The sequence below is a fragment of the Thunnus albacares genome, chromosome 18, assembly GCF_914725855.1.
Source record: "Thunnus albacares chromosome 18, fThuAlb1.1, whole genome shotgun sequence".
NCBI classification, from domain to species: Eukaryota; Metazoa; Chordata; class Actinopteri; order Scombriformes; family Scombridae; genus Thunnus; species Thunnus albacares.
This window is the reverse complement of record NC_058123.1, coordinates 17,284,071-17,386,419: the sequence shown is the minus strand read 5'-3', so window position 1 is coordinate 17,386,419 and position 102,349 is coordinate 17,284,071. Positions and strand designations below refer to the sequence as shown.

General features: G+C 39.2%; 6 protein-coding genes and 1 long non-coding RNA gene across 14 annotated transcripts; 5 read left to right on the top strand and 2 right to left on the bottom strand.

Annotated features, from left to right (window-relative positions):
• Positions 1–3,875: 3,875 nt before the first annotated feature.
• LOC122968902 (programmed cell death 1 ligand 1-like) lies at positions 3,876–13,908 on the top strand. 2 transcript variants are annotated; one of them, XM_044334431.1, is made up of 9 exons: positions 3,879–4,586; positions 5,614–5,674; positions 5,836–6,107; positions 7,041–7,137; positions 7,464–7,730; positions 8,807–8,917; positions 10,597–10,668; positions 11,404–11,457; positions 13,233–13,908. In XM_044334431.1, exons 2-9 carry the CDS (start codon positions 5,620–5,622, stop codon positions 13,247–13,249), a joined length of 945 nt encoding a protein of 314 aa, XP_044190366.1. In that variant the 5' UTR covers positions 3,879–4,586; positions 5,614–5,619; the 3' UTR covers positions 13,250–13,908. The 2 variants fall into 2 exon arrangements, with proteins under 2 accessions (XP_044190367.1, XP_044190366.1); XM_044334432.1 differs by lacking the exon at positions 5,836–6,107 and having other exon boundaries at positions 3,876–4,586.
• Positions 13,909–30,106: 16,198 nt separating this feature from the next.
• On the bottom strand, positions 30,107–47,084 carry mrrf (mitochondrial ribosome recycling factor). The gene is made up of 7 exons (XM_044333701.1): positions 46,998–47,084; positions 43,630–43,797; positions 43,341–43,493; positions 38,494–38,612; positions 33,519–33,610; positions 31,359–31,518; positions 30,107–30,943 (listed from the first exon to the last, which is right to left on the bottom strand). Exons 2-7 carry the CDS (start codon positions 43,793–43,795, stop codon positions 30,866–30,868), a joined length of 768 nt encoding a protein of 255 aa, XP_044189636.1. The 5' UTR covers positions 43,796–43,797; positions 46,998–47,084; the 3' UTR covers positions 30,107–30,865.
• A 122-nt stretch (positions 47,085–47,206) lies between these two features.
• On the top strand, positions 47,207–64,859 carry rbm18 (RNA binding motif protein 18). Of its 4 annotated transcripts, none has more exons than XM_044333704.1 (6): positions 47,207–47,458; positions 48,490–48,603; positions 54,567–54,693; positions 55,653–55,739; positions 61,450–61,550; positions 63,145–64,859. In XM_044333704.1, exons 2-6 carry the CDS (start codon positions 48,497–48,499, stop codon positions 63,326–63,328), a joined length of 606 nt encoding a protein of 201 aa, XP_044189639.1. In that variant the 5' UTR covers positions 47,207–47,458; positions 48,490–48,496; the 3' UTR covers positions 63,329–64,859. The 4 variants fall into 4 exon arrangements, with proteins under 4 accessions (XP_044189639.1, XP_044189638.1, XP_044189637.1 ...); XM_044333706.1 differs by having other exon boundaries at positions 47,217–47,458; positions 55,653–55,733; XM_044333703.1 differs by lacking the exons at positions 61,450–61,550; positions 63,145–64,859 and adding an exon at positions 60,050–61,408 and having other exon boundaries at positions 55,653–55,733.
• Positions 64,860–66,377: 1,518 nt separating this feature from the next.
• lhx6a (LIM homeobox 6a) lies at positions 66,378–82,239 on the top strand. 3 transcript variants are annotated; one of them, XR_006398931.1, is made up of 9 exons: positions 66,378–66,930; positions 67,853–67,924; positions 68,235–68,417; positions 70,742–70,863; positions 78,393–78,613; positions 79,028–79,128; positions 79,300–79,395; positions 79,724–79,878; positions 80,002–80,090. XR_006398931.1 is itself a non-coding variant. In XM_044334681.1 (9 exons), the coding sequence occupies exons 1-9, from the start codon at positions 66,853–66,855 to the stop codon at positions 80,079–80,081; spliced, it is 1,125 nt and encodes a 374-aa protein (XP_044190616.1). In that variant the 5' UTR covers positions 66,378–66,852; the 3' UTR covers positions 80,082–82,239. The 3 variants fall into 3 exon arrangements, 2 of the variants coding, with proteins under 2 accessions (XP_044190616.1, XP_044190615.1); XM_044334681.1 differs by having other exon boundaries at positions 78,396–78,613; positions 79,704–79,878; positions 80,002–82,239; XM_044334680.1 differs by having other exon boundaries at positions 79,704–79,878; positions 80,002–82,239.
• Positions 82,240–83,075: 836 nt separating this feature from the next.
• On the bottom strand, positions 83,076–95,863 carry morn5 (MORN repeat containing 5). Of its 2 annotated transcripts, none has more exons than XM_044334092.1 (5): positions 95,602–95,863; positions 95,289–95,436; positions 93,216–93,327; positions 92,681–92,812; positions 83,076–83,332 (listed from the first exon to the last, which is right to left on the bottom strand). In XM_044334092.1, the coding sequence occupies exons 1-5, from the start codon at positions 95,646–95,648 to the stop codon at positions 83,202–83,204; spliced, it is 570 nt and encodes a 189-aa protein (XP_044190027.1). In that variant the 5' UTR covers positions 95,649–95,863; the 3' UTR covers positions 83,076–83,201. The 2 variants fall into 2 exon arrangements, with proteins under 2 accessions (XP_044190027.1, XP_044190026.1); XM_044334091.1 differs by lacking the exon at positions 83,076–83,332 and adding an exon at positions 86,738–86,901.
• LOC122968692 lies at positions 83,341–89,729 on the top strand. The gene is made up of 3 exons (XR_006398869.1): positions 83,341–84,142; positions 86,583–86,772; positions 87,995–89,729. It is a non-coding gene; the product is annotated as an uncharacterized LOC122968692 (long non-coding RNA).
• A 96-nt stretch (positions 95,864–95,959) lies between the features above and the next one.
• ndufa8 (NADH:ubiquinone oxidoreductase subunit A8) lies at positions 95,960–102,072 on the top strand. The gene is made up of 4 exons (XM_044334093.1): positions 95,960–96,142; positions 97,530–97,693; positions 100,034–100,199; positions 101,601–102,072. Exons 1-4 carry the CDS (start codon positions 96,092–96,094, stop codon positions 101,736–101,738), a joined length of 519 nt encoding a protein of 172 aa, XP_044190028.1. The 5' UTR covers positions 95,960–96,091; the 3' UTR covers positions 101,739–102,072.
• Positions 102,073–102,349: the final 277 nt, after the last annotated feature.

Genomic DNA, 102,349 nt, shown 5'->3' with positions numbered 1-102,349 from the left:
CCACAAGGTCCCTTTTAAAAACAGGAAGCAGGGGTTTCATTTCTCCTCATTTAGATACGTGGATTAAATCAGGTATCAGGTTGTTCAATATCAAGTCACTCTTAATGTCTTTAATGTTAATATAGGTATGGTGCATATACCAGGCTCACTATGGTCTATGGTCCCAGGCTGCTGCAGTTAGTTGAGAAATGACTCCCTCTGTTGGCCCTTGTGGGTCTCTTACAGCCAGTTGCTTTCTCAAAAATGAGAAAGACTTGAAATATGCTGAATTCAAAGTGTCGATCACAACCCAAGTGAGTGGTGTGGGAAATTTTGATTAGGTCAACAATATAACTTAAGCCTTAACCACAACCACAACCACCACATTGGCAACTTCTCAGGAGAATAGCTTCCTTGCAACACCACATGGTGTACATACATTTAAGTTACTTTTAAAAAAGACTGTTTGTTTGTTTGTTTGTTTGTTTGTTTTTTGTCCAAGTTCTAGTCCACAGTAAAATCATTTTTCATTTGACCAGTTTCATGACATGTGGTAGATGTTTCTTCACGGCAACTTCAATAGTATTTTCACAAAATTCAGTGACACCCTACAGTATGTATACATGTATGTATTTATTAGAAATGCTCTAATTAGTGTTAGGGTTTTGTCATGGAAATTTAAAGGTGAAGGCAAGGCTGAAGAGATACTGCGTGAAGTTCAGCGTCAGTGTTTGTACATACAGCTGCATGCATCACAATCACCCCACATCCGTCACCCTAATGGGTTCCTTTTAATTCATTTGCCATCTCCCTGGGGAGTTTCTCTCAGTCTTCTGAGAATTAAGAGTTGCAAGCTGAATCCTTGAATGCCTTTCCTCTCTACAAACTTTCCCTCTATGTCTCTGTCTAATAAGCAGTAAAGTTAGGGTGAGCGAGTCTCACAGCTCACCTTTGATGGTACCTTATGGGAACATTTTCACATGGGAAGCAGAGAGACAAAGTCTTACGATGTTATTTTGGCTATAGAGGCAGTATAACATAATATTAAGACAATAACATAAGGGTATAAGATTCTATCTCATCATGACAAGCTGTTTTTTATCAGTTCTGACTTGATCAGTCAAAGTGAAAATGCACTTTCCTCATGTGATATCTTCAAGGTGCAGTGAACCACATCAAGCCAAGCAATGTTAGTTTCAGTATCGTCTAGGACACCTGGCTAACTTTCACCTTCACTGACAGCTTACACATGATACACATGATCTTCCAACTTGTCAGTTTCACAAGCAACCTTGACATAAATACTGTAGGTCAAACTGCAAATACTCCTTCAACAGTATACAACAGTATACAAGCCACTACATCATAGCATAAATAACTGGCACTTTTTTTTTTAAATGTCCTTTCCCTTTTTAACACAATAATGGATTTATTAAGGAAGTTAATTTTTCTCAAATGTCTGTATAATCGCTAGACACACAGTATGTATACCCTCAAGGCAGCCTAAATTAAACTGATGCATTAAAGATAAAAAAGCATAATCCCGTATTAAACATCACTGCCCCACTTCACCCTTCCCACGCTGTCTCTTGCTGTTAGTATTTTTATGTCCTGGTTGCACCTTTGTGGTAGCGTACATGTTGACTGTTTTATGTTGAATGTGATAGTAGCTAATTTTGGATTTGATAGAGAATCACACCACATCCAGGTCATAGACCTGTCCTGCAACGACAGGTGTTGTATCTGTTTATCTTTGAGTGATAAGGAGAGTAAAGTCCATCACTTTTTTGAGGGGTTTCCAAAAGATACTGTGGAAACAAACCATTTATGACAAGTTTTGGCGAAATGAACTAATTTCAAAAAACAGCACTGATAAGATCAGACATTAGCCACTATCATATTCCAATTTTACAGCATCTAATGTTGTGTCTAAACAGGTACAACATATAGGACCTGGGAAGTGATCTGATGGAAAGCCCACAAAGGTTTCATTCAGTCATGCCGTAGATGGAGCAGTGAAACCTTATCATTGGATGGACGTCCATCTCTTATGGAAATTCCACCTGGCTAGTAACCTGATGATGGAGAATGTGCACAAAACTGGATATTCAGAGTTTCTCCCTTTCAAATTTCCATCCTCTAAATGATATACTGACTGCTTTGTGTTAATTTGAGTTTCTATGTTGTGTACTTTCTTGGAGGCACAAACGCTGGCTGAAAATTCCAGTTTTTATAACTGAACTCTGGCGTACTCTGTCAGACAAAGACAGAAAAACAACCAGAGAGACAAGTAATGATATGACAGAGTTCAAGCCAAGTCTGGGCACTTGTATTTAAATGCCCCCAAATCAGTTTCTATATAGTTTCTGCAGTATTTACTCCTCAATGTAAATACTGCATACCGCTGTAGCAGTATGGTGTAACTGTTCAAAGTCAGCCACACTGATGAAGAATGTGAGCTATGTATGAAAGATCGAGTATTATGGTATGTTTGTCCTCTTTTTCTTGTTTCCTCATTTTATATTCATTGTTGTTGGTAGAAGTAGCCAAGTGGTGGTAGCAGTAGTAGTAGTAGTTATATTATCCATGATGGAAAGTAACTTCGTACATTTACTGAATACTTTACTTTAATATCTCCATTTTCTGCTACTTTTTACTTCTACTTCAAAACATTTCAGAGGGCACTACTGTACTTTTTACACCATTCAGTTCATGTGACAGCTAAAGTTACTTTATAAATGAGGATTTTACTTACAGACACAAAAGTTACAGATTGTTTTTTTGTTTTGTTTTGTTTGTTTGTTTTTACAGTTTTTTTTATACTAAACATATGATTAGTTTATAAAATATGATGCATTTGTACAGATAACTGTCCAACCGTATAAAAAGGAGTTAAAATGAGCTCCACCTCAACCAGCTAACCTTGAAATGCTTGTAAGTAAGTAGCTTTATTTATATACCTTTCAAGAGCAGAGATGTCACAAAGTGGTTCACAGAGGAAATAAAGCATAAACAAACAGACATAAAACACAATAAAAAACAGAAAAAAATACACAAAGGCAATTCTGAACAAATGGGTCTCCACAGAGTCCACAGATCTTAAATCAAAAGGGAGAGAGTTCCAAAGTTTAGGAGCCACAACCTCAAACGCACAGTCTCCCTCAGTTTTAAGCCTAGATCAAGGAACAACCAGTAAACCCTGATCAGAGGACATCAGAGACCTCCTGGTGACATGCAGTAGGGCTGCAATCTCTAATGCAGGCAGGTGCTTGACCATGCAGAGCTGTATAGGTGATCACAGGAACTTTGAATTGGATTCTGGATTTGCTGAGCCAGTGAAGAGCGCTCAGAATCAATGTCACATGAGACGTTTTGGAGGACCTGGTCAAGAGTTTAGCAGCAGCATTTTGCACCATTCTGCTGAATAATCAACTTTTTTTTTTTTTTTTTTTTTTTAACTTTTGACATGCTGATATTACTGTTGCAGCTTTATTTTTATTTATTTATAGTAAGTATTTTAAATGCAGAACTTTTTACATGGTTGTATGTATAGTTTAAAGTATTAGGATCTGAATATTTGCTCTACCTCTAATGATTATGATGATGATGATGATGGTTATTATTGACAAGAGGCTACTGTTGTTATTGCCGATGATGTTGTAAAACCACTGATTATAAAGTGTGACACTTACTGTAAATGCTGTACAGTATTTGACAGCGATGAATTTCACATTTCTGCAAAACAGCATAGTGAGAAGTTGTGTGTTGTAATGATACTGCGGAGCTGACTTTCGCACAACTGTACTTTACGCATGACGTCACATAAAAAAACGGACCTCTGAGCGCGAACTAACATCCCCTGAGACAGATCAGTTTTATATTTCTAAACGTCGCTTCATGTTTCCTCTTATGTTGGTTATTGCATCTGCCACACTCAAACACACAAAGAATCTAATTCTAATCTAATTGGCAATTGGCGCAGAGCACAAACAGAGCCTTTATTGTGTTACAACTTTATGACTCTAGATAAAAGATAAGGTATTTCCTCCCTTACAGTAAATGCCTGCTGTGTTTTACTTCCGTCCGCAGAGTCTTCTATTCTCTGAAGATGACTAACATGCTCGCTGACTAATTACCCGAACTTTGAGGCCATATAGACTGAATATAGCTTCATATGACGACGCAGTTTACTTGTTTCCCCGCCGATGTTTGCAGAATAGCGAAATCTATGGAATGACGTTTGCACTGAAAGCTTTTAATATTATTCAGTCCTGTTAGTTGACATGTTAGTTGAGGACAAAAGCTATTTTCTGAGTCAGTGGTTAAATTTAGTGTTATGTTATAGTTACGGTAAGTGTCCAGGAAATGAATGTAAGTATATGTGTTGTCCCCAAAAGTGACCTAAGTAAACGTGTGTGTGTTCGTGTATGTGTATGTGTTTATTAGTAGGCGCGTGTGTGTGTGCGTGTAGGCGGGTGTAGGCGGGTGTGTCCTGTTGTCTAGGAATAAAACGGCGATGCTCGGATATTTCAGCTCATTTCAGAGCTACAGGAAGAAGGAAATACCAGATGAAAACACATCTTAGATAGCAGTTACATGACCCGCAGGTAAGAAAACATTATTGACTGACTGACAAACAGCAATCGATTTTTACAACTTTTAAACAGTTTTTATTTTTATTTTTCATTTTATATTCATCTGTCTCTCATGTCATAAATGGGAAAGTGTGTCCAAACTTTTGGCTGCTACTGTATATTTTTTATATTATATTACTATTTTTTTAAAATTAATTAAAATGATTGAATTTTAATTGGATATGTTTTTTTTTTAATTCATAAGTGTTGAACCTAGCCTGAAGATCATATATGGTAATCTTTCTTAATGTTCACTACAGTAGCTAGTAATTATACTTAGCTCAGTGATGGACTGATATTAATTTAATGTTGTCAAGTGTTTTGTGAACCAAACAGCATGACCAAGCTTAATCATGACAACAGCTCACCCACATTCAAAAACTCAATGTCTCATCCTAAATGACTCCTGCAAATTTCTGTTTAATTTAATGGGAAAACAGCAAAGAAAATGACTAATCTGTAATGTACTACTTACTACTACTACTAATGTACTAACTAAGTTGGCTCAACTCAGCCCTTTGAGATGTGCCTAATAATGTTCTAGTTAGAGCATGGCCCTAAAAGGAATATTAAAAATGCTGTGTGTATGTAAGATATAAGAGTTTTTTATAAATATATGTGTCTTGCAAAATCTTTTCCACAGAAGCCTGAAGTGCTTACGTGGCAAGTTAAAAATAAGTTTATCAAGTGTGTTTATATGCTGGCACAATGCCAGAGTCCTACAACAGAATCCCAGTGTTAAGTGTCTTTATCAAGAAAAAAGAGAATAGGGAAATGAAAATGCTGCTCATCTTTGCAGGAGATCCAAGTCATGCTAACATTAGGAATAACATGAAGTATAATACACTAACATGCGATAATGTGTGTTTTATGTCTCAGGGGCTGTTTTTCAGATAGTGGAATTCACTTCTGTCTTGCTTCAGAAAAAATGACTCATACTTCTAGTTACATGACCAAATGATTTCAGCATATGTAAAATTCCCTTTTGTTTTTTCCTTAGGTGTCAATGGACTGGACCGTTATCATTGTTTTACAAGTCATATTTCAGCCATCTCTCTCAGGTGTGTAGTTTAAAGTGTGCAGTAGTGGAGATATTTATGAATAAATAGGAGCACAAACAGGACAAAACTTGAATCTTCATGAAGTCATTCACTTTGATGTCGTATATTTCTTCCTCTGTAAACATTTCATCTTGACAGTACTTTGTATTATTTTCCTGCAGACTTGTTCACTGTTGAGGCAGAGCAACCCAAGTACATGTCAGAGTTTGGAGGAGATGTTGTGATGAGGTGCAGCTTTCATCCTGTACCATCAGATACTGTTACAGGACTGAGTGTTAACTGGCGTTGGATGAAACCTAATGATCATGACACGGTTCGGGAAGTGTATGCAATGGATAACGGGAAGGAGCGCTTGTCCTCCCAGAATGTGGACTTTCATGGCAGAGTCAAGCTTAATACAGAGGAGCTGCGGAAGGGCTGGGCTGAGTTACAGGTCATTACCGGCAGTGATACATAGAATTTGCGGGGCAGATGGTGGGTTAGTTATTGTAAAATCCCTGTGAGTGATATGACAAACTTATCTATACTTGCCATCCTATTGGGAATTAAGAAGTAAGATGGAAACTACACTGGACTCCTCCCTCATGTAAAAATGTCATATTTATGCCACCAATTTTTATCTGTGGTCACAGTAGGAGATACTAAGATACCACTGCCAAGAAGTGACAGAAAGTAGAGTATTTGTTTAAAATATAACAATATGTGGACCGAGACATGTAGATCTTAACCTCTGTGTGGAGTTTGTGTGCATCGCACACTTTAGGGCTGCAAATAACAACTATTTTCATTGTTGATTAATCTACAGATCATTATCTTGCTTAACCAATTATTCATGTGGTCTGTAAAATGTCCTATCCTAGAGCCCATGGTGACTTTTAAAAATGTCTTGTTTTGTCCAACTATCAGTCCAAAATCCAAAGATAATTGGTTTAGTATCATAGAAGAGTATGAAAACCAGCAAATATTCAGATTTGGGAAGCTGGAACCAATGATTTTTGGCATTTTTGCAAAAAAAAAAAAAAATCTTAGACAATTATTCGATTATAAAATATGTTTTGATTTTGAGTTGACAATCAACTAATAAATTCATCCAATAATCCTTGCAGCTCTAACTTAATTGACAAATTCCTATATGTTATTACTGTAATTGATGTGTATTCAGTCAAAAGTTTGTGAAAGTTTCTGGTATCCAAAACTTTTTGTCATTCTTGTGATTTAGTCTGTATAGTGTAGAATGAAACATGAGAGGGAGAGGAAAAAAAAGAGGGATGCAGCAGAATTTATGAAATTGGTTCATTCAGACCTCCAGTTCATAAGGGCACAAGGTGTAATTTGGACTCTGCTTTCTTCTTTTGTCATGTTACAGGTGTCCAGGCTCAGGATAAATGACTCAGGGACCTACCAGTGTTTGGTGAAGACAGGGAAAGGGACTGATTATAAAATTACAACTTTGTCTGTTATGGGTAAGCACATAGTCTGACAATGTAATAGTGTTACTTTTTTTTAGCCAGACTTTCGTGGCTTTCTTCCTGGAATGGTCTTGCTCAATGGCTGCAGCATATGGTCATTGCTGGGCAGAGCATGACTTATTCTGAAAATGAAACAAAAACTAGCATTACTCAATTTGTTAAAAAAGTTATTTTGGCTTATCGGAACCTTCTTCAAGATAGTCCCCTTATTAATATTATGAAAGATCTGTTGATCATAGTCTTCATCATGTCATAGTAATGTTATTCTAAATACAAGGTATTTATTGTATATTCTGACTGTAAATCTGATTCTCCCCTAGCACCTTATAAAGAAGTGACTAAACACATTCAGGAGACTGCCGAGGGGGATGAGGTGCTGCTAACCTGCCGGTCTGAAGGATACCCCAAATCCTTGGTTGTGTGGCAGGATGGACACCTGCAAAATCTCAAATCCAACACCACCTCTGTGTCAACACCAGACCAGCTTATTCAAGTCACCAGTCAGATACGTGTCAATTCATCGGACAAAAACAACTACACCTGTATCTTCAAAAATGGTGGCTACTCTGCAACATTTCATATTCCAGGTAAACTTTATATTTTTCTTAAGGGTTCCCTCCAGGACTCAAAACATTTAACTGGAGAGGCGACACAAGCAGACAGGTGTTTAAAATGCTGACCGTATAACTGCAACATCCTCAGAACTTTATCGCATGTTTCCTTTCATTGGTTTCCTTTATGCCACCCACGTTAACTTCCCACTCATTTACTATAATAAAGTAAACTAAAGCAGAATTGTAGTCAGCTGAGTTTGCAGCTGGCGCTAAAAGATTAGAGGAGCCAACGGATGTTTTTATCTAAAAACAGGAAACCCTCACCTACTGCCGCCGTATGCAGTTTCCTGCTACTTTCAGATTTTCTTTTTGATCGACATATCTTCTGTAAACCCATCCATAATGTCAGTATGAAGAAAGAGGATACGTATTATATATGAGTGTATAACTATTTCAGCTCTTGCCCACAGTTTTTCCATTTAGACATTTAACGTTGCCTCTCAGTGAAGCTGTAGGTTGTTGGAGATCTGAATGATTCAGCGGTGTGTAGGAGTGCATTTTACAAGATGTTTTGTTTTGTGTGCAAAAGTACTGCCTGTTTACTCATAGTACTGCATGTGTATGTAGACAGTTTATATGTGTGTAAAGGATTATTTGCTCATGTGTATACAGTATGTTTGGACTTTGCTAAATATGTGTGTATCCTGTAGTTTTATCCTGCTTATTGCAAGTTACAGTTGTGCACTTGACACCAGACAAAATCTGAGTATTTTAATTCTAAATAAAAGGAATATGTGTTGTACATACAACAACAAAAAAAAGAAAAGTAAAAGAAGATTAGCCTGCTAACCATAAACTGATTACACAACACATGAGTCATTTTTATAGATACAGTTTTTTTTGCTCTTGACCAGTAAGGGGAAGTTTGCACTACTTAATCTGCGGAATATTTGGTTATTTCCATAGTGGCCAAACATATTTAAAGTATAGGTATAATAACAAAATACCAACCCATGTCAGAGCCCTGTCAGTGCTGAATTACATGTGTGATACTGCAGTTTTTGTAGCACATTTTAACATGAATCCTTCTGTCTTCCCTCTTTTTACAGATGACATACCACTCCAACATGTAAAAAATGATGGTCTCATTGTTGCCTTGAGCATAATCGTAATTGTGGTTGTCATTGTTGCCGTAGTGTTCGCTTACAAACGACAAAAAGGTAACTGATCCCTCAATTCTTGATGTATACAGTACATTACAGCCACCCAACAGATTCAAGACATGTAGCTTGCAACAAATAGAATACAAGTGCAGACTGAAGACATATCTATCAAAGTCAGAATACCTTTACTCCAATAAATCAACATCAAATGGAGTTTTCTCGCTTTATCTCCTCTGTGAAGCACTTTGTGACGTCTCTGCTCTTGAAAGGTGCTATGTAAATTAAGTTACTTACTTACTTACAAATGGATTGTTCTTGCACTTGCATCTGGAGCCATAATGCACAACAACAGATTTTGGCTCTCGGGACATTGAATCTACAGCCTAATGGCAGCACCTGACAGACTGGCTGTGCAGGATAGACAATGTCACTGCAGGGCTGGATTTCCCTTTGAATATTTGCTTTAAATGGAGTGGATAATCCAGTTGTTTGGTGGCAGGCCAAATTCAGCCTTTTATTCTTAAGTCCTTCTGTATTTCCTCATTAGAAGTATTCACAACAGTTTATTTTTAACATACAAGTCCTTTGTGAAAGTGGTGTTAAGTAATACAGTGACTTAGGACAGAAGAGAATGGTACTTTTTGTTTGTCCAACCAGAAATGAAACTGTGTCTTCAGTCTAACCTCAAACAACTAATTATATCATTAGTCAGAATTCAAAATGTATCCATCCTGCAGAAGTAGCAGAACTAGCAGTATTTGCTTTTTGTTTTTGCCACATGGACAGAGGACTTTGGAATTTGTGCCCTGTCAATTAACAACAATATGCCAGGTCAACACAATACAAGTTCCCACACGGATGTTGACAAATGTTAAGTCAGTCTGATTCTGAAAAGAGGAAGTAATGTGTTGAATGAAGCATTTAGGTATTCTATTCAGTACCGTAAAGTGCTCTTGTGGGGGTTTTATCAGCATGTGACCGAGACGATGCATGTTTGCATGTGATCATGACTTAGCGTTTTGAAAATTACATGTGTTAAAACAACCATGTTTGGAAACACCCAGCTTGGTCTTGGTTTGTGTGAAAGGGGAATTTGATGCTATTTGTAAATGCATGGGTGGTTTTTCAGTGTGGCACATGTTTATTGTTTGTATAATTCCCCAAACAAACACCTCTATCATTTCAATAGTAGGCTTATTACATGTTTCTCCGTATATAAATGTGTGAACATCATAAGAAGTCTTACTTCAGGTATGGGTCGGGAAACCTTCGGATGACATTTTTATCAGGAAAGAGTGAACCTTGATTAAAAAAAAAGCAGATAAAACAATGAATGTACTTACAAGAGCACATAAAACACATGATAAATATAAGATTTACTAGATAAATTACCATATCTAATTAAGGAAATCAAACTGAATAAATAAAAATTCAAGCATAAAACTAATTCATGACCAAAAAAATATTATTAATCGTATCACTCTATATATATATATATATATCAGTATTTTGTCAAACTTGTATAAAGATTCATTAATGTAAAACATTTCTCAAAACATACTTTAAAAACAAAGATTGTTCTGTCCCATTTTATCATTATTTTATATTAGACACTATTTGTATACAGTGCCAAACAAACACACATAATTACTTCCATCCTTCCTTCTATCCATATTGAACTATATACACACATACTGTACCAACACACTTAATTAACAGCAATGTTTTTTCAATAGGGTCCAGCACCCAAGGCACCGCGGAGTTGACGGTGGTCGAATGTGAGGACAGGTCTGTTTCTGATGCTGCCTGTGAGTCTACTCCTTGATTCTACCTTGGTTGTTAAGCACTTAGCAACATTATTTTAAAAACTGTGCTACATGAACTAATTGTCCAAAAGATAGTGGTGATTATGAGGTTAAAAGTTCTGCAACAAGTCACTTTCTACTGAGTTTAGTCAAATTGCTGCTGATGCATTTCTACAATATTACACACCCATAATTTCTGTCACTCTTTGCCATGAAGAAGGTTGAGATCATAAATTTAGGGATATATCAAAACTCTGATCAGAATGTTTTTTCTACCATGATGATTAAGCTAAAGATTGAAGATTGTGCTGTGAATATCATTCTCATGCATGTACTTTTTCACAACATCAACGCAAAGTTATTTATTCATTTAGTAATAAATCATTTTTAAGTGTATTGGTTAATCAAATGAGCTCACACAAGCATGTACTGTTTCACTAGCAAGGGTAAAACTCTAATCACAGCATACAGTAACCTCTTACAAGTTCCAAATCAATAGCACAAGACCTATGTTGTACAGAGATGTACACTAACAAAGTACATGTTATATATTACATTAATTTTATCCACCTTAACTTAACCTGAGCATACATGAGTGGATTTTCGTCATCACAATCTTGCAGAGCCACTTGAACAATGATTGAATCACTCACTTATTAACTAAAACTGACCGATTCAGTATTTCTGTATGACTGTACTGTGTGTTGGCTTTCTAACAATGCTCTTCATCTCCATCAGGCCAACAAAGAAGGAACGGAAATGAATACAACAAAATAACAATTTTTAGTGAAGGTAAGTGACTTCCTTCAATGACTCAAAGATGTACTCTTCACATTTCATCTGTTCTTATATTCAGACACATCTTTTGCTCTTTTTCCTGCAAAGTTTGTATTGCATGGGTCTTTAGTCCAAAAAATCTAAAGTCTAACATAATCAGAAGTAATTCATTTGCAGATGCATTCTTCCTTGGCACTATTCAAAAAATGAAAAAAAAAGGGGATTAGTGCAAAACCACTCTTACTTGTCCAACACCAACCTTAAGACACCACGTCTTCCAGAAATCTGTCATTGTCTGTAACAGAATGAAAGTACTGAACTAAATTCATAACAACATGCCCTCGACTTTAAAAACATCAGTCTGTGGACTCTAAACCTCTATCTTGTAGGCAATTCTCCATGCAAAGAAAATAAAACCTCAAAAGGATTTTTTTTGTAATTGTTTGATTCCTTTTCATCAAATGACGTGGATATGATTACGGTCAGGATTGCATGGAGGAAAATCTGGAGGAGTTTCTGAAAGCCCATTATTCTGACTCCTTATTCTGCACGGAGGTGGATCACCACTGGGACCTACCTCGCAGGCTACAGAACAAATGCGTCAATTATAGTACAGATTTTAAAAACCACATACATTTATCGACTTGCCTACTGGTATCATCTCATTTTCAGCAACAGGAAGAATTCAGTTTCTTTCATTTCAAACCACTGAGAACATTGTTAGTTTCCCACAGTCTCTTTCATACCTCCCCCAAAAGCAATGACGCTCTCTTCTTGAGGAAAATCATACAGACGGATGACAAATTAAAGGAAAAACCGTATTATACATCCTCTGTGTAATAATGTGATTCCAGTCAAGGCTTTCAATGTCAGGTTCTTTCCATTCTTCATTTCAAACAACTTTCCAACGTCTCTCTCTTTATAGCCTACAGCATGCTGTGGTTAAAAATGATTTTTAAGAAGAAGAGAAATTTGTTTGTACTCAACTAATCTTGTTGAGCACAATATCATTGAGAACTGACTGGCGTCCCTCAAGGGTCAATACTAGGCCCAATACCCTTCTTAATCTACATGGTCCCTGAAGGACACACGGTATCATTTGCACACACAAGATTTATTCTCATTGCTACACAGACGATACCCAGCTGTACAAAACCAAAACCTGAAGCCAGCAAAGTTAACTTCGTTCTGGGTTGCTTATGTACTATTAGTTGCTTGATGATACATGATGAGTGGGGAAAAAAGCTCTCTGAGCTTGCTCACTATTAGTAAATGTTGTGCATCAAACTTCACCAAAGTTCAACTTGGTGTGAAAAATCTGGGTGGATTTACTTCACACCCACATTGATGTTTTTGTGAAATTGTGCCGTTGTAAATGCTGGTGTTACCAGCTCACTTGCTCGCTATTAGTAAATGTTGTGTGTCAATGGTGTGTCAAACTTCACCAAAGTTCAGCTTGATGTGAAAAATCTGGGTGGATTTACTTCACACCCACATTGATGTTTTTGTGAAATTTTGCCGTTGTAAATGCTGGTGTTACCAGCTCACTTGCTCGCTATTAGTAAATGTTGTGTGTCAATGGTGTGTCAAACTTCACCAAAGTTCAGCTTGATGTGAAAAATTTGGGTGGATTTACTTCACACCCACTTTGCTGTTTTTGTGAAATTTTGCCGTTGTAAATGCTGGTGTTACCAGGCCTTAAGAACTGAAATTTTGTATGTGGACATATCTATATTTTTATATTTGTGTTATCCTGTGTTAAAATCACGATCCTGCTTCTTGTTTTTCAGCAATGGACAGCCCGTGACTCTTCAAGACTTATTCCCAGAAGCTGGAGAGATGCTTTTTCTTGAGGGACCCCCAGGAAGCATGAAGACAACAATAGCCCACATCCTGATCTCTTCTTGAGCTAAGGGCCCCACAGATGCCCTCTCTAACCTCTTCGATCTCAGCATGCTTCACCTTCTCCTGTATGTGGACTGTAGCACAGTGAAGGCTGATTTGTTTCAAGAAATAAAGTCTCAACTTTCTCTCGGGGAAAAGGATCAACGGAGGATGAGCTGAGGACTGAGTTGACCAGGTCCAGAGACGCTCTACTGTTGTTGGATGGGTACAGAGAAGGGAACCAATTTTTTGATGAGTCCATGAAGAAATTTCTATGTGAAAGAGGACGATGAAGGGTGTTGGTCATGGCCTGCCCTGAACACTGCCCCACATTCAGGGCGACCGTTGGGACAGGAGAGCTGCTGAAGCTCCAAATACAAACTGTAAAGTACTGAGGTCACAAAAGTTTGCCACCAACAAAGACAGAGCACAGATTTACATTTGTATGATGTTGATATTTTTGTGATTTGTTGCACTTGAAAGCATTTTATTTTTTGTATAAGCCCAAATATGCTGCAAAATGTGTTGGATTCATGATAATATTTGTACAACAAATGCAATAAATATTTCTTTGGTATTTCATACTTGACAGCCCCGATTCTCATTTTGATTTAGGATTTTGTTTTTAAAAAAATGTACATCATTTATATCATCCACTACAGTAAGGATGGAGGAATGCAACAGTGATATTGGCCTTAACTTTGTTCATGACAGTGATTTCAGCTCTGAAACTCTGTGTTTCAATAGTTATGATAGTTCATAGTTCTAACACATTGTTAATGATTGGAGTTGTTTCTGTTTCTTTTCTGCGTCAGTGCACAAGAAAAAGAAAGGTCATTAATAAGGTCATTTGTTAGACGGCAAACAAAGTACCAACAGTTTTTGTGTGCTACTGGTGAAAGGGGAAGTGACTATGAGTGTTCCCGGTAAAAGGCCTCGCAGATTCCAGGAACATTTGAAAACCAAAAGTTAAAAAGACATTTTGTTTCTGTATGTCTTATCATTTTTTCATCTTTCCCCTCAAAAAATGTATGAGTAAGTCTGATTTTCATCCAGTCATGATTTTTCAAACCTACACTGGCCAAATTAAACAACTGTAACCTAAACCTTCAAAGAGGAACCTTCACTAGATGCATGAAAGTGGCTGGCGCCTGACAGCAATGATCAGCATTTTGTAATTTCCTTTATTTCATCTCTCTGTATGAGACTTAATTCACCTTATAAATTGAGAGGTGAAAGACTAACTGTTAGACAGATTGACCTGCAGATATTTGTTGTGGTAGACAGATGTCGCAGGTAAGAGGATATGATACCCATACTGAATTCAGGAGAACATTTCCTACAGTCAGTGACCAGGAAAACATAACTTGACACAGCTTCTCATTTTCCATTCTGTATTTTTTATCTTGCTGCATAAGCAGGTAAAGGCAGCAGCAACTAAACATGCTTTTCAAGATATCAACAAGATTTTTTTAAAAGAATGATCTAATAGACTTTGAAAAGAGACAGATTTTGGTCACTGAGCACTCTGTGGAAAGAAAATGCCACATTGGACCACTTTTGGCCCTGAGAACAGCTGCCAGTAATGGAACGTGTTTTTTGGGGGTAAGAAATCAGGTTAAAATAGAAAGCTCACTGTAACTGGGACATTTAGAGCTATACCAATCTCTATTGTCATATTAATAATGGGTCAAACTACTGTGTGTATTATTAAACTACCATCCAACTCTGCAGTTCCCCTCAACTCTATGGAGCATTTTAGCATCTTTCAGCTCATTGTTTTGGTTCATTCTCACCATCATGTCTCAACTCAATAAAGTCAGTGACCACCTGGTGACTCAGTGAGGCATTTAGCAGCTGACCAACCACACATTTCCCTAAGTAGTGTAACAATAAAAACACACTTTGTATTCTCTACACCATTTTAGACTTTGCACTTTGGAAAAACTCATATTGTAACCTCGAACATATAACCATTTGGTCTATACTCATCTTTGGTTTTGTTCACGGTCTGGATCCAAATAGGGCATAGTTTCGTCTCGGACATGCTACAGTTATTTTCCTAAGTGTTTGACAGCTTTGATGACATCCAGCACTGGACCCCACACACATCCTGATACTGTTTCCCACACTCCTTGACTATAAAAAGTATGTACACTTTGTAACTGACATCAGACTGCAATTACACTCTGTTGTGACTGTATGCTGATTCCTTGCAAGGTTTTTCATTAAAAGACAAAAAGACAACTTGGTCTTTGTCAGCTTTTTATTTTCAGATTTCCATCACAGTAGAGCGAGATTAAAACATGAAACGTGACTCCAGATTAATGCTAATGTTGCTTTATATCTGCTGGATGTAAACAGGCAAATGTTTTTTTTCTTCTTAATACCTTTCAGTCTTCTTAAAGACTAGCTTATTCTTATGTTACCAGTTATTTATTTATTTATTTATTTAATCTAAACAGGCAGCTATTAGTAGACGGTGATAGGTTTTAGCTAGTACACTGTCTTTTGCAGTATTTGTCTAATTTTCATCATTTTGCATTTATTATATATACATTATAAATACATTTTAAAACATAACTGTGCTAAACACCATTTAAATTATGACGAGGATTATTTTAGGTTGTTATGTGTAGTAGTAGTAGTAGCGGGAGTAGTCATATTCTGGTTGAAAGTAACATATTATGGTGGTAACGTCATCAAAAATTATTAAGTTTTTGTGGTAAATTCCCCTCAAAAGAGAAATCAGGGGGATGGTCAAGGTCATAAAATGTTATTATGCGTTTTATTTTACAAATCATCAGATATATTGTGGTAGATTATAATATGTATTATTTGTGCTGCTATAAATGAAACAGACAGTGTCTATTTAAAAAAAAGCAGCCCACTAATATTACGGATTATGTTTTATTGTTTTGATTTTAAAAGTGACTGATTTGCCTCCATCAGCTGTTCCTTGGAAATAATCTGTAAACCACTTCCTCCTTGTAGGACTCTAGCGCTCATACTGCAGAAACTGCCTCTGTTTCTTATTGTTTTGTACACCCTGAGTTATGGTGTATTAAAGTCAATAAACACATCCTTTAATCTGCACGGCTGAGTCACAATTTCTGGTAGAAACTGTGATACAGTTTACTGTATAAAAGAACCCAAACAGACTGTTGGGAAATCTTTATTAGTCAGCATTATATGAAGAGGAATAAGAAATACTGACTCCCGAATAAAAGTGTCATCAGTTAAAATAGCCTGTGTTTAAAAAGAGTGATTCCAATAAGTAATGTGTAATTTTCTAGTAAACTTTGGAAGTTTATTCCTGGTCTTAGTGACTGTCTTTAGCTATAGGCTACAGTATGTTTCATGAAAGCTTCTCTTTTAGCTTAAATCAATAAGTAAATCAGGGCTCAGTTCACTGAATTAAAATATGTAAGTTCTTACTGTAACTGACAGATTTGAAGATTTAGAAATCTGAATCATGGGGAATACCATTTTATATGTGTTGCAATAGTTTGGAGAAGATGACTGGAATAAACAGATTGTTAGACGAGAAGTGGTTTATGATGCAAGAGCGGATTGAAAGTATCTACTGTTGTTTAGGTAGTTTTTCCACCATGAAAGCCATCATTATTGGAATCTATTGTAACTGACAGTAAATTAACTGATGACAGCCACTCTTCTCTGTCAATAAAAACTTGAAAACAATGAAAACAGTCACCTTTCAAGGCAATTAGAGGTGAGAGATACTCAAAATGTAGAGTATAGGTGGACTATTGGCTATTGAAGAGACATAAGAGACTATCAGGGGTGGAGCAGCGATTTTAAAAGTTTGGGAGTTCTAGAGGTGGGACATGAGCATGGCAACCCCCTGCCTTCGAGCCGTGTTCCAGTCACAACATGCCAAATCAAAACAAATGCGACGCATTTAAACAATTTTTTCTACTACTGTAGTTGTAACCACTGCTTCAGCTTACTATAAAGTAATTACTGAGACCATATGAGTGTAACAACTCAGCAGAATATATTTAGGGTCTCATAGCAATTTACTACTTATATCCAGTTATTTGTATGAATTGCTGTACTGGAGCATAGCTATCCTCATTATACTTAAGATAATCACAGAGTATCTTTATCCTACTTCCTTACATACCTTATAGACATGAATTAAAGGAAACTTACACTTCCATTAAAATGAAATGGATGGTTATAGATGCATAACAAATTGAACCCTGATAACAAATCAGTATCAGTAAAGAGTCAAATCAGTAAAGAGTCATTTCTGAGTCCATGGACTAGTACAACCTAAACTGTCTTCGATTTTTTTTTTTTTTTTTAAAAGTGTCTCTTCTAGAAAGAATCCAAAGGGGATCTTTAATTGTAACTGGGAAATTAAATACCAAAAGTTGTCCAGGAGGTTTTGTATCAGCAGCCACCAGTTCCTCTCCAACAGCCACGGGGAAGAAGCAGTCCCTCTTCATCTGAAGTCCACCTCAAAGCTAACAGGAGAAAATCACATAAACAGGTGATTTGAGGCAGGTGAGTGAGCAACTAGCTCTCACAGGCCACAGCTACAACCATCTGAACCCTGTTTAAGCTCAATAATAAATAGTAATATTACTGTGGTCTAGCTTTAATACACAATACAAACTATAGCTCATTCTAACTTATATTAAATGAAAAACACACATTACTCCCTAACATAAGGAGTAAAACTATGAGGTCCAAAGCAACATATTCCTTTGACATTTAGCTTAAAACAGCATGAACTATGTGAGTTCACATTCTGGACACAGAGGTAACTTGTACATATTCTTGCCAAAGCCCGCCCAGCATGGTGGCTAATTAGCGATTAGCATGCTAATAAACATTAATTTGGTCGTTAAGACTTAACTATAAAACAGACAGACAGATACATTTAAGATGTTACACGTCTTACATATGAATGCTTATCTTTGTCTATGACTATTTAAAAACGACAACAAAAGTGACTTTAAAAACCAAATTTGCCAAATTTATGTTCAATGATGTTAGCTGAACTGACACATCATATAAAGAGACAATGTTACAAAAGGAAATTTTACATTACTAACTAGTTAAATAGCTGTTTCATACCTCTGATCTGTTATCACAGCCAGCAACGAGTAACAGCAGCACTATTTCTGAATGCACATACGTAACTTTACTGTACTTAAACTTTTTACTCTTCCCTGGCATGGTGGGTTGGTCAAATGGCAGTGATTGGCTGGATGGCTGTTCAATTAATATAACTTGACCAATAGGTTTTTCATGTATGGGAAACTCAGTTTCATCTCGTGTGTGGGGGGGAAGGGATTAAGTTTCTGTGAAAGTGCGGGTGGCACAACACCCATAACACCCATGGCTGCGATGCGCCTGGAGACTATTTAAAACTGCATTCTGCATTTATACTGGAGTCTACTGCACAAAACAGGTATAAATGACAAAAAACAGTTAATGCATAGTAAGTTTTATAGCTTTATTTTATTCTTATTTGTATCATAAATATCTACAGTTTCAGCCATCAGCAACTAAACCCTGTTTATCATAGTGCATGATGCTTCATCACCAATGACACATTTTATACTCATCATTGCTCAATTTATCACAAGGTTGGATGGACTTACTTACAGAAAAGGGGAAATAAACATCTCATGTTGATCATCTATAAAGCTTTATAGTCTAAGCTTCCTCACAACTCACATCTCTTCTCTCATTTAAATCCTGTAACTACAGTACGCAATCCAGTAACTAGTTAGGGCCTGGGCCCAAAGGCCGAAGACCCTATTGTATTTCGTGTGTTTTTGTGTGTCAAAAACTCACCAAATTTGGCATGCACATCAGGTCTGGTGAAAAATTTGATAAAATGTAAAAATTAACCCCCAAAGTGCCAAAATGTGCTTGAGAGCACCACCTGTGTATCTAAAATGGCCGCCACGGTCCGTAGAAATGTTGTAGAGAGATCGAAACAAAACTCAATTATTCGTCTCATCAAGACCTACAAATCATCACTGACACCCCTGACCTAAATCCAACAGGAAGTCCGCAGTGTGCTCATCAAAGTATGACTTTGTGCCAATTTTGGACCTTGAATAAACGTTATCTCCTCCTAGGGCGTTAATGGTATCGGCTTCAAACTTTAATACATGACTTATCACACTGTGCTGAACAAAAGATAGTAAAAACTTTGTAATAACTCGAACCGTTTAGATCTAGTAAGCCCTGAAAGTTGTAGTGCCACATTGCACCTTACAATGTAAACCAATGGGGAGGCAATCTCTGGGCATGGACTTTGTGCCAAACTGGGGCGTCTGACGTCTAAACTAGAAGTCCGACCACTTTCAAACCTGTATCAATGGATTCGCTACAAAAATTCCTACAAAAAATGTGATTTTTACTGTAAGATTTGGCCAAGGTCATGGGATTTATGAGGATATTTCACAAGAAGAGTACTCTGAAATCCTTCTCTCCAGCTGAGAGGGGGAGAGAGAGAATGGGAGGGGGGGGATGGGTGAAGTCAGCTCTGTCAGCCCAGGTCTGAAAACATCTACATGCCTGTGACAGAAGCCTTTGGACTGCGCCACACTCCAGTTACTTAGTGTTTCTACACATCTGACAGCAGTGTTCAGTCCTTACTTTTTTTTCAAGGAGCACATGTGCTCCTAAATCAAAAAAATTAGGAGCACACATCCCTAGTTAACAGTCCTTACATTCCTAAAAATAGACTTGATGAAAATTAGGAAATTAATTTGTTTTACACACAAACTTATCAAGGGTTTTCAATTTACTAATTGAAATTCAAGTGAATGGGCGCAAAACTTGCATGATTTTTATAGCACAGGTGTGAGCAAGGCAGCCATGTCTCACCCTGCAGAAAATTCTCCTCCTCACACTGTTGAGAGTTGATGTTTCGCCATGACAGAGGAAGTTGCTATAACTTTATTGTAATGCTCCAGTCTGCACCAAACTTAACATGTTTGATAAGACTCCCGGCCTGAACACTGAATAGCGCCCCCTACGAAATTTCAGTAAAGCAGCCCAAACAGCGGGCAAAATAGTGGACAAAGGAAGTGATGTTTATCTCCTTCTTGCACTGTCTGAAAACAGCCCAGGTCTGAAGACATCTACATGCCCGTCACAGAAGCCCTTCGATTGCGCTGCGGCCCGACTGCACAAGGGTGCGAAGGCCCGTTCAACGCTGCTTGCAGCTTTAATTAACCTTAGAAACCCCTCCTGTACTAGAAGAGGCTGGTCCATAGAGGCAGAGGAGGTTGCTCCGCCTCTATTTTTTGAAAGACAATAGGAAGATCAAAATATAAAAAAGAATATTTGGTTGAAGTAAACCCATTACCAAATGTCAGTATCACTTATAAAATATTTTTTCTCTCCTTTGGAAAAAATCCATCCTGATCAATTCTGATTAAAATGCTTCAACAGTGACACCTGCAGGATTGTGTGTGAAGGGGTGCGTGTGTGTGTGTGTGTGTGGGGGGGGGGGGGGGGGACGCTCCCAATGACGGAGGACGTCCTCCCTAACAAGTCAACAACCAGAATGCAATATTGACAATAACAACAACAATATTCACGTTGGTCCAATGATTCAATTCTCCACCACTGTAACGTACGTGAGTGTATATTAGCAAATAAATTATGATGTGCAAATTGCGAGCCATATTTTTAAACACATCAGTAAAACATTACATCTTATTTAGGCCCTTTCAACAACAGGTTACGTTTCACTTCTTTTATCAAGCAGTAGATAGCTGCTTCCGTTAGCCAATGCAACAGTTGGCTTGTTGTAGGAGCCCTGAAGGACTGTCAAGGACTGTTGTTAAGTTAACAGGAGAATGGATTTGGACTGGGCAGTGCAGCAGCGGCAGGACGCCGCCGGGGAGCAGCTGGAGAGCTCTGCTCTGCTGGCTCAGCCTTGGGCCTTGCTGCGTTAGCTGTCCAGGCTGGACCCTCAGCAGGACTACAGTGACATGGCCTGACATACCATTACTCTGAGGTGAACTCCTATCAACAACAACTGAAAGTTAAAAACATAATTTAAATGAAACAACCAGGAGAGTTAGCTTGTTTGTCATTGTTGCTAATGGTATTAGACTGGTTAAGCAGCAGCCACAAAATTCTGTTAACTAACAAACAAGATGACCAACAGCAACACATGACATGGATACTTCATCCTCATGAAAGAAAGAAGACATAAGATAACGTGAGTCAGATACAGCTTCTCTCTCTCGGTCTCTTTGGTCACTAATTTCATCTCTGATGGTTAAAATGTCTCTGTGGCTGTTGTGTGAGGATTGATCTCCTTAACAAGAATGCAGCAGAGATCATATAATGTGCTGTAGGTAGTTTACTTATTGAAGTTACAGTGAGCTGTCTGGACTCAGTCATTCATTTGGAATTGATCCAGTTTTAATTCAGTCACCTGTTGGTGTTGTGTGATTAGTGAATGAGTGTGCAGGAGGTCTGGCAGCTTTCTTGTGACAATTTCTTCAGTTCGTTTTTAAACTGAGTCGTATATTGAATAATAAGCTTAAAGTAACTAGAATAGCAAGTGTTAACATGTCTGCTTTGTAGACTATATTTTGTATGTGGTGCATATAGATAAGAGTGTGTAAGTCATGTATTTGATACATGCATTAATACTTCTGATGTGAACCTAAACTTTTAGATCTGTGAATGTTTTTAGTGTTCAATCTTTCTAGTATTCAGCACTGATCTGTTCCTGTATCACATTATAAGCTTTGTGCTACTTTATATATTTCTGTGTACTAAGAAAATACACAGGAAACACCTGCAAATCATGTGATATGTTGTCTGTTTTTGATGAAAACATAAATCTGTTGTCACAATAGAACAATACTTTAAATTTGAATTTCACTATGTTGGTAAAATGACACATTTGATCCACTCCATGGCTAAAATGAGCACTTCTTTGTTTAGAAACAATATGTATATGCTAAAGGTATTTAAGGAAGCTGGCACAGGGGTTTTTTGTTTTTGAAAGCAAATTGTTTTATTGGCATATAAAATTGCCCCCCACCCCTCCAATTGCATCAGGTGGGGGACAAGATAGGGTACGATGTGGTTTGTTGTAAGACTCCATCTTGGTTTTCCTCCTGTCCTCCCCAATTTTTTGTCCTATACCCACTAATCTTGGTTGACCTGCTTTTAGGTACATTTTGCCTTTTAAATGGAATGAACTGCAGCCTGCAGGCAAACTAGATTCTTTATTTTCCCTTTCAGATCTCCAAACTTGTCTGATGTTTATCTGACCTTTGTAATTGTTTATTAATTCTTTGCTGACTGTGGCTGTCTGGCCTTAGTTGTGCTGTTTCTGTATGCTGACTGTGCTTGTCTGATTATAAATGTCTATTGTTCTCACTTCTCTTTTGAAAAAGAATCACAATCTCAGAGAGTACCTGACTAAATAAAGTAAAAAAAGAAAGAATGAAAACAGGAAAACAATGCAGTTTCCCTCACTGCTTACATCATAGTTTCACTAGATGGTGCTGTCCTCCTTTCCATGCAGGCTCAGTGAGAGCTGTAGTAGGTTTCTGATGCCGGCTGACAGTGAATCCATAAAATAATGTTTACTTGTGTGGATAATCTTGGAATTTAAGGGTCACAGGAAAAATGTGTCTTTATTTGATAAAAGAGAAGGCTCCCATGGGACAATGGTTTCTCTTTTTTTTTTTTTTTTTTTACGTTTTTCTTCTATTCTAGATTTTGCTTTGTTATCTAATTATAATAGTATGCATTGTATGTTATTGTCTATTTTATATGCTTATTATCTTACCTTCTCTCGTCTTAAAAATAGTTAAATTAAGGGTTTTTGGTCACAGTGATTTCTAACTCCCAATAGTATCCGATATTAGTCTACCAGGTGATAGGATCAATTATAGAAACCGATCAGCCTCCAGAGACTGACGGTCTAACAGGTTCAGATTTTAGTCAGGCTAAATTGATATGTGTGTGTGTGCACATTTGTTTGCTTTCTTAAATACTCATATATCTAACTTTATTTAACCTTCAAGGGGCCTCACTGAGACTGGAAAAATCTCTTTTACAGAAGTGTCCTGGTCAAAATAGCAGCAGCAGCAGCAGCAGCAGCAGCAGCAGCACTTAAACAAGAACATTTGAATACAACTCTCAACTTTTCTTTCTGCTAATAATTCCCTTTGGAGCCAATAAAAATCTATTAATTAGTGATTTGGTTCCATAATTACTCTGACAGCAATTGCTACATCCAGCTGTTCGAAGTATTCTCATTGTCCATTCAATATGAGAAAAATGCTTCCCTCTGAAACTTAATTCCCCAACATAGCTGTTTCTATGTGTTGCCCCATCCCCATCACCCCCTCCTGCCTCTCAACAGCGCCACAAACCACACACACAACACACACATACACACTCAAGACGAGACTTAACCCCATCAAAAAAGGACTGATCTCCTACATGCGTGGCCCCCATTTCCTCCTTCAACCTCAACCTCGCAGACCAAAGAGGCGGTTTCATCGTTTGGTAATTAATATTCTAGGGAAGAGGGGAGCATCAGGAAACAATTATTCAATAATGTATGGATGTAAATGCACACTGTGTCCACACAAAAACACACGCATGCACAAGCACATATATATCACCGTGATCGACTCTTCCTCTCTTCCAAGATCAGATTACCTTCTTATGTTCAACACAACTGGAGTGAATGTGTTGAATGTGCTGGATGCAGAGTAAGGTTTTGTATTCAAAGTATTGAAAGTGCTGAGTTACCTACAAATTTTGTGCTCCATATTTTTACTATAGAGTATGCTACTAAACTACTAGTATAAAGTCTGCTCTTAGGCAACAATAAATGTCCATCCTGAGACGGATTTTACAAGTTAGCATAAGATGATAGATAACATAACTGATAGAAAACTTTCGATAATTATGCATTAAGTCTGTCAATGTGTATCTGTATGTGCCTTTATCAAACAAAGGAAGTAAAAAGCTGTTACAACTACAACAATATTTTCCAGGTGCAACATATCATGTGCTAGACCTGCCACAGTTACCCAGATTTTGGATTTTATAAAACAGTACAAAGTCAATAGAAGAGATAGGAAGTGAACATAAGAGAGGGTTATAGACAATGAAAATGACATGACAGGAAAAAATATAATCCCATATTTCATGTAATATCATAAAACTTAATGTTATACCATATTGAGTTTTATGATATTACATGAAATATGGGATGGAATAAAAGTGAGTGAGACATGATATGACATGACATGGTATAAGGTATTGAGTCATAATGTGACATGACAAGACATCACATGAAAGGACATATAACAGGAAATGATATGACTTGACAAGACTAGATGATGAAAGGATGACATAGACTGTATATAAAGAGGATAAAACATTGCATGAAATGACAGGACATGACCTGACCGACAGAGTGCCATAATCTGATTGGAAAACAAGTTGCACAGCTACTTCAGGTCTCTGGAGTTTTAGCAGCAACAAAGAATGAGACAGAAAATGCTGCATATTCAAACCAAGTGAATTAGACTGATGTAAAGTACTTTGAATTGGCTTGTTGTTGGAAGATGCCATAAAAATAAACTTCCCTGGCCTAGTTTATATATCTGCTACAATAGTTGCCTGTTTTTGAGATACAGTAAAGATGTGGTTACGCTCAAAACAAACTGGTGTAGCCGTTCCTGCTGTTGTAGAACTGGGATTACAGCGCACACATTTGGGCAGTTTTTCTGGACATCCATAGGCTTGCACTTGTTTGTATGTACAAAAAGTGACATATGTAGATGCGTAACAAAGAAAAATAGTTCAAACCCTGCTCACTCTCTAACCGCCATACACCTGGCTAATCGCTGGGTGACGTGGGTGTGAATGTCGGATTGTGAAAATAGTCCGATGCAGCCTCACTCCTCTTAATGACATCAGAAAGATGTGGGGGGAGGGGGTTTCGGGAGCTGATAAGCACTTCGGTTAAAGCATACTGACCCATTAAATAGTAAATCTTCATATGAACTTATCAGGATGTGGAAAAGCAGTGAAACGGCTCAAATGCATCTGGTGGATCTCAAAATCTATGCTGTGACTCAACAGTTAGATAGATGACCACGTGGCTTGTCACAGATCACCACAGCAGCTTTAAATCACGCTAAAATGTCCTCAAGGCAAACAAAACCTATACACATCACTCATACTAAGCTGCTTAAGAAAACTCTTTACAACCAAAAACACTTTAAATGTAGAAACCTTACCAGTTATGGGCATGTGTGTTATGGCTCATATGAAATTAAAGATCTCAATTACAGAGTACACATTGCACTGGGACAGGGAGGACGGGGCAAGGTGGGGTGATGATGTGTCCATTTAAGTCAAAAGAATGGCACACTCGAGTTGTGAGTCTAACACACGACTCCAGTCTGTATCCATCCTCTCCACTGGCTCTGACCCAGTCTGTCTGGTAATTGGGATCATATGAGTGGCAGCAAAAGCGCGGCGACCTGGGTTCTCTGGGACCCACAGTAACCTGGAAGCATTTATTTTATGGAAAAGATGTTTAGTTAAAGTGCAGCGCTGCAGCCTGCAGCCCAGCCCCTCTAATGACTCTCCAGCTCTCTTGCCCGGACCTGGAGACGGAGCCCTGTGATGGATACGACTGGTGAAACAGGGACACATACACGCACACACACACACACACACGTATGCACACACATGCTTCCATCACCATGCACTGTGATGGATATGACTGGTGAAAGCTCTGAACACTGTTTCCTGAGTCCTTCACTTCCTTCCTCTCAGGCCTCGGTCAGCCAAGCTGAGCCGGGTTTCACTAGACTCAGGCCGGATTGGATTGCAGATTAACAGGCTTCCTGTCCAATCCGTTGGCCGCGTTCATCTGCTTTCCTAACGGTCACTTTTATTTATGAGCGAGCAGTGACGTTATAGAGGATGAATGACTTTCTTCAGGATGGATGAGATCCTGCAGGCTGGGGCGGGCGTGTGGATTTACTGAGGGACAAATGTTTTTAGGAGTGTATTGTGGAAAGAATGCAGGAAAAATATTCATATTTTTCTGTCCAATGAATCAAACTAATCCAAAAGAACAGCAGATATATGTTCATGCATGCTTTCTCTTGAATTCAACAGTCTCCAGCCCTCATTATTTGCAGTGTTTTCTTTTGCTGGTTTACACAGAACTACAATAAATGGGGGTAAAATATCTTCTTCATCAAGCCATTTATGTCTATTATTCAGCCCCGAAACTCTTGTTTTCTTAAAAGAAGTGAAAAAACCTGCCAGTGTAGGTAGGTATTACAGTACAAATTAGCAAGAATTTCATGAAATTAAATGTCATTTCTCTTGATATTTAGTGCCTTATTCAGTCTTGTATCAATAAACTAATTTTCTAGAAAGTGGATTTGAAACAACTTCAATCCTTCTGCAATAGCAGATTATTTCATTTTGAATTTTAAGAAAATATGACTCTTGGCCTCAATAAAAGATGAAAATTTCATTTTAGCAAGGGGTGAAAATGATTTTATTTCTTGTATCCTAATCAAATGTTCTAAAATCTCATCTGTTGTAGCAATAATGCAAAACATTGCTCAAAGAAACCTGCCTCTACTAGCTGAGTCAAAGAGATTAGGAGAGTTTATGATATGAAATAACAAAGTTGAATGTAAAAATGTCACACCAGACAGATGTATTATTTTTTCTGTACATAAGACATTGGCTGAGTATTTTCTTTAAGGCTTTAGACATGAAGATATATTTGTAAATTGAGTCCATTGTCATTCCCTCCACCGTCCCATCACTACAGGCCTCCGACGCCACCCACCCCACACACCTCTCATCCTCCCTCCCTCTCTCCTGCTGGCAGCCCTTGATTACACTTGTCTCCTGGGGGAAGGTTTAAACTCCTCAGAGATAGTAATATCGAGGGCACTACTGGCTAGTCACTTCAGATCAGGGCGGGGGGAGGAAATGGCGACGGACATAAAGCTAAATATATAATTCCTCCCATGCCGGTAATCACGATGTCCAGACGATTTGAAATGACAGTTTAACCACTTTAGACTGAGGAACGCTTTGTTCGGATTTGAGAAGCAGGAGGTGTGTGCAAGTGTGTGTTGGAGCGTCTGGTTGGTCCCTGTGATGGTTGGGGAGCCTCCTCGTGGGTATAGAGGCTATCCAAAGGGGCCCGTGTGGTCCTCTCTAAATGCACGTGGGAAGGAGGATAAGGGTGGGGGGGGGGGGAGAGCACACGTTCCATTGAGTTGAAATGGCTAGCAGACCAGACAGGGGCAATTCTGTGAATGACTAACACGGAAGGAAACACTCTCACCGCCCGGTATTAGTTTACCTGATTATTAGGATATCCAGCTTCCTCCTAAAATGGCCGGCCATTTCCCTGTTAGAGGCAGTAAGAGCGCCCACCTGGATTAGGCCTAAACATGGTCTGCAACAAGAAAGCTCAACCAATTACATCTATAAATATTAATAGGCTAATCTGCACATATTCTTTTCCTCAGTGCCTGTTACTACATCCCTGAAAGGGTCAGAGATACTCTTATGAACATCAAATCCATTTTAAATTTTAAGTTCAATTTGCATATGCAGAGATTTTTTCGCTCCAGACGGGCTCTCTCGATATGTCTCTCCCCCCCCCCCACCATCATCACATCGAGAGGAGGAGAGTGCATTTGCTATTCACGCGCTGATTGAATCCTTGATGAGATCTTCAGAGTGGCTTCTCACACTCTGATGCTCTTTACACTCCAGAGGTGATGAGAAAAGAGAGAGAGGGAGAAGAGAGATAGAGAGAGAGAGAGCGAGAGAGAGGAGGAGGGAGTATGTGTGTGTGTGTGGGATCGATCCAATTCCGTCTACGCTGAAGTGGTCGGCTCTGTCGTCGCCTGGCTCCACACGGCCTCCTCAGGCGGTTCAGCTGCTGCAGGAGCACCGCCGCTTCATGTTCAGGGTGTAATCACAGGCGACACAAAGGGAAGAGAGCAAACAGAGGGGAATCATCTCCAACACTCACATATATATACGTTCTCTCACTCTCTCTCTGTAGGTCTTTTTGGCAAACTAGCGTTCGACCACTGTCACAAGCTACTCTTAAAAGACATGAATAATGCAATACAGAAAATCTGCATGAAAAGTAGAGATGTATTGAGAAGTAGAGCGATGCTAAGAGGGAAATGGGGCAGAGCGAAGAAAAAGAGGATGGAGAGAAACGCTCAAGAGATTCTGCTTCTTTTTTTTCAATACAGTTCGAGTGTAAGCTGTACTAGTCGTGTGTAGTCGTATCTGATGTTTGAAGTTGGTCTTTCAGATACACATTAAAGAGAACAAATTCAGTAAGCACATTGCAACAGACTCTTCATAAAATCCCATTTTGATGATTTAACTTGTCAACATTTGATGCCCTAAAAACCTGTTTTGAACGGCACATGTGCATTTCTGTCATGCAAGACTCAGTCATCGATGCTTTCCGTAAAAATGCAGCTCTGAGAGGAATAAAATGCCAGACTATCAAATCAAAAGTTTACTGAACTAATTTAGACTTGTATATTTTTGTGCGGAAGGGCCAAAGGACACACCAGAACTTCCACACAAACGCCGTCACACACACGCATGCTTGCACACACATTTACGTCAAAAGGCGGCGCTGGTAGTAGTAAACATTAGAAAGGAACAGGGGTAATTCACTTGATAAATGTCAACCGAAATGAAGCTATCAGCTGAAAGCAATTTCCTTGTGCTTGCCTGTGTTCTGCGCCAGGGACTTGGGAGATTTTCACCCCTCCATCGATCATGAAGCCTCTGTTTTAGGCCAAGGTACACAATGCCCTCAAATTGCTGACATATGGACCTAGAATCACCACGAAAACCTGCCATTTCCACCCCACCCCTCCTCTGTCCCGACCCAGCCACTCCTCTGCTAAACTCTTGTTTATCCAACGACTCTGGTCTGTTTAGGCCATTAAAGCAAAGCCATTCAGAGAGACAGAGGGCCAAGGCAAATGTAATAAAGCCACAATCTATAACATTCATTGTGGCGCTGCTACCACCTAGAACTAAAGATTTTTTTTTTTTGAAACACAGTGAGAACTCAGTTTATTTTCTTAATTCAAAAGTAGGCAGATGGCATTTTGATGAAGACATGATTAGTAGTTGCAATGTTGCAGCACTGCAATCATCAAATGACTGGGTGCCTGTAAGACCGAGTGTGTGGGCAAAACTTTTTAAATGAAGCCTGTCTACCATGTGGGACGCCTGTGACCAGTAGTAGAGGAAGCAAATTTAAATCAAAAAACAAATCATGATAAAGATGACCAGAAAAGCTTTAGCTGGTGTAAACAGCGGGTGGATAAAAACAGGGTATCCCATTCAAACATTTTGCGTCGTTGATACGGTTTCAACAACCACCCGCACAACAATCCCTGACTGTGTCTTTAAAAGTGCAGCTATTTAAAGACAAAGAGGGCCAAGTGCACAACATTTAAAGCCTCTTTTCCTAATGGACAATTGTGGTGCCAGCAGCCAGGACCTAAAGGTCCATACACAGGAAAAGTCCATTATCACTCTAACTAATGGAGGAGGGAGCGACTTCAAAACCAAAAGTGGAGAAAAAAGAAAAGAAAACAAGCGAGAGAAAGATGACGCACATGGTACAAAGCAGTGTTTCTTTAATGGGGTCCATCAATAATGTTACTTTCCCAGCTTTATTGTGTTTAAAAGAGAGTAGCCATATTATCAATCCTAGACACGGGCAGAAATTAAAGACCTTTTTTTTTTTTTTTTTTTTTTTTTTTAAACTCAAGTGCATTTTTTAATCAATGCGAAACAAATGTTTGGCAACGCGCTAATGATATCTGCTCAGTCGGCTCCTGCGTCTCTGGAACAAACTCTCTCTCTCTCCCTTTCTCTCGCTCTTGCCACCAGGACGAACCCACAGCCAGTTTACATTCAGACGGGTGCGCTTGTTTTATATAAACAGACAGTCTTTGTGGCAAGGGGTTTGATTAGGAAGAGGCCCACAAATCCCATTAAAAGTCCATCCGTCCCCTGCTTGGTGTTTGTTTGAAGACAGGAAAAGTAACAAGGGAGGAGGGAGGTGACTGGCAGTCTGTCGTTGTTGTTGTTTCCGTGCCAATTTCTGTTTATGTACCGATGGTTAAACACAGATATCACCCAGCAGCGAAGAGCAGAGCTTTGCCAGTGATGTGGGCAGGCAACGAAGCCCAGTGTCTGCCAAGGGAACCCAAACAGGAACCAGACTCTGTCTTCTGTGTGAAGCTTTCAGACTGGTAGACTCATCATGAGAACAGGACTCAAAAACTACCCTCATTGTGATCCAGTCACTGTCCATTATCAACATGATCAAAATGACATGTAGCTGCTGTTGAGTGTGTCCATCTGTGTGTACAGCTGTAACGAAGTGATTAAGTATAAAAAATAAGACCTGTCCGTTTCTTTTAAATCGTCACAGTCAGCCTAACAGCTCCTTGGTCTTGGCTGCAAGCTGTTTGTCAATGTCCACTGCAAAGTTGTCGGCCATCTGCTGAATCTGCGAAGGCAGAGGAGAAGACGGAAAAGGATTTAGAATTCTTTTTTGGGCTCAATTTTCACTGTCGAGCATCGCTCTAGTCAAGGATGACAGTATATAGCTGCAACGTGACAGGATATGACTGAACTGATGGTGGACTCAGCTGAATTTCTCACTTTGGTGCTCTTTTTGAATTAAAAAAATATTGTGAAATACTACCACTGGAAACAAATTATTAGGAAATTGTTTTAATCATAGTTTCACATTAGAAAAAGCTGTACCCTTGGGCATGGTTTGAATGGCAGTAACAATAGTTTCAGATCTTTTTTTAATTTCAGTTTTGTGACTCATCCGCCGTCTCATCTCAACCGTCTTTCAGACCTCCCTTCCTCAGTCTGATCTCCCCGAATTTCCCTTTCCTCTTCCCTACACGTACCTGTTTTTCTACGAGTCGTATGGTGTCCTCAGAGTGTCCCTCCTTCGCCTTTTTGGCCTGTGTGACGGCGTTAGATCGCACTCTCCTCAGTGAGTCTTTAGCCTTGTTGCTCAACTGTTTGGCCATCTTGGCAAGGTTCTCTCTGTGTTCTCGCGTTACTCTGCAAGGAAGTAGGGGAGGAGATTAGAGAAAAGAGAGAAGACCAAGAAGTAAGACAGAAGACGGAAAAAAGAATCTCTGGAAGACAGGTAAATAGATTATACAAAGCAGCGGTACGCAGTCATCCGGACACCTTTTATGTCTCTGTGCGCAGATTGAAGATATGTTGAATGACATTAGCTTAGCTTAGCTAAAATTCAGCTGATGGGATCAAGCAGCAACTCCTCTTAAAAGCAGGGCAATACACTTTGCACAATATTGTGCAAACAGGGATGTTAAGTGTTTGTAGTAGGCACGACTTCTAATCATTTTAATTCTGACTCGCAGCTAACAACAATCACTTCTCAAGGTCTCAGACCAGAGCTGAAACATCCGTCAGCACGAGAACTTTGTATTCACTTTGCATTTGTTAATCACTCAGAAAATCCTACTTCCCATTTCACTCTCCTTCTTTGTCCTTAATTGGCTTTTTTTTTTTTTTTTTTTTTAGTTGTTTTTGCCTCTGGGACTATTTGCAAACAATCCAAGTGCTGAGTCTATTTACCGCAAACAATACGGCCTAATTACTGATTCCAGGGCCAATCAAGGAGCGCCTTCTCTTTGGAAATGCAAATGGAGGCTTGGAGCGTGCCGAGACTGATTGCAGGGGGAAAGCAGTCTGACTCTTGTGTCCCGCCTCTGCCAGACTAACACCTGCTGCTCCATCCGCACACACACACATGCATGAACATACATGCGCATAAACACAGGCCGGCATTCATACATGCAGACTTACTTGCACATGTGTGTATGAGTAAAACCATAATGTATATATATACACACACACACACACAGAGTGGTTTAGTGAGTGAGTGATGGATAGTTCTGTGAGGTTGTTTGACTTGGCAGAAAGAGCGAGAGAGAAAGCGGTCTAGTCAGAATAGGGAGAGAGAGAGACTGACCCTACGCTCAGATCAACACACACGCAGGGTCTCATACATCTACAAGCAAATAAGTCAATAAATCTGTCAGTTACAGCTAAGAGCGGGAGACTGAGGGATGTATTAACGAGTGACAAGCAAAACCACAGCAGCAACTAATGATTATTTTCATTATCAATTAATTTGTCGATTATTTTCTTAAATCGTAGATTAGTTATTTGGTCTATAAAATGTCAGAAAATGGTAAAAAAATATGTCAATCAGTCTTTCTCCAAAGTCCAAGATGCAACTTAAAACGACTTGGTTTGTCCCGTCCAACATTCAACAACCCAAAAACATTCAAGAAACCAGAAAATTATTATTTAAGAAGCTGGAACCAGAGAATTTTGAATAATCTGTCTGGGTATGTTTGTGTGTGTGGGTAGGCAGGATGAATTATTTTTATGAATCTGTGTCTTTCTTTTTTTTTTTTTTTTTTTGTACATATGTATTTAAATATGTATAAATGATTTGTTTTATTATGTGTTGTGTGTAAAGAGCATTGAGATTACTTTGTATGAAATGTGCTATACAAATAAATTTGACTTGACTTAGTTAAATAATCAATTATCAAAATAGTGGGCCTTTAATTTTCTGTTGATCTACTTATCAATTAAATCGACTAATTGTTGCAACTCTAGGTGAGACTTGTACAATGACAATGTCCATTCATTGATTCACTGATCAATTACTGTCAAAGATAATGTCTAATTCCTGTTACAACAGTCGACAGTGATACCTTAACTTTGTCTTATTTTGAAAAAGAAGAAGTAGAAAACTTGATTATATCAAGATTAAAATGAGTTAATTTTGTTAATTGAATAATTGATTTGACGGGTCAACCAATTGTTTCAGGACTAGTAAAAATTAAAATTATATGTTAAATAGAAGCCTGGAGGATCACAGGGATGACTAAAAGACTAAAAGTGAAAATGCTTAAAGCAGGAAAGTGTTTCTGCCCTCGGGGCTATGAGTGTGTGTGTGTGTGTGTGTGTGTGTGTGTGTGTGTGTGTGTGTGTGTGTGTCAGAGAAAGAGACTCACTTGGGAATGGGCACCTTGATGATCGTCCCGTCCACCTCTGGGTTTAAGTTCATGCTACTCTCTTTTAGAGCACGGGTGGCAGCCGCTGTAGCCTGAGGGTGCACACACACACACACACACACACACACACACACACACACACACACACACACACACACACATATGAATGTGTGCTTTGCCTCGAGCAGCAGATTGAATGGAAAAGCAGCGGTACAACTACAGGTAGTGGCCTAGCTCCAGCTGGCAATCATTAAGGTGTTGTGTGTGTATGTGTGAGTGTGTCTAAATGTGTGTGTGTGTGTGTGTGTGTCTGGGGAAGCCCGTGCAGTGTGGAAGTGCCTTGGGCCACTGTCAGCACTCAGCCCTGTGGGACAGGACTGAGAGGTTGCAGGGCAGGGTGCTGACCTCCAGTGACCCCACAGGAGAGTCTGCTTGTGTATGATACATGGATACACACACACATATACACACACACATATACACACACACACACCGGTGCACACATATGAGCTTTTGAGTTTGTATGTGTTAGTATTTGGATGTATTTTCGAATATAAAATCTTTTTTTTTGCTTCTTCATTGAAGACACTGACCTCATTTACATATACATCAGTGACAGTATCAAGGCAAAACTTCACGTATGACTGGATCCATGTGAACACACCGAGCTCTGTTTATCTGAAGGTGATTTGCCTTTTTTATTTTGTTGGAATTAACAGTGACCAGTTACTGTACATATACACCTTGCTCGGTCTATCGAGCATGTGGTCAGTTGACAGAGGGAAACTACTTCTAACCACTTTGTTTATTTTTATCAAATGAGAAGCAATTAAGTCTGTATTTTGCAAAAATCAACATATCCTTAAATGTAATGATACATGATTAACTGATATTTTTAGGTAATAAAACAATCAATTGCTACAGTTCTGTTTGGGTGATCAATACATACTTCAGTGATGCCAAAAGTCAAAATATATATGTTCTGTCAAGACCAGCTTCATGTCTGTGAGAATGGACATTAGATTAAAATGATCATCAGAAGCCATTTCTACATTTGGTTAGAGATACTTTTGTCTACATTGAGCACAAGTGACAATGTAGGTTTCTGATCTACATATAGTGAGACAGTTGGGTTAGTTATGGATTTGAAAAAAAACAAACTGCTGCCTATTGTAAATTTTTCTGTCAAAATCACTTGAAACGGAAACATCTGCAGAAATTTTCCTTCTTCTCAGCTGTTTGCCAAAATGGCTTATTGAAAAAGTTTTTTAAAAAATGAAACCAACATTTCCCCCCAAACACCATCTGTGATCTTTGTAGGCTACGGGACGAAGACGATCAGAGGGAAATGGAAAAGAAGAACGCTGTGTGTTTTGTGAAGTGAACCGGTGCCGATGTGGATGCCGGCTAGAGAGGCAGCTGGTGCTGTAAAAGCTAAAAAGGATATCTCTAAACAACACAGGATCAAACAAAGATGTTGTTAAGAGCTTCTGAGAAGTTAATTGATCTAGTGGCTTCTTAGGAATTGCATTTAAAAGTTTATTTTCATTTGTTTGGCAGGCAGGCAGAAAAAGACGCTTACATGTGACTCAATTGTAAATATTAAAACAACATTCACATATGTGAAACATGAAGACATTATCCACCATATACACAACACAATCCTTCGGTCCAGCAAACACTACATTAGAACCAGAGAGCTACAGTTAAACAGTGCATACAGACGAGGGGGAGAAAGCCAAATCCTTTGAACCGCTGAAAACAAAGTCACACTCCTCGAAACAATTCTGCAACCGCATGACAATTCCCTTAACTGAGCTTTACAAAGGGTGCAAACGCGCAATGCGAGGAAAAAGAGCATATCATTTCCTTTTCTTTTTTTTTTTTTTATCCCTTTCTACCCTACTCCCCTTTCTCGACAGCTACTTCTGGCCTTTCCCGCTGGGGGAAAAGAAATGGCAGCGAGATTAAAGGAATTTATTTGTGTGCATTAAATTAATTCATGAGGTCTCGTTTCTTTTTGTTAAAATCATCCGGAGCGCAGGCCTCTGGTTGCTCTCTTTGAGTGCGGGGTGATAGATTCAGCCCATACCTATGTTTGATTGTTCTCAGCATCAAATTCATCACCGCTTCCCCTCTCTGACCGCTCCGGTGGTTACGGAAAACCGAGCACTTTTTTTTTTTTTTTTCTTTCTGGAGAGGCCCAGCCAGGTTCTGGATAATATGTTGGAGAGGGAGAAAAATTACGCTGAAGTTTCACATCAAACGCAAAGTTCAAAGCGGCGAGGCGAGCGGAGAGGAATGTGTGCGTGTTTAAAAAGGGAGTCCTGAAGAAAACACTTTATGAACAAAGTGGTGGGATGCTTAAAAATGCACACACGCACGCACACACACACATATATCAAAATTGCCTCCTGATCTAAGCATGCTGGTAGTTGTTGTTCCACTGTGCCTTCCCAGGCTGCTGTCAATGAATGAATGGAAAACAATTGAAGGGCCTCTGGAGTGCCTGGTAATGGATAGGCATCATTATAAGCCTATTAGCTCTGGGTACTGAGGACTCACCTCTGCGTGGAACATGGGTAACGTAGGGGCACGACAGGGTAGCATGCGTGTGTGTGTCTGTGTGTGTGTGTGTAAGTGTGTCTGTTGGCGTGTGTGTGGTCTGTGGTCAGAGTTTCTGGGAAAGAGCTACAAGAATGGATTTGAAGAATGGATTTCCTGATCTGAGATGCTGATAAACACTTAGATTTGCATGTCTTTTTGTGATATCTGTACAAAGGAGAACAAAATGTGAAACCGCAGCTTTCAAGTCTCACAAAAGGTGAAACAGAAAGTGGAGGAACATCGTTACAAAAGCATTTTGTTGTTGTTGTTGTTGTAGTAACAGACAGGTGAAGAACAAAACCATACTTATAAAAACTGCTTAACATCTTGGATAAAGTGAATTTCTGCACACGGGTCTCTAAACACAGGAACAGGTAGATTTAGATTATCCTCCTGGTCTTAATCTGTCTTTATTGCTTCTTCCACCTCTTTTATTGTATCTAAAGGTGCCTTCAAGCGTCTCATTGTGTGAGATGTCTATGATAAAATCTTGGTTGCAATCTGTATCAGACAGTAAGATAAGAATATGACGTGTGTCAGATTGTGCGCTGAATTGTAGCACTACGATGTAAATAGAAAAAAGTGTATGCAAGCAGAGACACGTCACCAGCTCTTGTTTTGAAAATGCAGCAAAGTCACACAAACTTCTTTTTCTTTTACTTCCATCATTTTGGCCTTTGTATCCTATGAACGTATTGTACGTACTGTACTTATGAAGCGTCATGGCAGCCAGTGTGCTCTGTGTCGTTTCATGTTGTATTCTGATTGGCTTGTTTGTAGAAGTGGTTCATCATTGTGAGAATTTAGAAATTTGCCTCAGGCTGTCTTTGGTCGCTAAAGCTCCAGATCCATCGTCATGCACGTGTCTCACAGTGTGATCTAGGACCACCGTTTGGAGTGACAACCAAAGAGTTTACCACGTCAACTTTTGTCTCAGTCCCAAAATCACAAAGCATAAAGGAGCTTTAACTTATATTTTTCTCCTCATAGCACTTAAAGTTTATTCTTCTGTATTTTTATTCTTGTACCTTTCTGTATGCATCTGTTTTGACACTCTAAATTACTCATCATTGAGTATATTGAGTATTATTATACTATGAGTCACACAATGTATATATCAACATCACCTCCACAGTGGTATCGTTCATGATTCCCATTCCTCTGACCTGGGTTAAACTCCCAGACTGCACCTGTGTTCCCTTATCTTAGATTTTCATAACAAATGTATGCATGTATGTAGAGATCATAAGTTTACCTTGCAAGGCAGCTGGATTCGTGAGATCACGACATCATGAGATCACGCGAGAATCCATCTTGTCAGCCTTCAAGTCATGAGCTTGTGTCCGAACCACTGGTGGTTTGGACCAATCAGCCTCCTCTGAGGATTCTCGCATGATCTCGTGATCTCGCGAATCCGGCTCCCTAGCAAGGTAAGACGGTGATAGACAGATGCTTCATCCATTCACCTGCCAAGTATTTTTTGAAAGCGCCTGCCCTTTTCCAAACAGTTTCCAAGGACGACTTCTCAGATGGTTCCGTGTAACAAACCATTTTGCACATCAGGTAAATCACTATCCTCTGCATCTAAAGTCATTAAAAGTTTATTTATTGGGTGGGATTCATCATCTCAACTGTGTGTTAATGTGCATTAATTTTGCATCTTCTTTTTTCTCATTTGCACAAATAATCAAGAACTTGACTCTAATTGTTGCATCTCATGAGAAGCCAGCGGAGCTATGGCTAACGACAACCGAGAGAACTCAAGTCATGCAGATATATGATTGCATAATGTCGTGGTAAATGCTAAAAAAGCTCATTTAGATTTTCCAGACCACTAGAAAGTCTGGCCACTAAAACTCTTGCCTTGCCCCCATGGACAAAATATCTTTCTGGAGCTCTGATTAGTACAGTGTTGCATCATCTAAGAAGGGAAAAGAGGGAGAGAAAAGGAGTGAAAAAAAAAGAAAAATAATCCATTCCTTCCTAACCTGGGGGTAAAATGAGGTCATTTCCTATTCTGTGACAACTCACACGCAGACATAACCGCATATCAGCGCACACACACACATGCACACATACACTTCAGGTTTTTGTTGCTATCTTTCACCCCAGAACAAAGGGCTCCCCGAGTGATCAATCAATTAGCATCTGAGACACAGTTGGAGAGAGAGACGCAGGTCAGGTTTCATTTACACAGAGTTGTTGGATTCGAGTTCTGGTCTGGCTCAGGACCGTCCATCTGTCTGAGCTTTGGATTATTTTTATAAAGCTTAGTTACTGTGTGCTTGTCCGTATGAGACAAACAAATACTGGTAGGAAGAATCTGTGTGTGTATGTGTGTGTGTGTGTGTGTGTGTGATCGTCTTACCTCAGGGAAGCTGCTCATGTTGACCATAATGAACTGAGATGATTTCATGGAGACCTGGCCCAGCTGGTTGAGAGGGAACTTCCCATCTTGAGTTGTCACCACAATGTGATCCAGGGCTCCTAAACAAATGCAGATAAACGTAATTATTTATTTACTTTATTTATTTAGCTACACAGACAATTTAAGGCATCATTTTACTCTTGCCACGTGCAATGAAATCACCCTGATTTTGTTTTGTTGCCCCGGGATGGATGTGTAAATATAAAAAGCCTGGTAATCACAAATACATCAGTAAACTGCAGAAATAAATGTTTTACAGGCTGCATTTTATGTATGCTTGACTATATTTTTCTCATCTTAAGTTTAATAGTGTTTTTACTTATTATTGAAAATAGTTATATCTTTGATAATAAAGTTTATTGTTGAGCTGTAAAATATCTTGACTCAAACATATCTTCACATATCTCAACACAAAATACTGTATTTACATATGAAAAAAGAATACTAACAGATAGATTAATGTATGATTTTTTTTAAAAAAGTATGAAGATCAGGCACAAATATCAAGTATTGCTGAAGCTCTAGTATATTTGGTTTGATGACACTGTTTCCGTGACTGCTTCACATAAATGAAAACACATAGTCAATCATTCAGTCAGACCTACAGATTAACAAATAAATAGACGACAGACGAATGTGCAGCAGAAGCCACAAATTGCATGAGTAAGTAAAAAAATAAAAAATGAAGAGACCACTGTCAGGCTGTTCAAGAGTTTCCATGATCTACTCCTCACTGTCAATAGCGAGAGAAGCGAAGGTAAGTTTGCCAACATGACTTGACTTCTATCCCTCCCTCCCTCTCTTCGTCTTTTCTGTCTTTTCCTCCCGCTCTCTCATTCTCTCCTCCATCTGGCTAACCTCAGACGCAGTTGTTTCCTTCTTCTCCACCTCTGCCTAACATCACTCCCTCCCTGCTTACCCGTCGGGGGCTGTGGTGGCGGTGGTGTGGTGTGTGTATTTGTGTGTGGAAAAGGGGGGTGAAGGGGAGGTGAGCCAACGGTGTAATTTTCTCTATGCGATCAATTTATCATTTGATTTCAAGGGCAAAAAGACAAAAAAAAAAAAAAAATGGATGTACCGGTTAGAGATTAGATGCAGAAGAAGAAATTAAAAATAAAAGGTTGGTATGATGTGATGAGATGGATACCTTTTATTTAAAGGCCGCGCCCTGACTGAATCACTGACATACTGTCTACCTGCCTGCCAATTATTCTGTCTCCTTCTTTGACTTCAAACATCCATTTGTGCTCAACTCTGAACCTGCCCGCCTCTCTGTGTGTATGCAGGCTGTTCATGTCCATATCTGTGACCTTCTGCCTGTCTGTCTTGGTTACCTGTGCCTTGACAATGTGCACCTACACATCTGTTAGTACTTCAGGAGGGCAGACAGACAGTCATTTCTTTAACTACAAAGATGGAGGGTGAGGAGGGAGTACGAGGGTTGAGAGACAGGCAGAGGGCGAATATCAGAAATTGGGCAAATTTTTTCTTTACCAAAATATTACATATGATGTAATATGATGATTACATATTACATTTGATGTTGCTGTTGAATATGATTTGTTTTTGAGGTTTAGTAACAAACAAATGATGATTGATGATTGGTCATTCACATTCACTAGATTGAGTTTGAAGTGGCTATAATTAATGTTTTTATCATAACAATGTATCAAATGATGAAACTACAGAAAATTATCACCTGACTCTGCAGCTCAAATCGGCTTTCCGGAGCCTTATAGCGAGTTTCAGCTCATTGTTTAGCTGTCTGACTGCAACTTTACCGTTTTGGCTTGCTCTCAGCTGTTTTCAGAGAAAAAGCTCTAAGAACCCATTGTACACTACCTGCTCAGTACCAAACAGCAGACACGGGCAGCTAATAGCTGGTGAACATAGTGGAACATTTAGCAGCTAAAGAGCCAGATATTTCCTTCTGGTGTTGATAGAGAGCAAAAACAGAGCTAAAGGAGAGGGAATATTGGACTTACATTCACCAGGTGGACAGAAACACGACTCCAAATGAACAACAATGTTACTCTGTAACTGCTGGATATGTAACAAGTGCAATATATCAACTTAAAAAGTGACGAGATGTCAGTGTGTTGTGTTGACAAATTGTTTCCGCTGCCCTCAAGTGGCCAAAAAATTAGTTAATGCAGGTTTAATGATCCACACTGTCAATTTTACTTTGGTCCTTTAACATTTTTTTATGTTTTGAGTTTTTGTACGGATTAAGCAATCAACATATTTTGTTACCTTTGGATAGAGCCAAGCTAGCTGTTTCCCTGTTTTTATCTTTATGCTAAGCTAAGCTAAGCTAATCGCCTGCTGGCTGTAGCTTCATATTTAACAAACAGACATTAGAGAGGTATCAATATTCTCTCTTTTAACTCTCGCCAGAAATCACATAAGCGTACTTCCAAATAAGTCGAACTATTCCTTTAAGCTCCAATAGATCATATCTTCAACTTGGAAGACCTCTTGGAAGCTGTTTTGAGGTATTGAAAAGGTATTTTCCTGTACTGTTGTTGTTCAGTGTCACCATGTTCAAAGTTTCCATGGAAACAGAGCTAGATTTAGGACCAGATTACGCATCTGTGACTATTAACCATAATATAGTGATCACAGCATTGATCCCTTCTCCCTGCATCTGTCTATGACTGTCTGCTATACGTTTGCCAAACACAAACAAACACGTGTGCACACACGCAGTATGCATTCATGACAACACACAACAGTACACACACACACCATATCCACGCAGACACACACACACACACTCATAAGCTTAATAAGAGCCAGATGAGAGGTTTATGGTACAAACACACACACACACACACTCATACGAGACACACACATTCGGACAACTGACGTCATTTCATTCCACCATCTCATCTCTGCTGTCAGCTCTAAGTCCTGCTGCCTCCCTGGATTACTGTGCAGCTGGACAGAAGAGAGGGGGGATGGACAGACTGGAGGAAAGCAGTGAGGGATAGACAGATGGAGGGAGAAGGCAGGGAGGATGACAGAGTGGAGCGAAGGAGGCAAGAATGACAAGAGGGAGGACTGAAGAGATGGAAGGAGTGAAGTTGGGAAGTTTTGGCCCCGTGAACAAATATTTCCCTGTAGGTCAATAAGAAATGTAATTTTAAATGTTGTTTGAACAAAAGCCAAAACACAAAGCTGAGCATTGTTGGAAAAAAGAAACAAAAGAAAAGGGGAAGTAATGGAAGGATAAAGGGAGGAACTAATGACAGAAAATGGGCAAGAAATTGCTAAATGATGAAAGGAGAAAAAAAAAACATGAACAATGGGATAATAATAATAATAATTAAATAAAGAGAAGTGAAACTGTTGGAGGAAATTTACAACAAAAGATATTGAGGGGTTAACCAGAAAAATCACAACTACGCGTGCTTCTGTTGTGTAACCGTCTTTGCGTCTTGTGCGAAAGTGAAGATGCAACGCAGAGGATGCAAATCAAAACGATAGTCTGAGGAGGAAGAGGAACAGAAACTCAGACACTTTCAGTCTGAAGTCCGTCTCCTCCAGTGGGACCTTCCATTATCCACCCCACCTCTCACTATCCCCCACCCCCAAGCCCAGCTCCCATTTGTTAGAACCCAGAGGCGAAGGGGGTCATGACCTGGATGTAGTTGGGGAAACAGAGGTCAAACTGGGGTCAAGGTAAGGTCACATAGGGCTCTCCTCACTCTAAGCCCTTGGGCATATTATCAGGTAGATGAAAAAAATAGAACTTACTTTTACCTCAAAGTAAAAATGTGCCTGTGCTTTTAAGAAAGAAAAGAGTGGAAAAAGCAGAGGACTTACGTGTAAACTGAACTTTTGGAGAACAAACAAACAAGCTTCAACAAACATACAAGATTCATATGTGTGTTTGGTATCTGTATTTCAAATTCAAAGTAGAAATCAACTAGTAGGGTGGCCCTATATGTAAAAAAAACTCACCACTTATATGACTATGTGATTCATACATACAATATCATGTTGCCAATACCAACCTTATTGAAAGTTTAGAAGTATTTTGAGGTATCTCATGGATAATCTGTGAACTCATGGATTCCTGCAGTCTAGCCAGAATGAGGAAAAGTTAACACTGGGCAGCGAAGAATAGAAGTGAATAAACATTTGATCATTGTGGTGGGACTGCAGCCATCCATGAGATCACACACATACCTTTGCAAATGGAACCTGGTGCTGGACAGTGGATAAAATAATGCTTTTGATTTTTAAGGCAAGTTGTGAGGGCTGAGGTCAAAATGGAGACACTACTGAAAATTATACTGGAAAAAGAGTTGAATTACTAAGCTCTAACTGTCTGCAGAATACTTCCACATAAACAACGTGTATCTGTACACGGTGTGATGTTCAATTTACTGCATTTGTTCTATTGTTCTTGCGTGTTTTTCCTCATCAACCCTCTGGTAACAATAGTAGGAAATAACAAGCTGAGCAACTAAATTAAACACTTAGATTTGTGACAATACTGTCATTGCTCATTGTTGCATCAAAACAATATCTGTTCAGTTCAGTTCAATATCAGTTATTTATGTTAAATTGTATCTGTTCCAGTTTGTTTTCATTACAAATATGAGTAAAGTGACTTCAATATTAAACTTGAGAGTCAGTGTATTCATTATTTTTTGGAGGGGTTTTCTACATGAGACTGTAAAGTTTGAGAAACAAAAACAGAGTGATGTGAGGAGACACAAGCAGAGAGAAAACATAAGAGGGGAGTGAAAATAAAGAAACCGAGATAAGACGAATACCTGGCGAGGTTCGAATGCTGAGGTTGCGTGTGAAGTCATCTTTGAGCGCACTGACAACGGCTGTCATGTCCTCCTTCACTTCATCCAGACTTATGATGTCTTCAACCAAAGCCGAGTTAATATTCATCTTCGCTGACTGGCCCTTTGCCTTGGCTTAAAAGATGAAGAGAAGGAAAGAAGGACTGAAGGAAGAGTGAAGACTCATATCTAAGACGAATAATATCAGATCCAGTAACCAAACAGATGTTGCTCACATGTGATCGCCAGTCTTTGCGATCTCCTCACTTACCTTTTGCCTTCTTGGTGGCATAGAGCCGGGCGCAGGCAGTAGGGTAGCTGGTGGTGTCGGGGAGCAAGATAGGGAGCCTGGTGGCAGGCACGAGGGGACACCTGACCTGCCGCACCAGAGACTGACACAGTAGAGGACGCAGCAGGCTCAGATGATTCATGGCCATGACTGAGTGAGAGAATAAATACAAAATGCTGTTAGAGAGGAACACAATGTTGTTGAGTTTGGAGTAACATCATTTAAATAAGTTTGGTAAAATCATAAACCAGTTGAGATGTTGCTGTTAATATATATCAAAATGAAGTAATAGCTCCTATCAGCCAGTAGGAGGTAGGCCTACATCTTGTATTGACGTATTACAGTTTCTTCTCTTTTTCTCTTGTCAGCTATCAGAGATGATTAAAAGAAATAACCAAATCAGTCAGTGCTATCTTTTCTTTTTCAATGGCAGCCATATCTCTTCAAAGTCTAGAAGGAGTATTTTTTACCTGTAGAGGCTTTTTCTGTAATTTTTTGAACATATAAATAACAGGTATATTTAAATCCATTACTCAAGAGATAGATTTATGGATGAAAAATCTGTATTTCTTGTGTTTGTCAACTAGTCAAAATTAGAAAAATATAGGCCTGTTTTACTGCCTTTCACAAACTTTAAAGATTAAAAAACCTTTAACAAAGGGGTGGGTGTTATGGATGAAATAGTCTCTCACAGTAGTTGCAATTTTCCAATATCTCTATGTATCGTGATATAATATACTACTTGATTGATAAAAAAAATTGTTATAGAACAATTTTGCAATGTTTGACTAATCAATTAATCAACTAATTGTTTCAGAACTATTGGTTTTAATTTACATACTTAAAGACAGCTTCCAGATATGTGTTTTGAATTTTGGTGGTGAGGCGCCCCTTTTGATTCTGCAACAACAATTATTTTTTGCTATTGATTAATCTGCTGATTATTTTTCCAATTTAATGGATGTCATAAAATTTATGAAATACGCCTGCCACAATTTCCAGCAGTGAGGTCTTCAAATGTCATGTTTGTTTCAACAAACCCTCCAACATCTAGAGATATTCAGTTTACTATCACATTAGACAAAGAGAAGCCGTAAATCCTCTCAATTGAGAAGCTGAAACTGGGGAATGTTTGCCATTTTTGCTTTAAAAATATCTTAAATGATTAATAGATGGATTAAAATGGTGTTAGATACTACTGTGGATTGGTTTTCCCTTGTATTGCAGACTGCTTCCTCTTACATACACACAAATCTATAGGCTAAAAGTAACTCTGAACTCAACCCACGCACAGTTGTTTGGGCATTCCTGAGGGGGAAACTCCCATTCAAAAAAACACACAACAATATAAGACCAGCCCCTGCTTTTCTATGGACTAACCACCTCCCACCTCGCAGACTAGCCCTCGACTGTACACGGTGTCGCTGAACCTCGGCGTACACACAAGCACAGACAAACTCTTGAGACAGAAAAGCCCACAGACACAAACACACACGAAAGCCTGTCTTTCACAGTCAGTGGCTGTGAACAGCTCGCAGTGTACTGCAGCCTGACTGACATCATCTTTTGTCTGGTGAGTATTTAGAACCGTTGGCGTACAGGCTGTGAGGAGAAACATACCATACTGCTGCCTTAAAAACACGTTGGACACAAATGAGAAGGGCTTTCCCAATACATTGCACTACTGAGATCATTTTATTATGAGAAATAAAGAAGAATAAAAATAGAGGAAAATTAGGAATTATTTTCAGCTAGAAGCTCAACAAAACGTAAAAGAAAACCCACTGGATGTTTCTCGACTCATCCAAAAGGTTTATTCAACTCTTTGATAAAATGTCCAGTGGAAAAATAAGCATTGCAATTTATGCTGGGATGAATTTTTTTCATGTATATTGGAGTCATTAAAGTTGTTTTTGACTTGATTTTATTTCCTTCTTGCCAGAAAATGAGAAATTTATTCTACTATTTCATAAAATTTTGTTTTTTAAATGTAAAATATGGACAAAAATACAGCTTAAATTTAAAAGCTCCAGATTAACCAAAATCCAAATATATTCCAATGGCAATATTTAGGCTAGACTGTGGACCCACCACCTCCAATTCAAACCCATAACAGGCATCCAGGGCTGGCAGGTTTCCTGACAAGCAGATATGATACAGTGCAGCATGGCAGAGCAGATAGGCTCAGATGTGGGATGGTGACGGATCTCTTTAGAGGGGAAGTCAAGCAGAAAAGGTGAAGCACAGGTGTTCAGTGGGATACTGTAGCCTCATATCCTGTCGATTTCACACACACACACACACACACACACACACATACACACAGCAGCAGCTGCAGACACACCTCTCTCCTTCTTCCAGCAGCAGAAGCCAGCTGGCAAACCTGTATGGTCTCGCCTCTGTCTGTACACTTTACAGTTTGAGCAGAAAATAACACAGCAGTGTATCTGATAATGCTCTGCCTGGCTTTCCCTCAGAGCTGCCTCATCTAACCCCTGCAACTAATGATCATTCTATTGATTAACCTCTTAATTATTACTTTTTTGTTGAACTGATTAATTGTTTATTCTATGAAATATCAGAAAATGGTAAACACATCTTCAAAATGCTTTTTTTGTCCAACCAACATCCCAGAACTTAATGATATTCATATTACAATGCTATAAAACTGATAAAACAATAAAATACTCACATTTTAGAAGCTTGAACCAGCAAATATTTGACATCTTGTGCTTCATGTGTGACTTAAGCAATTGATTGTTTATCACAATTGTTGATTTGTGTTGATCAACAAGACTAATTGTCTCAGTAGTAGTTCACATTGAAGGCTTCACACTTTACTATTTAAGTAATTCAATCACTACATTATAGTGTCCTGTGGTTATCTGGCTTCATTGACTGGATCTTAGTGTATCTTTCATGTGCCTGATTTCTCCCAGAAAATATCCCTGAAAATGAATTATTATGCTGTCCAATGTAATGAACATCAGTTATGCATGTTATAGATATTTCTATATATGTCTATATCAGAAAGACTTTGGTTTATCATGATTTTTTTGTTATCCAGTCCTCCAAATAGCAGGTTCAATGTTAGATTATTTAAAACATACTAGAGTAAGAGGCAATACTATATTATTATTATTAACACCAATGGATATATATTTGACCTGACTGACTAGTCTAAACACGTTATGTAAGTGAAGCGACGTGAAGGTCGGTGTCTTCTGCACATACTACAGGCAAAAACGGCCATAAAACGCAACTACGTAGCTGCTAAACATAGTACTACCGTTAATATCAGCCATAACACATCCTTCCACTTTAAATGACCCCCAAAACAGCATACTTACTTAGTCTCAAGCTCAAATGCTTCACAGGAGCATGTCAGCAAAGGGAGAAACATATAGGAAAAAGCCGCATTTGACATCTACGTAGTCATCATCATGCGTCCGGGTATGTGTTTGAAACTGTACACAGAGTGTACCGAGCGAGCGGGGTTCCTGCTAGAAGCGAGTAAGCAACGACGTACGGGATATGCCGTATAATAAACCGAGCGCCTCCTCTCGACTCCACCGTTAAACAAGCCACAACATCACCCTGCGCCTTTGTTGTCACACGCTAGCAAGGCGACTGTTAATCCGTCGAGCTAGCTGACCAAGACAGTTTTATAGGAGGGAAAACATACAAAAAAGGCTTGAAATGATTAGTGTTACGTTTTGACGTGAGCGAATCGTCCCGAAATTGGGATAAGTTGCAAATTAAGTCGAAGAAGTCAGTCACTATCACAGAGGAAGTTTGACACAACGAAGAGGTAAACTGATGCTATCTAATTAGCTCGTCTGTAACGGACTGTTAACCGTTTAGTGGATAGATTTAACATATTAACTGAACATCTTACTACCTGGATGACTGAGATTAGTTTAACTACACAGTCTAATTGATGCTAAGCAGCTAAACGCTAACAATCAATCATTAGTCAATTGATCAGCCTGTTGTTATCTAAGCTAACATTAGCGATTAGCTAGTCAACGTTACATATACACATACATAGATATTTTTCCTGATTTAGTTCAAAATTGTTACCGGAGAAGCTAAGTTACTTATCTAAATTGTAAATGGAAACTAAAGTTAGATTGCTTGTCCAACGTTTCGATCACAATCTCTTCACTATTTTATATAAATGTATTGATAAGTTAAAAGAGAAAGAAAGTGAGGGATTACTGTGTTTTTTATTTCTATTGCAGTTGCCTAGATCGGATCAGAGATGGCTAAATATTGATTACTCTAACATTATGCACATGTAAAGGGTACAAGATAATATATTTTTAAATTATTTAATATATTTCATATTTAATTCAAAACTGATGCAAGCATTGTCTGCATTTTTATCACCCATGTATGTAACTGGCTTAGTTTCGAGTGCTCCCTCCTTTAGTAAAGCTGTAATGAAATGTTTCAGCAGGATCTGAGAGCTTGACACCGAATGTGTTTTAACATACAGGAAGTCAAATGGTCGATAGATCTGTTTTTTAATATTTAATTTCATGATTTTCAAGCTGCCTTTTGATTGTCAGCCACAGTGCTCAGAGATCATACACAATTTCCCCCGTAAGACAATGTTTTAACCTTTCGATATTAAATAACTTTCCTCTCTAAGTTTTTCTTCCATTTCTCCCACCAAATATGTGCATTTACACTGACATTATTTACTGTAACTGAGTGTGAAGATCATAGGGTTACTGCCACTGAGTTAAAAACAATGTCAATAACTCCAAAATGTGACTGATCTTTGTCTTTCCTTTTGTATGCTTTATTTCTCCGTCTTTGCCTTGCCTCCCACAGAGGACACATGTCGTCTGCAGCAGAGAGTGTGGAAAATGCCTCCATCATTTCAGAGAGTGCGGCCCATGAGGGAAACCGCTTGTGGATAGGCAACATCGATCCCAAAATCACAGAGTGAGTAAATCCACAGTTGGCTTTAGCTAGGCTCACACGTCCTCCCTACATTTAGAAGTGGTTGAACTCTCTTTATAGAGCTTACTCTTCATTTATATGTGTTCTAGTCAATACTACCCTACTGCTCTTGGCAATCTCTATTATTTAACAAACTTAAAGATCATAACGAGTGTGTGACTGTTAAAACTGTTGTGGAATTAAATACAAATCTACATTTCACTAAAAGGGTACAAATCTCCAGACTTAGACATGTGAATCAGCCAGCTGAATGCAGAACAAAGTTAGTATTTGATTTTAGTATCAACAAGTGTTCGATTCGAGGTTGCCGTGAGGCAGTTCACGTTCTGAACCTGAGGCATTGCTTTTTCACTTGCCTGGCTCTGCCTACACAGAGAGGCAACGCATTGTGTGTGCATATATGATTGATTAACTGTGTGCGTAGTGCGTGTGTGTCGCAGGCTGAGACTGAGCAGACGGGCCTGGGTGTGTGAAAGAGAGGCAGCGAGGCGTGGAGACCTGCTCTGCTAAGGAGCAGCCATCATTCCTCACTCACCTGCCCTGTTTACTCTCTCTGTGTCAACCTGGAGCTGATTGTGTGTGTGTGTGTGTGTGTGTGTGTGTTTGTGTATGAGTGTGTAACTACGTTTAAATACACAGTTGATGTTTGGGTGGCAGCTCGTAGGGGTGCAGTGCTTCAACACACTGAGGTGTCTGTGCGCATTATTAGTGCGTTTCACTTTACACAACATCATTATGCAGATGCAAACATCCTTCTGTCGTGTTTGCGTATAGGGATGTGAGTGCAGTTGAGTTTCCAAATGTATGTATGTAGAGCACCCAGTCATACCTACAAAGTGATGGAGAGAAGGTAGTTTTTCGGGGGTAAAGGGGTGTGTTTTTGTGCCTGTGGGGGCTGCTGGAGAATGTATGGGCCGCAGCTCTGGTGGGCGTCTAGACAGGCGTTTCCTTCCCCTTCCGCTGCTCTGCTCTGCTCTACTTCTCCTTAAATAGCTCACTACCTCACAGTATGGAGGGAAAACAAGAGAAATGCCCATGGCCCCCGTTGCTGATTGGGAAGATTAATTAGCTCCTAGGTAGCATACGCAGTACCCCCTCTGTTTGTCCCGGTAAGCCAAGCTCTGTGCATTTGAGGAGGAATACAGACCTGTAATGCAAGATGCTAATTATGAGTACATGAAGCCAAATTATTAAACATCACACACTTTCCAAAATATGAAATGAATAGTGAATATAGCTCTTTTTATAGCTATTTAAAGACATAAAATTGGGCACTACAAGTTGGTATCTGAGTCATAAATCCAGGCTACAGTTTAATTGATGGGTTTTTAGATGTCATTAATTCTTTGAGAGGTATTGTTCCAAGTTTTCAGACATTTGGAAGCTCAAGTAGTTAATTTGAGTAAATAGAAATATTAAATTGCAGTGTTTTATATACTAGCAAAGTTGTAGGGTCATAAAATCATTGTATTTGGCCGGGCTGTCTTCATTTCGGAGGCACACAGTTCTGCTCTAGTTGGAGAGGGCGAAGAGTTGGATCCAATAAGATGTAAGGAGTTAAGAAAGCTGCACTTGCATTTTGTGTAATGTGTTCTTTCTGTCAAAAAGATTCATTTTGGCCCATGCGTGTAGTTATGATTGATCTTAAGTTTCCTCAGTGGAAGAAGGATAAATGTTTCCTGTAGGGCTTGTGGGTTAAAATGATACTTTCAGAGGAAAAGATCTATTTGGAGCATGTGATTTTCTTCTCCCACCTGTGCGTTGCAAACATTTCTCCTTGTCCTTTCTTTGCAGGTAGCAACTCTGTATCATGAGGAAACTGTAAACTTTTTGTTGCTGCCCCTGTAAATGCTCAGTAAAGATAAACATCCCATACGGTTTCCAGTCAGACTTTTTTTTTTTATGCCCTTCCTTACCCTGCTCACAGCCTTTGCTCAAGACAGACAACAGGTGCAACTGCAGCTTTCACCACATATTCATGTTTCTGTTCTTTTGGCTGCTTAGAGAGTGAATTTCTCATTAGTGGTAATCCATCACCTTCCTCCTCTTTGTTCTCTTTCTTGCCTTTTTGTTACATTTAAAGTTATATACTTGAAACTTGTCATGATGTTTATTAAGGAACTTAAAACTGCAATCACTCATCTACTAATTTTTACTTTCTGCCTTGCCAGTTAAGTCAAAACTTTCTTCCTCATTCTCTCTCAACTTCTTCCCCTCTGACCTGAACTTTTCTGGACCGAACCATTTGTCTTTTCTGTTTCTGGACTCAACTCGCATTCCCCTTGTTCCTTCCTTCCTCTCCTCTGCTTCCTAGCTCTTGTATCTGTCCTACCTGGCTTCTCACCTCCTCTCTTCTTTTGGTTTGTCCTCCTCTTCCTCCACCTTTCACCTTGCCGTCAACATCCCCTCTCTGAACTTTACTCTCCCAGCCTCTCCCTCCCTTTCCTCCCCCCCTCTCTCCTCTTCCTCCGGTGTTTTTTACAGCCCCCAGGAGGAGCGGTCCATTGTGGTTCAGCTCGTTAGCATCCAAAAATGTTCTTAGAGTGTCAGCCATGTAATCTGTCTTACATTTACACTTATACTCGAACATACAGCATATATTTATTTGAATATATTTCATTGTTAATCGGTATTATTTAATGCGTTAAATTTTAAAGTAGTTGCGTTTTGCTTTAATGACCTCTCATTTCCTTATCAGTACTTCACAGGTTCTTATTCTGCACAAAGAACAATTATTTAAGAATTACTGTAATTAAGTATTATTATTATTATGTCACATTCTATCTGTATAGAGGCTTTTCTATTCAAATGAGACCACTACAGGAAGAGCCACCTTCACATGGGAGGCTTGCAGGGTGTTGTCTGGGAAAAGCAGAAACTCTCCTTGGCCTAAAAACCCTCCAGGGAGTCATATAAGGGTGGAAGACATTAGCTCAACCTGGATCGCTAAAACCCACATTTCTCCCTGTATATTCCACAGAGTCCCATTCATGCACGTTTGCACATTATCATACAGTCATCTTTTGTGGTGACACACACACAAACAAACCATCTCAAGATTTAAAAATAACAAGCAACTAAACAATAAGAATAATTATACAAAACGCCTGGGGTCATTCTAAGGCCTGGACAGTCTCACAAAGTAAAGACACTGAAAACACAAGAAGGTGTTTGTGTGTTTTTGGTTTTGTTTAAGTTGCCTCTTTTGGGGTTAATAGGCCTTTTTCACTGAAGACATTTTGACTTGTCACAGTAGAAAAATCACAGGTTTAAAGGGGACATAACATGCTTGTTGCAGTTCTGTTATTTTTATACTTTTATAATGTCAGATATCTATGTTAAACATGGTCATGCTCCCTGAAAGTCAAAAGTCCAGGCTTCAGCTCGCTCTGAACGTTCCATTTGCTAAATTACCTCTACTCTGTCCTTGCGATGATGCAGATTGTTCGTGCCCACAAACAGCCGTCCGTTCCGTAGTCTTTGTTGCTGAGGTTGTTCCGCGACTGTTTGCGTCGTCCACTCACATATTTTGGATTATTCGGGATCGAACATGTACAGACGTATTTGAGAAGATGACATTTTGAGTAAGGAACGAGAAAAATAAGCGAAATCCTACTACTTGTATTTGTTCACGTAGCCTCTGAAACCAAAGGAAGCTGGCTAATCAGAACAGAGTAGGTTCACTGGGATGGGGGCCTTAAAGAGACAGGAGCAAAAACAGCCTGTTTCAGACAGAGGCTGTTCTGAGGGGCTGCATTAAAGGCCAGTATAAGATAAATAAGGAGTTTTTTGAGCTGTCAGTCATGCAAAGATATTTCAGCGGAGCCCCAGAATATAAAAATCAACCTGTAAATGTGCATGATGCGTCCCCTTTAAATAATAAAATGAATGACAGCTGAAGTCCAATTTCCAATTTCGCTGCTTCGTTTATGGGGTCCTGGTATTGTGCATGCTGGCTCACTGCTACACTGTCATGGCTTACTAGGACACTTGAACAGAACAGAACCATCATTAAAGGTTTTTTGAAATTGCAAAATATCAAACTTTGCAATCAAGATGAAACAAGATCCGTATTAACAACCAGACAATGAACTCAGGACAGATAACACAGAGGTAAAAAATAGACAGAAAAGCAGGTACTGGAAATTTTTTTTAATTTTTACATTTTCATGGACTTCAGTCTTCTATGAAATATGAAAAATTATGAAAGAAAAGAGGGATTGAGAGACATGCACCCTTCCATCTGCAATAACGGATGTGTTATTTGCCCACAAGATTGTTAATGTCATCAGTAACACCTGTGCTTCTCCTGCTGTGACAAGTCAAAGTGTCTTCCATGGAAAAGACCCATTACCAGATGCATTGGACAAATCATGTCCATCAGTTATATGAATTAATTCAAGAACATTCATGCACTAATATATACCAATACATACACTAAACTTTGTACTAATTCTGCCAAAAAACAACATGAATCACCAACAACCATGAATTAGCATTTTTTTTCTCTGGTAATGTATTGTTTTTACCTGTGCATAAAAAGTTATTTTGTCCAAATTTATTCTTTGATTTGTTTTTCCAATGAGACGTGTTGTGTAAACTAACATGTTAACTTTATTGGTTTGCAAACAGATACAGTAATAAATGTCTTCATACACATTAATGGAGTGGAAAAGTACCCGCTGCTAGTGTTTACTACAGAATTAGATTTTAATTGTGGTGGAAGCTGGTTGCGGATGGTGCTGGGTGCTGACTGTGTGCAGGGGGTATGCATAGGTGTGGGGGGAAAAAAAGAAATTATTAAATAATACTGCATATAAGGTGCTCCACTGCAAATATTTTAATTGTCAAGTACTTTGTGAGAAATAACTGAATGAATTATGTTGCAATTGTATTGGCATTTTATGCAAAGCACATTGTATTTGAAGAGTCGGGTCTCCGAGACAGACAGACGAACTTGAATGCATCAGTTTTAGACAAATTTCTCTGCGGTCAAAAGCCAACAACCGTTTTTGGTTTTACTGGCAGACTACAAATCAACGTAAAAGATGCATGCAGTCACCTACTGCACCGAAGTGTATAACATCATGCTGTTCACAGACGGGTCTGTTGTCATGTGTTTGTGAGAGAAGGAGAGAGAGAGAGCAGGGTGTGCAGCTCCGAAAATGGAAAATCAATATGTGGCAGGCAATGTTGATGTTGTGGCAGGCCGCTACAAATAAACAAATGTATGGGAAACCCTGTGCTGCTTTGCATGCGATGGAAACATTCAATCAGCACCTGGTTATTTGCAGTAATATTGTACTGAATATAGCATACAGGTGACCCTGAACTCATCACCCAGCCTCTCTTCCAGAAGACACATTTTTCTCATGACTGCTAGCGGTCAGTCACAGGAACACTTATACACAGACTGCATAGCTCTTCAATGACAACATATCTATGTTCATTTGTAGTCCAACAGTCCCAGGCAGCTCCACACAGTCAGTGGATGTTGTTTGTGCAGAGCTGGGTGCTCAGAGGGGATTTGAGGCTTCCTCTGTTTTATTCCCTCATTGTCCTGCTACTGTATCCTCAGCATTGTCTCAATAAAAGATTTACTGTCACAGGCCTGCCACACCAGCTGGCCCGCTGCTAAAAAGGTGTCATGGAGAGAAAGCTGTCATTCTCATTAGCCCCACTTGACAGATTCACAGACTGTAGGGTGGCAAAATACAGTGTGGAGCAGATCTATGTGGCGATTTCACAAGGTTGGCCTCCAGTATGTCATGCATGTTGTTGATGGACATTTAGGATAAGAGTCAAAAGTTTGTCCTCTCTGTTCTTATTTATGGAAATTTTCCATAATAAATACTCATATTAGACACATGTTATTTAACCCTCTCCTGTCTTCTGTTGTTGTTGACATAATTGTGCTCTATGTCACATGATTCCTCTTTTGGCAGGTATCATCTGGTGAAGCTGTTGGAGAAGTTTGGCAATGTGAAACAGTTTGACTTCCTTTTCCATAAGTCTGGGCCTTTGGAGGGACAGCCACGAGGCTACTGCTTTGTCAACTTCAACACCAGAGAGGTAAATGCAAGATCAAGTTGACATTTTATATTATTTACATTTGATTTTAATTTACATTATTTTTATTTAGAGCAGCTAATCCTATACATCTATACATGTATTTTGGTAAACTGTCTCAAATTATTAGTGTTTGTCACTAATTATAGTCGTTTTAAATGATATACTCACAAACTCACTGCATTAGAATGAGTATAACCTTGACAAGATGATGTCAAGCTGCGTATTTGTGTCTAAGCTCATAAGTACTTTGAGACTTTGTGCAGAGCTTGAAAATATTTGATTTTAGTTTGCTCATTCACTCATGACTTGCAGTCAAATATATTTTATCAAAGGAAGTTGCCTTATTGATTTATCCAGAGCTGAGTGTAATAATACTCCCCGCATTCAAAAGTTTTCAACAAGATTTATCATGAGACATCTTCAAGCAGTCAGGACGTGATCATGTGTCTCACTCAAGTGGACCATATTTCTAAAAATAGGACTTAACATCACAGGTTTAGCCGGCAGTATTTGTTCTGGAGTGAGCCAGGGGATTGTGATAAGCATCTAGTTTCACAGCTAGTGTCTATCAGTGGGATATAAAGCCCTCCCAAAAGGATTATGCAGAGGAAGTGTGTGTTTATGTTTCACACTCGCACACACAGATAAAGTACTTCATTAATATAATTTGGCATCAAAGCCACCTACGCATTTGATTAGATAAAACTACTTTTTTATCACACTGCCTCTCAAACACAAAACACACACACACACACACTCACACACCATAGTTACTGCTGATCTACAGGCAGAGTGGCACATCATCATCTATTACTGTTTCTGCCATCTCTCTATTGCGAAGACTAATGATTTAATGACCTGCACGCAATCATCAAGGCTGATTTTTAATCATAATTATAAAACAAATGTTTCTTTTTCTTTATCTTCCTCTTTCTTTGTGTTTGTGTGAACGTCTGCAGGAGGCAGAGAGAGCGATCCAGTGTTTAAATGGGAAGCTGGCCCTGTCCAAGAAGCTGGTTGTGCGCTGGGCACACGCACAGGTAAGGGTAAGTGTCAAACTCGATCGCATTTATACACCACAAAACATCACATCACGTATATTTATGACACTGTGGTTGCAGCTGCAGTTTGTGGTCTCCTTTTTTAAAGGTTTGACAGTTTGGATAAGATGATATCACGGACAAAACATTGTTCGTTCATTCATTCAAACCTTTATTTAAGCCTTGAAAGTCATTGAGGTTTCCCTCATTTGCAATGATGTCGAGATACAGAGTTGAAAAGAAAATATGCAGAGTTAAATAGATCGAAAGAGGACAATTGTCAGTGAAAACATGTAGTTGTGAACAAAAATAAGAGTGAGAAGATAAGACAAATGCCCCGCCACCTTCTGTGTTTGATCTGAGAGTTTGAGTGTGAGTTGTGGTAAAAGATCATACATTTTCACATTTCTACTGCAGTAGTCAGTTTACGGAGAGCAGTGGGATCCCAGCACAACCTATGCCTGTCTCTTAACAATAGACAGCCTACTGGCAAAGGGTGAAGGGATATCCTGTATAGAGACGAATCACGCCCTACGCACACACATACACACAAACACACGGTAGAAGGAGGTCAAGGTCAATGCTGCTGGCTCTAAGACAACACGTTGTAGGATAAATCTGCTCACAGATTCATTGAAATTGAGCTCAAACCACTAGTCCAACCAAAAGTAGTAGCATTGGTTATTGATGCTGTTATAAAAATAGAATTTTAGCTCTTTTATGTCCTGAAAATAAATACCAGTATGTGTAATGTGCTTTCTTGTATCACAGAATAACAGCTAATTAGAAGTTTTTATATTATATGTATTTATCTTAAGGTTCAGGTTTCAAATAGTCCTGAAAGGCAGCCCGGGAGAAAATGTTTCCCTGTGTGCTTGCCTGTATGTGTCTAGCTGCTGCTGTGTGCAAAAGAGAATGAGTGACTGACAGGTCAGCCATCTGTCATAACCTAATTAAAGCAAGTTTTTTTTTGGTTTTTATTTGGTTTGGTTTATATTTCAGTAGGATTTTGGCAGGTTAGGGTTTAAAAGTCACTGTTACATGCCAAGTTTGACCATGATTTCCAAGTCTGTGTGAGACACTTAGTACTGGGTATTACCTGTAATACTCCACAGACCAGAGCAAACTGGTCAATAGAGAATGCTGTCAACCTGGTTTTCAAAGTTGTTCTAGGATACCTGAATAGTCCTGGTTCCTGTGTTTTAATCCTTTGTGCTGGATTAAGCTTTGCATATTAAACATCGTTATTCTAAAACTTTTCCTGGCCAAACTGCTCTGGCTTTGGACAACCGGCTCCCTGGCAGATAGAGGACATGATCATGTGACCCTTCAGACTGAATTGCTATAAGCGAAGGTGCACCATCGGGATTCTTTCTCTTCTTCCTGTTCTATCTATTGTGATTATGATCTATTCAATCAGAATTATCCTCACATTGTCCGTCACAGTCTGTGATCGTGCTTCTTCGAAATGTAAAATCCTGTGTAGTGACACATCATTAAACCAGTTCCTAATCCATGCCTCCTGCACATGCTTGCAATCTGTGTGCATTTCCTTACCAATTGTTTGATCCTCAATGGATTCCACGGGTTATGTTTGTTTTATTAGACACTGAGATCATACTGTAGTGTGTGTGCACAGGCCTGATACTCACTGTCAAGAATAATGGCAGGAGATCTATCTGTAAACCCAATATGTTCACCAGTTTTTACAATTTTCACAAGTTACAGAAGTAAGAATTTCCCACCACTCACAACAGGGTCACTTCAGGCCCAGTTGATATTTTTTTAAGTGAGCATGTCTTCACTAACTCAGGCCCAGAACATGCTGGGATAAGTGAGTCAGAAACAGTCGGTGTGTCTGAGTGACTGTCAAATTTCCAGGCTTACATCTTGACTTTATTACATAGTTTTGAAATAGAGGAAATCATGCTGATAAACATGTTTTGAAGCGTTTGGCTCGAGCCTTTCTGAAATCTATGTTTTCAACTTCTAAAAGATGGTGGCCTAATTTACTGTATAATACACAGTTTTGCCAATTTGTATGTTACATTATTTGTATGTGAATACCTCTATCATAAATACTTGAGACCTTCCTCTGACTCTATTCATAATTTAGTCCTAATTCTCCAAACTTTAATTGTTTAACTTTTCATGAACTTTCATGAATGTCTAACAGTGAGCCTGTTAGAGTCAGGTCTCAGTCCCAATCTGTTTGGCTCCACAGCTAACACTGGTAAATCTTCTACCGGACTTGGACCAGACAGGCATTTTCAACATCCCTGTGATAATTACTTATAGATGAGGTTTGCAATCAAACAATCTGGTGAATGTCCCAGGAACCTCACTACTGTTAATGTTCATCCTCAAAATCACCCGAAGCCAGCTCTTTGTGCTCTTTCCGCTCCAAAGTCGACTACTTCTCAGTCTTCCTCACTCGTCACTTCAGATGCTAATTTAAATGGTTTAAATGATCTGCAGGTTTTTAAGACTAGAAGTGGTTTTGGTTGAATCTAAATATATTTAGGTTATTAAGTCTTAACAAATATGATCACTTAAGTATCCTATTATCTCAAACTTATCCGGATGTTATGATTTTAACAGGCTGAACTTGGCTGGAAAAAGAGACTGATAATCAAACAGTTTCTTTTAGTGTTTTTTTGTTTTTTTTGTCAGAGCAGATAGAGCTGGTAAAGGAGGTGGTGTGGTAATATATGCAAAATCATCTTTCTGCTCTTGAGCTGACTTCAGTCTCAATTCCTAGATATTATGAATTTATTTATTTGAAAATTGATCTGGGGGATAATAATCCAGTAAAAGTAAATGGTGTCTACAGACCTCCTTCTACCCCTTCAGAAGCCCTAGAAAAATTGGGTGAATTCATTATTACAATCTCAAAGCTATTTTGTCTTGCAAAAATACTTGAATCACTTGTCAATGAACAGCTGAAATCATTTTTATCCACATATTCCATACTAACTGCATTTCAGTTTGGGTTCAGGCTTAGGCATAGCACTATTTCTGCTACTTCTTTAGTCATTAACAATATAAACACAAAAAACCCCCCCACTGTGCTGCTCTTTTTTTTGATTTAACAAAAACATTTAACATGGTTGACCACCCTCTGTTTTTTCTATGACTTACTTCTTTGGGTTTTGACAGTGTTAGCTGCCTGGTTTCAGAATGATCTTTCTGATAAATCGCAGTGTGTGATAGGTAATATTCAGTCCTCTTTTCTCCCCATTACAAAAGGAGTTCCCCAAGGCTCTGTCCTCGGACCATTCTTCATTCACTATTTATATAAACAATATTACCTCTTCAGTGTACAATTGTAACTCATCCCATCTATACACAGATGACACAGTCTTTTATTCCTGTGCAGATTCTATTCATGCTGCCACTCGAAATCTACGGCCATCATTTATTCAAAAAACACCTTCATAATTTGAAACCGGTCCTAAACTGTGCAAAAACAAAACAGATGTTTTCGAATGCAAGAAATATCGACTATTGTAGTTTTCAAATTTGCTCTGTTAACAAGCCCTGCTTTCTTGGTATGTTGGTCACCATTGTACCCGCTCACAGACATGACTCACCCTGCAGGTGCCAAAAATTCATAGAGAGTTAGGAAAGTCTGCTTACTGTTACTGTGCAAATACTTACAATATACATCAAAAAAACCTCACGTTGATCTCATTAATACTGTTGAGTCAATTCCGAGGTTTAATTGCTAATTTTATTGATTGTAATGGTCATTGCTTTTAATTTTACTTATTCTTATTGTTCTTATTGTTTTATTTATTTATTTTCCTACACTTTTACTTTTTAGCGTTGTTAATTTTTACCTCGTTTGTAATCGATGTAGCCATGTATTCTTTTATTGCGCTGATTTTAGTTGTGTCTGCATTCATTGTTTGTTTGAACCTCGGCACCATTGGAAATAATGGTTCTCCCTCAATGCATTTTCCAAGGTTTAAATAAATAAAATGATGATGATGATGATGATGATAAGCTTTCCAGTCACATGCCTTTAGGAATAGGTGGAAGGGAAGGGTCCTGGCTGCTGGAATACTCATTGTTTTAGACCTATTCTTGGCTATACATGTTATTTATTTCTTTGGACAGTACGTGATATGGATTGTGTGCATTCATGTAACTTGATTCGGTGCCAGTTCCACCAACTTAGAGATTATCAGATCATTTCTAAATGTCTTATTCCTGCAAGTGGCTGCTGTGGCACCGAGCACTGGGGTTTATCATATACCCGTCATGTGACTGTTGTCTCGTTTTTGTCTTCTTTTTTTTTTTTTTCTCCACAGGTTTCAAGAATTCTGTGTTGGCTGGTGGAGATGTTTGGAAGGTGGTTTTTGAAAGGAATGAGTGCAGATGTTGGCTGTTGCTCCTCAGCTGCTCCCACTCGATCCTCCCTCATCCCTGAGGGTGTGATTACAAGCTGGACACACAGACCCTGTTCACACCTGGCATTGAATGCGTCTCCACATGAGTCTCCAGTGACCACTTGTGACTGGATCTCACTTCCTGTTCTATATTCAAATAAATATATACATAATTTCCGTTTGCAAAGACCAAATGCGTTGCTGTTTTTAACTGGCGGTAGGCAGCAATGCACTTCCTGTGCCTAATCTACTGGAAATTAAAGGAAGTTTGAAAACATTGGCGTGTGGGCAAAATCAAAACTCTTCGGCCCAAATGGAAATCAGACAGCGTGTTTCGAGTGTACTCCATCCACGAAAATCCATTTTGACTGTTGTTGTGGCTTCTTCATGTTGTTTCGTGCTTTAATATGATCCTGTTGGCGCGCAAATTAGTACATACTTTCGCTTACACAGAGGACGTCAGTTGAGTAGCGGCACAGGACACATTTGCGTACACACTTCTAAAAGAATATGGCCATATGCGGCCTAGATCACCTCCGATTGTGGTCTGAGTGATCAGATCTCAATATGTCCTCAATGCATCTTATGTGTGTTCACACCTGTACTCAGAGCTGTCCACTTGTGATCGGATCACCCAAGAGGCATTTTAATCCCAGGTGTGAACAGGGCCACAGTCCTGCTTGGTTACTGTCTCTTTGACCAGACACAAACAAAATCAATACTACTGTTATATAAAGTTTATCTTCATGGGAGGAAGCTGGAGCTGGCTCTCCAGAGAAGTATTTATCAGGAGGTCTGATAGGTTTATAGAACTCTGGCTGACGATTCCTTCTTCTTCTCTTTCTCTGCTTGTTGTCCTGGTCAAACGTAGCACTAAAATGTGTCTTAAATGAAACTGTTTGCACTCAAAATGCACTGAGAATGCATCACAGCGCTTTCATACAAGCTCTAGAAAAACACAAGTGGTGCACATGTTTTTTTGTGTGTTCAGCAGGAAAGCAAATTCCAATCTTATTGGTCATTAGACACATTTTAGAGCTGTGCTCTATATTCACTTTATAATCTCCATTGTAGTTGGATACAATGTCTGAACAGGACAGTCTTCTATCTTTAGTTTATTGCACTGACTGTCTGCTTCTGTATTCTGTGACTATCCGCATGTTTCCTTGTACAAGGGTCTTTTCTTGCTTCTACCTGTTATTTTACCCCTTTGTTTGTCTCTCTTCATCCATCTGTCCATCCATGTTTCCATCACTGTTTGTGTGGGTCACTTTTTTTTTTTTTTTTTTTTTTTTTTTTTTGGCCATCGGTATTGTCTACAGAGGTTTGAAGGTTTCCGTAACGACAAGACGATGCCTCCGAGCCTGGAACCATCATGCAGCGGTGCAACAGAGGACGGACCCGTCACATCCAACCACCTCAGGTTGGTACCACACACACACACTTAGATGTTTTCATCTATTTTTAGTATGTATGAGTATGTCCACATTATGATGGCTAAATCAGATACTTCTGTCTACACAGCTGGTGGTTTTCACAACTAAAAACTAAGCCTCTTGAAAACAGTCTCCACAGTGGCAGTGGATAAATCTGAAAATGACAGCTTCTCATTTTAGTGTGTGAGGAAAACAGTTTTCAAACAAACAATAATGTAAACCTCCTCTGACATTATCTGTAAAGTGAAGAAAAAAACTTTTTGCCTCTAACCTGACCTGCTATCAATCATTTTTGAATGTCAATATAGTTTATCACACAGCACAGGAGTAGTAAACGTGTCTGTGTGCTTCAACCAAAGTGCTTGTCGGCTGGTAACAGAGTACAAGAGCATCTGAAACCCCTTCCTCTCACACCTTTCCAACGTTTTAAATGCAGGAGCTGCGTCCTACAATATCTGTAACTTTCTGACACCGACAATCCGTCAATCACTCTCACTTCATGCGGTGATTGGCCAGGAGTGTGGGGGTGAGAAAGCAAACAGTTATTTTTGTCACTACATCATAAATGCCTTTGAGGTAAGATTGTCCAAAAACGTGTGCCGTCATACCCGTTTGAACAGTAGGTGACGGCTACGGTGTGCACTTTTACTGATTGCCGACTGAAAGAGGAAGAAGATATTTAGAGATTTGTACTTTTGTTTTGGTGTCGGTGCAGATAGAGATCTTTAAGAACTCACCTGAAAGCGCTGGCATGGATGCTCGTCGTTTTCACACGAAAACAGTGTTTTCCGATTTAGCCGGCTTAGTGTGGACGTAGTCTCAGTGGGGTTTTTTTTTTTCCCAAGTGTTACCTTCACACATTGGATTCAAACATGGTCCTGAAATTATTTTTAGAAAGCTTGTTGCTTTCATCACAGTTCAAGTTCATCTGAGTACAACTGGGCTAACACATCGGTTTAAAAAAAATTGGTGGAAATGTTCAAGTTCTGTCAAAGCAAATTCTAAAATATTCCTTTATTGTGGCTGCAACCTACATACACACTCACACTATAAGTACGCCAGTCAAGTGGAGCACTGTTAAGTCAGTAAAAGGCCTGTAACGCTCAGTGTGAACTCTTACCGAGACAATCCTGAGCGTAGCGAGCTATCACAGGGTTCTTCTCAGGAAAGCCTGCACACTTCGATCCTAGTGTAAACTTCAAATCACTCTGTCTACACAGCACAAGAGAGGGAATATAAACACTTGCCCCCCCCTTCTCCTTTTCCACGATGCCCCTCAAGACATTCTCTCTCTCCTGCTCTTCAGATACTTATTTTGTCTCACAGCTTTCTTGCTTTCACTTGCTCCTTCAACGTTCATTTCACCATTTAAATACTAGTTTTCTTCTATTTTCCATGCAGCACAGCTGGTAATCTCTCGCCGTCTGTCCCTTCTGTGTTTTGTCCCTCCGCCAGAGTCAAATCTGTCCATCCCCTCACTCACTCAGTTCATCTCTCACCCTCAGTACCAGCACTGGTATTCCCCCCCCCACCCCGCCCCCCCTAACATCTCCTCTTTCTCCTCTCCCCCTCACCTTCTAGTACGAGTGCTAAGATCCGCGCCATTGAGGCCAAGCTCCAGATGATGGAGGAGAATCCAGATGATGACTACTCAGGCCCGTCGGCCTACGTTTACAACAAACCGCCAGAGAGGAAACGCTGGGAGCCCTACTCTAAATCACACCACAATAATCAGAGCAGGCCCTTCCGCAAGTTTAGGAGATGACCCATCCTCCCACTCATTCTGGAGATCCCCCTCTCTACCACACCTCAGCCCCCACCTTCACACAAACAGATTTTACACTAGAAACTATACAGACTATACACATCCTATCTGGGAATAAAAGATGTGGAAGTTGTTCACAATACTTTGAAAACCGCGCTAACAACACCGGGACTCTTTGGGGAGTAATCTCAGCAATCATGGACAAGTACCTTAAATGGTTTTAGTTATTTTGGTTTTACAGTATCATTTTTGTCCCCCCATACCTGACTGCCGTGCAGGTTGGAAGCCTTGTCGGTCTGCTTTCTCACTTTTGCAGAGATTTAACGCAGGTAAACCTTCCAGCTACGGGTCACATGACGCACAGTTGCGAGGAAAGAGAAATGTTATTTTTAAGGAGTCTAAATGCTGATTCTCTTATTGTTTTTTTTGATGTGTGTTTGTACTTTCAGATCATATTATTTAAAGTTTTTTTGTTTTTTGTTTTTTTTTCCTCCGATGGGCCTTTCTTTTTATTCAAGACTAAAGTGAAGAGGAAGAAATACACAGATTTGTACCATGTCTTAATTAACGCAGTTCAAATCATAAGCCACAAGCCACTCAGTGACACTTACTGTATAAAGGCAGTATTAGTGTGTGAGTTAATTCTTACCTTTTTTTGATCCAGTTTTATATACGACTGCAATCAAACTCTCTTTACTGATTTTTTTTTTTTTTTTTTTTTTTTTTTTTTGTGGTGTGAGGATTTTTGGGTATTTCCACCACCGCAGTCTTTTTGTGTTAATTATTTTTCAATTAAAGGTAATTAAATATCACATCTGAAATGTGTTATTTTATACCTTTTTTTTCTTTTTTTTTAGATTCTCTGTTTTGTTTTTAAAGCACAGGATTCAATTTTATGAGTTGAGATTATTAGCAACAGTTAAATACTCTCAGTCCACACACACTCCTACTGATATACTGGTGTGGTTTTATAAGAAATTGGTAAACCAGCTGCATCTCATTTATGGGAGATGGTTGTTTAGACTGAATACCACTCACTAAAAGCAGACTAGTATTATCCATTATGCGTTAAAGAAATGTATGCAGTCCTGAACAGCTTTTTTTTTTTTTTTAATTTTTAAATTTTTTTGAGATTACCACCTGGCAAACTGTTTGTGTTACATTTTCTATATGAATCTGATAATCCTGGTTATCAAAGCATCCAGTTATGTTTTCTGGCCCAGTTTTTTTTTTTTTTTTTTTTTTTTTTTTTTTTTTTTTTTGGTCCACACAAAGTGGAGGCTGAATATTTTCCAAATTTTTGTGCAGTCTACCAAAAGTTGCTGTAAATAAATATTTTGTATATGGGCTCAATGTGAATACAGTCTATTTTAAAAGTTAAAAGTTTAATGTTATTGATTTCTATGTGATGTTAAAATGGAGCAGAAGACTTTTGATGTGATCTGAGTTGTGTTTTCCTGCAGGTGTGACATGCAGCGTGGAAAAAAAAACAAAAACAAACAAACAAAAAAAACATTTTCCAAGGCAAAAAGACAAAATACAGTGTGTTGGCTATTTTGTTTGCATGAGGAATGAATTTTGCCAGCCAAAGGTCATTTACTGGACTAATGATTGTGAGAGTTTACCGAGCAGATTTAGCTCCAGTATGAGGCGAGATAACATTGCAGCAGGGATGGAAATTGGTGAACTTAATTGTACAAGACGAGAGAGAGAGAGAGAGAGAGAGAGAGAGAGAGAGAGCATAATTTCGTGCGCACAGAAGAACCAAATCCTACCTCTTGCCATCACAAAGCCCTTTATTAATTTCTTTGTTGTTGTAAAAAAAAAAATTGCTCCAGATTGCATATTTCTGATGACCATTCAGCAGATTATCTGGATGATTTATGTTCATTGTGTGTATTTATCTGTTTTAAAATAAAAAGGCTTACTCGGAAAAAATTGATGAAATATTTTACATTAATTTCTCCTCTGGAATTATAAAGCTGTTTTTATATTTGATTAAGTCTTGTTTATTTTTAATGAGGTCATTTTTGAGCTATAGGTTTACAGATAATTGTAATAACCTAATGATTGACACATCGATCTAAACCGGTGTGTGGGCTCACACATATCCTGCAATTATCAGGCTTCCCTTTCCTTAAAAGCTCCTGTGTGTGTTTTTCTGAGCATTTTGTTTCATCTTCACCAGCTCTGCGTCAATAAAAAAAAATAGCTGCTTCTTTTTTTTCATAATCTTTTTTTTATTTGTTTGTTAGGTTTAAATAAAAGACTGGATTAAAATAAAACCCCCCTTTTAAGAAACAATAACAAAAACCAAATCGTAAAGACTATATGTGGTTATTTGTGTTTTTTGCCAGATATACTACTATCAAACATACATTCATTGCGCGTTTAACCTTAATTTTACATAAAATGCTTAATTTTAAATATTTTGAATTATTATAATGAGGAAACAAATCTTTTTAAAATAAAAACAAGGCCTTAAATTTGGATCATTGGCTTAAAAATGCGTCATACGTGGAAGCATAAAAATGTTATATGAGAACTTAAATTTCAGTGTATTATATATTGAATTATGCACACATAATACGGGTTTCAATGCAATCCCATTGGAATCTTCATACATACATTGTGTTTCTTCTACAGTTTGAAGTTATTTCTTATGTTTTACGCAGATACTGGTGAGCAGGTATAATCCAACTCTATGTATAGAGACGCCGTTTATAAAAAGATCTACTCACAGTATATGCCTGTACAGTCAGCTCCAGTTGTATATTTCTAGTAGCAAATAAACGGCAATTATATAAATAACTATAATTTACATTTGGGTGTTTTTTTCTCTCTCTCTCTCTCTGGCAGCAGCTATAAATGCCTGAGATATCAAACATATACCACCAGAGTTTGAGTAAGTTACTGTCATAACTGTTTCAAACTGTGTCCACCCTTCTCACGCATATGAAACTCTGTCCTCGCCCTCCCCCTTCTTTAACTATAAGGCAGGCCAGAGAGCCGCGCAAACTTTCACTACAGCTCTGCAGAGACGCTCAGGTTCCTCTGGCTTGTCGCGCTCTCTCGTCGTGTTTGCAGCCCTGCGGTCTCCCCCGCACCTATGAAGCCTTGGAGTTAAAAAAGCTGCCAACCCCTCAATTTGATTCACTTCCTGAAGTCAGACTCCTTCCCAAAAGTGGAGAGAGAGGGGGAAACGGGGATAAAGGAAGAAAACCTTTTTCTGTTCTAAATAAGGCTCTCCGAGGAGCAGCACGAAACTCCTCGCCTTCTCTGCATAGCTTCATAACGTTTGTAATTTGTGTGAGTGGCAGTCAGATCATCGCAGCGTTTTAAGGCGAGAAGGGAGGAAACATTTTTTGGCGTTCAAAACAAAAAAACAAACAAACTGTGCGACAGTTACACCCGAATCCATGCACGGTACGGATGGTACAAGTTTTGACGCCCATCGCCGACTTTTCCCCTGATTCCAGGCACGGAGTTTGGAGACATTGTACGCTGTGAGACTCCAGGGGTTCATGTACTGGAAAAATGAAGTTTTGTCCCCTCTTTCAGAGGGAAATAAGATTCTGTCCGAGGGGATTCCCACGAAGCAGGTACTGCTACTTTGGAAACGGCTGGCTTAAGCTGCAACTTTGTGCGTAAAAAGATTCAAATTGGAGATGTAGCTACACCACTTATTCACTGTATGGGCCTTCACTATTTAGTTTCAACTGAATGAGCTTTTTTACATGACAATGCATGACTTGTGACAAGGTATAACGATGCAATAAGTAGCCTCAATGTGACATATTTTTTTAAAGATTTACCAAATTGTTCATCTTCTCTCGCGCGCGGTTCTACAGTAGCCTATCTGCTGTTGCTAAAAAAAAAAGTGCAGTTTATTCCCAGCCCGCAGCATCGTGTTTGAGTTTTGTTTTGTCTGTCTGTGATGTCATAAGAATCACTGCTTGTGTACTGAGATCAGCTGCACGCGCCAGCCGCTGTGAAGAGGCACGCGCCTCTCTCTGTTAGCCTATGAATAGCGTGATTTGCGGTCCGCGAGCCTCTCCAGCGCTGCCAACTCGCCTGAGAAGAATTAGATTTTAATTACAGCCATTAAAAATCAAATTTGCAATTCTTTGGGTGACCCGTTGCCTTTTTCTGATTGACAGTTGAAATTGACACTCCGGGTCCCTCTTATCCACTGCGTTTCAAGCTATTTGTAATTACAGGTAGTTTTTTTCCCTCCCCCCCTCCACTCTCGTGTCCTGGATTGCGGAGAAAATACTATTATTCTGAGAGGCATGGGTTAAGGGCAGGGAAAAATCAATCCAAATTGAAATAGCTTCATTAAAATGTGCCTTTTGTTGCGGGGGCCCCTTTTAAACAGTTTTAACCGGGGTTTATTGTCAGGACTACTTTATATAGGAGTAGCCTTGAGGAGCTGTCTGCAAATGTCTCCACGAGGATTTCTCCGATGAAGATGAGACGGGAAAAGTGATGAAGACTTTCCGTTTACTGAACGTTGTCTTGTAGGTGATCTCTCCCGAGCACCAGAGTACACCGGGAGCCTCGCGCTGCAGTGTGGACTCTAAACACGCGCCAATGGTGAGAGCTTTATTGCCTTTTTGTGCTTTGGGTAAATGTATGGATCATTCAGTGCGTCTATTGCGCGCAGTGCAAGTGGATAATGCAAAATGTAGAAATTGTACAATTGTTCGTTCAAATATATATTTTAAATGTGTGAATTATGCGCGCATTGCTTGGACTACATCATGAAAATGGCGACATGTGCAAACTGTGGCACGATGAGGATTAGTGTTTGTGTGTGTGTGTGTGTGTATGTGTGTGAGAGAGAGAGAGTGTGTGTGACTGAGCTGTGTTATGATTTGTGGAAACAATTGATGCCCTCTTGCAGTCTCAGTCGGACAGAGAGTCCCAGCGGTCCAACATGGAGCGGGAGGACACTCGCTCGTCCCCGAGCACGCCGTCCACCCCCTCCGTGTGCTCGCCGACCTCCACCGCCAGCTCGGTGCCGTCCACCGGGAAGAACATGTGCGCCAGCTGCGGTCTGGAGATAATTGACAGATACTTGCTGAAGGTGAGAGGCCGACCAAACATCCGACCAACAAAAACATGCTGAAACCGTCTGGTCACGGAGGCGTCTTGCTTGTTTGTTTACTCTTTTATTAGTATTTTTTTTTTTTTTTACACATAGTCAGCAAATAGCTTGTGTGCATAGGAGCAGGCGAGGGTCGGGTGCCATGATGACCCCGGTGCTGTTTTGCTTTGGAAAGGCCTGCTGTGTTTTTTTGCGCAGATGTACCGGAGTGAACACAGGGCCTGGACAAATTTAGGCGTCGATTTAAAGTCTAAGATAATAAATAAACATTAGACAAAAAATAAAACGAGGATACATAACTGAAGAGGAAAGAATTGTACCACCTATAACAATCTACAGCTATAACATCGACTAAAAGCAGCCTATCTAGCGTACAGACACTTAAAATACATCTATAACCTGTTTTATAATTATTTTACAGTTGTAACTAAATTATAATTTAATGTAACACATGTCATCTCCGCCGTGAAATTTCAGGAAGCAGAGATAAAGCGACACACGGAAGGTTTGGGAGGCCGCAGACACAACAGGGGCGTTTGAGCTTTTACCGTTTTACAGCCTCACTGTCAGTTGTCGCGTGCGCTCGCGTGCGTCCAACCAAAACAATCTCTACACGCGCGCAAATGGGTGTGTTTGTTAGGAAGTGTGGAGATAATCAGCTCATTATCTGACTCTGTTTTTATCTCGGGAAGCAGGACGAATAACACGAGAGAAAAAACCTTATTACTGTATTAAATTTTAGGAAAATATATATATATATATATATATAACAAAATTCAAGACTAAATTAATGAGAATGAAAACATTGTATTTTTAATGTGCTACAGTCTGTATAGGACTGTTATGAAATCATAGTTTATTTGTGATGATCTTTGAAACAATTAATTGGAAAAAAAAACATACAGCATGAAAAATGTTTGTGTAAACTAATTTTTAAACTATAATACATAAATAGATAAATACATTTGATAATGTAATGTAACAATAAGAGCTCTGACGCCAAGGAGCAGCAATTTTCTCCTCCATTAACCTAATAGTGGACCTGCTTTTTGAAAATAATTATTTTTCTTGCGTCACATGTTGTGCCTGCATATTTCACACTGCCCGACGCTGTAATCAATTTATGTGGATCTGAAAAGTCCTGAAATATGTTACAATAAATTACGCTTTGGTAGAAGAAATTGCCATAAGATTCATAAGTAGGTTACTGAGTCTTCCATCAATTATTAAGCCTGTTTTAATTGTAAAGTAAAATATTTGGAAATATGAAAAACGGGCAAACCTTCAAACGGATTTCAATCTTTCAATCAGTCATTATTACAGGCTACAGATTCGTCGTTTGTTTTCCAAGAGTAACAACTATTATTTCATTTAGCTAAAATGCTACCATAATTGCTGAAAATATTATACTCTGTGCCTGAAAATATTAGTAAGGGTTCGAGATTTCTCAGTATAACAATGCATGCCTTTCAGCAACAATATTAATATGCATTTTTCTTGTATATTTAGAATTTAATTGGATGTGAAACTGACAATTCATGAGAAAAAATCACAAGCCCGTTTAGGACTGTTAGGCTAAAGAGATAATGTTGCAGAAAATACAGTGTACTAGAAATAGATAGATAGATAGATAGATAGATAGATAGATAGATAGATAGATAGATAGATAGATAGATAGATAGATAGATAGGAGACTGTATTAATCCTCGGAGGGGAATGAAATCGTCATAGCAGTCAGATACATTAAATTACAGATGACAACAGGTACATAAACACAGCGACTGTGATGAATAAGCAGAAGACTAAAAAATGGATGAGTGGGAATATTGATAGTCTGGATATAAATAAAGGACGAGATGAAGATATAAAGTGTTAAAGACTAATAAGGTCCAGTTACAGTCAACTATTCTAAAAGTCCCTAATATATCAATATTAAAATGATACCGTTGTAGATTAGTTATTATGTCCCTAAATGACTATAAACAAATTATTGAGCTTCGTTGTAAAAATATTTTGATTATACTTTCGAAGTAATCACATTTAAAGTGCTGTTACGTCAATAGCCTAAATACGATAAGAAACGATAAGATAACATAAACTTTATTAAACTTTATTGATCCCACTCCAAGCATAGCAGACGCACTAATGTGGAATAATGAATATCATAACAATGTTGATTAAAAAAACGTAAAAGTCATTACTCAGAACCACGTGTGTGTGTGTGTGTGTGTGTGTGTGTGTGTGTGTGTGTGTGTGTGTGTGTGTGTGTGTGTGTGTTTGACATGGATGTTGTCTCTTCGCAGGTGAACAACCTGATCTGGCACGTGCGCTGTCTGGAGTGCTCTGTCTGCAGGACGTCGCTACGTCAGCACAGCAGCTGCTACATCAAAAACAAAGAGATCTTCTGTAAAATGGATTATTTCAGGTAGGGTAAGTTTATGACCGTGTTTTCAAAATACAACGTCCACTCTGCCAACACCTCCTCTCTTCCACATCCTCTGCATCTCTTTCCCTATCTCTCTCTCTCTCTTAAACACACACACACACACTCACACACACACACACACACGCTTATCGTGGATGCGGGTTGGCTCATGCTCTCTTGAAAGACCTTTTCAATAACTCTGAAAGTCTGTAACTAAATATAAGTCTGTACCTACAGTGAGTAGCTGAAAGATCCGTAGTTTTGTTATGGCTATCCCAAAACACAACATGTCCTGCCTCTCCAAAAGAAAAGAAAAGAGGAAAATATTTTAAAGAAGAGAATATTTAGGCTGCCAGATTATTTTTTTTAAAAAAGCCTCCGCTTAAAAATCTTTTAAAAGGCGTGTTGTAGTTTTCAGAGTTTATATAGGTTATATTTTGAGGAGGATGGGTCTTTTTAACCACATTTTCACCATCCTCTACCGCTTAGGTCATATCATATTTTAAATGACACACTATAAATGATTAGCCTGTCAGATCGTCAGACATGCTTTATCAATCTAGGCCTTATGTTGTTACTACAGAGCACATTTTCTAATTTAACAATGAAAAAATAAAACACGAATTGTTTGTGCGCTAAAATAAACGGGAAACACACACTCTCAGCACACACACACACACACATACACCCACACACACACACACACAGCAGTAATCAACACACAGTAGTAAATGCAACACGTGCCACGAAGAGCGCGTGGCAGTTTAATCACCTCTAGAGGGGCACGTGAAGCGAAAGGAAACTGAGTGTAGTCGCACTATAACAAACCAAACGGCAACAAAGATTAAAAAGCATTTTCTATTCAATTCTATTCCTACTTCTCCTCCAATTAAAACAGTGCTGGCCTATAATAATAAACCACAGCTGTTACATCACTTTTATTGATTTTGAGAGAATCAAATTAAACAAAACAATAATAATAAAATCTATATCTATCTCCAGACTGCATCTATCTATCTATCTATCTATCTATCTATCTATCTATCTATCTATCTGTAACCTAGATATAGTGATGCAGACAAACACACTTGGGGAAGAATGAAGTGTGTTATTAGTTTTTCATCTTGAGAAATTTCCTGGAGTAAAAGAGAGGCCAACTCTTCAGACCAGACTGTGTGGTACACTTAAATAGTCTGGATAGTATTGATCTGGATAGTATTGATAGTGCAGATAGTATTGATTTACTGTAATTCAGAGATGAATTTAAGTTGTATTAGATACACACATACTGTAGCCTACTTGTGTGTATGCAGCAGAGGTGTTTTTACATGCTTGGTCCTATATGGGTGTCGAGGTGTGTGTGTGTGCGTGTGTGTGTGTGAGTGTGTGTGGTATCTGAGGTTAAATGGGGTTCACACCAGCAACAGCATATAATAAAATTCTGTTCAGTAGCCTGGAGCTTGTGTATATATTGTATAGCCACACATGCCCGTTTGTGTGTGTGTGTGTGTGTGTGTGTGTGTGTGAGTGTGTGTGTGTGTGAGTGTGTGTGTGTGTGTGTGTGTGTGTCCGTGCACATGTGTGAGTGCTTAGAGCTGTGAGTGAGCTTTGGTGTTTGTCCGATGGAAACCTGACACCAAGCCACCGCTCTGAGGTTTATAATCACCAGCAATTAGTCGTCCTCCACCCCAGACCCTCAGGCCTCCAGACCAGCAATTAGACCGCCCCGAGTGCCTGGTCAGCATGTTTCTAATCTGACTGTGATTCCAATCCACACTAAAAACACACACACACACTCACTAGGAGAGATATGTGCACACTTAAACGTGGGCACATACACCTCAATATGAAAACACGAATGTGATCAATTTACCTGCACATATTAGTGTTACACACATATCGCCTCCTTTTCAACTCAAAGGAACATACACACATTTGCACATAGTCACCCACACACACGCACGCGCACACACACACTTTACACTGAGATCTCTGTTTATTTATGCATGTCCAGCAGCTGCCAATCATTTTGTGCATTTTTTGGGGGAAAAATGGAGATTTTCGTGTTTGCTCTGCCACATCATAATAATATTTTAACTGACCCGTTTCCATTTAAATGCTCCTTCACCATTCACCCCTCTCGCCCCGACACCACTCTCTAGACTGTGAGCCATTCATTATTAAAAATGTAAAGTAGACTTTAAATATGTCAGAGCGTTAGACCTCCAAAAATGGTAATGAGTGGTACAGATGTAGCTGTCACAGGGTTATGTATTATATACTCATTAGAGAAATTATTTACAAAATCCTGCAATGCAAATACATTGTAATTATATGCAACAGAGTAACTGTGATTAATATTCCTGCCTGAATATGGAAGCAAATGTGTTCAGACTAGTGCAGGTTAAGGTAAGTTTCATCATTATTTTCTAGTGGATTATTTTAAAGACGCACTACAGATTACACACATTTATACAGCAGCTTCATGTCAACCTGTTCACTTCAGTGTTTCAGTCTTTCTTCTTTGTTTATAGAGTGTGAATGCAAACGCATGCAAAAAAAAAAAAAAAAAAAAAGCTGCACAGCTTTACATTTCAAACTCATGCAACTGTCATAGCTGAAGTTTCGTAACCTCTGAGGACTTCTACACTAGCATTTTATAGCCACATACTTCCTTTGAGTTCCTTTTCCTAAATGTTTTTTTCCCTCATGAATACTATAGTTTTTTGCATAGAAGTTTCATACATGAAAACCTGTCTTATCTTCCACCTTGACAAGATGTAAGACTATGAACCATGTTATTACTACAATTACAAGACAAAAACAAAACTTACAACACAGTTTCACTCCAATCTTTGGATTAACTGTGTGCTCTTTTCTGTATATAGGGGCTATAAAGATAGGAATGACAAATGAAATAATATACTGTCATAAAAAGAGAAAATTTGATTTGATCATTTGGATATGCTGTAGGTCAAACTATTAAGACATTTCACACACTGAGAGCTGAGTCCTCTACTCAATATGGTTACAATCTCTGGAGAAAAAATCTCCTTTGCATAATAATATTTGGGGGTTTATTAGATTTCCTTGGAAGTCACTCTGGAAAATGAGAAATTATTTAAAAAATAAAAGAGGACCATTGAGGCTGAGCTGCAGGTCTGGGGTCCTGTGCAACGGTTACCTCTGTAAACATAAACTGTAATCTGGGTTTAGGCCAGATTTAAACTCAGCTAAACACCAGTGCGAGTCCACATCCTCTGGGCTGGTTTCAAACCTCTGGAGATATTTCCTCATCTGTGTCAGCCTCTCATCTGGCTTTGGACTGACAGCTGCTTTAATGGGGCGTAATAGCAGGAAATCAGAGTGGGTTTCCCTCTCCCTCCTTATACGTTTGTGTGTGTGTACGTGAGGAGGGGGAGGAGGAGGGGAGGGGGGGGGGGGGGGGAGTACGTCGGGATAGGGATGCAGGACAGAGCCTGGGCTGTGCCTCTCAAACCTATGTCAGGCCTCAGGGGCTTGCTCACACACACATACACCGTTTCTTTATCAGCCTCCTCCCCTGACCCCCTCGCCTCACTCCGTAGAAATATCATCCCTGTTCGTGAGCTGCAGGCCACACAGGAAGCTGTATTGCTGCACTAATCAGGGGAACCCTGGGATGCTGACACTGTAACCAGAGTCCATGAATGTAGGGAGCCTTGTGAGGTGTGTGCACATGTGTGCGTGCGTCCGTATTGTTGTAATAATCATTCATTAACCCACCTCTGTTTAGCTGATTAGGTCTCCATAGCAACAAAGACGAGTAACCGGCGCAGAGAGAATGATTTGAGTTTTTCTTAAGAAGTGAATGGATTAAAATTATAATAAGACATCTGTCATACAATGCTACACACTTAAATAACGACTGCTCAGTCAAAGCATTGAAATGGATTATCCATGCTGAAAAGCAGATCGGCGATTACAAAGAAAATTTCTTATATTCACAGTGACTACGGTGCATTTTTACCACCTCAAAGAACAGAGAATAAAAATTTAAAGGTGTCTTTTGTGCAGGATAATCATATTAAAGCCTGATAATATGTTAAATCTGTTAAAAGAAGTTGACTATGAAGTATTTAGATCACTTCCTTCTTTTTCCTATCTTAGATTTCTATACTGGAGGCTTAACATGAACCTCGTGCCTTAAAACCACACAGTCAAGCAAGCGCCCTCTTAGGACAAATCTAATACAGTTTAGTGTATTCTCACAGCACATCAGAAATAATCCAAAAAATGTGTACCTCCTCAAGCCCCTCTTTCAGCAGCAGGTGAATTAGGAAAAAAAAAGAAAAGTAAAGATTAAACGAAAGAAGGTGGTTGCAAATAAGAGAGGTCGGTGGGGGGAAAGGGAGTTTTGTGGTGTAGGATTTTCCTCGTGAGTGATATAAAGGCAGTGAGGATTGACATTGTTCCAAAATAAACACCAGGTTCTGGGTACAAAGACAAAACGAGATACAAAAAAAAAGGGGGGGATAGAAGGAAGTATGGGGTCAGAGGAGATGAAGGCGGAGGAGGGGGTTAAAACAAGGGATGATTTGCAGCTTTTCTGGGTTCTGTCTCGGAGTATGAAGCTGACAAGCTGTCATGCTAGATTAGCCGCAATGCTCCACAATGTTTTCCTCTTTACTGTAGAAACAGGCTGGAATTCTCCATAACAGTCTGAAATGATACGTACACGCAGTAAGCCATGGAGTCGATTTGTCTCCGGAATGGCTTCATTGGGTTATGAGAGGTTTTTTGGTTAATTTGCACATATCTGTGACAAGTTAAGGTCTGTGTAAGTGCTATGCCAGACAATTTCGTTTCAAGGTCACCACAAAGACTTTTTCTCATGGGCTCACTGCTCCAATGCTGAAATGAATTTGTTTGTTATGAGGGACGTCAGGTCTGGTAGATGTAGACGCTCTATTTTTATTTGGACATTATTGTGTTATGGAAATATGCTTTACTTGACAGCCATAACAGAAACTAAGAAGGCAGGAAGCCAAACATGGAGAGAGGCTAACAGATAAGAGGCAGACCCTCAAACAGTAGGCATCTAATGATGACTTATAAATATCCTTTACCATACGACATGCACGAAAACGAAACTTCTGGCCAAGCAGCTCATATCCATAAGGAGGAGCACAAGCTTGTGAGATGTCAGGGCTATAGTATGCTTTCATCCCAGATAGAGTGGACTTGAGTGCACTGATTCACTGCCAAACCCACTCACTTGGCAACCCTCGTGCTCTCCCGCACCCCCGTCCTCCTGCTCTCTCTTCGCCATCGATGCTCTTAACTTCGCTGTTTCCCCTCAGCGCTGCAGCTCTCTCCTCCTCTCTCTCCACGTCTTTTTATCCTGCCCTCACCACCGTCTTTCCTCCTTCACAGCTTCCAACTGCTGACTGCTCTTTGCATTTGGCTCGTGTTTGTGACACTGGGCTTGTATGAGCTTTCTCTAAATATCTGCTTTCTCTCCCTAAATATCTCCCGAAATATCTGCTGATGAAATTAGGCAGCGTAAAAGAGAAATAGCCATGTTAGCGCTGGTCATCTGTTTGTATTATTAAAGCTGTGGGAAATATAGTGTTTGCACCCTCCTGCCACATTTTCCTATTTTGTGTCAGCTCTTGATATCCTGGCCAGTGCCTGTTTTTACTATTTGAGCTAAGACCCGTTGTAAAATATGATGCAGCGCAGTTTACTATAATGTGCCTGTTTATGCTTCCTGTTTTACCCCTGAGACAGCACTTTCTCCCAGGCTGCTTACAAATCCTGCCTCCTTCTCACTGGGATTGGCAGCTGCTGACCCCAACAATGGCCCTCAACATAACCATAACCATCTCAAACATAAAGGGTTTGATACCCATTAAACCCCTAATGTGCTCTTTAAACGAGGAGTTTAATCTCTTTTGATTCTTGTGTAAAACAGGAAATTGGTATAACATTTCAGTTGTCTCAAAGTGGGGGTTTATTTGGATACTCCTCAGTGCCAGCTGTTCAGCGAACCCTATCGCAGTTAAAGAATAAGTCTGGCGATATTCTATATTTTTCTCTTTTTTTTTTTAACAAATCCCATGGAAAGACCAAACCTAATAATGAATTGATCCTAGTATTGTCTGTGTAGCTCAAGCCTGATCTTATCCCTCTGTGTCAGACATCTACTGTTGTCCAAAAAGTATTAAAAATACATCAATCCAAAGCCATAGTATTGCACGTTTTTTCATTACGATGAACATGGGCACTGTAGTTCATTTTGAGTCAATTCAATCCTGCTGCAGTAAGTACTCTTTAAGCTTCTTTGGTATTCACAAGCACCAAATGTGTGAGAATAGTCCTCATTAAATGTGCTATTTTCTCCTGTTTTAGTACCGTTTGCTTAAAAACTAGAGTACCCAGCAGTTTTAGGAAACTACTTGCTAAAACTACATATTTGTGACCCATTTTTTAAGATGTACCTCTTTAGCAGGATTTAATGGGCTTGAGAAGCCACAGACATGGTAGTAAAGGTGGAAAATATTGAGATAGAGCTAACACATTATCGTTTTATCTTTTCAGTGAGAAAAATCTAGAAAACCGCCAGCTCTATCCTTTAAGAAAATAACTGTTCAAAGCACTTCACGCACTGACCTCTTAGAGAACATGAATGTTACATAGTGTAATTAAATCTATGGCGGTCTGTACTTTGTCTATGACCTGTTCTATGGTGTTGTCTTATTCTGTCCTCAAACACATTTACAGTAATTAAAGTATTTTGAAATGTTTATTAATATCTTGCTTCAAGGTTATGAAGAACTGTCTTGAAGCATTTGCTGACCCAGCAAGTTTATTTTCACCAACCTGTTCCCTCTCTCTTTCTGTAACTTTCTGTCAATTTATCTCTCATCTACTCTCTTTGTGCCCCTCAAGCCCCAACCCCCCAACCCCCCACCCACCCATCCATCCAGAACAGTAAGTCAGGTGGTTTAGGTTTATATGCCGCCTGACCTCACTGTTGCTATCAGTTACAGTTACGATATGGAGTGATGTCATCCAAGTCTTTCTTCATCTTCCACTGTGTGTATAACCACCGTGGTTTACTTGTGTGTTGGTTTGTTCCCTGGTGTGTATATGTGTGTGTGTGTGCATGTGGATATGTCAGGGACTTCATACATCAGCCAGGAAATTGCAGGTGTTGGTTTGTTTGCATTCAAGGCTCAGCTTGCAGCCGCAGTCCGGAGTCTTTTTCTGAAGGCCATATCCTCCTCCAAGGTTTCTTCCTTTAAACCTTTTGAGTTCTGCCAAAAACTTCAAGTTAAAACACTTATTTTCAACTTCAGCTCAATCCTGTGTGTGCATTATCTGGAAATGACCTCGAGATAAGATTTAAAAGATCATCAACTGCTGCAAATTTTTCTCTTTCCGAAATGTTGCTTTCTTCCCATCTACAAATCACTAACTCCTCATTCCGTTTGTGTCTCTCCTGCCTCCCCTGCCTCTGCTGTTCTCTTTTCTCTCCCTCACAGTAGGTTTGGTACTAAGTGTGCCCGCTGTGGGCGGCAGATATACGCCAGTGACTGGGTGCGCCGTGCAAGAGGAAACGCATACCACTTGGCATGTTTTGCGTGCTACTCTTGTAAGAGGCAGCTGTCTACAGGAGAAGAGTTTGGTTTGGTGGAAGAGAAGGTTCTGTGTAGGATCCACTACGACACCATGGTGGAGAACCTCAAACGAGCGGCTGAGAGTGGTGAGTGCGGTTCTGGCAAATTTACTGCAATGGCTCTCTGTGGTTGTCCAGATGTTTGCTCAAGAGTCACCTCCCAAGACAGGATTTATCCAAAGTTATGCATTTTAATATTATTTAGTGAACACTTCCAAAAATAATGAAAGCATCATTTAAATTCGTTATATAACTGATGGTTTAATACATCTAACCAGTTTCTTCTAATGGATGCCCACATAATGAATGGATTAATAGGTCGTGTTATAACAGCTTAGGAAACTGAAATTTGGTCCCAACTGAGGAAAAAACATAATTAAGTCCTTTTATGATAGTGTCCAAATCCTCTGGTTCAAATACATCTCCTGCGACTATCTTGGCCATTTTAAATGATCGTAACTTAGCTGTCTGTCATCTCATGTCCGCTGTTGTGTTTTTCAGGCAATGGTATCACATTAGAGGGAGCTGTTCCAACAGAACAAGACAGTCAGCCCAAACCGGCCAAAAGGGCACGGACATCCTTCACTGCAGAACAGCTACAGGTCAGACACCTACATCGCACCAATCTCAGCCAAAAAACAATGTGTTTCTGATACAACCTGTAGTTTTTTTGTTGTTGTTTTTTTTAATTCTAACTTCAGTATTTTATGATTTCCTTATTAAACTGATCTCAGCAGCACCTGCTTTCATGCTAATTTGAGTTCTCTGTACAGATCATGCAGGCTCAGTTTGCCCAGGACAACAATCCAGATGCCCAGACGCTACAGAAACTAGCCGACATGACCGGCCTCAGCAGGAGAGTTATACAGGTCAGTACACAGACGTCCACACTCGTCTGCTAATGAGTCTACAAGTGTAATGCATGTAAAAGGAAAAGATATTGAAGTAGCATAATTCAGCTCCAGCCAAACAATGAATAAAATGAGGAAAGGTCAGATCATGATGTCAATATACTAATTGTAAAATGTTCAGTAATGCTCATTCATATTAAGTTTAATATTTTTTGCAGTTTTGTCTGTCATCTATGTTTTTTTAAAAACATACTTATGGAAATAAATCAACATATTCTATTTAAGAATATAGCCACATGATGTCTGGTTACATTGCGTCTTCATAGGTGTGGTTTCAAAACTGCAGAGCAAGACACAAAAAGCACACGCCCCAGCACAGTGGGGCTCCCCAAGGTCATCCCCAGGCCAGGATACCCTCGTCCCTGCCCGATGAGCTGCATTACTCCCCCTTTGGCAGTCCTGAGCGGGCGCGCATGGTGGCCCTTCATGGGTACATCGACAGTAAGTTGTAGATTACTTATTTGCAGTGTGTTTATTTTAGTGACCTCTTTATTGTGCTACGAATACGTACATTTTGCACAAATTCTAAAATCCTTTTTGTCTGTGTTTTTGTGTGTTCTCCAGGTCATCCCTTCTCCGTCCTGACCTCTCAGAGTCTCCCTCATCAGGCCATGTCGCTGCCCCAGCTCCCCCTCAGCCGCTAGCGCTCCACCACGACCCCTCGTGACCCCTAAACCTCCGGACCCTAACCCTTGATCTTCCATCACTGACGCTGCCGACCTGACACGGAGGTCAAGCAGGAGTCAGCTTGGAGAAAAGACACATCTTACAGGAGCCCTGCCTGCTTGGAAAAAGAAATGGGAGGAAAGAGGAAAAACTATGATGCAGCCGTCATTATGTTTTTTTTTCACTCTGAGGACAGGAATATCCCACCTGGAGCCAGTCTGTCAAAATGATTGTGAAGCATTTATCATTAGCAGGAACTCACTGACTGTATTTTACAACCACCTAAAGGACCCATTTTGCTCCCAGTGTACAGCATCCTCAACTTTTGTCATCTGCCCTCTGACCTGAAGTTTGAGGGAGTTTTGAAGGGATGAAACTGACCCAGGAAGCAGGACTGACACCTCTTGAGTGCTGTCAGAGTACTGAAGTCAAACAAAGGGGGAAAAATTTAAAGGGAAAATGTCATTGTGGCCCAAGGGCCGGGCACACACAGTAGACCACATTAGAGGTAAGACACCTCCCTCTTTTCTCTCTAAGCAGCCATGAAGGAAAAACTAAACGAAATACGCTCACTGTTGAAATATTTTCTTTAGCAATGACATAGTGACTTTATGACTTCTCAAAACCCAGTTACATTTTTTGTCAATTTTCCACTGAAATGAGGTGCAGAATCAGATTTTTGCTAAAAAGTTAAAGTGTGCCTTATCTTAAACATATCTATCTATAGAAATGATTCAGCTAATTCATTTCCAGCCTTTAATTCATCACGAAACAAAGATCTGTGTGTGTTTTAAATTTTATTATGTAGACTAGCAATGAAAAAAAATCACTAAATGTGTCCACAGACTCTAATGTAGCATCTTAACTGCTAATCATGAAGGAAAACCACAAAGCACAATGTCTGGGGTTGTGTATTATTAAATTATGGCTTGAACATTAGAAGCAGGAGCCAACAGTTTTTAAGTTGCCATAATCCTCTTACATTTCTTAAAATTAAATTAAATTGAGAGAGATACAGAGGGAAGTCTGAGATGAGCAAACTAGTTAAACACATTCCTACAAAAATGCTACAGATTTTCATATCTCCAAACAGTTTTATAGTCACTAATTTATAATTTCTGTGGTTGCTTGTTCAGCCTCTGTGTGTGTGTGTCTTTCACACAAGGAGAGAAATGGAGTATTGGTACAAAATTGACAATATGAAACAGACTGGGGTTGTACATAGTAAGATGTGTGTGGTGTCTCTGTGTGCGTGTGAGTATGTGTGTGTGTGTGTGTGTGTGTGTGTGTGTGTGTGTGTGTGTGTGTGTGTGTATTGGCAGGGGTAGAGAGTGTGCATCTGTATTTTAGTGCCATGGCCATTGTGTGAAGAACAGGATCCAACAAGACCTCAATGTCCTTGTATTTATTGAGATGGTAAATCCCTGTAAAGCACTTTTTTTCCCCTCTGAAATGGTTTTGTTTTGTTAAAAAAACATGAAATGAAATGAAACAAAAAGTTTATTTGATAGACTGTGCATCATAAATGTTTTGTGTACTAAAATGCAATAAAATAGAATGTGATATTTTTGTGGTCATTTGGGGTCATTTCCGAGGATAATTTAGCAAAGCAGTAATTCACTTTTACAACGTGTGTGCAAGTAAAGAAAACAGGGCACAAAGATTAAATTAGGCTCGACTGGAAACTATTTTTCAAATGGCAAAAGTACAAATAAAATCAATAAATATAAAGTAATTGTATTATATTGTTTATGTTTTTTTTTTAATTAAGCATGATGTTTTGCTTTCTTGTCACTTCTAGTGCTTGTGGCTTGGTACATTTTTAGTTCTTTGGCTGTGGGCGCATATATGTATTTACTTTTAATTTTATGGATAATTACATCCTAGTGTGTGTGTGTGCGTGTGTTTATGTGTGTGTCTCTGTATTTGTACATGTGTATTTGCCACAAAGCAAGAAGGGTGCATCATGGGAAAGTGTCACTTTGTGCAAAGGACGTCTGCCTTTCAAAGACTTCAAGTCTTATTCTTATATTAATCTCTTAACTTGTGATGTTGTTAAGCTGATTAAAGACTACTTAAAGAGTAGTCTGATCCTACATGCTGGTACATGATCCTCACCCAGCAGGCTTGTGCCTTGTTATCATTACCTGCACGTTTGCAATAGATATTATTTGAAATATTTCATTTTGGAGAACATGCATGTGTCATCCTTCTTATGATAACCCTGATATTCTCATACCTTTAGTAATAAATTATTAATTTGATAATCGAGGTTCTCATTGATGACCTGCGGCATGAATCCTAAATATACCATCTTATTTACTGACATAGCCTGTGAATGTCATGCTTAATGTTTTGAATATATTAGCTGTATCTTTGTATGCATCTTATTATCAGGATCTGAACATGCATCTAAGCATTATAGCCTGAAAATCTTCCTATCAGGAATGAGAACTGAATCAAAAATGTCTTTATCCACTAGATTGTGAGACACACAATGCATTCATGTTGAAGAAACAGGAATCCAACACACTTTTCTCTGTGAGTGTTGCAGATATTGTTTTGTTACAACCAAATCATGTTTGATTCAATGGCTTAGAAATGTTTGGTTTGATCAGGTTAAAATGCACAACCAGTAGTACACTTTTGGAAACTGATATTCACTGACAGAAAAAAAGTAATTCAGCTAAACACATAAACCTAATTTAGAAAGAAACCACATAGGAAATATAGGTCGCATATATGCTACACAGTATGCTTGTAGACATACTGGAGGGGTACACACACACACACACACACACACACACACACACACACACACACACACACACACACACACACACACACAATAAGTATTACGGAAATGAAGATGAATGCACAGAGAGACAGCAGTTGCAACTCATACAATACAGTAGATACAGAGCAAGGGGGATAAAATAAAAAAATAAAATAAATCATAAAATATACCATGTTTTAATATTTTTCATTTATTAGGCCTCATATGACTTACACAAAATCAAAGACATAACAAAGACAGTTCCTATAGTTTTAATATGCCTCTAAATTAAAAATTAACAAGTGAAAATTTTAAAATAGTATTAAAGATTGAAGTTACTGGTCTCCTCGGGTCTAGCTGCAACAGATGTGGGGACTTTTTCAGGAGGGACGCCAACAACCTCATCCCACGCTTTTCGACAGGTCCGCACAATCCACTCATGTTCCGAGTCATCTGTTGGAAAGATTTAACTTGAAATTATTGAGACTTTGCGTTAATAATATTGGAAAACGAAGTCTGGAGAAAAGTAAATTGTTTTTCTAAACGTTTGACCTACGATCAAATAGCCTAGGGAAAAAAACAGGCTTATATAAACTGCAGATTGAAACGTAACGGATGCACAACTAGGAGCTGCATTCATTTTTGTTGAACTCACTTAAAACGTTTAAATCAAATCTGTAATAACCAGTAGGCTGCATAATTAAACCGCAGGTCATTTTGCTGTGTGAGGCTGTGACAGTGAAGTGCCATTCAAGTCTCTGGTAAATTTGTCAAATCAAGATAAGCCTCACAATTAGGAGAAAATAACTTCTCAGAGCCACTTCAGACACCAATAAATAATAACCCCCCCAAAAATGGACGCCAATTTTTTTGAACCGAAACGACTGCCAGAGGAGCCGATAATAAACCAGTTTTTCATTGTTAAAACTGAAATGAGTAGCTAATTGCGGGGGAAGTGAGCTTTCTCTGGAGCGCGCGCAGCTGCACGCACTTGAGCGGCTCGCGGGCCTCACCCCCAGGTTCGACTGCGCGCGGGGCTCCATTGTACAGAGGAGCAGGTCTGCGGCTCCCGGACTGATTGTGCGTAATTGCCAGCTATGGGCGTCAACACTAACAGCCACTTCAAGTATAAAACACCCCCCTCCTTCTTCTCTTTCTGTCTACCTGCTCTGATCGGGAGGTCAATTGAACTTATCGGACACGCGGGCAGCTGCCTCGCAAACGTTTGCACCAGTCTTTGTCACACGTTTGTTAGTGGAAAAGGTAATTATTGAAGCCTATACGCGCCTCGTCACTGTCTCACCACGAGACTGAACTCAATTAGCCACGACCTAAAACCGGCCTTAATGATGATTAGATTGAGACATTTTCATATTTTCTGTAATTCTGCCTTCTTGAGGTTGAATAGCGGCATTTATCTCTCGATTTAACGCATATGAAATTGGTAGCTCAGTTATCTGAGGGCACAGGTGTCTGGTATATTAAGGTAATTTCGTTCAATCTGAGGATAGGAAGACGTTTTTGTGATATTTAACTTGAATTTTGACATTGCAGTTTGACTTATAAATGCAGAAATACATAAATGAATCATATTACGTCAATGGTTCTCTCAATAAAGTAGAAATATAGGCAAATACCCTTCAAATTTGCCTGCATCATCACTATAGCCCACACAGCCTTGTTTATTGAAGTTTTTTTTTGGTTGATATCCATCTCAACATTAACAACCTGCATGTATGACCTTTGTGCAATGTACACAGGAGAGAGAGTGTGTGGAAGCGATAATGGCACCTTGTTAAAGTCTGTTTATCTTAATCCTTAAAATACACTCAGTGGGAAAAGTGTTTCCTTCCAGCCTGATGGCAGAGACTGAACACACACACACACACATGCACACACACACACACACACACACACACACACACACACACACACACACACACACACACACACACACACACACACACACACACAAAGGCATAGACATTGGCTTAATTAGCAGAAGTAAATATTTGCTTTCTCACACCCTTTTGATTGAAGAGATGTCTATTCTGCTGGATTTGATGGTAAAATAGAAATAATATTCACAGAAATAGGAGAGCTAAGACTCTAAGCAACAGCATCAAGAAACACACCCTCAACCTGGTCCACTGACAGGGACGAGGAGCTGAACTTAGTAGACCTGGTTACACTCTGCAGGGTAATTATATGCTAATATAAGCACATTTTGCGGTTTTCTAAATGGAAGTACTACAGTGAAATCAAACTTACCTAAATGTGAAAGCTAAAACAAACATTCAAACCTATATGTACACGTCATCTGTCTCCAATTCACTGCGAACGGAGCGGCCCTTGGTCTCGTGTCATGATGACATCACAGAAAACAGCGGCAGCTCTCTGGCTTACAGCTTTGAAGGAAACATACTATCTTTTCTCATCTTTGAAATTATTAATCCATCTGTCACAGCTCGCAGGATTAACATGTGAATCTTGTTTTATGGTGAATTCTTGTCTCAAAGATGTATGAAAAATGAGAGTTTCAGGAAAGGCAGTGTGAGGGTATGTTCCACTCCCCAGGGCCCCGGCTGATTTTATCTGTCTGTGAAACACCTCGGCTGGACTGGGACAAAAGGGAGGGGCCGCGGTTTGGTCACCAGAGGTGTTTTCCTTGGCAGTGGAATGTTTTCAGTGTGGAACTCTTTCTGTGCCGACTTTCAAAGGGAAGCGGTTATTCCAGAAACAGGAAAATGCTACAAACAATATGGCAACACATGGCCTCTGCTGGAGCTGCTGCTGCCGAGTGTTGCTGCCAAGAGAGAATATACACAACTGACCGTGTGTGTGTGTGTGTGTGTCTGTGTGTGTGTGTTTGTTTGTAATAACAGAACACACTTCAGTCAGTAGAGGAGATTTAATTGTGCAGATGTGGCCCACGTATCCCCCCCCCCCCCCGCCCCCCCCCCATTCTTTTTTAATTACAGCTTTATAGAGTAATACCAACGTTTAATATTGCACCTCCTAACTTAAGCATCAGCAAAATTCATCAGCAATGACAAATTAAAGTACAATTATGTGTCTCTGGACGTTTGGGTGGAAAGCAGATAAAAATAGCTGGGGTTTTTTGTTGCTTGTATTTAGAACATTTAGTTTGTTGATTATATGATTTGTGTTTCAGATTTAACAGTAATCACTTCATCGTGTTGTAGTCTGTTGACTTGATTTAAGCGGTGCTGGTTCACTGTGACACAGTGAGGTGGCAGTGAGTGGAAGCACATGTTTGTTGTAATGCTCTCACATGTCATATAAAAGTCAAACAATTTTGAAAAACAAAGTTAAATCATAATATAGACCTAAATTAAAGAACTTCAATTTGTTTAACAGGCAATATTGTGTATTTCAAAATGTTTGGAAGCGAAATGAGGTTCTGTCTTATATCATCGTATTAAAAAGTTTCTAAAATGTTTCCCTTGTGATTTTAATTGTCTAAATGTAGGAGTTCTTCCATTATTAGCAAAACAAACAATTCCATCAAATTCTCACTTGTAATCCATCTCAAATTTTTAATTCAATTCAATTCTGTGGTCAAAAACACACCTGATGTCTACCAGAATTGATGCTTTGCAAAGACAAATTAAAGATTTGGCTTTGCCATAAAATACTTGTTTACACAAAGGAAATGATTTTGTCTTATTCTTCTTTTCAGATTCCCTGGTTTATCCATCAAGTAAGAGATGATCTGAAGAGATGGAAACCTAATAACTAATTTCTGTGGTAGTAGGAACAGGTTAGAAGTTCATGAAGAAAATTGGGAAGAATATCCGCCAGGAACAAAGCCTGTGATCCCTGAATGTTCATCTTTCACAAACTGCAGTCTCTCATCAACGTCACACTCTGTACGGTCATGGAGACAGACACACATACTCTTTCTTTCCATCTTCTAAGCTTTGCAGGGGGGGACTTTGTATCCAAATAGCATTTATGACACCTGCTGATCCTCCTCTTTCTTCTAGCTTGTTTTGTCCCTAGATATCCAGACCAAAAAGACTTATAATTCCTTCTACTTTCAAGTATATTGTTCATAAAATCTACTGAGAAACATTTGTTTTCCTCTAAATAAGAGGCAACAGTAAATGTCAGTCCAGTGGCTTCACACTGATATGACAGTATAAGGGAGCACCTGCCATCTTCTATTGGTTGACTGCTTCCTTCTGCTGGCAGGGTAATTTTGGTCAACACCTCCTACAACCCGTGTAAATGCGTCCTAGTCCTTGACCTAAACCAACGAGTAAAGTAAGATTTGCTATGTGTTTTTGCAGGACTAGCTGAGAGGACAAATTAGTATCAGGATCAGTCTTAGCCTTTTACTGTAGTAACTGGTTTCTGCAAAGCCATTTATATTTGGAGAGAATGACATAATGTGGACAGTAGGAAGCAGGGACCAAACCACCTTACAATTAATGGCTGAGGTGTAGCTCTACCACCTGAGCTACAGATGGCCCTCACTCAGTCAGAGACATGTTTGTCAAGTAATTTGAAGTAATTACTTCTGGCAGAAAGGGCTCTGCTCTTTAAGGGAGCTCTCAAGAAATCTGGGCAGTAATGACAATTCTGCTGGGAGAACAAATCCCCCCTTTAAATAACACATACATGAATATTAAATCTTAGTTAAATCAACAATACAAGTAATATAGCACATAAGTAGGAGAATGGAGCAGTGAAGGGAGCTGCAGCAGCCAACAGCACTGACACTAAGAGTAATAGTGAGAAATGTCAGTTTATAATGGCTGAGCTGCATGGATATGATTAGTCAGCTGGTAGCCAAGCAGCTGATGTGTGAGCCACTGATGGTGAAGCGTGAATGAAACAGCTGATGCCAACCACCTACAATACATTACATTGTCACCTACAATTAACTAACTCTATGCTTCATGAAAGTCCCCCTCCACGCAAAAATGTGTTTTGCTTGTTGTTCCTTCAGTTGGATGTTTGACCTTCACTGTGTAGAATAACATACAGTACTGTGCAAAAGTTTTAGTTACTTAAGATGTTTAGATTGTTATCCATCATGCAATACCATCAGGGAGGTGTCTGATCAGTTGCAAATTTACTCTGCAGCATGACAAAGTCCCAAATCATGCAGCCAGAGTCATAAAGAATTATCTTCAGTGACAAGAAGAACAAGGAGTCCTTCAACACATGGTATGCCTCCCACAGAGACCTCATCCACTCAGTCTGGGGTCACATGAAGAAACAGAAGCAACCGAGATGCCTAATTCCACAGAAGAGCTGTGGCAAGTTTTCCAAGATGCTTGGAACAACCGACCTGCCAAGCGGCTTGAAAAGCTGTGTGCAAGTGTACCGAGGAGAACTGGTGCTGTTTTAAAAAGCAAAGTGTGGTCACAACAAATATTGATTAGATTTAGTTTTCTTCTGTTTACTGAACTTTGTATGAAGTTAATTAATAAATAAAAAAACATTGAAAGCATCCTCACTTTACTTTTGGTGCCTAAAACTTTTGCACAGTACTGTTTGTGCAGAGTTAAACACTAGAAAGCAGTTTTCACATTCATCTGCTGAAGGGGGAAAGTTTCTCTGTGCTCACGTTAAATCTGAGTTTAAGGGTTGGAGGCCTATGAGCATGATTTATGACATCACAACTAGTTTGACGCAATGTGGGGTCAAGTATGCAGCTTACACAAGTGTGATGTGGAAACTTTGGACTTTTTTCGGTGAAGTAGGAGACATCTTGTGTCCATTAGTCAAATATTTGCATATTCAAAGACTCTGGATTTCTCAATGAAGGAAAAGGAGTAGATATAATTTGTATGTCACCATAATAGCCGCAAATTATAAATCAAAGCAGAGTGTTTTCATCTTATAACACGTATAGAGGGCATCTTTAATATTATAAATGATGAGACTAATGCTTAATAAAGTAAATGTAAGTATATGTAGAAACAGGATCAGAATTGTCTGGATCACTGTTGAGAATTAGCGTGGACCAGATTGAGTGTATCAGGGATGTCAGAGCTTATTTTTGATCCCTCTTGAGATGTTTTGTGTCTAAACCACAGAGCCATCTGCGACCCTCCATTTCCTCTATCATCCTACATTTCTACATGGTGTACCAGTATTCTTTACATATCCCTCCATGCAATATAGTATTACGGGTGTATCGGCAGCTCCTTGATGACAAGAAATCAGTTCAACTCCAAAAATAATCTATAACCTCTTGGGGAATATTAGCAACAGATTCTATTGTTTTGCTACTTGGCTCTATGCCAGGAAGGACTGTTTGTCCAAGTTAGCAACGGTAACTAAGGAGGGCAGGACTTCGCAATAGGTCAGTTTTGACCAGTAAGTAGAGTTTAGCTTTATATTTCTTGGCAACGACATTTAGTTCAAGGGGGTAAAACTTGAATGATCTGCAGTTTAAAACAGTTCCATATGCATTTTTTTGCAACTTTCCTAGAAACGAGTCTTCACTGGCTGAGTTCTTCCTTGTCCAACATCCACTAGTTGTAACCGCTACACAGGGAGCTCCTTCCTCTTTCTTTGCTGCAGCAAACGTCCGAGAACGCCCCCGCTGGGAGGGCGGTTCTTCCCTGTGTCCCATCATTGTCGCAGTCCTCATCCTGGGCGGAAGCCATGAGGCAATAAATCCTGTCTTCACACCCACTCTGACAAATGTGCCTTCACCTCCCAGGGTTGAAAAATAAATCCATACAGGATACAGAAGCATTCTTCTCAAGAAATGTATACCAAGACAAGAAGGAGAGTGCACACAGACATAAATAGTGTGTATAATATATAAAACAAGCCATATACACACACACACACACACACATATACACACACACACACATACACACACACACACACACACACACACACACACACACACACACACACACACACACACACACACACACACCCCTCCAAATACATACACAGGAACAGCACACATCAATTAAATAGTTCCTGTTTGACTCCATATTTATCTAAATCAAAACAGTCAGAGTATTGTTGGACAGAGTTCAGTTCCTCTTCTTTTTCATCTCAACTTCCAAAAAAAATCTTTCTTTCTCATCCTCTCTTGTTTGCTTCCTCTCTATCTCCCTCTCTGTCATTCCACTGATCAATACCAGAACTATAATGATGATGAACAACCCGCATCAAGGAAAAAAAATCACAAAACATATTTTTGTCTTCTTACACATGCTGATGACATCTGGCGAGGATGTGGATCTTCTGTTCTGTTTCCTTCTGTCTCTACACATATGTAAATAAGATTTGTGTGCTTGTGGAACTAATCTGTATTATGTTGCAAGTAGCTCATCGAAGTACAAAATACAAATATTCTTTCCAAAAATCCATTTCTACCTAAGGGAGAGTGTGAGTCATACCATAACTTCTGCCAGGAATCATATCTTGACACATGTATGCATTTGTAATGTGAAAAACAAGCACGCAAAATTAACATACAAAATAAAACTGATTGATGAATCATCAGACAAGAATGTGGACAATGAAGCTGGGCTGCAAGTGATTTCTTTAAAGATGGCAGAATACTGAAATATTGTCTCATTTGAATGCTTCCTGGATTTCTACAATTACAAGGCAACCTTACAATAGTCCTGCAAGATTTTACAACATCTCCATGCAGATATGTAGTTGTGATTAAAGCTGTAAAGCACATGTCCAAAAGAGTCTACAGCTATGCTAGCTTAGGCATAACAGTGGCAACATGCTCACAATGACAATATTATCATGCTGACGTTTTGCAGGTATCTTTCTTACCATGTTCACCATCTTATTTTAGTGTGTTAATATATTGCAAATAACAATTGCAAATCAGCAGCAAACACAAAGTACAGCTGAAATGAAATGAGTGTTAAGTCTGACACCACTTTCCCATGTACATGAATGGGAAAGTAGAGGGGACATTTGTATTGTTTTATTGTGCTCTTTTCTGTTTCCTCAAATAAAAACATTTAAAGTGACCCACACTGGCTATTCTACCTGTTATTCTTCACATAGCTAGTAGCCATTGGGATATGTAGTCCCATTTAGAGCACTGGTAATCTGGCTTTAGTAATCTTGAAAAGTTTATATCTGAAGGGTGATCCAATCCAATGTTGCTTTGAAAAACCAGCACAAAAGTTAGATGGATTACCTGATCTTGGATAGCAAAACATGGGATTTCCAAATCCTGATCATTCTGATCCGGTTTAAACGCAAATGCACAGAAATAAATCTGGATGTGAAATGTATTTAACTACTGGGTTGAAAGGCTTCTGCTGTCTATATCTGCAGATACTCACAAAAAATAAAATTCAGAGCCTGCTGCCTAATTTACAGTATTGTCTAGTGATGTAAAATTGTGGTGGAAAGACATGACAAGGAGCGGATATCAGACTTTGGGAATTCCTGTCTGGACACCTGACAGAGTGCATTCACTTCAAATCAGGAGTTCCAATACGGGCACCCATTCAGTGGAAAAATGTGTCTTGGATTTTCCACATTTGACAAAAAAAAGCCTTTGAAATGACTGCAATAGCCCATAGAGGCATGCTTATCAGATGACTTGTAGCAATAATCTACCATCAGAAAATCCAGGGATAATGCATTTAACATCACCCCATAGATTCAGTGTTATCAAATGCTTCCCATATGGCCACACTGTTTGCTTTTTTAACCATGCACCAAAGCAATCGTCAGTAAGAGTTTGTCTATGTGACCTTTTCTCAGGAAAAAGGAGTTGTTGGAAAGTAGACATCATTTTACACAGAACTACTATCTTGTATGACAAGGCAGGAATGACTCCTGTAATAACAGCTTTTAACTCAAGGAATCTTAATGGACGAATAGGCTTGATTGGAGATTTTCCTCCTTGAATAATCCAACATTATTAACCAACAACTGGCACATTTACAAGAAGATTCTACACTAAGGAAGTGTCTGTCATTTGTACATATTAAAAACGCCATGTGCCTTTTCATCTCTGTATTTACCACTTTCAGATTCTTGTTAGCGCAAGAATGCAAAGCACTCCAACAAACCATCAGCTCCATCATTGGCGCAATTTCCAGGTCTTTGTAAACACACTAAGCAGGCAAATGATGCAAACTGCAAAATTGGAAACATAGCTTAAATCAATAGCAAAATGATAACTGGAATTGACGCTGTTCTTGGTAATGATCCATAATGGAAACAAATGGTGCTGCTTTGTCAAGATACTATATAAATGCAGTTAATATACAGCAATCTATCACTGACAAGGTGCTTCATTGGGCATAAAACTATGTAAACGTAATATGAAATGGAAATTCGTGTTTGCTTTTGACTTTCATCTGTCCAATTTACCTTGGCACAACAGGCAAAGATGCCTGAATATTACTCACCACTAAAATGTAGCCAATTTGGCATCAAATGAGTGGAAAAAATGTGCAATAACTAGAGAGATGTAAGCAGTTAGGAAAAGAGGAGAGAATTTTATGATGATTGATATGTTGTGAAAATATCCGTTGTCCTTTATATCTGGATTGACTCTACTTATTTGTTTATCAGAGACTGTGGTATTGGCTAATTGTGTATTACACTCCGGTAATGCTTACTTCCCTTTAGCTCAAAGTAAGTACATGGTTCACAAGATGTCTTAAGGTTCATTTACATTAGTAGTGAAGGATTAATATTATATTTACTTTGTTGGATGACATCTCCTGTGAGTCATAACATACACAATCACCTTTGGTGTCACAAGGCAACAACAGTGATAATAAATAACATTTTCTGTCTCACCTGCATTCCTGAGGAATCTGCCCAAGTAGGAAGTAATGACCCTGGTGGTGGGGTCATAGAAACCATCTCCACAATCATAACACCCATCAGGAATGACACGTGGAGGATGCAGATCAGTTAGCTGAGATTCTCCTGTATGAGCAAAACAATTGTTTTGTATTGAATAAAATTCATATGGAGGTTTACGCCTACTAACACTATGAGTCAGTATCATCAGCTGGAGGATTGGCTCAGTGAATAACAAACCACACCAAGAAGATTTTGCTTTCAAATCTCAGCCTTTTCTAACGGATTCCACCTAATGTTCCCCAACTCCATGAGTATCAGGTGGATTGGAGACTAAACTGTTCATCTGTTTGTTAGGCTGGTGATGAACACAGATCTCGACTCTGTAAGCAGTAAATCATCTAAAGCAGCTAAATGGAATTCAGCCATCTTTCATTTTATTATTTACACCTGTGCTTTTCCTACTGTGATGAGTCAAAATGTCTTCTGGCCTATGAGCGACTGCATGAGCAAATTTAAGAGTGTGAACCTGCAGGTCTGAGTCCATTGCACCTCTCGCTGTAGAAGCGCCTGTCGAAACCGTTGCAGTAGTCCCAGTCCGTCTCCTGGTACTGCAGACCATCAGCAAAGGTGAATGATCCCTTGTTAGGAAGCACAATGAAAGACACAATATAATTCTTCATGGTTAATTCACCCAAATTTCAAAAAAACTGTCACACTTACCTAAATGGTACCATGCAGATAGTTTTATGTGCTAAACTTCTGTGGGGCTGCCAATTACATTACATTGCAAATTACATTTGAAGAATTCAACAGCACTGTGTTTTTCCAAAAACCATGTCCCTGTTACTCAAGACAAAAAAGACCTCACTGTTGACTTGCTGTTTTCAATGAGACTTTTTCTTTGGTAGAAAGTAGTTCCAGCAAAAACTGTTGAAAGCTAGGTCTGGGGGTTATCCTACATACCCCAGACACGGTTTCTGGAAAAATAAGTTGCTGTTGAGGTTTTCAAATGTCACTTTTAACTGCTTTAAGCACCACAAAAGAATTTTAATTTCCTCCATTGTCTTTGGGCTCAGGCAGAAATCTCAGAGATCGATATCTTAAAAACCTCAGCAGATAAAACCAAAAGTATCTGCATGGATATACACCACTACAGGAAAGTGGAAAAATATGTCTTTTGGTATTTTGGGTGAACCCACACACTGGGTGCATGTGTGCATGTGTTGCAAGTGCATGTTTTATTTGAGGAATGATACAATAGATTTTGAAAAATAAATACACACTTCAGTAATTTTGCATATTGGAAGCATAACAACATTTTCACGTCAAAGTCAACAATATCCTTTGGTTTGATTTAATAACATTTAGATTTTTGAGGAGAGTGCATATTTGCTGAGGGGTCAAATACCAATTCATCATCAATCCATCCTGAGAGAATTTGACATATGTAAATTAGAGTAAATTCAACCAATAACAGCTTACAATTAGTGAGCTGACACATGCTAGATTTAGCTTTGTCTTCTCTATAAACCTTTTTCACAGTAGATATTTAGAGCAGGAGTTGCAGGAGAGGTACACGTGTAACTAATAACATTAACAATGGCTCAGCTGCACTGAAGTATACCATTAAGCCATGTCTGCATGTACAGTACCAGGATCCTGGAACACCTATGGAATGCAGCCTTGATTAAGGTTATTGATGACACCTGTGCTTTTCCTGCTATGACATGCTAAAATGCCAGCAGTGGAGAAGGCCTGTGCACCAGAAAAAATATAGAGGTTATTGTGACATTTATGTTAACAATCCATTTTATTTTATTGCACTTTTTGATCAAGTGTAAGACACATATTGTAATAGTTCCATGATATTTGCACTTAAAAAGATTTCTTCTTTTCTTTTTCTTTTCATTTCTTCTTCTTATTCTGTAAATCTTTCAACCCAACATTGCCAATTTTCAGCTGGTTTCATTTGGTTTATTATCAGAAAAGGCGTGGAATCAAAAAAATAGGCTGTATTTAGCAATAAAAATGCAAAAATAATGAATTTTACTGCAGAACTATACTTTTCTTAACACAAAATGTTCTTACAACCTGGAGAATTAAGGTTGAGAGCCATTGTTTGAAGGGGGTTGTTGCGCAATGAGCTAGGCTACCAGATAAAATTTCAAGAGTCTGAATTTCAGATAGTTTATTGGATGGTCTAGCCCAGTTTTGAATTGAAGCAGGTTTTCTTGGGGCTGACATGCATGCAGGTGCAGGGTTGTCTTGGCCAAAGTTAGTCATGGTTCAGAGCTGCTATCATTTCAAATGAACCGCAACTGAAATGATGATGATAATTGGAGTGATCGCTGTTGTGGCAAAAGCCCGTGAAAGATTGCATCAGAGCAGGAGAGACTATATCTTCATACAGGAAAAAAGGAGAGAAACCTAATAACTACGACAATAATGGTAAGTGATTGCTAAAAGGGACCAGATGTAATATCAACTATAACCAATGTGAAACACATATGTGTACATGTGGATGCATACAGTCTGACATGCATGCAGGGAGACACACACACACACACTCTCTCTCTCTCACACACACACAACTCCTCACCTGTCTAGATGTGCCGTTTTCCCAGGTGGCCTCATATTTACTTCCATTTTGAAAGTGTAGCACTCCTTTGCCATGGAACATCCCATCTTTCATTTCTCCCACATACTTGCTCCCTGTGGGAAAGGTGTACTCTCCCCTCCCCTCCATCCTGAAGGTGAGAACAGGTAGTCTCACAGTGCATTGTGAACATTTTTTTGCTCTCCATAACTACGTTAGTTTCGCTGACTAAAAACCGACAGCACTGTGATTTTATTCAGTTGGTTGTGCTGTTTTTAGGGTTATAAAAACGAAAGATATAGCCTACTCATTTTACCTGCCATTTTTCGTATCTCCTTTGTAACTGCTTCCAATGAGCTCCATTTAAAAAATTAGTTGCTGCGTCCTGTCTTCTTAAAGTAAACAAACAGGTATACAAACCGTAGATTGTATACCGACTAGGAAGCTCAACGGTCAACTGTGCCGTCACCATGGCAACGCGGTAACAGAGCTCGATAGCTGAAACTTTTCAGCACGAAGAGCAAATGACTCGCTTGTCACTGTGTTGCTTGACACTTTAAACAATTTCACAATGAAACTTGACAAAAACAAATAAAAAAAATTATCCAACTTTTAATTCTTCTCCTTTACAGCTCTTTACGTGCGCATGCGCGTCCCGGGAGCTCTTGTTTTTGTCGCTTTCTTGATGGCGTCATCAGACTGACCTTCTCAGCGGCCCCGTCGCTCGTCCTGGAGCTAGACCAGACGAGGACCTTGAATTCGAGTTTCTGTTATTTGTTTTATTGTACAGACAGACACACAAAGTCATGCCCACAACGGTGGAAGTTCCGACTTTGCAGGAGCTAAATGTGGACGAGGTGAGTAGCCGTGGACGTATGTGTGGCTTGAATGAAAATGATAGAAAGACAGATCATGCTAAAGGCTAACGCTAGCTGCTATGTCGTTCAAGATATGACCGGTAGCTTTTAACTTATACTACTGCACTGGCGTTACCAGCCTTCACAGTAGTAAAAGTTAGTTAGACAATATATCTATACATAATATATTGGTTAGCGATGTTTCTGGGCGGAAATAGCCACCGTGGCAACATTAAGAAGCGTCAGAGGAATCAAAATACGTCTTCAAGGCGTTATCGAGACAGGTTATACCGATCATTAACTCTGGTCTGTACAAGAGTTGTATCGCACTTTTCTCTGTTCTCGTTATCTTTTTAATGTATCCCTGTGATAGCAGCAATGTTACAATGCTCTGGCTGTTTTATGTCAGCAGTGTTATTTGGCTCATTGAACTTGTCCTTGGAAGTCAGGTGTCAGCTGGCAGCAGCTTGTTTTTCTCTAATACTAAATATGGGAGCATCAAGGATCTAATAAACCATAGGTGGGCAGGTGATAGTTTCTTTTAAAAGCAGAAGTTTGATTAATTCTATTAGTATTACATTGTAATGCACAGTGCCCTTAACTCATCACCTCCAACTCCATACTGTTGTGCGCTTTGATATCTCAAGTATAACTGGTTATTGTATTGCAGAGGACATCACAATTATTATTTTTTTTTACCATAGATGAAGGTATTTAGATGTTAAAAAATAAACCATAGTTTATTCACATTCTCAGTATTAAATAAAGTGTGTTAGACTATAATTTGCTTTGAGTATAGTAAAGCAAAGCATTTGCATCACTTCTGTGATGAAGGGGCCATTAGAGATGAATACTGGTGTGCAGTATGTCCCCTCTTCTGAAATGCACGCACCAGGAAACATGCTTGTAGTTTGGACATACAGAAGAATAAATGGTTGTTCTCCAAGAAATGGCTCAGTCCTCACAACTGCCTCGTAATCCACATGATTTCCTCTAATACACAGGTTTAGAAAAGACAAGATAGAACCTGTAGGCTATATATAGTCTTTTTTCACTATAAGAGCTAGCAGTTTCCAGCTGCTCTCATTTAATCTACACTTGTGCTGAAACATGTGTACTGTAAATAAGTAAGTTTATTTAGTATAGCACCTTTCACAGAGCAAGGTCACGAAGTGCTTCACAAGAGTAAAATTGTGAAGCAATAGACAGCAAGAGGTGAGATAAAGGCCAGTTTGAATAAATGAGTCTTCAACTGCTTTTTAAAGGTGTCAACAGAGACCACAGAAATGCTGTACCTCAAAAATGAATGTATGTCTTAGTGTATCACTCAATTGGTAATTGATAATATTTTCTTACTAGTCTCATTGTTTTCCATGTGTCTGTCCAGATCAATGTGTCATCTGCAGTGCTGAAGGCTGCTGCCCACCATTATGGCTCCCAGTGTGACAAACCTAACAAGGAGTTCATGCTCTGCCGCTGGGAGGAGAAGGACCCGAGGAAGTGTCTAGAAGAAGGGAGGAAAGTCAACGAGTGTGCACTCAACTTCTTCAGGTAGCGCACAACAGGGTTTTCAAACTTTTTGGTGCCAAATACTTTTAGATTTACACAGACACCATTTCTGAAGCAATCATCTAAGAAAGCCTTTACCTCAGTTTGTGTTTTTAATAGATTCAGTACAGAAAAGAGTTAAAAAGACAGATGTTTAGGGTATGTAGATATGAAGCAGGAGATGTTCTCATGATATTTAACAGATGAAAGTGAAATCAAATCAAATAATTGATCTAAATGGAGTGAGGACTAGCCAGACTTCTTTTCCATCCTCATATTTTTATCTGGGATTATATTCAGCTCAAGATGGTTAACAACACACCTTGGTATCGCATAGTGAGTCTTTTTTCTGTACATAGATTATTTTTGGGAGATGAAGGCTGCCAGGCTGGTGTCATCTGCAAAACTGAACAGTGTGCTTGTGGTCAGAGAGTGATTGAAAATGTGGCGTAACTCTGGAGCCAGCTGGAGAGTGTAGTGTTTAAGAGTCAAACCCTGGTCAAAAGTGGTTTGCGGTCAGTTTTTGCATTTCATCCTCTGTGATGGAAGTGGGTAGAAAATGTACTCAGATGTTGAATATACTGCTGTTTTCAGAGTTTACAATTATTAAGTGCAAGCAGAAAGAAGATTTCAGAGTTGTGATTTCTTGTTTCCTATTCTGCAAACATGTCCTGCTAATTAGATTTCCATTCAGTTGGCTTTGGTCAGAAGGGGGATGTAGATGCCAGTCTTCCCTTTGTCAAGTAGAAGAATTTGTAATTCAAAACTAGAGGAGGAGAGAAAAAGTTGGTTGCACTTACGTTCCATTGCACCATCTGGGAGGAAGGTGAGCAAACAGTTTACAAATTAAGAGGAGTGGTGATAGATAACTTGAACATTCTAGTCATACCTTAAACCAAGGACAGACTGCACTGAGTGCACTGAACCGTGAGTAGTAAACAGTTGTAGTTGGATGAGATTATTTTCTCATTATCTACAAGATATTTCAAAAATTAGATTGATTGAAATGGTGCATATTGTGGCTATGTATCTAAGTGGAGGGAAAGATGAGTAATTCATTTGCAAACATTTTCAATGTTTTTGTGACTGTGAACACAAGGAAATAGAACCAAAATATCCAGAAAAAGAGAAACATAAAGGGAAGATTAAGACATTTTTCACACATAAACACAAGAATAAAACCCTGCACGTTGGGGTGGGCTGTGGGTAGAACTAGACTTATACAAGTATGAGTGTATAATGGTTTAGAACATCTCTGTGCACTTCACTTTGTTTCAAGTTTCAATTACTATAACTCCCCTTGCAGTTGTGTGTATTATTCAGTGAGATTGCTTTATGGTGTTAATGTGATTTGGGTGAATAAGACTTGATGTTCTTTATTGCGTCAGTACTTTTTTTTGTTTTTATTCCAGTGCAGCTGACAGATATCTATAAATGTATTCTGTATTTTTATGGCCATTGAATAATCCTGTCTGCCGCTTCTTCAAATCCTCAACAACCAAATGTTATCTTGAAAGAAAATAAGAATGAATCATCAACTAGTGGTGACCAAAGTGGAACACCTTTATGTCACTTAGCTGCTCTACTTTCTCAAATCACCAGTTGCAAAAAGGGTTGTTAATTTTAGAATACGGTAACTATGGAGCCTATTGTGTCTATAAAACTGCCAATGGAGGCTATTTGAGGAAGTGGTCTGGGGTTTTTCACTCTTAACTGCTGTGTCTGTGTTTACTGAAGGTTTTAGACAGAGCCTTGGTCATGCCCTGATGCCTATGCAGTAACTAAGGTGCTTTTGTGTGTTTTTCTGTGTGCATGTCTCTTAAACACGTTGTGTTTTTGGTTCTCAAAAACACATGACCTCCAATTCAAAAACAGAAACAAACAACAGGCACTAGTCTGCCACAAAGATAAACTGAGAGTTACTATGAAAGACCAATACTTGTAATTATTATAATGAGGAGCGATTTGAGGAAAGTTGTAATTGCACCCGGGACCTGGTTTGATTCTTAGGTGCTTCTTGCAACTGCTAGCCGTCCTTTGGATAGTTCTTATTATGAAAATCTCAGAAATCTTGAGGATGAAATTGAATGAAAGTTCCCGACACGGTTTTGAGTCTGAATCCTGAATTAGAGCAGTTCAGGCACAAAGGATGAATTGTGTTTTATAAGGAATCTTTCATATAATCTTGTTTCTTTTTCCTGAGTCGTTATATCTCTTAAAACATTTTTTTTTTTCTGCATTTTAATGGAACAGTTCACAGCAACTGAGTCTTCTGGAATAAATGAATCCTACTGTTGCATATTTGACCCTGATTCAAATCTCTGTTTGCTCTGTGCTTCGTAGGCAAATCAAGGGGAACTGTGCCGAGTCCTTCACGGAGTACTGGACCTGTCTGGATTATTCGAACTTGGCAGAACTGCGCCACTGCCGTAAGCAGCAGCAAGTCTTCGACAACTGTGTCCTTGATAAGCTGGGATGGGAGAGACCTGAGCTGGGAGACCTGTCTAAGGTGAGACTTGTGAGGGACCGACTGTGCATTCACAATGTGAGCGGCTCGGTTGATGGGCTCTATTCTTGTAGATTGTAGGCTGTGCAGGAGGCTCTGATTGCATCTGCATAGTATTCATACAGTTTTGAGCAGGCAAATCATGTATTTTTTGCTGCTTTGGTTTTTCATTTCGTAAAATTGCCATTTTTAAGGGGCTTGCATAACTCGCTGGCAAGCACTAATTCACTAATTAGATAGCAACGATCAAAACAACATCGCAAACGGATCTTGACAATTGCTTTTTGGACTTTTATTTCTGTAGTCTTCAGAGGGCACTTGCTCAAAGCTGGAAATCTTTGAATGGCTGTAATCAACTCTGGCCATTTTGCACTTGCCAGGCAGAACTATTGTTCATTGAATCAAATCACATGAGCAGGGAAACAAAAGGAGATGAATCTAACACCTGATTACTATGAAAAGTGTCCAGGTTGACTGTCCAAACACCGGTTGAGTTTCTGTGGTTGCTCAGCTATATAACAAATGAAAAGTCTTTGTTAATTATGCTTGAAATGGTAGGATATTTGGAAGGAGGTTCAGAAAGAAAGAGACCCATTTAAGCTGGAAGATATCTAGTCTTGGAGAAAGAAAAAAAAAAAAGGCAAATCAGTAACAGAGGGATTGAGTAAAGTAGAGAGGGGTAAGATGTGACCCAAAAGTCATACTGAAAGTGTGAAGAAGGGACGGAGCAGGAAAGAAGATAAGGGATGAGGTGACTAAAAAAGAGCTGAGGGGGAATATAAATCATGATGTGAAGAGCTGCAGGAGTTTGAGGAGAACGGAGGAAATGGTCTTTTAAGATTTCAGCAGTTCAGGGCACATGAAAACCCATGTGCTTCAACCTCTGTGGTGCACGATTTAAAGTAGAGTTTCATTCCAAGAACAAACTACGCAAGATGTTTTTATTGATTAGATTATTTTTTGGCTTTTTAACCACTGCTCTACAATGGAAAAAGTCTGTTTGCACATTATTTGATTGTTAGATCTCTCACAGGTGTTACCAGACTCCAAACAATCTATTTTTTACTCTCATTTGGGAAATTGATACAATATTTCTAAGGTATTTGGTGTTTCAAGTCACTTACATTAATTACAATTTCCAGAAGAATATAGCGCTTTCAAAGTTTGCATCACTGAACCTGTGCATGTCCATAAAAAATTCCCCTCCGGGGCACTTTTATTTAAATATTGGAATGACCACTTGTCAAAAGTAATGTAATATTGAGGTATTTTCAGTGTGATACATGATTTTAAATTCCTTCATGACAGTCAGGTTTGTCAGACAAATTAAATCAGCCATTGCATCAAAGAAAATGTTTATATGTCTGACAAGTCATAGCACGTATGTTTGTTGTCTTTTTGTAGGTGACCAAAGTGGCGACCGCGCGGCCCCTCCCTGAGAACCCCTACCACTCTCGCCCACGTCCTGAGCCCAACATGGCCGTTGAGGGTAAACTGGAGCCTGCCAAACACGGCAGCAGGTTATTCTTCTGGAGCTGGTGAGGCAGCTCCAGAAAGTCAAAGTCACCTTCCAAAGCCATGGGCTCTGTCCAAAAACAGCCAAGCTACTTGTTACCATTGGTGCATTAAGGATGCTGGTTTTAGCTCCCTTATCTGTGTACGGTTTGAGGTTGCCTTTGGACAGGGCTCATGTCTCTTGAGCAGCTGTACCTCCAGCATCATCAAACATCGTGATAAAGGAAGGAAGGATGGATGATTGTGTGAACCAAGTCAATGAATCCATACTGCTTTCCTGACCACTTCTGTAAATGTAATGAGTGAACAAATGCAACATGCTGTTATTATTGTTGTCAAATAATAAAGAGATAAATTATAATGCCTGTTTTTTGTTAATAAGTTCACACTTATTAATGATTAACTATTAGAGTAAGTTGCCATATGACAGGATTAAATGTTTCAGAAACATCAAGTATTTAGAGCTTTATGGTACCAGACACAGTCCCTTCAATATTTGCAAATTTGAGGTAACACCACAGTGTTTGCACATCTGTGTTTTGTCAGAGTGTGTATTGTCAGACTGATGGAGGGTTGAGGTTGGAGGTCAAGGTTAAGGGTCACTACCTGCAGCCAGAGAGAGCTGCTTCTGCTTCCTC

Excerpts from the sequence above, each read along its gene's own strand:
- LOC122968902 (XM_044334431.1), top strand. The coding sequence starts at position 5,620 with ATGGACTGGACCGTTATCATTGTTTTACAAGTCATATTTCAGCCATCT. Across the intron at positions 6,108-7,040 it reads AGGGCTGGGCTGAGTTACAG|GTGTCCAGGCTCAGGATAAA; the intron begins GTCATTACCGGC and ends GTCATGTTACAG. Across the intron at positions 7,731-8,806 it reads TGCAACATTTCATATTCCAG|ATGACATACCACTCCAACAT; the intron begins GTAAACTTTATA and ends CTCTTTTTACAG.
- mrrf (XM_044333701.1), bottom strand. The coding sequence starts at position 43,795 with ATGGCCATGAATCATCTGAGCCTGCTGCGTCCTCTACTGTGTCAGTCT. Across the intron at positions 43,494-43,629 it reads TGCCACCAAGAAGGCAAAAG|CCAAGGCAAAGGGCCAGTCA; the intron begins GTAAGTGAGGAG and ends TCATCTTTTAAG. Across the intron at positions 33,611-38,493 it reads ACATGAGCAGCTTCCCTGAG|GCTACAGCGGCTGCCACCCG; the intron begins GTAAGACGATCA and ends GTGCACCCTCAG.
- rbm18 (XM_044333702.1), top strand. The coding sequence starts at position 48,497 with ATGTCGTCTGCAGCAGAGAGTGTGGAAAATGCCTCCATCATTTCAGAG. Across the intron at positions 48,604-54,566 it reads ATCGATCCCAAAATCACAGA|GTATCATCTGGTGAAGCTGT; the intron begins GTGAGTAAATCC and ends CTCTTTTGGCAG. Across the intron at positions 55,740-60,049 it reads GGGCACACGCACAGGTAAGG|GTTTCAAGAATTCTGTGTTG; the intron begins GTAAGTGTCAAA and ends TTTTCTCCACAG.
- lhx6a (XM_044334680.1), top strand. The coding sequence starts at position 66,853 with ATGTACTGGAAAAATGAAGTTTTGTCCCCTCTTTCAGAGGGAAATAAG. Across the intron at positions 68,418-70,741 it reads TTGACAGATACTTGCTGAAG|GTGAACAACCTGATCTGGCA; the intron begins GTGAGAGGCCGA and ends GTCTCTTCGCAG. Across the intron at positions 79,129-79,299 it reads TCACTGCAGAACAGCTACAG|ATCATGCAGGCTCAGTTTGC; the intron begins GTCAGACACCTA and ends TTCTCTGTACAG.
- morn5 (XM_044334091.1), bottom strand. The coding sequence starts at position 95,648 with ATGGAGCTCATTGGAAGCAGTTACAAAGGAGATACGAAAAATGGCAG. Across the intron at positions 95,437-95,601 it reads GGAGATACGAAAAATGGCAG|GATGGAGGGGAGGGGAGAGT; the intron begins GTAAAATGAGTA and ends TCTCACCTTCAG. Across the intron at positions 92,813-93,215 it reads CAATGGACTCAGACCTGCAG|GAGAATCTCAGCTAACTGAT; the intron begins GTTCACACTCTT and ends TTGCTCATACAG.
- ndufa8 (XM_044334093.1), top strand. The coding sequence starts at position 96,092 with ATGCCCACAACGGTGGAAGTTCCGACTTTGCAGGAGCTAAATGTGGAC. Across the intron at positions 96,143-97,529 it reads AGGAGCTAAATGTGGACGAG|ATCAATGTGTCATCTGCAGT; the intron begins GTGAGTAGCCGT and ends GTGTCTGTCCAG. Across the intron at positions 97,694-100,033 it reads TGTGCACTCAACTTCTTCAG|GCAAATCAAGGGGAACTGTG; the intron begins GTAGCGCACAAC and ends TGTGCTTCGTAG.